Source organism: Papilio machaon, chromosome 6 (assembly GCF_912999745.1).
Source record: "Papilio machaon chromosome 6, ilPapMach1.1, whole genome shotgun sequence".
NCBI classification, from domain to species: Eukaryota; Metazoa; Arthropoda; class Insecta; order Lepidoptera; family Papilionidae; genus Papilio; species Papilio machaon.
The window spans coordinates 9037826-9171950 of record NC_059991.1 but is presented as its reverse complement, the minus strand read 5'-3'; the positions used below and the strand labels follow the sequence as shown (position 1 = coordinate 9171950).

The 134125-nt window shown below is 33.5% G+C and overlaps 2 protein-coding genes across 2 annotated transcripts; both read left to right on the top strand.

Moving 5' to 3' along the window:
* The first annotated feature begins 17499 nt into the window (after positions 1-17499).
* On the top strand, positions 17500-30454 carry LOC106709919 (elongation of very long chain fatty acids protein 7-like). Its single transcript, XM_045678277.1, has 8 exons — positions 17500-17644; positions 17756-17982; positions 22424-22614; positions 23862-23942; positions 25724-25886; positions 26473-26609; positions 29403-29467; positions 29614-30454. The coding sequence occupies exons 2-8, from the start codon at positions 17883-17885 to the stop codon at positions 29993-29995; spliced, it is 1119 nt and encodes a 372-aa protein (XP_045534233.1). The 5' UTR covers positions 17500-17644; positions 17756-17882; the 3' UTR covers positions 29996-30454.
* Positions 30455-34052: 3598 nt separating this feature from the next.
* LOC106709943 lies at positions 34053-132193 on the top strand. Its single transcript, XM_014501874.2, has 13 exons — positions 34053-34599; positions 50634-51093; positions 123997-124135; positions 124218-124282; positions 124383-124521; positions 128365-128477; positions 129797-129931; positions 130178-130312; positions 130505-130730; positions 130933-131078; positions 131163-131456; positions 131590-131787; positions 131984-132193. The coding sequence occupies exons 2-13, from the start codon at positions 50877-50879 to the stop codon at positions 132079-132081; spliced, it is 1905 nt and encodes a 634-aa protein (XP_014357360.2). The 5' UTR covers positions 34053-34599; positions 50634-50876; the 3' UTR covers positions 132082-132193.
* The last annotated feature ends 1932 nt before the right edge of the window (positions 132194-134125 follow it).

The window sequence follows — 134125 nt, the reverse complement described above, 5'->3', positions numbered from 1 at the left end:
TGTTGCATTTCTCAATACAAATTCGGAATTTGATAGTTTGTACCCGTATTTTGTGGTTAGTAGTTAGAATTAATATATTTTGTTTTAAATCCTTGGTTTTTTTTTGTTTTAATTTGTTATCAGAATTTATTGGCTATTTCAAATACATTGACGACAATTAAAGCTACGAAATGCCTGTATAACATCTGCGCGGACAGCTCTCGAGATTTTCACGTCTGCCGCATTCACCGCCCTAACTTAAATCAACAGTTTTCCTAATACATTGCCTGCCATGTCTGTCCGTATGTTTTTCTGTGCTCAAAGAAAATACAGAACCCAAAACTGTATGTGTATACTAATGTAGATCATTAGTTAGTTCCTAACAAGCTAACTGAAACGCTATATAATGCTGGTAGTAAAATAATTAAGTTTGTGCTGGTTAAATACATCATATTTTCCCCTCTATACGAGGGCAGACTAAGGCATAGATAAGTTATGTCTGGCCTACACTGACTGTATCCCACATTACAATAATCGATGCTCGAATCGTTTTTTTATTTTTCCCACGAGTTTAGTACATATGTACAGTATCTTAGGAAAGGGAGTGAATGAAAACCAGTTAGACGTGGGATTTCCACGTGTGTCTATTCACCCTTTTGTTATTACTGTTATACAAAATGTATCTGTATTATACCAGTCTGTATTTCTTGATGGCAATAAAATGGGTATTTATTTTAATTTTAACTAGTTAGTATAGGAGCTTCATATGGAGCGTGTATTCGGCCTTACTCTCGTTCTATTGGGGCGATTCATGCTGTAGTAGAAAGGAGGCGATTGCTCCACCGCGCCGGACGCTTGCCTCACACTGTAGATTCTGACTACGCATGGTTACTAGAATTTTCTAGCAATACTCATATGCTATCGTATTATATACTATAGTAGTATATAAACTATTGTCATCTCTGTTTTTTTTTTATTCTAACAGAATGAGAGGGATAACAACATTGTTGTTATACAGTGGAGACTGCGTTAGGTACATTAATGCAATTACAATTACAAATCGTGACTTATGACTACCGGAACGTAATCTCACGCGCAAATCTTCTTGTATACACATTTTTTCAAGTATTCTTTATCTCAGGGATCACTTTGTCCTTCTATCCAAGGCAAAACAATAAAAGCACGCACGTGTTTTTGTAACCACTCTTTACTTTACGACCTGACATTACTAGGTATCAATTGAACTATGTAGATTGAAAAGTCCAAAGTTTCTGTACAGAGGTAATTCGGTAGTGATTCAGTATAGAGGTAAATTCTGACTAATTATATCTTATTAACGATGCCACGTACATAAACTTTACACCATTTGTGATATATAAAATTTATAAAAAAACAAATGTTTTATAAATTTATAAAACAATTGTTTTTTTTATTTATTTAACTTTTCAATATTAATAATAAAGTCAAAGTTTATCAAATTGACAATTTTTTTTTATCATTTATAATGTAAATGCCGTATCAATCACGGCGACTACTTAATGAGCTTAATGTATTAATGCCACAGACTAGCAGTTCCATGAGTAAGGGGCAGTACGATAAACCGTATGTCAATTGATTTTGACCTTTGAATTGTTTCTACAACGAATCGAAGTTCGCTCATAAACAAAGATTAAGAAATATACTCAAAGGTGGTTGCAATATCGATTTCATAATTATTCATCGTGGTAGAGAAACCTTTCACTGCAGCCAGCGTCTGTTCAGATCTGAATGAACTTACGAAAATCTTTCAAAATTCTTATTATACGTCTTAATTTAAGTACTTAAATTATAATGTGTATATATTTTTATTTTTTAATTCCTAAACAGAACAGAACAGTTTGTTTAAATTTTGTGGTGTGTTTTAAAAAAAAGTATTGTTGATGTTGAATTTACGAAGATTTCATTTTCCGTTCCAAAGAAGCTTAAACCTAGTGATATAATATGGTTCAAAGTTGTATTGGATATGAACCTACGACCACATAGATTGGTACTCCGTATATCATTACGCTAATAGCGCTTAGAGAAGTTAGTATCATGTTCAGAAAAGTTTGAAATTATTCAAAGATTAGCTTTTGAGATTTGATAATATTTAAAGTTTTTTTCTTGTCTGCGGTGCTGATTAAAATGAATAATTGTCGGAACGGGGAAATACCTTGTGAGGTCCTCGACTGCGTCTCTTAATGATGGCACACGAACAATGGAAACGCAGTCATTATAACTAGATTAACGAAAATTGTACGTTCTGTGACAAGGGCAATGACTCAGGAACCAGCAGAGGTTTTAATAGACAGAACACATACGTAAAAAGTCTAAACGTAATAAATCTACAAAATTTCTTCCCAAACTAAGACAGATAGAAAGGTTCATAATTGACATACCAAGATATATTTAATACTAGCTGTCGTCCGCGACTCCGTTTGTGCGGAATTGATAAACAAAAAAATATTTTATTTATTAATTTAATTTAATTTTTATCCCCGGAACGGCTCAAAGAATCTTGATAAAATTTGGCACAGATGTAGAACATGGTCTGGAAGAACGTATAGGCTATTTATTTTGTTTTTTTTTTAATTCCGCTGGGACGGAGTCCCGGGAGAAAGCTAGTTATGAAATAAAATACATTATTGACCACTTAAGTAAATTTTTTAAAGGACCCATTTTTATTTTGTTAATTATTATTAATATTAAATGTGCATAATCAAGTCCCGACGTCATGTGAAATTGGGTATATAATTTTTTTTTACATACTTTACAAATATATGCAGCAACTACTAGTATTGGAACAAAATGGTGCATACTGCTGATGGCAGAAGTCTTTTAATTCAAATATATTATAATTTGATAAGATTGTAATAATAATAATAATAATAATAATAAACTCATTTAATCCATTCAGAAAGCAAACAATAATTGGGAAGTAAACACTAATAATGTAAAAAAAAAATAATAATAACAAAATAACAAAACATGCTGAAGGGAGGGAAAAACACAAAAGCTATATATAAAAAAGCAACAGGCATGTACATATTAACAGGTATAAAAAATTAAAATTCCTACTAGATTTGCAATGCTGAATGGATAAGGCCTTTACTCAGCATTGTGCTTATTACTTTTCAGAAATAAGCGCTGATATTCTGCAAAAGCCTTAGCATCAGTGCGTCAGTTACAGCAGTAAATAATTGTTAATTTTCATACATGTATAAGTGAAATAAGGTGATCCAAAAAAAAAGATGTACATATAATTACGAATTTAGGTTAGGTTGAGAGTAAAATAAAGTATGATTTGGAAAGGGGAAAAAATAATAATTGGGGAATCTTCCGATCATTGCTGAAAAACAAATGAGGGGTCTGTAGGTCTGATTACGCATTCACAACTCTTTTTGAATTTTCATCAAAAACGATCTCAATTTGCTTTTAAATGTAATTTTGGTGCGTGCGCTCTTAATCGGCGGCGGGATGTTGTTCCAACACTTTGTTGCCGCATACCGAAAGCTACCTCGGAACACGGCGGACTTGTGACGTTGGGTGCACAATTGCGGAAAACGTCGCCCCTGTTCGGAGCCCCTGCTCCTTGTAAAAATCAGTTTATTGCTCAGGTATTTTGGAGCTTCTGTGTTTATAATCTCAAAGAGCAAGCATGCTAAGTGAAGTTTTCTGCGATAAGTGATTTTTAACATGTTATGCTCATTTAGGAATGGCGTAACGTGATTTCGCGGTGGTATCGAGAAGCAAAATCTAGCACATGCATTTTGTACCCGTTGGATTAGTTTTTCAGTCCTAGCATATAAACGAGGTCCGTACACTGCGTCTGAATAATTTAATTTCGATAATACCAGCGCCTCCACTAGTTGGATACGAAGCCGTTCACTTAGATACCTCCGAACTTTGTACAACACTTTTAATCTGTAGAAGCAGCTGCGTACGACTCCCGAAATATGCTTTTCGTAGCGCAAGCTTGGTTCAAGTAGTAGTCCCAAGTTTTTGGCTTCGTAAACCCGCTCAACGACTTCGGACCCCAACGTAACCTGACAGTCTGGCGGAATATTGTTGATCTGATATTGTGATCCAAAGATCATATATTTCGTTTTAGAAGGATTGAGAACGAGACAGTTATTCTCGGACCAACGTTGTATTCTGTCGAGATCCTCGTTAAGGGACCGTACGGCGGTGGCCCATTCGCCACTCCTAAATGAAACGTATATTTGTAAGTCATCGGCATAAAGGTGATATTTGCAATTTTCAATACATTTTATGATATCCGCTGTGTATAAAATAAACAGGAGAGGAGAGAGGATGGTTCCTTGTGGGGTGCCTCTTTCAAGAGATCTGTAAGCCGAGCGTTGTGTCTGACCGCTGTCCCGAGTTATTTCTACACACTGACCACGGTTTGTGAGAAAGCTCCGAAACCACTGCACTGTATCCGACTTGAAACCGTAATATGACATTTTAGAAAGAAGCAGGGATATATCTATGCAATCAAAAGCCCTTGAAAAATCTAGAAGTACCAGCAATGTGCACAGGCCTTCGTCCTGAGCGGAGATAATGTTGTCTGTTACATCTAACAGTGCTGTGGTGGTACTGTGACTTTTCCTAAAACCAGACTGGAATTCGGGAAGTATGTTGTTATTTTCTAGATAGTCTGTTAGCTGAATCCAAACGACTTTCTCAACGATTTTCGATATAAATGGGAGTACACTGATCGGGCGAAGATCTTTCAATTCCTGAGGATTAGGGTTTTTTGGCAAAGGTCGAATTATAGCGGTCTTCCATATTTTCGGAAATGTGGATGATGTTATTGAACAATTTACAATAGAGGTTATCGCACTTAGAGACTGTGGCAGCGTCATAAGCAGCATTTTCAGAGTAATACCATCAATGCCCTCTGCATTTGATTTAAGATTATTAATAATTTTAGAAATAAACAGCTCGCTAACAGGATGAAGGGAGAAAAAGGTATTATTCGGATGAAGGTGTGTGTCGAAATAACTCAGAGTAGACGGGTCAGCACGGGGAATTCCCGGTATATTTAGAAAGTGACAATTAATATTGTCAGGGTCAGCCAGATGGGCAGGTAAAGTATATTTGTTCGGTGGCAATATTGTAGACTTTAAATTATGCCATAAAATTTTAGGTTTATGTAAATTATTATTTATGTTATGATCAAAATATGCCCTCTTTTCATTGTGAATAGAATTAATAACTAAAGTTTTCAGATTTTTGTAATACATTTTATGGGAATCTAATTTTGTTTTTAAATACCGTTTATGGGCTGCATTCCGAAGCTTCATCATTAATTTAATTACGTCTGTTATCCAAGGTTGGTTTTGTGCCTTGATTACACTGGTTTTTATTGGTGCAAATACGTCAAATAAATAACTAACAAAGAAATTGAATGATGATACCTTACGATCTATATCCTGTATACGAGTTACTTCGTTCCAATCGATGGAATTTAATGTTAAATTAAAATCTTCTATTGGTATATCTTTGAGTGGCCTGTATCTAATTTTTTTCGCGTGTATCTTACTTCTTTCACTGAGTAATTCACAAATTAATAAGGAATGATTACTCAGAGGTGCGACAGGTTCAACCTCAATCCTACGCGTTCTCGTATTGGTACAAATAACATCAATCAGGGTTTGGCTGTGGTCGGTAAAGTGAGTAGGGGACGTGACCAGTTGTACTAAGTCCAAGCTATATAAGAATGTGTTAAACTTACCAACCTTCACATCATTAGGGCGCAGCATATCAATGTTAAAATCGCCGAGAAGTATAATGTCATCACAGTCCGCTAACGAGTTAATTGATACAGTTAGTGCGTCAAAAAATGAGTCGGCGTCGAGCCACGGTGGACGGTACGCGGTGCCTATAGCGAGCATCTTGCTATCGATCTTTAGCGTTAACCACATTTGCTCGACATAAATAAGCGATGGATCGACGGGATGAGCGTATATGCGCGCATTTATACCACGTTTTATGTAGAATCCTACCCCGCCACCTCTGCCATTGCGCACGGAACGTGGACGCGGCGCGTGCTGTAGTCGGTAGCCGGCGGGACGCGGAGCGCTCTGCTCCTCGCCCGCGCGTAGCCACGTCTCGCCCACTGCCAACACATCTAACGCATGACGCTCGACAAGTGACACGAAATCATCACAATATGTGTTTAGTGAGCCGACGTTAAGATAACCTAGCTTTAAATATGACTTAAGGCCGGTTAATGAACGTAGGGGAGATACGGATAAGACGGGGACACGGGGTAAGACGGGGCCCCCCACACATAGACGAAACTAGACATTACACTAACGCATCATAATGGCCAACGGGATGCCACTCCCGAAGGACTATTAGTCCGGTGTCAGCAGCGAGTGACAGCGCGTGCGTTTAGTCGGTGCAGGTCAAAACTTGTTTACCGATATCATCGATCTATGATTTAAGTTCTGAATCATTTTTATTAAGCCGTAAGTATAAGTGCCTGATTATCGTAGATTTTTTAACGCATTCGTGAATGAATTAATTATCGTGTGGCGTAAGTCTTAACGCTTGGAATTTCGTGTATTTTTTTTACTAATATTTTTCCTGAATTATGGAGGTGAAGGCAAGATGGGGCAAACTTTGCGAGGCATGATGGGGCATTACCCCATCTTGCCTCTTTCAACAGGCTTATGGTATTATGCTTGTCGTGACATTGCTACCACTTTTTGTTTTTGAGGTAATCAATCCACCAATTTACCATTCCATCAAACAGGCCATCAATTTACCATTTTCGGACATTTCCACCGAGCGACATGCTGTTATCGAGGACAGTCTATCCACAACTAATGATACTCCTGCAGAATCAGCACAGACTAATGAAAGGAATGCTCAACTTGACAGCAATTTTCCATCTATTCGTTTGCAAACACGTACTGAGATCAGTCTAATATCTTCACAAGATCACTGCACGCCTACCCAGCCCGCAACTCCTTATTATTCTATTTCACCTCAAACCCAGTCAATACCCCCACTTGCTGATGAACCTGAAACTGCACCACAACCTGGACCTTCATATTTACATGCAGGACAAACTAGATTTCCTGTTCGAGCAGTTTGCCGTGATCTCACGTCTAGTTTTAATAATGCCTCTCCTAGTGATATCATAGCCATACCAGCAATTCAGTCTAATGAAAAAAGAAAAAAATACCGAAGGGGTACAACCGCCATCATTACTTCCACTCCGTATAAAAAAGAAGTAGAAGAAAGAAAAAGACCTGCGAAACTAGCCGTTGATAATACCACAACTAAGAAGCCCAAAGGTAAAGGTAAAGGCAAAGGAAACGAGAGCGTAACAAGAAAAGAATCACAGGAAGATACAATTTGTTTATATTGTAATGATGAAAACAATTCTTATCTAAAATAGTCGGAAAACTGGGTAGGGTGTCAGCGGTGTGGACGATGGGCTCACACAGCTTGTGCTAGAGTCGACGACGAAGATATGGAGGATGTCTTGATATGTATTTTATGTGAAGAAAATTAGTCCCCATCTTACCCTCTGTACCTATCTTGCCCCTTTTTTAGTATCCCGTCTTACCTCATATGTGGGGTAAGATGGTGTATTTTCCATTTTTCATAATTATTATTTTCTAATTTTTATATGATTAGTTACCAAGTCCAAAGTTGTGCCAAATAAAACGATAATAAGTAATTAATGTTTGATTAATAAATAACACTGATATTATTTTAAATACCCAGTTTTTTTTACTACTTTACCTTAGCGTCCCCGTCTTACCCGCATTTCCCCTACTCAAATTTTGCTTTAAATAAAATAGATTTATCGATGACTTAAATTTAATATATAAAAAAGTTCTGACCGGTCTATTTATGAAAACATGATTTATATTTTCCGATATAAGATTAACTAACACAATAAACTTCCCACATAACACAGACATATATAATAACATTATAAGATTCCATATACACCTAAATAAATAAGATTTGAAATAGTTGAAAACAAAATAGCAAAGACCCAACCAAACAGCATTGCAACAGACATATGATATACAAGAAGAAGGGAAAAAGACATACAAAAGTACAGTTTTATTCAAAATATAAAAACATGTAAACAACGAGAAATTAATTAACTGTACAAAAGTCGTTGGCGCACCGGTTGTACAAAAGTAATGTGTCAAATATTGTGCAAAATGAATATAAGTTAACAAGCATTTTTTTTTAATATTACAATAACTACTTATTAAATACAATATCACAAAACAACATTGGCAACAAAAAGGGCAAGTGCAAGCGTACTGGACCCGAAACAGTGCAAGACTAGTACACCCTGTGATGTAAAAGCGTTTATGTAGTGAACATATTACTGACCAACTATTTAAGATCCAAAAATTTTTTTAATGTCTTCTTCACTACTGATTCGTTCAATAGCCTTACCTTCTTCCTTCCTTGTGAATATTCGGCCACCTTTTGTCCACACGAACTTCCATTGCAAGCGGGAAGCCGCTTCGCGCGCCTTACCGAACAGCTGCCGATTATTCCGCGTGAGTCGCTCGTTGACGTAGAATTTCCTCGGCGACGTGTACAATTCAAAGTTACGGTGCAATAAGAAAAATGCCAAAGGAATGATGCGGCAACAATACAAATCAGTACTGTTATCACATGTTTCGTCAAAACTCAACTCTTGCCGTGCGGCACCTACTATGTGGCATTTCTCTGTTACAAACAATATATATCATTGTTTCAGAGAAAAATCTACAGAGAGCATCAAAGAGCTACACTATGCTGTTTACCATTCTGATCTATCTGGTGTACTACATGGTGTACACCATTCTCTTGGCGATCGCCGGCCTCTGGTGCTTCGAGGAGTGCGTGCTCACCGAAGAAGAGGAGTACGACTTTGTTACACATCACCGAGCCTTGCCGTACTGAACAACGAGTACTGCCCTACTGAGCAACGATTGCGGCTGCATTGAGCTGCGAATCCTGCTCAACTGAGGAACGAAATCTTCTGAGCGAACTGCTGTATCAATACGATCTCGACTGTGATGAGTAACGAGCCTTGCTGTACTTAGCTGCCGAATACTGTAAGTTCTGTACACAAACATGCAATTATTAGTTGTAACATGCTCTATAATGTCTCAAATAATCTTCTAAAGACTATAGTACCATCAAAATATATTGTAAAAATTTGTACTTTATATCCTAAGACTTTTGTTGAATTTTAACAAGCTTAGAAAAAGAATTACTTAAAGTCAGCCTTCCCGAATTAAATTTTTTAATACATTCGTAAATGTATTCGTGCGTAACATTACGATGATTTGAGGAAAGTTATGCAGTTACGTGAAAATTACAATAGGATGTTTAAACAACCTTGATGTTAAACGGAAACTTTTAACAAACCAGGCAATATATCTTTTGTAATCTTTTCATGCATCTTTATAACGCCAAAATGGAAAAATAAAAACAGTATCACAAAATAGAACTCCTTATGGCAAAAAAAAAATTAACTGGAAGAATTAAAATTCATAAAAGAAGGACACAAGACTGATTTTGGATGTACCTAGAAATTGCTCAAGAAATCTTTCGTCTTTTTGTCCGATATGTCGTAGATTACGTCTAAAGTCGTAAGTTTTTCTGCAATAAAAAGTGTTCATTGTATGTGTTTGGAAATAACGTTCATCAATGACTTGCGTCAAAACTAACGAGAAAAAACAGTTTTTGTCACAACAATGCGCGTGACCGAGTACAGAGTAATGAACATTTCCAACTTCTCAAATTCTAAATTAATTGTATTTATTCGGAACCTAAATTTATTTTCCATATTTATAAATAAAGTACCTATAAAATTAAGGTGTGTTTACACAGTATATTTTTAATAAGGCCTATGTCCTTAACCTTCAGATATTACTCCATGAAAATACACATCCTATAAACTTGTCTAATCCATATTGTTATCTCTATTTTTTTTTCAAATAGAATAAGAGGGATGACAACATTTTTCATAAAATTGTTTTACACCGATAACCCTCAGTAATACGAGTACAATACTGGTTAGTGTGTGGTTAACCTAGTTCATGCGTGCGCTTGAACTACGCGAAAAATATTCAAGCAAATACACAATATTGGGCAATTCGACATCGCGACCGGCACAAGGCTCAACCACTAGTGTGGTTTAATATAGTAACTACTCAGGTAGATTACATTTTGACTGGCGTTTTAAAACTAATACAAATTAATCTAATACAATAAAACACAGTTTTCTCACAAGCTTTATAAAGACTTACTATTAAAACATTATCGATGTCTTATAAAGTTGTTCATGTAAAATTAAAGCATTTCAGCATACAATTTAATATTCCAATAACTAGTCAGTTTGTGTGCGAGTAATAATACTAGAAATTAATCAAAATAAGCATAATTCTGTTTCCAAATTATTGCATTACGATGTTTTCTTCGTTACTCTGTGTTCGCTTGAGACGATCAAATTGTTTTTGTTGTCCAAACGTATTAAAATTGTTGTCACATTGTCTCCGCATTCAGTTATGTTAGTGGCGGTAATGCCTTGCAAAGAAATCACGTTACAAAAGGTTAGTGCGCAAAATTTACGAGTAAAAATGTGTTGAAAATAATATTAGTGATATTCGCTCAATTCCTGAAAGTTACAGGTAATCTTACTAATATTATAAATACTTATGTATGGACGGATGGATGGATGTTTATGATATTTTGGCATAGATGTAGAACATAGACTGGAAGAAAACATATGCTTTTTGCGACAGCTAGTAATGTATAAAGATTTGTTATTCTAAAATTTTGAGTTCCTCGTCGATTTATCTTTCTTTGGAACAAAGTTTTAAGAACAAAGGATATGAACAATTATTTACAACAGATACCTAATCATATATACTTTGTTTGTTCTTTCCTAATACGTCGTAAGGATTTATCTAACATCTCCGATCTGAACATCCGTTAGTACAACCAACTTGGGTTCCCATGATACAACAAATACATATTTTTTTCGAGTGGCAACACTTTATAAAATGTTTTATATTAAATTTTAATACAAATGTATAATGTATTTATGAAATAAATTAAAAAATAAATGAATAAAATTTAAATACAATAAAATTGTTTAATTTAAAGCAATGTTAAGAGAAATTATTTTATTTTATTGCATTTGTTATTTTCATTTTAAAGACAATGTCAAGTTCAATAATCGCTTGAATTAGTATGAGAAAATTAATTTGCAAGAAACAATGGTAGTTGTTTGCAAAACAGATTGAGATGAGATTATTACATTTTACTTAAAATTTTTAAATTTCATTTAATTTTATAAAATATTAATAACGGGTCACGAAATTAGATATCATATTTAAATAGTTAGACATTTACATAGTCATTTTTACAATTTAAACTAAATGAATAGAATAATTACAATTATTTACGCGATTCCGAATATTTTCAGGTTCGCTTTATTTATATTGACACGTGAATTACTAGTTTCAGTTTAAAGCAAATTAAACATCAGTCATTGTTTATTATTAGCTAAATCATACTAAATCAAATTAAGTAAATAGTAATAAATCAAGAAGTATTTAATCAATTTTGTATTGTGCTCATTACAATCGCAATATCCTCGCAATTGCGTGTACAGTCACGGAAATTATTCACATCGCTTGCACAACACCGCCCGTGCCCTTCGAGAATAGTTTCAAATGCGTCAGTGAATCATAACTCAACAAAAAACGTAAGGCGTTTCGTCTCCTTCCAGTCCATTCACTACCCTGTCATCTACTTCCAATTCTATTTCATTCTTTTATAGTATAGACAAAATTGAGTAGATTTAAGTTAAGGTTTTACTAGTAACCATCCTATGTGTCAAAATAAAGGAAACAAAAACGCATTGTTGCTATTTTAATTATTTGTCAATTGTTTTCAAATATTTTAGTTATTTTCTTAATAACAAGAAGAAAGAAAGAACGACACTACTTAGTAGTTGTAATTTAGTTGCTGTTTTCTTACGTATTTATGATATTAGCTTATGTTCGATCACTTAAATTATAATGGTACATTTAAATTACTAGTTTTTATAAGAAGTTGTCGTAAGTTATTTGCCCTTGCGTTTGGTTACACCACAATAAAAAAAATTACAGCGAAAGCAAAATATTTTTTTAGCCCATTTGTAGTAACATTAGCTTAAAGTAAGGTAACTCTTTAAATCTAAGCCAATTAAAGCAATGTATTTATCTGAAGAGGGAATGTTTAACAAAATTAAACAGAGCATAACAATATTACCAACATCTTTGCACTATAATGAGTGTACTATGCACCGTGTAATGTGTACTACATATAGTGTGCAATGTGTAATATGTAGTGAGTGTACAGAATATGTGTACGGTGACAGTGACCTAACCAATTAAGTCTGGGTACACTAGTCGAGGTTGACAGCTTTGAAGATGAAATCACAAGGTCGAATTGTGTAAGTTTTACACAATTCATAACTTTTGTAAACTATAATTCACTACTCACCGCGACATCGTCCGCGTAGAATAAAAAAAAGTCGCTAATATTATAAACGCGAATGTTTTGATGTGTGGATGGATAGATGTTAGAAAGTATCTTCAGAACGGTACAACGGATATCGATGAAATTTGGTATAGATGTAGAACATAATCTGGAAGATCACGTGTGCTACTTTTTATTGGAACGAAGTTCCTTATCGCGCGTTGTGAAAGGGGGCTAGACGGAAAAAATTCTTACGAAAAGTTGTCACGACACTTTTTGCTATAGTAACCATGGCAACGATGTGACAATATATAACGAAAATTCATAGAAATAAAATGTACTTCTTGTGAAGACTTAAGTTTTTTTATTCATAGAATAAACATTGGTTCCTTCACTAATTAACTGAAAGGAACTTCGTTCCATCCGGGTGTCCCTTGACACCTCTCAAGTTTTTTTTTATTTAATTCACGGAAGGTGTCCCGGGCGACAACTTATCTTAAATAAAAAAATAAACTCTTCATTGAGATTCTGCCTCCGTAAAACATTAATCTTTGTAATGTAATGTGTAAAACAATTCTATTGTGCACGCGTCCAATAAAGTTTATTCTACGTATCGTATATATACATAAACAACATCTTTATTAACATAAAACGTTAGAAAAGGAGACACGCAATTAATAAATAAGAATTATATTGGATTGCGCGTATTATTTTAAATAAAATTTTCAGAGTGATTCTTAATCACGTTTATGATTAATTTGCTTTGAATATTGTATTGCAAGAGCGTCGGTGGCTCAGGTGTTAAGCACTTGATTTACAATCTGAAGGTCCTAAGGTTCGAATCCCACAATGTACCAATGTGATTTTCGATTTACACATGTACATTTATCTGACGTTCTTACGGTGAAGAAAAACATCGTGATGCAACCTGCACATATCTGAAAAGATATTCAATGATATGTGTGAAGTCAACCAAGCCGCACTAGGCCAGCGTGGTTGACTATGGCCTAGTCACACCTATCTTGGTGTAGGCTCCGAATCCCTCGGTGGGGACGTATAGTGAGCTGATGATGATTATGATTGTATTGCAAAGTATGTAATTTTGCTTAAATAACTTTGACACTAAATTGTGACAACTTATCTATCTGTTTTCTATTTTCTCCACATATTATTAGATTTTTTTTATGTTTTTCTCCTATAAGTTCCTACACAACTGGAAAGATTTTAAGTAAACTTTGCTATAATGTTGTCAAAACGCCAGAGAAAGCGATAGATTATCTACAAATAAAAAAAAAATAGTTTACTAAAACGCTACGACTATGTTTTGAATGTAGGGTTGCAACGTTATCCAGGTTCAATAGCAAAAAAAAAATCACACAAGTTCACAAAAAACAAATATTGTGGCACACCTGCAACACTTACGTAAACATTTAGCTTACATTCGAGAACTCTATGTTCGACCTTAACCTGGTTAGCAGCAGCACCAGCCACCACCGGCCACGACTGTGGCGTCGTCAGCGGTCGCAGAACGAGTTATGTATTTTTCACAATCTCTTGCGAAAGTTGACCTTCACATCACGCCACTGGAAGCTTTTCTTAGGAAAGCGGTCGAATGGAATTTGATGAATCTGGAATTCATTTTTTAATCGAAATAGATAAGAATAGGCTAGAAACCTAACTAACATAGAAATCGACTAAAACACTCACGTACATTTGTCTGGTGTCGGCTCCGACTAGTTTCGGACACTGGTATACAGGGTACACGTGGCTTAGGCTAAAAACCGTAGATAAAGTAAAGTTCGAAACAAAATGGATAGAAACAAAAACACGTGAAGTACTTTGATAATGTTAGTAACAATGAATTTAGTTATATTAATTAGTCACATGGCGCAGGGGTTAAGCACTTGACTTGTAATCTGCAGCACCTGGGTTCGAAATCCACCATGTACGAATGTGTAAGAGGAATACGAGGAGTTGCAATATCTTAGCACGAGTGTTTCGGATGTTGAAACTCACGAGTAGGAAAAGCCGTAAAACATAACAGTAACGTTGAAACAAAACAGTGATTTCAGCGTTCAGCTACTTATTCTCAGAAAAGTTAAAATTACAAGTTGATACCTGCAATGCATCCATACTCGTAAATAAATCTTCCTTATATTATAAATGCAAATGCTTAGATGGATGGATTGTTTTTATGTATCTCTGGAACGGCTCAACGGATCTTGATGAAATATGGCAAAGATATATATCATAACCTGAAAGAACACATAGGCTACTAATCAAGTTTTTTTTAATTCTGCGGGGACGGATTCGCGGGCGACAGCTAGTCTATAAAAACTTAACAGCTATGTCATTCAATCCAACGTCATAGCAGTAATAAAGTTACTTAAATTATAATTTAACATAGTTGTACTAAGATAAGTATTTAGTCTAAGATATATGTTTACGTGTTCCAAAGTAAGTACTTAAATACTCAAAAACAAATTCGAGTCAATGCCTACTCAATAATGAAATATTTAAAAAAACAACTAGCCCAATATTTTATCAAATAATATTTACATTTCTATTCGTTAAATTTCGTAAGAAAGTCTAAATGATAAATCATTATATTCCACCTTGATTTTGTTCAAATACCAGAGCCGAAAACTATTCGACTAAATTGCATAGCCGACCCTGAGCCGCGCGGTTACGCAAAATAATTCTATGAAAGTTGTGCGTACGCGCTTGATACATGATACTTACTTGTTTTAAATATTATAACCAACATGAATCAGCATTTTTTTAAATATCACAGGGGTTTATGTACTGGATGTTAGGAGTTACATCTTACTAATATTATAAACTAGCTTTTACCCGCGACTCCGTCCGCGTGGAATAAAAAAAATAAAAAACAGGATAAAAATTATCCTGTGTCCGTTTCCTGGTTCTAAGCTACCTGCCCACCAATTTTCAGTCAAATCGATTCAGCCGTTCTTGAGTTATAAATAGTGTAACTAACACGACTTTCTTTTATATATATAGATATAGATGCGAATGTTTGGATGAATGGATGAATGTTTGTTTGAAGGTATCTCCAGAACAGCTCAATAGATCTCTCGTATAGATCATAGGCTACTTATTATATATTTTTTTTAATTCCGCGTGAACGGAGTCGCGGGCGACAGCTAGTTTGTTATAAATCTCTGCAGTATCGTAAGTGTTACTAACAACGAATTGATAAATAATAAAACAGTACTTAAACCCAACTTGACCGATTTATCTTGGGTTTCTGAAACTAAAAACCCCGTTCAAAACATATCGATCAGAAAAATTCTGATTCTGAATATATACATAAGTCAATGTCGCAAAAATGTCGCTTAAAACAAATAGCCTTTCACCCCTCGATATGTATTTCTGATTTGTCAAATATAATATCAGGGATGACGATATATTTTATACAAACATATTGGTTTTAGAAACCCACAGTTAATTAATAAGGATTAATCATCAAATGATTTATATCTAAGTTTGCGCAAACTCCAACCCCTCAACGTAATGCCAGTTGCATCAGATATTGTGCTAATTAATTATTGTTTGTGTAAATCTTTGTGCAGTTCATTGCATTTTGTAATAATTGCATTATTATGCATATAATTTTGTATTCGAAGACATGTTGACATTACTGTATGACTATAGATATATAAAAAAATATATAAACAGTACAGCTTAACCTAGTTACAAACTTCTGCAAAACATAATTAATATTTGATTAACAATAAAAATTTGATTTCTAACAATTTCTAAAATAATTATCATATCGACCAGTGGTCACTAATAGTTAATGATTTTTATTAAATTTTGCTTTTTTCCGTTACAAAAAAAATCAATTAATTTTTTATTACTCAAGTCCGTTTTGATCAAAGCTTTAATAAATAATTCTAAAATCTATTACAACTTTTTCTTTCAATTAAGCACAAACACTCGGCAATAAGCTCTTGACATTGAGCGAAGGGGAACAATGTACAAGTTCACTGAAACTGTGCCAGTGAAAGTTACTACTAACGCCATCTCTGAGCTATTATTTACACTAGGAAATACTTCGACATAAGGAGAGATCTTTGTTGTGTTGTAATAATTTAAAGATATATTTTGTAAAAACATTTCATAATAATTGCCTTTCTTATATCTTAAGTGTGTTTCAATAACATTTTAATTAATTATCAATTTATTTCCACAACATCGTAATTTAATTAATCCATCATCTTTGTAACCAACATATAACTTTAAACTTCTGTTATATGCAACATAAATGTTATAATTTTAAATTTACGAGTGATATTGTATATTTCCATTCATATGTACACATATTTCACGCGCAGAATTTTTAAACATTATATTTCTAAACATACATAATTAACAGCTATAACGTAACGTCAACCGTTACAAATGTTAAATTATATATAAAATATTTATGTTTGAAATTTGGAAACCAATCGAAGGTCGCGGACGGAGAAAAAGATTTGTTACTAAATCGCGAACTTGCTCCTCACTAATAAATATTATTAAAATGTTTGTCAAATTATCGTCCTAAGGTATCATTTCCATTCTTCAGACATTACTTTAAATAACATAATATGAGGAGATAATTTCTTTGCCTCAGTGTTCAAGTTGCATTAGTCATAAATTATTTTTTCCTTCATGTTTTGAAAATTTACTTGAGTTATATTTTAAAGCTTACCGCCACAGTTGTAGCATTTGACTATAATAAAGTTATTTAAAAATCAAATTAAAAATCGATTTAAAATCAATATGTTATTACGAATAAATAAAAATCTTATTAAAAGAAACCTTTAAAAGTCGTGGGAGGGAAACCGTTTATCGTTTAGGAAACGTCAACAGTGTGCGTTCGTGTTAAAACGCAATTTGTAATGTCGCAATGTTTGACGTATACGTCGTTTTAGAAGTGGGGGAGTTGCGGCCGCCATTGGCGAGTATGCGCGGGAGATTCAATTCCGTTTAGGAGAGCGACTCGCGCGCACTTTCACGCAAAGCTCAGGTTTTCCCTTTCGTTCGTTGCAAAGAGATGTGCCTTTGATTATGTCAACAAAAATATTTATCGTAAAATGACGCTACGCATGGGAACTGATTACCGGTAAAAAATATTTTTAAATAAAATAGAATAATTTCCGAAAAAAAAATTCTGATTGTAATTTTATTTCTTTTTATGTTTTAATTTTCTATGTGTTTTTTTTTTTCCTTTTAGGTGACGACTTGCAGCCAGCAAATTGTGGCCGTGTTTTGGCAGACAGTGATCGGATTTAAGTGACGTGTGAGTGTCCAGTGATTTTAAAACAATAAAAGTGAAAAGTGGTACAAAATAAACTATCAAAATGACGGGTTTCGTGAAAATCGCCATCGACGATTACTATTCGGACAACAATTGGACAACCATCATAAACAAGTACTGGATGTTGGCAGAGCGAGTGTCAGGTAGATAAATGTTTCATATCCTTTAACCGTGGATTCCCACTGCAGAAACACGCGAACAACATATTACCTCTGCTTTTTTTTCAGAGATATTGAACATTGACAATTTGTTTTAGTAATGGAAACCCATGGCTACATTCACTTATTGTCACTTTATATCTTTCCAATAATGATGGGATTTGAATAAAAATTATACAATAGGTAGATAAAAAAAAGTTAACTAACCGTAGTTTTCTGAGACCACAATCTCTGTATAAAACATATCGTCATCCCTGTCATTACCGAACGGTGAAAACAATATGTTAGCTTCATAGAATCATGACAAAAATTACAATTGAAATTACTTAAACTTATATGTAATTTAATTTTATTGGTAATATATAAATTACAGGTCATAAAAATAAAAGTTATTAAATCTATCTTTTGATAAAATCTCAATATAAACCAAGAAATTGTTTACACAAAATAATTTCATTAAAAATGAACACACAATCTAAAATGATCTATCAAAGATAAAATGATAATGAAATGGTAGCCGCTGTGACTTGGTAGTGTTACTCTATAAAAAATACGTATAAAGATATAAATTTAAAATACAAGGATAGACCCATTTAAGGATTAAAAATCCTCAAAAAAAAACTTAATGTCCTACTACTCGATAGTAGTAGGACATTAAGTTGTAAACCTAATGGTTGTTAAACTAATATTTATTTGAAATATGCGGCAAATTTTGATGAAGCGTTTCGCTACTTTTTAGCCGACTTCAAAAAGAAGGAGGTTATCAATTCGACTGAATTTTTTTTATCATTACAAGAGTAAAGATTGATTGCTCGCGTCTTTCATTTCGATTTCAATATGACCGAAAAAAACGCGAATGTGCATTTGTCATCATTCTTTTGAGAAGTTTGATTTATTATTAGAACTTTTACTTTGCAAATCTGAAATTCGGACCCCTAACCCAAATTTATTAAATGTACAATAAGCAATACTTTTATTAACAAAATGTTTTCCACAACGGCTTACGTTAGTTTAAATAAAAGGTCAATTGACCTTTAGCAGTAACAGCCCATGGTAGATAGATAGAGAACGATCAAAGAGAATTAATTCAGATACGACGGCTCGAATCAAAATTTCCTTAAAACTTAATTATTCTTCGAGAAGCCTAGATACTTCACATCTATTGTAAAGTTGTCAATACCTTTTAATAGCTAAGAAGTAAATCAATTAAGTTTAAACTTTAACTTTCATAACTTCCGACCACTCCTTACATCAAATTTAACTGTCACACGACGTTTATTGGTCACTAGGGAGGGCCTTTAATGTAGATGTTTCACACTGAATCTACACAAAGAGAGATCACTTAATTACTGAGTGTGGCATTTATTTCTCAAGGCATTTATTAAACTTAAATTTACGATAATAATAACATTGAGCTCTTAATAAAAAAAAAACAGTCGAATTGATAACCTCCTTCTTTTTGAAGTCGGCTAAAAAGATACAGACGAATTGAGAACTTTTTGAAACAGATTTAAAATACCTGAGAAATAAATTTTAACCCTTGCCAAGGCAAGTTCTCAATTCGTCTGTATCTTTTTAGCCGACTTCAAAAAGAAGGAGGTTATCAATTCGACTGTTTTTTTTTTATTAAGAGCTCAATGTTATTATTATCGTAAATTTAAGTTTCTCGAAGTTATATGATATCTTTTCGTTAAAACTGAATACATCTATAATAATTGTCAAAAAAGGAAAGTTTTGATTGTTTGTTTGCTTTGAATTGGCTACGAAACTACTCAACCTATTTGAAAAATTCTTTCACTGCTCGGAAGCTACACTATCCTCGGTTGACGTAGACTATTATTACCATTTTTTTTTATTCCGCGCGGATTAAGCTCCCGCTTTAGCCAACTGCTATTTTATACAAAGGTTTGAAATGCAAAATCTTGGTTATTAGACGGTTTTATTTATTTAACTAACTCTGTTTATTGTGTTCAAATTTTGTATTTGAAATTAGAACCACTACTAGTTGATAGATTAAAATTTGATACATAATTTAGTTCCATGGAGATAAAATTTTGTATGAACATAAAAACGGTTAAATTTTTCAAATTTTATCGAACGCATTTATACTAAGCCCCTTCGTAGAAGCCAACGTAAATCGAAACTAATACTGTATCCTTGCGTCGCGAGTAATGTGTTGCGCGCCTTTAGCACACACAATGTTGAATCTTCGACGCCAGTCGTCCGTTCGGTAAAGGCACAGCAACTACATATCAACTGTATATCTATATATCTATATATATAAAAGAAAGTCGTGTTAGTTACACCATTTATAACTCAAGAACGGCTGAATCGATTTGACTGAAAATTGGGGGGCAGGTAGCTTAGAACCAGGAAAAGGACATAGGATAATTTTTACCCCGTTTTCTTTTCTTTTTTTTTTTATTCCGCGCGGACGGAGTCGCGGGTATAGCTAGTATTTGTATATCATGAAAATCGCAGGAACTTTTCTTGTGATTAGCAAACAGGTTTTTTTTAAGAGCGGCGCTATGCCGCCCTCTCGTTCTCCTCTGGCGTGGGTAGGTCAAAGACTTTATTAATCTTTTTTTTTTAAGTAAATTTACAATTTTTTGCTTCTTATAATACATTTTTGTTGCTGATTTAATCCTTTATTACTATACTTAGTTGCTACATAAAATAAAATAAGACAATTTTCTAAACTAGTTTAAAAACATAAAATATTTAATATGGGGTTAGGAGGACTAGATTCGTTTTATGTCTTATTTCTTTCTATTATTCTCTTTGCTGTATATGTACTGTATTTAGCAAACAGGTTGAACCTCTATTATATTGTATTGGGCAAGTCGCTGAACGAAGTTTGACGTTTAAATCTTCTTATAATCTTTATATCTTTAAATCTTCAATCTTTATATCTTTAAATCTTCAATTTACGTTTCCTTATTTAAGATGGGCCTATGACTTACCAAGATGATATAAAGAAGGTACCTACAGGTATAATTTTATAGGACAACGGAACAGTGCTTATCATTGGAAGTTCTTTCGTGTTGATTGTCAGTTCCCACGTCATTGGCTACAGGAATTTGCATATTTTTTGCCGACAAATTAGCAATAGCAATAGCCAATGAATAATTAATGATGTAAACAACAATAATTAAAACGTAGTTATTATTTTTTTTTATAAATTGAAGAAACAACAACAACAAGAAAGAACTTGTAGGTTTTATTTTTTTATTAATTAGTTTAATTGTGAGACTGATTGATTCATTTTTCGTTTTGCAAAAGAATAATGTATTATTTTTAAGATAGTTAAGTTTTGTGTTTTTCCAACTATATTCGTTGTATGTGCCAAATTTCATCAAGATCCGTTGAGCTGTTACGGAGATACCTTCAAACAAACATCCATCCATCTAAACATTCGTTTTCATAATATTAGTAAGATATTTACATATATATTTAGGTTGAATATAAAAAAAGTATATTTTTCAATAATCGATTGTCTTACTTGATAGAGCTTTTTTAACTTTAAAGTAAAATTTCAACTTACGAAAAATTATTCGTAGTGATGTGCAATTTATTACTCGGAGAAAGCTTCAACAATAACGTAATAAATTACGATGTAGTATTAAAAGTAACCCATATATGTACTGGAGTGTAATATACAATTATATATAGTAATCATCTTGCATATAACCAGTTCATCAGCTTTTTGCTTTAAGGCGCCTCAAGACGTAAAACTTTAGTTAGAAATGAATACATGTAAAGAAACAACTTCTAGTATTTTGTTTTCACATCAAAACACTTCTTCCTAAATTTTTCAACACTTTAATAAAGACAACAGCGTTGTATATTGAAGTCCGCTGAATATAAATTTTTGAGTTCTTGGTTTGTTTTCATTACATGGATAAATGAACGGAAAACTTAATATGTGACGTAATAATAATGTTCCTAAGAAAAGAAGAAAAGCATAATTTGGTTAAAAAAAAATTCGCTTTGGTTTAGTTTTTATTTTTTTGGCTCATATGTTAACTAACACAATCTCTCTCTCTCTCTCTCTCTCTCTCTCTCTCTAATTTGATGTTTAATAGAAGTAAATTCAACACTTAAAATTTAAAAAATAAAAACAGGATTAAGTTTGATGTAAAAATCTTCAAATTTCTTATTTATGTCTAAATTTAAACTCTTCAATTATAGCATTATTAAGAGTACAACTAGTAGAGTACCTAAAAAATACCAGTCAGATCTTAATAGAAAATGAGATCATAAGTCATGCACTAGCTTTTAAATATAAAAGAATCATCGAAATCGACATATCACGAGCAAAATTCTAAAATAACAGACATAAATAAAAAAATATAATGGATGAATTGCTAAAATGCTAAAATTATTCAAAAAGATAATACGGTTAACTGCATGACGTTTGTTGCAGATCCCAGAGTGCAAGGATGGTTTCTATTCGACACACCGCTACCGACGTTGGCCGTGGTGATCGCCTACCTCGCCTTCGTGATGGTGGCAGGCCCCCTCTGGATGGCCAACAAGAAGCCCTTCAGGATACAGAACGTTCTGGTGGCATACAATGCTGGACAAGTTTTATTGTCACTCTACATGTTTTATGAGGTCAGTAGTTGGCTAATAACGACACCGGACATGACGTTACGTTTCAATCAAGTCAATATAACATTAACGTGGAAATAATGACCATTAATGTCACTGTGCAAGTTTAAACTTTGATTAAAGACGAAAAATATTAATTGTTATTTATATGTGCGATATAGACGGATATTTTATTAAAATTAAAAAATTCTACTATTCTTCTAGTTATTTAAAAAAAAAAACAAAAAAATGGGACCCACCTGCAAGCACTTCCTTTCGTTTAAAATAATTTTTATCAAAATCGGACCACCAGGGGCGGAGATTCGCGGTAACACACATAAAAAAAAAAAAAAAATTCAGTCGAATTGATAACCTCCTTCTTTTTGAAGTCGGCTAAAAAACACCAGGAAGTATTTCTAGCAAATAATAGTAAAGTAACAACCGACTTGACAAAGCATCCATAGTTTCTTTGGTGGTGCGATTGGTTGTGGTCATCTATAATCAACTAAACATTAGTTAATCCGTGGTAATCCTTACCTCTTTTCCTTATTAAAAAAGACATTCTTATTTTCCGATGTCTTCTACAACCACTGATACCTAGTGTATTGGGTTCAAAGGAAATACAAGACGGTCTCTTCGCACCGCGTCGATATAATTTGTTGCGAAAACTTGCAGTCATTCGAGCGGACACGTCCTTCACGCTTCGAGAGTACTCTAGTATTGTAGCAAAATTACCTAATAATGTTTTGTCTTATATCTAGAACACTTCCTTGTATTATGAAAATATATATTTCTATGACTTTTTTTCTTGATTCATGACATTATTTAGAATTGTCAATTAGAATCTTATGACGAGTTCAATTAGTTTTTCTTAATGTTTACGTATGAAATAATATCTAAAGTACTTAATTAATAATTAACAATAATTAAAATTTGTATTTCTGATTATTTCAACATAACAAAACAAAACCAAACAAAACAAAAATTGCATCAGTCATTCTCATGCATGTTTTATCTTAACTTGAATTATACGGTTAAGAAATTGCTTTTTCTTAAGTCATTGAATACAGTATTACGAGCAATTAAAGAAAAGAAGTAATGGCTAATATTTGCACATATATTACTTTCACTTCTCACTCAGAGCAATGTTATAACTGAAAATTGAAGTTTTAGCTGTATTAATAAAAGTTATAAATTGTTTTTTCTATCTAACCTAAAAAATAGGATAGATTATGTTGAAAGAAATTACCAAAATGATTTATATTTTTCAGCATTTAGCGTCCGGATGGTGGGGCGACTACAGTCTCGCTTGCCAACCTGTAGACTACAGCGAGAGTGATAAAGCCAGGCGGGTAAGTGTTCACACGTACTCATACTTATATCACGACCTTATCCCAAATATCGCCGGCTCCTACGTAAACTATCCTAAGTTTGAAATAAATTACGACGTATCAAACACGAACATACAATAGACAAACATAATCTACAGTTCTTCTTTCTAACGTTACTTATAAATTTACACAGAAATTAGAAATTATCAAGTTATTTAAAAAACATAAAACAAGGGTTAATCGCAAAAATGTGGCTTACGATAGTTTACGTAGGAGACATCAATATTATGACACTAAATACTAATGCTAGCGTGGTTGACTACGGCCTAGTCACCCCTAACACGGTAGGCTCGACAAACACATCAGAAATTTGGAGGCTTGTGATTGTCCAAAAGATTTATTGTGTCAATTGATTTAAAGCTTTTAATATGTTAATATATCTTATGTGTATGTTATTTTCTCCTCTTCACTTACCTATACTTCAGTAGTTCACTTTCTCGCTTTCTTCTTGATGATTATTTACAAGTATGTCAAAGAATCGAACCATGCTCACAATCTAAACGTCTGCAAGAAACGTGTGTCCGTACTGCGATGTGAGTGTTGCTATCCACATCTTGTAGAAAGTGAAAAAGACCAAATGAATCTTTCAGAGGCGAACATGAATTTAAAAATACATCGCACATTAAAATTAAATACGTCTCACAATAGTTAAGGTTTCACTAAAGATGTTAATAAAATATTTGTCATGTTATGTGCTCGGTTGATTTCCAAATTTAATCGAATCCATTTTATTCGATGCATTAAATTAGGTATTACATCTTAATTTCACAGTTAAATTTCAACGTATGTATATATAAAATGTGATAAATAATATTGTTTCCGCTTCTATTTATTTCTAACTCTCTGTGTCAGTCAAGATCAGTCAATGGTACGCGCCACACACCATAGAGTTGCACTTTCGAAATGTTGTTTGTTCCGAACGCGGATGAAAGAGAAATGACCCGCGCAATTCAAGGTGTGGCAGACAAAAGATATGTCGCACTTTTTCCTTAAATATTCACAATTGTTCATTTACGATATTCATTATAAAAGAAAGTTTAGCTGTTTCTAAGTTAAATTCGCAATTAGCAATTTGCGAATTTATTTAGTGTTGTCTTTTCTTTTTTGTCTTTTACTAGTTATGTTTTTGAAAGACAAGCTCGATAATGTATGATATTGTAGAGTATAATAAAAATTTTAGATTTAGTATTCATAAGGTGGCTTTTGCTAAAATTTTTCAAACGACTTTAAGTCACGTAAGTTGACCGCAACCTTAAAAATCCGTTTCCAGCAATGAACTTGTGTTCAATAAAAAGTGCGTAACGCGGGGAAAGCGACGCGGTCATTCAGCGGTGCAGTAACTGTGGTTACGTCATCAACCAGTCCACAACAACCGCCACTGGCGCACCATTGAAAGTGAAATTCATTAACACGGAGATCAAATTTAATTATTCTATTCAGAAAGATGATTGACAATAAATCACCTATATTTTAACGCCTTTAACTGTGGTAACGTTGATTATATTTGGAAACACGTTTTACCCGACTTGAGTACAGTAAAATGTCAAATGTATTTAGTGTAAGTGTTCATCAAGAAATCGTACCTATAATTTAAAAGTCAACATCCCTTTTTATACTATTCGATTGCCCTTTTTCGACAAAAATGGCGTGCCTATTTTTCTAAATAAAATCAAGATCTTACTGCTAATCGCTGAGGATCGTTTCAGGTGTTGACGGAGTTAATTTGTCTCTTTCACTTCCAGATGCTACATCTCTGCTGGGTGTACTACTTCTCTAAGCTATCGGAGTTCGCAGACACGATATTTTTCGTGCTGCGAAAGAAGAAGAGTCAGATCACGTGGCTGCATCTCTACCACCACGCCCTCACTCCCTTCGAAGCCTGGTTACTTGTTAAATTCATCGCTGGTAAGACTCTATCATAATTTTAATTCCAGAATATTTTTTCATGTAACGTTTTTTATCATTTTGCTGTCGACCTTTGTATTAAAATTTCCCTTTTCTTACAAAAAGGTGAAAGTTAACTTACTCGATTAGTGACCTTAGCAACTTACAATTAAATTAATTACGCCATTAATTTAGAAAAGTAATTTCCACACTCAAGTTAACTATTATAATAATGGATTTATTAATTTTGTTGCAAATGGAAATACATTATCCCTTACTCTGTTCTCGTAATTTCAAAAAATTGACAAAAAAAATCCGCAGGTCTCTACTTAAAACTGTTATTCCAGTAGACTCAAGAAAAAGAAAGGATGGGAAGGGAAAGTGTATTTTATCGAGGAGAGGGAGGATGCGCATAGGAAGGTGAAATGTTCCCTTTTTATGCATCTCCTCTTCCGACGATTAAGGGTAGGAAACGCACCTGCAATCGCGGATGTTTATGAGCAAGCAAGCGACCGCACTTCGTCATTTGTGCGAATTCAAGTGTCTGCTTGTTAGTTTGCCACCTTAAAATATAAGAAAATGATAAGTAGAACAAAAATCTTTTTAGGCGGTCACGGAACCTTCTCGAACGTGGTGAACAATCTAGTGCACGTGATCATGTACAGCTACTATATGATGGCGGCGATGGGTCCACAGTATCACAAGTACCTCTGGTGGAAGAAGCATCTCACAACACTACAACTCGTAAGTATTTAAACTGAATAATTTACTGGTGTAATACTAGTCACGGGTAAGACAGCTAAAAATGATGATCCGCAAATAAGCTCGCTGTTCACATGTGTGAAGCAGATCAGTGAATCGAATCGCAGCTTAACTCAATTTGTACCTAAATAGAGTTATGACTTGTGTTTCGAGATTCAAACTGCAGGTAACTTGAGTATACTTCAGACATTTCTGGGAAGAATACGAATCGAATGAGACCTCGCTAAACACCCTAGGCTAGTGTTACAAGACGGTTGAAATGAAAAACAGAACTTTGTAACTGTGTAAAAAACCTACTAACGTCTTGCTCTTAAATAATGCTTAGGTGCACAAACAATACCATATAATAAAAAAACGTTTTATAAAAACATTCCGAAAGTAGAATTTACATTTAGGACATAATACTTAGTTTCAATTAGTGTATTAAAGTGTTGATTAAGAGTAAAATTATGAAGGCTTAAGTCTCGCAAACTTGTAAAGATCGCGGCCGCACCTAGCTGACGGTGAGTGGACCTGCGCTTGCGCAAACTTCTCGGATACCCGTATACCGCCAACGTATACTTATTTCCTTTCAATAATTAAACTGACATACCAACTGAATACACACAAATTAAAAAAAAAAATTAATAAATAACATTCCTCGAAATAGCTAACTAACACTCTTGTTTGTTCTTGTTTCGATTAAAAGATTTGACATATAAATCTCTAAAATTTCATAAAAACACATAAAATTATTGTAATACTAGCTGTCGCCCGCAACTCCGTCCACGCAGAATTAAAAAAAAAAAGCGTAATAAGTAGTTTATGTGTCCTTCCAGACTATGTCCTACATCTGTGCTAGATTTCATCAAGATCCGTTGTGCCGTTCCGAAGATACTTTCAAACAAACATCCATCCATCCATTATTCAAAAATTTCGCATTTATAATATTAGTAAGATAAATGCAACAATTACACAACATTTAATTCACTTGAAACATGTTACAAAACGAATGACATTGAAGATACAAAAAGTGAGAATAAAACGTTAAGAACCGGAGCGACAACTGCTGCACTCAAAGTTACAGCCGATGTTACAACATTGCGCCGGAACGTAGTATCCTTTCCTTTCTCTGCAACCCGACCACCGCCGTACATACCGACGCTCAGAAACGGACGAATACCTGTATATATTGCACACAAGAATAACGCAGCATAGAAGGAAAGGATGTTAATTCACTTTAATTCCCAGAATATATTTCCTAAAGGGAACATGTACGCATACATCACGGCTACTTACTTTTTACTAATATTATATCCGTGCATACGTCCATCCATACGTAAGGATAGACGGCTGCATGGATCTCGCTGAAATTTGGCATAGATATAGAACATAGCCCAAAAAAACACATAGGACGAACAAGGTCGCGGGCAAAAGCTAGTAATATAATATATTAAAGCAGAAAAAACTACGTGCGTTTTGATTATCTGTACCCTTATAAATCAAGATGTGCTATAGATGAGGGTTTTGAGAAAAATTTAGTTATTACGTAGAATATGGATTGTCATTACGTATAATTGCAGGGAAAGTAGAAATATATGATAGTGGCTTGACAAAATAAAAGAAAGTGCACGTTAGAAAGTATCAATAAATATTATTTACATAATATACTTTTGCATTAGAAGGGCAATGTTAAAATTTTAAATAAATAACAAAAGCAATAACGTTAAATAATTTTTACTATATGATACATAGATATATGCGACCATTAAAAAATTTACACGTTTATGTGAATATGCTAAATGTGTAAATTTTAAAAACTCGAATTTGCTTATAATATTTCTCGAACTCTACAAAAGCGAATATCTTAGAATGTGCTTCTATTGCGAAAACAAAAACTTATTGTCAAGTGCGTAGTACATGATTAATAGTAAAATTAATTTAGTTTAATTAGTCCTCTTTCCCTTCCCACCCTTATCCTATTAGAAAAGGATGGGAAGGGGAAGTGGATTTGGAGGAAGAGGGGACGCATAGGAAGGGGAAATATCCTCTTTCTGTGCGTCCCCTTCTCCGTTGATTAAATATAGGCAACGCATCAGCATTTGCGGATGTCTATGGGCAAAGGTCACCTCGCTATTTCGTCGAATTCAAGCCGTTTGCTCGTTTGCCACCTTTTGATATAAAAAAATCAAATATTTGATCAAAGTGTACTTACTACAGTGACATGTAGCACACTGGCTACTCTTTCGCAAGCGCTGAACTAAATGTCTGACCGCGCAGATTAAATTAAAGTCAAATATGTCAATACAGGTCCTTACAGCGCAAGAAGTAGTACTGTGACCGAATTCCTATGAATTACTTCGAATTTCAATACATTTCTCTCTCCAATTACATTTTCATCTGTTTAATTTTGACATTAATTATACATTTCACACGTTTACTTGTTAAAAAGAAAACTATAGTTTTAACATTTACTTTTAGTGAAACTTTTTTATTTTTACTCATTGGATTCAAGGATTTTAATAAAGTTCACTAGATACACTTACTGGTTTAACGTGACTTTAAACTTTAAAACAAATAAGTTGCTATGTTAACTGAAAATTAGAAATGATATAACTAACTGATTTAACTATTGCAGTCCAGAAATCAACATTTTTCAGTTGTTTGTTTAGTTATTTTTAAATCATTCAGTAGTAGGCTTAATTATGCGTTTATATTTTTCCAGTGGTAATCCAGTGCTGAAATGTGAAAGAATTGTTATGTACAGTTATTCTATAAGTGTCTTTCTTGTTTCAGGTGCAATTTTTCATGGTGCTATTCCATTCAATAAGCGCATTGCTATACGACTGTGGATATCCGAAGTAAGTATTTTATTATTACCAAAATCTACCTACACCTTTGAAATAGGAGTAATATAAAACTCCAGTCTTTGTCCAGAATTCATGAAATGCCATATAGTTGTTGAGATAAAAAAACAGTATGTTGAATTATTTTTTATAATTTCTAGGCTCATCGCCTCCGGTCTGATCCTACATTCGACAATCTTCATAGTGTTGTTCACAAACTTCTACATGCACGCATACAAGAAGGAGAAGGTAAAGCCGCTTGTAGTCAACAATAATAACAAAGGAGAAGGAATTACTGAAGATACCAACACAAGTGAACATGCTAACGGTCATATCAAAGTAAATGGTCATATGTGTAATAAAGTAAATGGACACATATCAAATGGTTACATCAGTAACGGTACTCTGTCTAATGGAATAACCAAAGCCAGTTTACATGAGTCACATGATGATGTATTGCTTTATGAAACGAATGGAATAAGTAACGGTGTCAATCGCCATATTGTAAACTACAATGGCACAGAAAAAGAAAAGACGCAGTAGTTTATTATGTTTCTTGTAAATATATAAGTTACATTAAAGAGAATTAAGTCACAATTATTGTCACAATTTATATAACAAAGTGTAATTAATTTGGTGTATTTTAAGCCAGATGTAAGAGGCTGCTAATTGTTAATAATATTTCATTTTACCAAACAGGAGAAGGCTATCTTCCAAATGAATAGGAAAACGATAAATAAATCGATCCATTCGACGAAAAAACTTACTTCAATTTGAGATAATTCAAAAGATGTAACTCTTTTCATTCCATGGATCGATATTTCAGTATTAAAAAACAACTGGTCAATTATTTAAATTGTAATTAAATACAGACATGAAGCGCTTTCATTTTAGTGAATAATTATAGTAGTTAGAAAGAAGAAAGCGCTTCGATGATGTTATTCTAATTACTGTTTGCCACCGACGCAACAGCGGTTAGGTTGCACGGCACAAACGATACCATCTCAAACTAACGTATTACAAGATTCAAACTTTATAGTGGCTCGTCGTTAGCTATATACCGCTACAATTCAGCAAGATGTTCCGAGCCGCCGTAAACTTTAGATAACACTGTATACACACTTATAAGCTGACAGATTAAAGTATATGAAATTATAGTTTCAAAGGAGAAAAACTTACTTGTAATGTATTTTAACATATTAATGACTTTTAAACCATGTCTCAAATATTGCTTTAACTTGTTTTTTCGAATTGTACAAATAAATTTTTCATGAATTGTAAATGATAACAATGTACATAGTTAAAATAATTTAAATAACATTTTATATTGCTCAAAAAAGACATTGTCAACTCATTTTGTAATTTTGTTGTTAAATGTATATTTATACATATAAAACCTCTCAGGTGATTATAAAATAAACAGTAATATATTTTAAACTTTTATTGAATCAATAAAAGTGAAAATAACAGTGTCATAATAAAAAAAAATCATAAAATATAGATTTTAGACAATTTTAGTACTTCAATGTACCATTAATTAATTTAATCAATATTAAATTGTCATATTTTAGACTTTTAAAAAGATAATCCATTATTTTAACCTTAAAAAGCACGAACAGTTAATTGCAAATTAAGATCTAGCTCTCTTCTTATGTGTATTTTCATTTCATTTTCGGTTAAAAATTCATACTAATTTTTAACCGACTTCAAAAAGGAGGTTCGCCATTAATGTTTATGTTTATTTTAAAAGGAAAAATGTAACCTGTTCTAAAATCTTCTAATATGGAAAAGGCGTAATGTACTAAAAACAATATGTAATCTTAGGAAGTTTTATGTAATACTAGCTATGGTTCTCGGTCTGATTGAAAAATCGGTTTACTTCAAATGGAACAAACGATCAAATCTTTCCTCTCTATAAGTTAGTATATATTCTGTACATAATAACTACCTCAACTTGTCCGTTCTATGTAATAATTATCCGTCCATAAAGCTTTACATAGACTAAATTAGATATTACCTTTATGTTACGTACTTAGGAATGGAAAATATTTTTGAATATCGTAAAGCATGACTAAATAAGACATGATTGATGTTAAAAAAAAATGCCACACAAACATACATTTTATCCTGTACGATACATAAATACTAAATATTATAGCTCTCATCTTTACAAGTTTGTTAATTCATTTGTTTTTCTAAACACTTTTTTTTAGAAATCTTTATATTTAGACGTATCTTGGTGCTATTTTTACTGAAAAATACGAGATTTTTTATATATTTTTTTTTGGATAATGATGTCATAATGATACTTTTCTCTTAGAGCGAAAGGACTAGAATTAAATACAGAATAACAATTTAAAAAAAATATAATATCACTTAATAAATTAGAACACAATACTCTTATACCGTATTGTGTATGGGTTTGCACTAGTGAAACATTTACATAAACAAGTTGTTGTCTCTCTCTTTCAGAAAAAACTGGAACACAATATATTTTATGTGAATTTTTCGGTCTTTTATAAACTCTAGTTAAGAGGTCAACGTGTACCAGTCAGTTTTATTAAGTAATGTATATTTTGTATAAATACTAAGTAGTTTGTATAAATACCGTTATTTCTAAGAATTAAGGGCAACAAATGTTTTATTTTTATAAATAAATATATTAAACCTTTTTTATACGTATGAAATAAATTGTAATCATAATCTGTGCGTTTTATTCTACCAATAAATTATAATAAACATCCAAACTTTCGTGAGACATTATCATTAACTTATATAGGAACGGCTAAAACACTCACGTACATGTATTAGGTATCGGCACCGACTAGTTTCGAGCCCATCGGGGGCCCTTCAACAGGGTGAGTCGGACTGGTATTATTTTAAGTGAGCGACGTGCCGCGTCCGCGAAATAATACCAGTCCCTCTCACCCTGATGAAGGGCCCCCGATGGGCCCTAAACTAGTCGGTGCCGACACCGGTTACATGTACTTGAATGTTTTAGCCGTTCCTATATAAGTTTATAATAATCATCAAAAATTGACCGAAACAGTGAAAATATCGTGAAGTACTATAGATACCAAGCTTTTGGTATACCCAACCCGACCCGACTATTTTGGTTTCTGATGATACCTTTTTCTATTTAGTAGGAATAAGGTGAATATAGAGCATTTTCTCAAGCAACGTTCTTACGAATGGTATATAGGTAAAAACATAGTTTCCAAAGCACATGTGAAAAGTCGTCGTCGTGAAAGGGTGATACACAAGATCAAATCATAGAGAGGCTCGTTATTCTGTTACAAGTAAATGCTCCTGTATATACCCACCAATAGACTACGACATATCATAAAATTAAAAAAGTAAATTTAAGATTTAAAAGTAAACTAACCTTTACTATCGCTACAAAATATTTCAAGTCGAAACATTTTGTTTCAAACTTAAGCCAGTGACATCTAACGAAAGCCTTTGACAACTAAACAAATCACGTTATTAAAACTGTCGAAGTTGCATAGTTAAAATAAAAGATGTCACTATTGCATAGTTTATCATCATCATCATAATAATGGTTTCAAAAAGCGTATTTCTTAATGTTTTCTATATAGTGATATTTCCTTTCTTATTTATCTTAGTAAAGATTCTCAGTCAATATAAAATGTGAAAATCAATTCTCAATTACATAATAACTACTTTTAGGTATGTTCGTAAGTACCTAATAGTAGGTTATCTATCTCTGCCACGAGACTATTTACGTGTCGTATAAGTCCTACAGATCTCTGCATAAACTGCATAAATTCGATAAAACAGATTCGTGGAGAACGATTTTTTGTGCGTGAATATTTCTATTACCAAATAAAAGTGAGTAAAAAAATTAGCACATCTATGCATTTAATGAGAATTCACAGCCCTTTACTACTGATCATTTGTAAGTCAATATTACTGACGTCTGAACATTTTCTTCCCCTTCTTGTTTGAAACGTAAATTGCAGTCCCAATTTCTTCAGAAAACCAATCATTACTGACACGCAATATTAACATCAATACAAGAAAAAGACAGGGAAGCAGAGGTCAAGTTACATTGGTTAATACATTCTTGCAATGGGGATGTGAATCTCGTTTCGTTTGTTCCTTTTATTAAATGCGACAAAATAAAACAGATGGCGCCACTGATCCCTTGTTCTTGTCGCACGTAAAACTCAAAATTCATTTCAATTTCTAAAATCGTTACCTATCAACTAGGACAGAAAGTTAAACGAATTTCTTTTCGGATTTCATATTTATATATTAAACGTATAGTCTTGCGCCAGTGAATGTAGTCTGACACGTCAAATGCGTAACGAAAAAAATTGAGCGGGAAATACAATCTATGATTTTTTAGGCATTCATAGAGTCACCAAAGAACAGATAAAATATTATAAACGATACTATGCACGGAAAGACACAAAACTTGTCATAAAGTTACTAAGGGATTAATATTTTGGCTAAACAAAAAAGCTACAATCAATAGCAAAATGTTGAAACGGAACGCATTCACGCCGCGCGCCGTCCGGGCTAAAACCCCTCGCCCGGGGTAATATTTCTCTTCACGCCAGTCGGCCGAATGCGCGCCTGCAATGCGCACGTGTGCTTTGTCTTGGTCTCTCACTTTACCCACACATAAATACAACAAATAAACTAAAAAAAATTGACATTCAATAACAATGTATTAAAGAAGTGTTGCAATGTTCTTAGTAGTGAGTTAGTGTTATAAATAAGTGATTCGACCTGTTGTTTCGAGTGAAAAAGAGAAGCTTTGCTCCTCGCGTCGTAGTATCTTGAATAATGATATGAAACAACATTTTCTATGGCGATAAATCGGTCGTAACTGTGTGCTTTAATCGGTAATGTGTTGTCAAAGTTAGGTTAGAGATACGAATATGTAAGGGATATTAGTTGGACAGACGTGAATCGTAGAGTCGTGCTATATGCTAATCAGTTGGTTTCTTTTAACCCGCACACAAAAACCTCTGCACCCGATACTGCAGTGCGATTTGTGTTGCAAATTTTAATGTTTATAGCATTCGGATTCCGGACCAGACTGACGCTATAAATTTACGTACGGTTTTGTGTTAACCGAAAAAGTTACGGTGCTAACTTTTATTGTAGTGATTAAGGTACGTACACACTGCACGCACCTTTTATTATAAAATTTAATTAAGTAACTATGTTTTAATTATAAAGCTATCTAGATGCATGAATTGTTCAAATATTAAATGTTACATGTATCTATTTGTTTTTGTTTTATTCTTTTTATACTATTGTTTGAACACGGTGTACACGCCACAAGCTATAAACTATCGTTATGGTCAACTATTTTTATGTTGAAGAGCTAAACGAAAAGGATTTTCTGATGAGTCTGATTCAACATTTGAAACCAACACTAATACCACATAGGTATGCGTTACCTTGTTTCTATGAGCCTTGTTTCTAAGAATTGGTGGATATGGAAAATATGAGATGAAAGGGGTGAGTTCCGTCATACGAGTATGTAACTCTAAAGGATAAATCAGGAGAAATATGCAGACTACCTACCTATAGTACACAATAGTACAGTTCTTTGTGATACCATCCTGCAGACCGGCCTATTCTGACACTCTTTTTATCGTTAGTGTGTTGCATCTCTATTATTTGTTTTACCAAGAGCATACAAAAAAAAACGTTCTTCGTGAATCAATCATTCTTAGCTATTATTATTAAATGGCGATTAATTGTTTTTTTTATTTTAAAGACAAAAGAATTCCTATAGTATTTCCGTTCTTTTCTAGTTGATTCCTTCCGCGGTCGCTTTAATAAACTCAATAAGCGGATTCGTGTTCTACTTCAGTAATCGTTTGATGGCCCTTTGAGAAAAAAGAACCTCTGTAATGTTTAATATTTGTCAAGGGGAATCAAATTGACGTCCCTTAAATTGCGTTACGATGAAACAACTTTGTATCCATTCTGTTTACGTCATGGAATCTCTTTTATCATACTTATATGTATGTGAAACATTTTGTTTCGATTCAATCGAATTGTTCTTTGTCAAGTGAGATTGTATTACACGGTAGGTATATTTTGGTCATAAACAAAAGATAACATCTCTATCTCATAAGCTTTTTAGCAAACTAAATAGTATATTTAAAATGTAACTGATCCCATCGAAAATGTCGAATGAATACACTTCTTAAGATAATAACGTTTTTTTAAATATCCTTCCTTAATATATTACATTGAAATATTTTATCAAATAAGACCATAGATTCAAAAAATACAGAACATAATTCACGCAGCGAGGCCTCAGTAACCAGACTATACTACAATGCAGCAAGCGGGGAGTGGACATTGAATATATTTAGACAACTACTATTTTTATAATAGTTACAAGTTTTCATAATTTCCCTGCGTTTATCCCACTTTATGTGTACTCGGAGCACCAGGTTCTCGTCCAGATCAATCTATCATTCATCATTTAGTATTTATGAATGAATCTTAAATAATTTTTATGGCAACCCAGTCACTACGGCGGTATTGTACATAACAATACCAGATGTACAACGATGATGCTACTTCCAGTAGAAGTACCCATTATAGATATAAATATTTTTGATAGGAAATTTTCTATGGTAAACGATCTAACTTATAAAAATGATTATAACTAATGGTAGAGACATTAACAGTATCTTCTAAATCCATTAATTTGGTGGTCAAGCTAAGCTAAAATCACCTGTTTCATTATGCAGAATTTCTTTACTTAAAAATAATGTGGCATTTGATTGCACAAATACGAAGAGTTGCTTAGCTGTTTAGTATCATATAAATTTAACAGCTTCTAAATAGAATTGAGGTTACAAAAGTTAAGTAGTTGAAACGAAACCCAAGCTCGGTTTACATGCTCTCATCTCTATTCAGATGAGCCGAATTTGATATACGCTTCGTTTGTCCTCAGCACAGGTTAGCCGGACTCCGTAAACAATGGAAATACATTCCGGAATTGTGAATTCGATGCGATGCCCGATTGATAAACGGCGTCTTGTGCAAAAGCGACACCACTCAGATATCTGAAATAACTTATGTTCCAGCTTCTATAAAGTTATGAATTAAACATTTTTGTGGTAAAGAAACTACTGGCATCTTTCTATTAAATTGTTCCTTTATGTGTGGTAAAGGTTAGTTGTTGGTAAGTCTTAAACTTGTCTATGTCAAAATTTTGATTCAGTATAGTGTTTTTGATACTTGTAATCGTATATTTGATTTGCTTAGACTAATAAAATAAGTATAAGGCAATGTTTATGTTACCAATATTATCTATATTACTAAATAAACTATTCATAATTGCCACTAAATCAACATAAATAACAATTATTTAAAGATAACAAAATGTGCCGCATGCAGCTACGCCATTGCCAAAAGACCTCACAAATAAATTTATTAGTACGCAGTGTTTCATATAATAGAATGCTAGAAAATATTTCACAGTACCTGTACTTCTCAGAATTCAAAACTAGTAGTTTTATAAAAGCAAAGTACTGCTCTACACAGCAGTGGAGAAAACTATAAAGAAAATTGATACTTAAAAATCAAGTACGAAGTTTCAAAGCAAAAAGCATCAGCTAGACTTCAAATCTAGGGATTATTTATATGCCCTCATTGTTAAAACAAACCTCATTATTATCTCTACGAATATGAGAAAGAGGTAAATTAAGCCATGTTCACGAAATTTATTCAAAAGCAATGTTGGCAATTTAAATTAAAACAAAAGAAGGAATAACACAAAAGCATCGAGCAATAAATAAGCTATAATAAAAATGAATGCGCTAAGACAAACCGATGCGCCAGCGGACGGCGAGCCAAAAAGAATAAAGCTTCATGTGAACCAACACCAATAAGAACAAGAATCTATAGCCACGAACTCGTTTCTTTTGCTGCGGCAGTTATCAACATTTTAACTGGTTCCGTAGACATCACCTTTATGTTGTAAACATCGACATTTTATAATCCAACCTTAAAACTATCGATTGAATAATCGACTCATCTTCATGAATTTTATAAGTAAAATTCCAATCGTCGGTTAGTTCTACACTACAAAAACCTAATATTAATAGTTTGCAACGTGTAATAACTGTCAATTTATAACAGGACTAGCTGTCGCCCGCGAATCCGTCTGCGCGGAAGTAAGAAAAAACGTAATAAGTAGCCTATGACTTCTTCCAAACTATGTTCTACATCTGCTAAATTTCATCAAGATCCATTGAGCCGTTCCGGAGATACCTTCAAACAAACATCCATCCATCTAAACATTCGCATTTATAGTAAGATGACTGACTAGGTCCACAAATTGACGGTAACATACCTGCAATCAGTACAGCCTATGTGCGTGCCGGATTAGACGTTATGAAATTTAGTTTATCCCGCTTTGAATATTCCATTACTTGTTTATCCGGCGTCGAATGAACTTGGAGAAACTATTGACGGATTCGACGCGCCTTTGCCTTTTCCACGCTAAATGGATGTTTCTTTTTTACGATTATTTACATTACGTTCCACCATCAGGCTTATATTTAGAGCCAATTATTTGTAGTTCAACGTACGCTTCTATTGTGAAAACTTTTTTTATTGCATTGCTGAAACAAGATACACATTTTTATGGTTAGATTTCTAGGTAGTAAACATTTCATGAGAACTAAATTAATTCTCTTGTAATTTTATCGAAGCATTGAACTTTTCATTGTAAGTGAATAAGATTTTTAATTTCCCATAAATCATGAAAGTCTGTGATTGTACAGAAAGTATTGCACATTTTTATGTGGTTTTCGATTTTCGTAAACATTTAATTTAATTTGACCTAGTGATTGTATTCTATTGTTATTAATTGACTTCGTTTGCACATGTCGTAGTGTTTAATCAAGTAATTTGTCCACTAGAATACATCGTTCCAGTCTTAGCCATCACAATAATGCTGCAAGTTATATAATCAGGAATACAATAATATAGTAACAAAACATTTGAAATATTATTTGTAAAGAGGATTAAAAGTGGAAAAAAATATTATACGAAATATTGTTTTAGCAACATTTTTCGGACAGTAATCAAATCAACTGGCCGAAAAGCTTTTTTATTTTTAATTTACACTAAAAGTCGAAAAAACAATTTACACTTTATTGTCGGCTTCACACTCACAGGTAAAGGAATTAAATTGATGCGAGCGCGGTGCACTACAAATCCATGGTTTTAACTGGATAAATATTTGTATCGGAGGGAATCTATTATTTATAAAACGATATCCCTCCCTCGGTTACCTGAACGTGAGCGGTCATGCGAAAAAGTGAGCCCGCGACGCCTGCCACGCTGACTGACAGCTGACAGCTCAAGTTAAATATATCGTTGCAAAACAACCATTCTAAAAAAACCTTTATGACGTACAAAATAAGAGCTGTGCTATCCGCATTTGGACTTTTGTGATGGTAAAACTGCACGTGCCGTCTTGAAATGAATCTGAGAAACAGCATCGATAGACAATTTAGTTGACGGACGATTTCCTTAAACATGTGTCACTGATGGGCCACTTTATTTTAAGACGGATGTGTGTTTTATGTGGGCAGTAAATAGACTTGTTAGCTTCGGTGTCAGCCGATAAGGTGCGTAATTTATGACCACTCACAGCTCTGCAGAGATGAAATTACATCTATCGTAAGCGTATTTGTTACGTATAATACGTTTATGAGAACGATATGTGACTATCAGTTGGTTTCTGGGACCAAAGTCTCTATATAAAAAATGTAGTAATCCCTTTCATTGTCTTTGACACCATACAGAGACAGAAACAGAGATAGCAATATTTTGGCAATAGTATGACAAGTTTGAACTCAGTAATATATTCTATCTTTTAAAACCGTCTTTGGGTATAGTACAGTTTCAATTCCCCACATTCCTAAATCCCACAATGTTATTAATGATTTTTTATCTTTTTATTACGCTCCCACAAGGGGTCGCGGTCCTTGTCACTGGTATTACCTCTCGGATTTAATTCCTTGAATAAAATTTTAATTAAAAAGAAATATGACGCATCAAAATTAAAATCATCTAGCTTTAAAATATGCGTCTCATTGTTAAAGCAGATTTTATAAAATAAGACATTATATAGTGATAGTGAGAGAGTAGGCAGAGAACACTATCTTATCTTACTAAATTCAAAAATTTACGTGGAATAATAATTCTCAGTTAAATTTTACATTGATGCAGAAGACAGTTTGGAAGAACGTGTAGGATACTTAATTTTATTTTTTATTTTCTGAAGTCCTGAGCAAGCTGGGAAGCTTATTCATAACACATTTTTTCCTTTGATTAGTACGCATTATTATCACTAAACTTTGTTCCACTCATTATAATTTAGAGTAAATAAAAAATACAGTGTAAAAAATCTCAACTTTAATCCCTAATTTTTTAACATTACTTACAGAAGTAGAATGTAAATCATAATTAGTTTTTCTCGAATCGTTTAACCTTCATAAATCCGTACGTGGTTAAACCCACGTCAAATACAGTAGCAACTATTTTAAGTTAGTTGAAGTCGGTGCGGGTATTTCTTGTGTGTTTTAACCCTGTTCATGGTCCATTTGTTAGGGAACGGTTTGCAAAGCCCTTGTACTTTACTGAACAACTTTAGTTATTGGTTAGCAAGGTTGACGGCTAGTATTATAACGGTTAAAGGGCAAGAAACAGTTTTTTTAATTCTTATCGAAGAAGGTGACGAACATGCAAAAGTTTATAACGGGCCGCGTCCGCGAAATAATACCAGTCCCACTCACCCTGATGAAAAGCCCCCGATGGGCTCGAAACTAGTCGGTGCCGACACCGGACAAATGTACGTGAGTGTTTTAACCGTTTCCTATTCTAGTTAATCCTAATCTGTCTTTCGAGATATCTATTCAAATAATTTACGGTAAATTAATTCATTATAAATTTCATATATGATTTCGTAATTTTTGTAACGATTTCTTTAGTATGATATTGAGTTTATGATTGAACATTTCGTATAAAAATAAGCGTAGAAATTGTTTATGATCTCGGCAGAGTATCCTCTCGGTCCGATGAAGATAAATAGCTTTGATTTATTGAAGTATACTTTACGGAATAATGGAGAACATAGATCATTAAGAGAAAAAACGATATAAGAAAAAGAATTATGAATGTGAGAGTTTTTTATATTAAAATTAATTTATTTTGGATTAAGAATTGAGGGTTTTATATTTAACTGCTCGGTTTTAAATATCCTAATTTGAACCGTATAGGGGAAATTTTATCAAGGATTCTTAAACGAGATCATTATTTTAAATCCAATGATTGATCGATGACCATTTTAATTGTAAGACCTTTTGAAAATTAGCCTTGTTAAATAAAAACAGAACAAAATAAAATATCCGACCGTGGTCTGTACTGGCCGACAGTATAAACAGACCGACATCCCAACAAATTAATGTAACAAGCCCGAACACAATACTTCAAAACATTTTCCCTTATTTTATTGAATCTAACGACGTGATTGGAGATCGAGTAATATAATAATGATCGAAAAAAATAAACCTATTTAATTACTATTAATTACTATTAAATAGGTTTATTTTTTTCGATCATTATTATTTTATTACTACTTGATAATATTTTACTGGCTGATTTATTAAGGTATCAAATTTTAGTTTATTGGTAAATGACAAATCGGTGTGAAGCGTCATAGTACTAAAAATTTTCATATTAATTTTACAAAATAAACCAAGAGCTAATGATTTAACTGCAACAATCACTTGAAATACGCCTATAATCAAGCTCAACTAAAATTCAAAAATTACATGGTCTTTGTTACCTTGTAGGATGTTGGATAGGTAGTCTACATAAAATACAATCCAACAGTCATTGTAGCAGCATCGAAATGAACAAATGCGTTTGCCAGTACTTCACTGCGCTCATTCAAGTGTTTGACCGACTTATTTCCAAACGAATTGAAACCCTCCCTACGTGCCAGGCAGCAGGGTCGCTACGACCTAACTCACACTGTCGTCACACGTTACTTTAATAGAAATAGATACTTTTTGACTTTTAAAAAGAGACTTAATTGTTTTGTCACATTTTTGGTACATCGGATTCCTCAATCTCTAGGGATGGGATCAATTTTAAGACGGAATATGGTGTGGTCAATTTTAAATAGAGAAGGCTCGTTGCTAATTAAGTTTAATATCATTTATTGTATTAAAAGTACTTGTTTGATTTTGAAGTTCTATATAGTCAGATATGTATGAAGGTATGTACATAAGTATTCAAAGGCTATCTGCCTCTACATCTAAGGCCGTATCAATTCCCTGACGGCGCGTACCAATGTGTTTTCCTATCTTTATGTACCATAAAATATCTGTGACTTGACCACTAACTTTGTTATAAAACTTTAATAGATTGCTATCGGTTTTTATTTCTTGAGACATGACACTGCGGACACTTGACACTGCTCCAAAAGTCAAATAAATCTTACTAACATTATAAACATGAATTTTAGGATGGATGGATAGATGGATACCTTCATGTATCTCCAAAACTCGCTCAACGGATCTCTATGAAATTTAGCATAGACGTAGATCATAGTCTGGAAGAACACATAGTCTACTTATTATGTTTTTTATTTGAAAGCTTAGTACGTTTTAATTAGTATGTTTAACACGTAAAACTATGAAATTAAATTGAATAAATAAATAAATAAAATAACGTTTAATACTTTGCACCATTACAACGTAATTAAAAACAAACGTATTAAAAAATTACTTACTCTTCTTATCTCGTATTTATTTATTCAAAACCAATAGTTAAGTCTATCTAGACTGGTTAAAACCTAAGTATACCTAATATATTTACCCAATCACAGTATTTTAAAATTGCTTAATGATGATTTAAAAATTATATGTTTTTAAAACAAAATTAATAAGTGAATTGCACTTAGGTCCGGCGCAGATTTTATTTCGGTAGACGAGGCCTTTCAGATGGCGCAGAGCACCCCTCATCACTGAATGTTGAATTTAGCCGGATGCAATATGAAAATAAAAACTATGCTGAAACGAGTATTTATATTTTTAAAAAGGGCATGTTGTAAAGATAAAAGCTGTAATGAAATTCGTTACGGATTTATATATCATGTTACAGAAGTTGTTTCAATCAGGTATAAACATCAATACTTGGATTGAAATCACATTTTTATTTTTTTATATCAGGTAAATAAAGTTGTGTCGCGCTTTCTCTTAATATTTAAGACCTTAAAATGGTAAAGGTGAGTATAGACTAGAGCATTTACTTATAACAGAACAATAAGCCGCTCTATATGTTCTAGTGTATTACCCTTTCACGAACCAGACGTGCTTTGGAAACTGTGCTTTAACCTGTATTGTACCATTCATAAAAATGTTACATTACATAGAAATGCTTAAGAAAATTCTCTCGTGTATACTCACCTTTACGTATGCACTAAGTAAAACTTTAAACTGCTCAAATATACAAAAATGTAAGTATATAACAGTGGTGAGTTCATAGTGTGCTCAAGCTATCGGCAGCACTTCGCTAGCTGCTGTGAGCACCAAGAATACGTGCAAACATTTCATCTCGAGGGATGAGACGGTAATATATAATGCAAAGTATATGTAATGTATTGTGATACATAAAACTCCTGTTGTCATATGATAGTTGTTAATATGTTTACTTTTATAGTTAAAAAATAAATAAAACCAAGACCACTTTAAAATATGTTTCAAAATATTATCATTCCACCATTCCAATAGTTGAATCTTTCAATAAAAAAGAACAAAAACACAGCTGACATGTAGAGACTTATTCTAAAGGAAGTAGGCTTAGATGCATGACAATGTATTATAATAAATTTGTAATCTATAACAACGTTTTAGTATTGTTCAAAAATATAAGCAAGTGTTATTTTAACCGTGACAAATACTTATGACTAATGGAGTAATAAAATAATGAGGTAAATCCTGCCAACAAACTACAAATTACTTTCGAAGTATAATTTTTGGCCATTTTCGAAAGATGAACGAAGTAAAATTGACAAGAAAATTTATAAAAGATACTCATGTAGTTGCATTTATGTCATATGCAGACGGTATTGTCTGTTGTGGAGTAACGCACTTGCACACGTCCATCTTGCCACTTATCCGAAGCACGTGCGCGCGGCGTTACTCCGCCATTTTGAAAATGTACTCTAGTTTCAATGCTTCATACGTTTGACATTGGCTGTTTGTGATTCTTTGTAATGTAATTTTGTAAGCTATATGAAGTAGATTGTGAAAATTAGCCTGAATATTTTCGCTTTAAAGGTGAAACTTTCAAAATACCGTAGTAGGTTTAATTTCAAAGTGACTATTATTATTTAACAGTGGTAGTATCCCTCAACAACAATATTTATTGGGTGCACAAATGGGCCGGGTCGACCGGTGAAATACCACGACTGAACAGAAGACCGGCGTGAAGTAGAAGCAATTCCGCGTTTCGTCTGATGAGTGTAGTGCCGGAGGCCTAAATTTAGTCCTCTTTCCCTTCCCACTCCTTTCTTATTAGGAAAGGATGGAAAGTGAAGTGGGTTTGGCAGAAGAGGGGACGCATAGGAAGGGGAAATAAATATTCTCTTCCTGTGCATCCCCTTCTTCGTTGATGAAAGTTATGCAACTACTATACTTTTGATAGTTATATACATACTAAAATATCCATTTATTATGAGTATTGAACGTATTAATGATAGTTTTAACCGTTAAGAACCAGGTACGTTGTAATGAACAGATTTAGAAGCGTATTACATTGTGTAATTCAAATGAAAGCGCAATCGTGTCATCAGATCTCAATAGAGCTGTAACCATACGAATTGCGCCCTCGTGTATCGGCGATTGACCGAGTTATTTCCGAACGAGCGGGTACCCTCATAGCAACAATGGCAATATGCATCGCTCTACAAGCTGCTATCCTAGACACCTTTTATTGTCTCCCCTCTCGGACTATTTCCATACTGTAACCGCCACCTGTGTAGATTTTTTTTTTTTCATTTGCTAGAAGCAAATGAGCTCATGACCTCATGTGAACTAATTTTTATTGACTACTTACCACTCACTCAACTATAATAATTTTATTTTATAGTATTAGTAACCAGTCTATTACTTTAATATAAATCACTGTCATATTTGTGGGACTTTACACGAATCATATTCGTCGTAAATCTAAAATTGATGTTGAAAACCTGATCAAGTTTTTTATTTTAAGGCAAAGGCGGATATAATAATCAACGGTCTCATTATTCACTTAAGTACCGAAGGGTCATTCAAGACAAAATTACAACCACCTCAATGCCATTAAATAATCTAAGTTAAAAACTAAAAATGATTTTGTGGTACTCTGAAAGGTTAAGTAACTTGACTACCAAGTTAGTTTCTAATCTCGACCGACCGATTCACTTAGTTAAGTATAAAGTAGGGCACTGGGTTATCCCGTGTCATGATAAGGAGTTAATAATCACGGTTGGACGCGGGTAGCGATTGCTATCTTTGTTCAAGCTTGTTTAGAATTAAATCTGAAGAGTCTTGTATAATCTTAGCTCAGAACTCAATGTCAGTTTTCTTCTTCTTAACTTATACTTTGTATCCACAATGGATGTTTGCCTAATATAACTATCATTAATCAGTGACAGAGACTAGGGATAGTTCATTTTTAATATTGCCAAAGATCAAATAAAGAAGACGCATACATCCATTGGCCGCACCAACGTTGTCTTATTTAGTTGTCAATGTGTTTTGCGGTTTGTACTTAGCGTTTAATATATTAACATAGTCGAAGTTAATTGCGTTAAGCAATCAGCTCGTCATTAACGCTACAAAGCAAGTCATATGACAGCAGTAGTGAGTCTGATATTGAACATAAATGAACTTGATAAACCTGCTTAGTAGGTTTTGTATTTTATTGTAGCTAGCTTAATTGTAGTCTTAGTGTGTCAATGTTTTATAAATATTTCAATATACCATAAATGAAAATTGCGTGAAAACGCATGAATTTAGTGAACAATTATTCTGTTTAAAAATACAGTTTTTAACGTTTTTGATAGAACATAAATTCAATTGATTATTAACCACTAAAATAATAAACGGATTATAAACGACCTCTATCGTATATTAGTTGACTTTGAATATAAACTTATCGTTAGTTTAAACGGTTTCAAGCCACGTTCATTATTCCTGTCCATCAGATATAACTATGCCTCTATATAATATCTCCAACCTTCCAGCACGCTTTCCGTGCACTGAGAAATGTACTGAGTCGACTTTAATTTAAGCTATTAAAATTTCTTCTTTAACACGATCTTTAAAAGCACACTATGGAATAATACAAAAACTTTTTTCTAAATATAAGTTTCTTTCTAACATGCGTCTTATAGCTGCGTTTTTATGATTTTTTTTAATTACCTTTATATGGCCAACAATTTTCCATAATAGTACATCGTCTTACGCTTTTTCCTTTCACACGATCTTTTAACATATACAAGGAATGACATCCTGGTAATGGTGGAGATTTGCCCTGTATGGATATTATATGGTCGGTGTAGCTTCAAGATATTCACGTAGAAAAAGCAGATCCATAGTTAGCGGTGCAATTCATTGCTACAGTTAATTATTATGACTAAAATCTTGTGATATGTAAATAAAGGCATAACACAATCCTTCAATGAGAATTCGTTTGTATTGATCTTGCATCCTTCCGTAATAATGTCTAAAAACCATCGCTAGGGACAATTTTTAACTTGTACATTTCTATTCCCACACCGTTCCTCCAATTTGGAGGTGTCAAAACGGCGGAGACATTTGCAGAAGAGAAATGTTCTGTTTATTTTAAGCATCTCTACAGAAATATTAATAGTTATAATTTATATAATACTTACTTTATGTGTGCAGTAAATTACTTAAAAGTATAATGCATTTTGAACCACGTTTTCATTGATATACGAGTAGGCAGACAAGTGATCGAGTTTACCTTATGTTATATGATGACCAGCTCATTTAGAAGAATTAAAGATTCCAGTTATTTGGCCTCAAATCCTTTTTTAGACTATAATATTAATCTTTCATAACAAATTATACTTCAATTTCAAAACGTATTAAAATCGACGATCGTCGGATACTCCATCGCATTGTAAACGAACAATACAGAAATAAACTGGTTGTATTAGGATTCCGGAGTATTGTCGGTCGTGGGTCGGTTTTGACAGGCTCCATTCATTGAGGGCGGCTTGAAATGTACGCCCACGGATCCATTGTGCGCAATCCTAGCTCTTCAAATGCTTACCTGAGCCGATGCACTTTTTTCTCCGACTGTACTCAATAGAGAGGTAAGGCTGTGGTTCAAAAACCAATTAAGCTGTAAAGGTGTTCAGCGCAGTGTGAAGTCGCACGAATGGGATGCCGAGTTTGAACTAGTTTTTTCTTTTTTCACCTACATTCATTCGTGTTTGTACAACGATTTGTGGATATGTTTGTTGTTTTGGTTTGATTTATTTATTAGTACGGGAATGTGTATGAACAACTCACTTGTTCAGTGTACAATCACTAACAACATTCGATTATAGTTTTTAATCTATCAGTTTACTATTGATGGTACTACAAGTATCAAATTCTCGAATTGGATATTTATACTCTGTACTTATTTGTCTGGTTTGAATGTTAGTTATAATTAAATTATATAGTACTTTGTTAATAATATTAAGGTCTTGATCCATCAAAACACTAATATTCTTTACTAGTTTCTTCACTTGTTATAAAATTAATTTCTTTATAATTTTTATACGTATTCAGAGGCACTTAAAATTAATAGCTCCATCTCTTCCGGGGGACTTAGTGCCTTGTATAAATAAATCCCTGTCATAAATGTCGATGCCATGCATTTATAGCAGCAGGTGCAATCACGAAATTAGAGTGTCATAAAGCTAGACGTTATATCACGTTATAACTGTGTGAAGTGGTCATAATATGGCCTATTAAAAATAACACCGTATAAGTAATTTTCGCACCCCCGTAGCTTTAGTGCGTGTCATAAATATTTCTTATCGTCAATTCGAGGCATGAGATACTCAATAAAATATGACAAGTGGTAAGCAATCAACAAAAGGTACATATGTACTTGACCACGATTAACTGAACTTTCCGTATATATTTACAAATATTGAAATTTTGAATATATTTACGATTGTGACTTACATAGAACGTTTATAGGTTAAGATAAATAATGTTTTAAATTTCATTTGAATGAATAATTGCAAATCTTAGTTGTAGCGTTAACATTTTGACGCAATGTTCATTACAATACGCCAGTCCGCTTGCTCAGTCTATTACAGTCTTAGTAACTCTGTGTACATTTGCATTGTATTTGGCTTGGCCTTAGGTCTGTTTGCACTTGAAATTAGTTGGATTGTATTAACATTTGCATGGGGATTACTTGTAAATAACCATGTGCTGATTAAATTTTACTTAATTATATGTTAGTAGCTTATCAAGTGTATATATCTATGACATAGTGCTTAGGTTTAATTAACTTATATTTAATCAAAGATAGCAACCTATTCGTTTAACATTAAACTTATTTCGTGTAACTTCAACGATAATACTTGACGATGATTGAAGAGTATAGAAAAATTGTAGTCGAAACTAAGACGAGGTTTTTTAACTTAGAGATACTAGACATGAGATATCCTGTTATACGAGGACCAAGTATTACGTAGGCTTTATATCTGCAATTTAATGAGTAAATAGATATTAGATCAGAAGCAAAGCTAGCTATTCACGATTTTATTGAATAGCTTAAAATGACAAGCTTGACTCATTGTAGTGGTGTAGCTTGACGTAGCTAAGCCTATTACCCTGTCATTATGCCGTCAGCGATCGCAGTAGCTGCAGTGACCCACAAACGACGACCAGCAAAATTTATTATTATAATAGCAATTTGATTGAATGGGCCAACGATCATAACTTTGTGGAGCCCTGAGCTTAATAATGTTATTTTTATTCCGCCAATAAGCAGATCGCGTGACGTACGGAAACAATTATAGGTTTGCGGTGGCTTACGATTTTATGGCCTTGCAATAAAGCATAGTTTCCTTTGGTTATACTGTGTATTATTTTGGTTCGATGAAATGTCTTGCGTGATTTTTGTAGACCGAAACGCGTATGTTACGGGTCATTACATTTGTTTTAGTAAAATATTTTTTCAACAAGATACATTTATTATTAAAATAACTTCAAAAAACCGAGGGATAAAGAGCATGCATAAATTTAAGCTGAAGGACTAGTAGATACAATATGAACAGAATACTAAATAAACTTTGACAATATTTCTTTATACAATGATTAAACAAAATTTCTATGACCGTTAAATGTTAGAACAATGGGTATTTCAAATATTTTCTTCGACGAGAAATTTCAATTGAATCAAGGAAAACACAAACATCAGACGGCGGCGGCGAGCAAGCGACCCCAAATTAAATTGTTCTCAATTAAATAAGTCACGAATAAAGCGACCATTAATTATAAAAACACAACTTGTGATGTCGTCAACTTTGCTTTCCAATGCTCTTGGAGCGAGCGAGCTTCACGCAAAAGCTACCCATTAATACTATAAAAGCTTATCACACGATCAGTTTAAACGTTTTGATTTATAAGAGCCACTTCTATTCGCATTCGTCTCCACTTACCACTAAAGCTCTACTTAAAATTTCAAGGCGCACGCAAAATTCCTTACTCGGTTCTTATTTCGTGAATATTGAAAGTGACTGGTAAAATATTCCAATGATTTCTTAATTGGCTTTACACGACCTTTTAGTTATTACATAAGCCCAATAGTTAGTAGAAAAAGAAAAACTTTGAAAAATGTACATCGATAGAATTTAGTATTTTGAAAGCTACCTGCCGCAAACAGAATCATATTTAAGGATTTCTGCAGTGTAGAATTTTTCTTCTAAATTAACCCTAATTGTCTTCTTAGTGACTTATTAACGAGTAGCGTGGCTGTAAGTACTTACCTCTACATTAAGGTGGACTGCATGACATTATTGACAAGTGATAACAATACTTACGGACGTTGTCTTGAAGCATATCGAAGGAATGAATCTTGAATGTGATTCACAAACATTGTCCTGACAACGACGCTATCAATCGATTGCGATTCTGCACTCCAGAGAATTCGTACGCTGTCGGAAACAAAAGCGGCACCGAGCAAAGTCTATGTCAGCTAAAGTTCACGATTTGTGTGCGCAATCCTAATTTTTTTAATGTAAATAGCAGTAATATTTTGCATCTTAGATTTTAATTCACTTGAAAATAACTACATATGCTTTATTAATTAGACATGTAAAAATGATTATTTCTTTTTTGTTTATTTCTTACTAACTCTACGTTAACTTACTGCTAGACGTATTTTTTATTGCTCGCAGAGACCTATATTATTATAAATATTTGTTTTAATTCGTAATTTTATTCACTTTTAGTCATTCAACAAAACTGTATTTCGAAACTATTTTTGATTTTTAAACAGAACTCGCTATGACCGCAGACCGCTATGTAATTTAGCACTTAATGCTTTGCTATTACATTAGTTAAAAACAAATATTTAACCTAAATTACTAGCCTTATTACAAATTCCTTTGCCGAGCTAAAAGAAAGTAAGGGAGCTATGATTTTGTTAATTAATGTAATGTTGGCAACATTAGAAATAATAAAACAGCTAATATAAAGAAAAATTAATTAACTCCCGACTCTAAACCACTATGTTAACGCAATAAAGGCAGACAAAAATGTTTTCTTAATTTAGTTTACTTATTCGAGGGATATTGAACTACTTACTGTACATAGAAAGGCCTTTGGTTTCGGATTTCTGTGTGACTCAATCATTACTGCAAGGATTTTATACATATATCACCAATAGAAAAATGAATTCCTTTAGAATTGTCAATTCTACCAACGATTGTGGAATATGAAAATGAGCACATTGATCGTACTGAAAATAAATAGATTTTGTAACTAGTTATTTAGTCTTATCGATACCACTCTATGTTTATGTTCGAAAACTAATACTAGCTAAACTTTAAAATAATTATTTGTTCCAGATTGCTGTCAAAACTATGAAGCTCAGAAGTGATCTATCAGTAAACTGAATTAGGGAACTAAGTGATAATATTCTACTAAGGTCAACCGATAGTGTTGAAAAGTCAGATAATGCAGTACGATCAGTGAAAACGGGAACCAGTCGATCTATAATAGTGGTAGATCTAGTTTACTTGAGTCAGCGTAAACGTGATAATGTGTGTTGAGTTTGTGTGAAGTGGACCAATGATAGTGGATGTGGGAACATGGGACGACAGCGGCCGAGGGCGCGGCACCACGAGGGGCCGGGGCTACAGCGGTCGGGGGTTCGGCACCACGAGGAACCGGAGCTCCAGCGATCGAGGGTGCGGCACCAAAGGGGCCCGGAGCGTCGAGGTTTTCGCCTCACGCTCATGCTGAAGTGGATCCTCTGCGTGTGTCTAGCCGGCTGCCTGCCTCTCGGCAACACCGTCAAAAAAGATGGTACGTACTTTAGTAATATACATAATCAGTTAATCGCTACAATAGGCTATCGTTAATTCAGTTCGTCTTAATTAGTCTCTTTGTACTCCGTCGTTCAAAACGTTCTCTTTAACCTTTCAATTTACGTAATCCGTAAAGATAACATCTGACGTTCGCGCATCATTAATCTTACGTTGTTACGAATTAATGAAGCTTCAAGCATAAAAGAATCTGGAGAAGCCAAAGTAAATTTCTGGCATATTTATTATGATGGAACTTACTCGCTCTTTATTTAATCTTCACAGAACCGAGACTCTCGTTGAATCTCAATTTTCGGCAGATAAAAACATGTTTATTATTGGGACATGGCTGAATACGGCGCAAGTTAAGCGTTTCCAACGAGCTTTCAATCTCAATAAAGGATTTGTCGTTGCGAACTAAGAAATAAAAGTCTGTCGAGAGTCGAAATTGCGATTTAAGTTCCAACATCGTCGTATATATAGTTGTACGTATAATCGACGCTCAGTTCAACTGCGAGCAGACTGATTGAACAACATATTACATACTTGTATGTTGGGTGGTTCTTTTCCTATGTTGGAGAAGACAAAATACCACATTTTATTGTTAAGTTCCATTATGATACGTGCCGTTATAATTCAGTTACTTTGTAAAATTTAGCCTCATTAATACAAAGCCAATCTTTTTGAAACTATATTTAGTATATTAATGTAAAATGAATACATTTGCGTTTTTTTTGTAATGTATAATTACTTAACACAAAGTTGTATGAAACATAATCAATGTTCAAATTATTCAAGAGATATAAATCTATTAAAACTCCAGCATTAAGAATATCACTACCTTAATATCGTTTTACATTCGGACAGTAAATTTCTCTCCAATAATCTCAGCATGCTGATATCAAATTAATCATGCGAGTACAGAAATAACATCGTGCGAGCTTTGAGTTTACGGACATAAAACGGATTTAAGAGCTATTTAACATTTATTTGACGTTTGAAGACGCGACAAGATCAACCGAAAGCTTCAATGAGACCGCAAAAGGTTTAAAGTTACGAAGCAACGAGTACTTTATATTCCTTTGATTCAACCGTGACTTCGTTATCATTTGATGGTCGTCTTGTAACTTTAGCTTAAGTTAACAATAGTATCGTATTACAAGTTAGTCATCGGGTTAAGTTTAGTAATTTACGCTACTATTCTTATTCTGATACTTTGAATTAAATACCTTTATGTATCAACCAAAAAATGTAACTAACCAATTACATTATTATCGCACAATAAATAAACTTTACTTACGTAATATTTTTATATTCTAAATGTTTTAAATAACTGCTTTGAGATACATCAGAAAGGCAATCAATTTTGTAAAAGTTTTCTATCTAACATATAGTGTTACATCTTACTAATGTTATAAATGCGAATGTTTAGATGGATGGATGTATGGATGGATGGATGGATGGATGTTTGTTTAAAGGTATCTCCGGAACAGCTCAACGGATCTTAATGAAATTAAAATAGCACAGATGTAGAACATAGTCTGGAAGAATACGAGTGCTACTTATTAAGTTTTTTTAATGCCGCGCGAACAGAGTCGCGGGCGACAGCTAGTATAATCCCTACAAAATTGTTAGTCGAATAGATATCAAAACTAAATTGAGTTTATTATCAATTTCGTATGCTTCGAGCGTGTCGCTGTGTTACATTGATCGCCGGCGAAATAAGGACCTGTTATTTCATCATGGGTATTGGCAGCGCAATGTAAATCAAACAATCACGAGCGGTCAATTCTACCGTTAACCGTAAAAAGGTCACACGTGTCCCTCTCTCACATCGATTTCTAAGTACTAATAAAATTGTAAGCGCCAAAAAAGTTTAAGTTTCATTCAATAAAGTTACTTCTTGTATTAATTTTATTCGATCATTCCTTATTTCATGTAAAAAGCAAAGACATTATTTCCATTTCTTACTTCAATTATATTTCCTTGTTTCCAAACATAACACTAACGTTAAGAGAAAGTAAAAAAGCATAGGCACTGACTGAAATAACACAAATTTTCCCTCAGAAAGTAAGTAGATTACACGCAAAACAGCCTTAGGGTTGATACTTAAGCACAACATTTTTTCCAGCCGACATTTGAAATCAGGGCGAAGCGGCGACCGTGACGTGGGAGGGGGGTGTTCCCGGACAATAGTTCCCGAAAAACTCAGCCTTATTGTTTCTGTTCGCCCCTCCGACAGCAATTAATGTATTTTACCTTTATGCGTTCTAATACAGTTGTAACGAGTGACGTCTCACCTGCCCTAGGCACCCTCAGATCGGATATTGTTATAAAAAGTTGAAATTTATTATCCATTCCGTGAACACCTGTCCGAAAAGTTGGGCCCTAATAGTCGACGCAAGCATTTATCCCTTATTATGTTTGGGTTAACTTGATTCTTTCATTTAACTTTTGCTGGGATGTTGGGACCTCATACCGGTTTTGATGTTGTTTTTTTTTTCTTTTTTTTATGTGTTATTTGTGTTTGGTTTATTTTATTAAAAGTTATGCTAGCTATAACTTTTATAATACACATTTGTGAACTAATGATATTAGAAATTTACTAATTATTTTTTAAATCTTGTTTTAATAATGGTGTTTGACTTAGATGGCGAAGGAAATTTGGTTCTGTATGTTTCGAGTCGTGTAAAATTAAATAACTTGAGTGCACAAAGCATAGTAACAGACGCGTAGTCGTCGCGTCGTACAATGTCTATAGCTTTTTAGGGAGGGTGTGCAAAGTCAACAAAAGAAACGCACAGAGAGGGTCGGAGTTGCAACTCTGCAAACAGTACTATAAGCTACTACAGGATATATGGAAAAAATAACAACCTTATATCTACACTAACGTGTACATATATCAAATTGATATGTGTCGTTCAATATTTTTTAAAGTAATAAATTGCGCGTAGAAATTAATTTTATTTAATACCACATATTTCTATTCATTTCTTTTTGCCAAAATGAGAAACAAAAGATATGCTTAGGAGCAGAAGTAAAATTATGTTCGTTTGAAATGTGCAAAAATCAAGATGAAAAGCTATCTGCTAGCCTTATTTAGGGATCAGTTATTTAATTTTAAAAAATAAGGGAAGAATGGAAGGGATTGGAGGAGGCCTGTGTCCACGGGGCAAACGGATAATATATATATTATGTAAATATAAATGTATAATAAATCAATTTAAATTAATGTCACGAATATTGTATCCGAATAAAGGCTATATTATTATTATTATTATTATTTAATTTTAAGTGTCTGGAAAATTTTGCACTCGAAAAGACTTACGACCCATAGAAGTAAATAAATATTGAGTTAATTTAAAATATTATAAATTACAAAAACAAAACTCATATTTCAATTATGAAAGAAACACCTAAGTATTCGTCATACTAACAATACTCTGTTTCGGAGCACAGAACCATAAAAAATTGTGTTACGCGAGACCTTTTTGACAATTTTCTTTACATCGGTTACGCTGTTTAAATCCGCTATCCTTTTTTCATGAGGACTAGTACGATACGACCTTAATCTATATTAGTTATTTTGCGTCGCGGAAAACGGACGCATGTGTATTATATGAATGCTGTTATTATGTATAGTTTTGTTCCTATATAACTTAATTTCAATATATGACAATTTAATCAAATTCATGTATTGTATTACATATGCACATAAGTACATAGTTGACACATTCGTAAATCAAACGCAATATATTTTAGCTGAAAAATAAAATAGACTTGTTAAGACGTTTCTAGCTTGTACGCCTTCGTAAAGTAAATCATTTCGTCAGATATGTTTTAATAAACACGCGACAATGAAGTTTTAGTCAACTCTATACAAAGTTCGAGAACAGCTTGTCGAAAAACAATATACATCATCGAGAAGTTATTGAGTGTAACATTTTTCGAGTACTTCAAGAATAAACTCCCCACTTTGGAACTTCGCAGACGTCTAGCTCGAGTGGAAGCACTAACTGAATACGTAGCGCGGTCCCCGAGCATCCATTGAGAACGAACGATGAATACTAATCAAAGAAGGATATCGTCCTATACGAGGGACAAAAAGAATGTTCTCGAAGTGACCATCGGCGATAGGGGTATTCTAATTGAACTTTTTATCCTTTGTACTGCTCTGAGATTGAAATAGATTTCCAATGGCGATATTTTACGAGCGAATTGTAAAAGAGGTTTCGGTCGGACGGTCTTCAGTTGTTTTATCAATTATCTTTTAATCAAGGCGGTTTTGAAATAAGACTTTTGATTCAGAGTTCTAAATATTGTTATGAAAGCGAAGAGATTGTAAAAAAATAATGTGTTAACAGAAAAATTATTATTTTTTATAAATTATTAGATAACAAAATACTGGCAACATCAGACACGAATGATTCGATTATGTTCTCTTTATTTAGCACCTCACTGAAGATAAGTTAATTTGGACCGCAGAGTCGCGGCGACAACAAATCTAATTATGATCCAGACCATCGGAACTGCTGCTAACCTAAGCCCTATCTAAGCTTCGATTTGCTGCTCAATGAAAGAAGTGCTAATCTTATCATTCCGTTTTCTTTTAAAGACCGAGCAATTTGTTGAAGAATAAAAAATGTTTGAAACAATTATAAACGCAATTCTTAAGTAGTTAACTCTAATAGATTTCACAAGTTATTTTTAAATATAAACACTTATAAAATAAATTGGATTATTTTGAGAAAAGTTGCAGGTAACAGCTAGTAAATATGTTAAGAACAATATAAATCGAATGTAAACTAAATGACTGTCATTTCTGATCTTGACTTTATATTGAATGTGATAATCCAGTTAGAGCGGACGGAGGACGTCCCCAGGGGCCCGTCTGCAGGCGACTGCAGTCACTTACCACATTTAATGTTATTCCATTCACGTTTCTATGTGTACGTATGGAGATTTGTTATTTTATTGTTATGTTTTAAATGAAAGAGAATAATTTAATATTCAATGTATTAGAAAAATAATAGATTTTACATCTAATCCATCCAGTTTTAGTAACTTCAACTTCTTTTAGTACCACGTTGTCATTATACACATTTGAATAACGTGACAACTGAAAATCTTTTGAAGTGTGATAAAGAAAAAGTCAAATATGACGATAGAAAACAGACCTTTTAACAGACAACTGGAACGCAATAACGACGTCAAAAACTTTACCAGGTTCTCTGCATTCGGCGTCGGCATCCCTAGCCAACCGAAAACACCACAACAACCATTGCGTTGTTTCCATAGTCACGTACACAACCCACCGCTTGCCAGTAATCAAACTAAACCAGTTTTACTTTTTCCCTCAACGATCGATAACGAAGTTTGCATTCGAAGTAGCGCTTCGCAACGCGGAACACTTCGATTGTTCGCCAGAAAAGCAACTTTGTTCCACTCTGACTAGCGATTGCTCTTTTATCTTTAATTTTATATAATAATGTTTGACTTTGTTTTCTGAAACATAAGTTTGTTTTTATTCCGACGTTCTGTAAATACACTTTTATCAATTGTTTAAGATAAAAATCAACTATTCAATATAAAACATGATAAAAATATAATTTGCTTTGAAATGTATAAACGCGAGAACACGAAGTGTGTGATTCTGACATTTTGACTGAATCCATGTAACTCTATATTTTCATTTCATAACTTACTTAACTTACTTAGCCAGTAGCCTTCTGTTATTCCAGACAGTAATCTTATTATGTACCGAATTTCATCCAGATACGTATAGTCGTATAGACTTACCTAAAGATTTAATTTAAAAAAAAAATTGTAAAATGTTGTACTTTTATTGGATTCGTCTTGTTTTTTATTATAATTTTTAGTGTTTCTATAGCTCTTTATGTCAGTATGTTCTTCTTGTAAGTTTAAGTTTTTTTAAATTTGTCTTAAGTTTCAGTCTCACTTGTGACTGAATGTTAATTTGAATTACTTATTGTTTTTTTCTGTAATTATATTATATCACAGAGTTCATTGAAAACCGGCGCAGCGCTATCCGCCGCAGCACATACGGAATTAACACCTTTTCTTTTGAATAAATAAGTTTCTTTCTATCTTACTACTTAGCATTTTCTTTTCGTTTAATTCATTCTTCGTTAAGAGTGTAATAAGAAATATAACAACTGTATACATATCATATATTAACAATACAATTCTGAAATGTATAATCCAGAATATACAAAATTCATCCATCATAGAAACTTACAATTTAAATTAGCAAGTTTATGAGCGATTACCGTCGCAACACCCACGAGCCGTAAAGTATAATTCCTTGAGACGAGCGCTTATATGTTTGTTCTGTTGAACATGAAACTGTAGGCATTAGGCATCGGTGATCCCCGCGGGGCCCATACATTGATATTACCCGTCGGAACTCACAGGAACTCCTATGTCGCGAATTCCCGAAGTTAGACGTTATCAAATAAGACACATAGCTTGTTCCTAGGGCTGACAGTTTTAGGCATAAACCTGAATACTGTTGGCGAAATAAAGCAACGACCAGTGACCACTTCTCAGCCTTTGACCCTCGGCGTTCGACGAATGAAGGAGACTTTCTTTATTCCCATTCTGATCTGAAGACGTTCATTCTAAAGCAGTCGCCTGAACACGCACCGTGCAAACCCAAAGATGCAGTAACCCTTGTTCCTTCGGCTTTTATTGAATGCTGTCAGATAAAACGTATTTGACGACTTTAGACTTACACAATATGATGCAACTGCCTTTAAAATATAAAAAGTAGAATAGATTTTAAAGGATTTTAATGTGTCAGGATTTAAATTTATTTTTATTATTTAAATTAGAAAACAACAAATTTTATTGAAATGCTATTCTATCTCTTACTAACAAAGTCATATTCGTTGGGTATATTCAAAACGAAAGAAAACAGGTAAAGGAACCTCCAAACAATAGATACATTATCATTATTTATGTATAATAAACAGATACAAGTAGGCACCATTAGGTCCCCCGAAACTTGGGCCCCACAAAAAGCGAGTTGCACCTGACAACGATAATTGATAAAGAGCGTCATTAATCACCTCACTGTACCTACTCTAGCCCCCTCCTCATTCCTCGCGCCCCCGTTATGGCCTTCGTGCCTCGCGCCCACGACACGCCCGATACTACGATTTGCACGCAACTTTACTCGCGACTAGCAACAGCAAGCATGCTCATACTATTTCATCTTTTTAGGGTACAAAGAAACCAAACCATATTACTTATATTTACTTGCATTGTTATCAAAGTTAAAAGTAATTTCAAGGCCATTTTACTAATATTAAGATAACAAGATTTCTTGAATGATGAGTCATTTGACAAATTTTAAAATACAATAATTGACAATAATATATCCCCTATAATCGTCACAGAAAAAAAATTAAATAAGTTCCTCTCCTTTGATTAATTCAAATGAATTAAATCGCTGAGTCGGCCGACTAAACTATCGGTAGTGTGCGCGCGCCCTTAGTACGCCGTACTAATCAAGCAGTCGGCCGATAGTCGGCCGATTATTGAGTTTGATGACAATCGTGGAGACATTTCATCTTTTTAGTCGGCCGAAACCAAATCGGTGTAGTGTAATACATGCTCAAGTGTTAGCGAGTGTTTATTTTGAGGACTTTCTCCTCAAAGTTTCCCCTTGAAGATGGACCCCTGAAGGGTCCAAAACTAGTCGGTACCTTCACCGGACGATCACACGTGAGTTAAGCCGTTCTAAATTAATTTGACATAGAACATAATAATGTACATAAAATTTGGTGAAGAATCGAGGATTATATAGCATTTAAGTTTCGTGTAAAGATTAAAAAAATATGAAACAACTTGAACTACTTGTTGTAACTTAAGTGGTGCTACGAATTGTGACGTCTCTGAAATGAGGTCTCATTTATACATAAGTGTACAACATCAAAGGGAATTTATGTAGACGCTCCTCTTTTGTTGAATTAATCCAGAATTCATGGCAGTACTCAACCTATAAATAAAACGAACTAATTTCTTCATAGTTTTCTACGATTTTTTTAATCTGTTAAACTTATATGATATAAAGTGACTTTAAAAATAATACAAATGTTGCTTACTTCGCTTTTATAATTATTTTTTACAAACTGTCGTCCGCGCGGAACTAAAAAAAACTTAATAAGTAGCCTATGTGTTCTTCCAGACTATGTTGTACATCTATGCCTAATTTCATCAAAATCTGTTCAGCTGTTCTGAAGATACCTTCAAACAAACATCCATCCATCCATCCATCAACTTTTGCATTTATAATATTAGTAAGAAGTTTTCACTTACTACAGTTCTTATGATTGTATTTTTTATTTTTCACCATAAATAACTCAAGTATAGGTTAGTGACTACCATTATTTTGTAGATGTAACGAGTTCAAATAAGTGAATCAATAGATTCAATAACTAAAGATGCAACTTACAACAACAAGCAAAAGGAAATCCATTCCAGCTTTGGCAATTCAAACATCATTATAACAATTGTATTATCACTGTTATTATTAGGAAATTGTACACGAACGGTATCTCTGAAAGCGTCGCACTACATTGAAGGTCTATCCCCCCAGAGGGCGCTAGCTTCGCATTATAATGTTTGCAATGTAAATTGCTTAATTGGAAAACAATTTCCGTAGGAAACACGTCGCATCACGTCAGTCTTGTTTATGGGACTTCATTGCGTATGTTGCAACAATAAATTCTGTATTATGTTAGGGTGAGTTCGTAGGAGGATTGTAGGAGTAAGTACCTATTAATGTAAGAGACTAAGAAGAGACTATAATAAAAACTCTTTATTAAAGTTTGGATGAAATTAATACATTGGAGATATTCAGTACTCTTCGTGTATTAAATTTACTTGGAGATGTTTCAGTTTAAGTTACTGCAGGTATTGTGTTCGAATCCCCCCATGTACCAATGTGGTTTTCGATTTACATATGTACATTTATCCGACGTTCTTACGGTGAAGGAAAACACTGTGATGCAACCTGCATATTTCAGAAAAATTCAAAGATATGTGTTAAGTCAACCAACTCGCACTGGGCCATCGTGGTTGACTATGGCCTAGTCACCCCTAACTTGGGGTAGGCTCCGAGCCCAACAGTGGGGACGGAGCTGATTATGATGTTTAGTATTACGCTTTTACTTGAGTTTTCATTTCTCTTACGCCCGATAAGTGCATCAGAACTTAGAGACTGGTAAACTTAAGTTGTTTAAAGGCCAGAATAAACATATTCAGTGAAGTATAAAACCGGTTAAAGCGCTTAGAACGCTTAACTTTCAGCGTAAAGTTCGATAAATTAAGTTAACACGCTGCCGGCATTCGACTTTGACTGCCTGAAGCCGGCGCGGTTCGCTAAATGCAGTATTTTTTTTAAAGGCCAACTTTCGTATACTTGAAATGCACTTGAAATGCACACACACGTTTACGAAGCCCGCCAGCTGCCCGAACGCTGTCGTGAACCTTTGTACCGTCGTAGCATTTTGTAGCGTTGTAGCAAAAAGCGTAGCACTACCGCTATAGCTTTGGGGAGCTGTTAACATAAATTTTCAACCTTTACTAAATCATTTGTAGATATTTATTAACTTTATAAACGGAAATATGTAACATATTATAATATGTATGGATTATATATGTATTACTAATTGTCTCCTGCGACTCCGTCCGCGCAGTATTTAAAAAACTTGATTATTAAACTATATGTTCTTTCAGACTGTGCTCTACATCTATGCCAAGTTTGATCGAGATCCTTTTAACCGTTCAGCTGATACCTACAAACATCTATCCATCCATCCATCCATCTAAACATTCGCATTTATACTAATAGTTTGATTAACATTATAAAATTATGTTAATCGACCGATTGAAACGCAAAGAAAACGAAACACTTAAGATCAAAATTCCATTGACGTTGAAAGTTTAAAAAATATAATTTTTTACAAATTAATTGGTTACAAAATATAATAGTTGAATATCTATAAAATTTTCCACCATATTACGAAGAATAATCGATAGAATACAGAAATGTAACTTGTGCAACACTATCGAAAACCAATACACAAAAGATACTCCCTTTTGTGCACGAAGCAACCCTCTGCCGAAACTACAATGCGGAATAGTCCAAAGTTTGTCACTCGCACGTCTTTGCTGAGTCGGTTTTAGATATTCGAAGGTACCCACAACTGTGTAACGGTGAATCCAAAACGAAATACTAAAGTTGTCCTCACACTAATAAAGTATACTTTTCTACGTGTTTTAAAGTCAATTACAGATTTATATATAAAATACTGTGACTAATTAATGTTTCCTTTGTGTTTTTAATCTTAATCAAAGTGGTGTTATCATCATTCTTAGAAGAAATTGAATTCAACTTCAAATATGTCCGAATCAAACCAAATCAAAATTAAGAATATTGTGGTGGAAGTTCCACTTTGTTGAAATCTTAATAAATGCGATCATTATTTCTCTTGTACACTTTATTAAAAATAAATCAATCAATCTTTTTTAAAATAAAAAATCGTAGAAGTTTTTGTGAGTTTCCTCGGTCCTTAAAATGTCGTCCCGCGTTTCGAGTATGATGAATTGTGACATAACAAAGCACTTTGTGGTAAACAAGTCTATTATTATTCTTAGGGGCGTTTTGTCTCCCTTTGATTTAGACATATTTGCATACGCCTGTCTCTCTCTCCCCCCACTAAATTACCATCAGCATTAATCTTAGTAATTTGAATCAATTAAAGCAAAGTGCTTTATTAAAATTATAATTGGTTTTGATTAAATTAATCTAAGTACAAGTCCGTTATTGGCAAAAGGTCCCATTTAATTACAACTGAAGAAGTCAATTAATAATATTTTACTTTAGTGCATAAGAGTTTATTAAAGAACACTTCAAACAGAATGAGAATAAAAAATGATTGGCTTCGTTATAACTTTAGATGTTGCAATGGATTTGGTTTTTTCTTCCAGGTTTTGGCTTTTTAAACGCGGCACTGATGTCTCGCCAAGAATTACATTAAAGTTAGTAATTATGCATAAAATGTCGTAAAAAGATTCCTGTATTGCTTTGAATCCTATCAACCTCTATTGCATTTGTTTTCAAAAATAGTTGAACTGATTTAAATACCTTATCTTACTAGTATTATAAATGCGAACGTTTATATGGATGGATGGATGTTTGTACGAAGGTATCTCCGGAACAGCTCAACTGATCTTAATAAAATTTGGCATAGATATAGAACATAGTCTGGAAGAACACATTTGTTATTATTATTATTTTTTTTTTATTTAATTCTGCGCGGACGGCGTCGCGGCGACAAGTAGTATAAATTGTAAAACACTGGATCGACATGAAAAGAATAGCCTAATATCTTTATGTATCTCCGTCCCGCTCTCGTGCTATCAGTTTGACAGTTGTGTGGTAGGGGGCTAGGGGTCTGAGATAACGCGCATTTTTTATCGCCTGCCCGTTGTTTTGAGGCGAAAAACATATCGCCGCGATAGACGGCGACACTGTGCGATAACATTTAACTTGGCGATGTACGGCTTTAGTGATGTGAGTTATACTTTATCGATATTAATATTATCTATATTTAAATAGAACATTTTCAGTACTAAATACTAAATATCCGTTAATTCTATTGTATACTAAATTCAAAGATTATTTTACGAGTATAATAAAAATATATAAAAGTAATGACAATGTTTGATTTTGACATTTTACGTAATTTGCTAAATTTTCCTTGTCTTAAAAATATACTTAAAACGAAATTATGAATTTTAGAAGTAAAGAAGGAAAATGTTTTTTGTAATTGTATTTCAGCAATGTAAACACATGATAGAGTTATCTAGGAACAGTTTAGATACGTTGTAGTGTTGCATCAGATATAGAGATATTTACGTCTATTGACATTTGTCATTGGAGTAGACGTTACTCAAACATTTTAACTGCGACTCCGCGACTTTCTTTGTATATTTTGACAAAGGAATACAACGGAAACGCAATATCCTTTGTGTGACTACGTTTGTTTTCGATTTATGATATAGTTTCACTTTGAGTTGTATTTTATTGTAATATTGTAACTTTATATGAAAAATAAGCTTATTCAAGCGTTAGATTAAGTCAAAATTGATTATCATCTGTACAATATTTTCATTTTAAAATAATACTAGCTTTTACCCGCGACTCCGTCCGCGCGGAATAAAAAAAAATAGAAAACGGGGTAAAAATTATCCTATGTCCCTTTCCTGTTTCTAAGCTACCTGCCCACCAATTTTCAGTCAAATCGATTCAGCCATTGTTGAGTTATAAATGGTGTAACTAACACGACTTTCTTTTATATATATAGACTAGCTTTTACCCGCGACTCCGTCCGCGCGAAATAAAAAAAAATAATAGAAAACGGGGTAAAAATTATCCTATGTCCTATTCCTGGTTCTAAGCTATCTGCCCACCAATTTTCAGTCAAATCGATTCAGCCGTTCTTGAGTTATAAATAGTGTAACTAACACGACTTTCTTTTATATATATATAGATTTGTATGGAAATATATTTTTGGAATAGCATTTGTCATTTGTTTTTTTTAAAGTAAACTCATAAAATTGAGTGTCATATGTCTTTATGTGAATATATTTTTATAAAACGTTTCCACATTCAAAGTAATATCCGACGAGGTTGACGCGTTTATTGGCATTCCGTATAGGAAGTGATAACTCATATTGCATGTTTAATAAAAGTATATCCAAGAACTCACTTCCACAGTATGATAGAGCGGTAAAGAATACAGATTGAATAACATAATATTTTCGAAAATTATTTTTTGGAATTAAAAAGACTATTTTCATGCCAGGATATTTTTATAAATATTAATATAGCTAAGACCGATAAAAAAATCATGTTTTTCTTTTCTTATAATATAAAAAAACTGTTCTCTAGAGCGTAAAATAAATGTAAACGAAACTTTTTAATAACAATACTTAAAACACCTACGAACGCAATAAGTAAATAAGTTACAAGTAGATCGTACCTACTTTATTCCCCCTCGTTAGCAAACTACGCCACTTTTTTGACGTCTACTGTAGGGAGTTCCAGCGATTCCAATGTTCCCAACGCACGCTTTGCCATTCAAAATAACATTATAATACTCTAACACCTTTGCTTTAAGAGCTATAATCTCGTACATTCTCTTTCTACCAGCTGCAAAATCAATTTGGTCACGATGCAAACTTATTGCGGCTTCTGAAAAACATGTTGGCATTTACAGTACTTTAAATAGAGCGCAAAATCGTCGACGCACCAATTTAAAGTACTTTTTTTTTCTTTCGAAATAAACATCTTTGTTCGTACATCCCTTTCCCTAACTCTCGAGATGAGAGTCTTTCGAATAACTTTTCTTTTTTTTTCAAGACTAAAATGTGTATTTTTTCTTTATCACCACTGCAACAAAAGTTCCTGGACACGACTCGGGTAAGTAAGTGACCGTAAATATGAAAACGGATGAATTTTACCATTATTTAAGTCCAAAACATTTTAGTTTTATGCACAAGTCGCTTTATTATCTACTTATGATTGAAGTAGGTGCAAATTAACGAACAAATATACTGGTAACTAGTTAAAAAGTGATTTAAAAATACTGCACAGATGTGTTACAATTTCTTGAGAGCTCGGAACAAACCGGCACAGCGCTTCATGCTGCAACACGTGCCCCTGAAGCGCTGCAAAGCTGAGATGCATTGTTCATATTTCTATTTTTTATTTACCGCCGCGTCGACTGCTGCGCGCTCTAACGGCACACGTCAAATGTTTGCTAACAACTCGCTTTTAAATGGGTCTAAGCTTTTCGCAGTTCTTTGGAAAATATTGATAGGTTTTATTCGTTAAGTTTCATGTTTTCTTAAACTTCTGTGCTTTGTAATTAAGCCCGCATCTATCTAGTACATAAATCGATCCGGAATTGTTTGTGTTAAACGAATTCATTGTTACTCTGTGGATTACTTCTCAGTATCAGTATCATTTAAATAGTGGTATTAAATTTGTGAATAAATTGAATAACGACATTAGATTTGCGTTAATCCATTGAATAATGAAGGCGGAACATTATCCCGGCATGCATCACGCCGTTCCCGCCGCTCATCCCGCCGCCCGTCCCGCTGTCCGTTCCGCCGTCCCTTAGCCTGTGTCACGTCGCTCACGTTTAATCATGCACATTCACCCTCTCAATATTTCTGTCTTCACCGTTACGTTACCTTCTTTTACTGTATCATTTAAGTTAATTTTCTGCCTTAACAAATTAACTGTACAAATAAATAAAATTACAACCCAACCCTGAAAATAACTGCCAATAGGATTTCAAGCTAACGTTTGTGAGGCCGTTAACTTACCACTAAGCAATCAAAATACTTGTTTAAAACGTACGAAAAACCTAAACGTTTGTTGTGAAGATATAAAATAGAAAAGAGTAATTAGCCGTAACATGCCATTAAGCGGATCAGAACGACCCTTCGGCTGTCTGTACCACAATAGGGCGTTAAAACGACGCGCGACATCGCCGCAAACGACGTGAAACACAAACACCGCGTCCAATACCGCGAAAGTATTTGCGGGTTGGGCCCCAACGGGTACGAGAGGGGCGATGTAACGGCCTATACGATACAGCCCCCCGGCGTGGACTTTGTTTTCGCAATAAATAACAGAAGCTGGAGCACCTGTCGGCCTGTTTCGGAGGCGAACCTTCCTGCGGATTACAGGTGCATGCATTGATTTTATCTCGACCCCGTCGCGAGACGTATTGCTCATTTCACATCTGGTGTGGTCTCACCATATTTTTCAATCATAAAACCCCTTTATTATGCCGCTGATTTATAGGACCATGAAGCTTTGTTTTTTCTTAAACGTTTCCGTTTTTTTATATTCTTTTAATACTGTCCGGAGAAAACTTATTTTATCCGGAATATGAACTTGAGAAAAGGATTTACTAAGAATTCATGAGTATATTAAAAAAATAAAAAATAATGAAATAATTGTATCGTACAAAAAACAATTCCTCCGAAATCAACACAAGTCAGTGACCTAAATAACAAATGACACTTGACACGGTTAGATCTCAAAAGAGGAAACGTAAGCGAATCCAAAAATAACAATAATAAAAAGAACAAAAATTGGAATTACATCAGAGAACAGTTTCCAACAGAATATTTCCATGGCCCGAATCCCACTCGAGCAAATGAGATGGGCGAGCGGCGGAGCGGCGGAGCGGCGGCGGTCGGTTTTTGTGCGGGACGTACTCTGACGCGGAGGCTGTGCTGACCCCGTTTCCTACAATTCATCACGTAACTTTAACATGTGCACGTCATATTTCTGGGACAGAATATCGATCCTCTTCTGTCTTAATAGTGCTAAACTTTAGTATAGTGCGCTATAATACCATTCATTTAAAAGCTATTCAATTCTTCTCCGTCTTAGAATTATTAAAGTCTAGCATCAAAAGTTCTATAGTCAAGTTTACTGATTTCTATCCAAGATAAAAAAAACTCTGGTAAAGAAAGCAAAAGTTAAACATTGTTTGAAAGTTTTCCACTTTCTTAACAAACAGATGACTTTAGTAACAATAATGGTAACGATATACTGATTTAATGAGGATCCCGCAGTTCTTGTTACAAAGGCCTTTGCCAAAAAACTTTCGGAGGCTTACGACTCACAAAATAGTAAAGTAATTTTGTGGGATAACTCAAACTGTTATAGATCTGTAGACTTTTGATTAGTTTTACTTATTTAAGCTACATAAATTTATATTTGTAGAGCTATTATTACAGTAAAAAATCTCAAATTACGACTAGTTATTTTCGATATAAGTTTATAACCTCTTACAATTAGAATTAATTACAGTGGTTGTATAAAATGTTTATTGTGATATGAAATAAACAATGTTATTTAATGTTTTTTCAACGAGAGACATATAAATAATGAGAAATCAGAATAAAATGTGTATATTTTGTTGACGAGTCCACAACAAAGCGCATAAACGCAAAACAAAAGCTGGTGCAATATTTATATTCACAGACATGTTGGATTATCGCAATGGAAATCTAAAAAAACATCTATTTTAACAATTGCGACATTGATTTATACTTCTTGATCTTTGTTCTATACCAAATTAATTGCTTATTGAGTTACGAATACATAAAAATTCTGAAACTTTATCAATTTGCGAATGGCCTAGTAACTAACCGAGTTCGAAATTCACTTCCCCAAGGTTCTAAATTAAGCGATGGAATAATTAACTCCGATAAGCCATCGCAGTCACATCTATATAGATTAATGAATCGATAAAGGATGAAAGGGAAGCAGAAAGTTAGCGACTGATTTAAAATAAGAGATTTACATTTTACTAGAACGTTCCATATATTTGTGCAATTGCTTCTATTTAAAGAATATGCCTTTTTTAAATACGAATTAAGCGGCAGTTGTTACCTAGTACTTGCCGAAGACAGAACGGCGTGGGGGCAGCTGGTCGACGCATCTGTAAAGGCATATCAAGACGAGCACGACCTTCAGTAATGAAGTATACGAAGAAGAAGAAGTTACCTAGTAAAGATGTTTAAAAAACGCGATATAAAAATTTCAATCCATGCAAAGTCTGCTAATAAACTTATTCCAGAACATGTAGAGGTTTCCGCATCAAAATATTCAGTAGGTATTGAAAACCAAATTCACGATCTAAGGTCGATACACAAACTGTTAATTAAAGTGAACAATTTCAATTTAAAATTCAAATGTTTAATTTCTGAAATGCGGTTGTTTTTTTATAAATCACACAAATGAAGCTCTATAGTCTCACATACAATTGAGGGTGGGATTGTCGACAGAGAGCGATGTGACAAATTGATTGGGTTAATCGCGCTCACGAGTGACTAACGAACAGCCGGAACCGGGAGCCGATAATTAAACCGGACCGGGAGCGCACGTCCGGACACCTCGGTACAGTCGCGTAAACAAAGGTTTGCATCCCTGCCTCCGCCACGACTGTTGTCTCTAATCTGCATTGCTGCCATTTCGTTATGACTGTACATTGATATGTTTATTTTGTAACTGATTTTCGTATGAATTATAAAACGTCATGAATGGAGTAGGCGAACATTATCTTGCTTTTTTAAATTAATTGTGGAACATATTCGTAGCGTAATGTAGTCCTTAGGGGTAATAAGATGTCAAGACATGGCTACATTTTACTGTCATCTTACAGGGTTTGTGTACTTTGCTGAGATTTCATCACCGATATTACACGACTTCAATTGAATACAATATATAATTTATAATGTGTGGGCTGATACTCTTCATATAGTCACAACTGATTGCATGTTGTCGAGTTTATACAAGCACGCAATATCTCAAATAGCTTTAAAAAATGTAGGCAAACTGATCTTTTCCATTGTCATGTCATCATTGTCAGCCTGAATCAATCTGAATATTAAAACTAGAAATTACCACTTAGCTTGACAACTTTTCCTTGTTATATTAATTTAACAAACCTGTATTTAGTTCTTTGCTAGACGGGGCTTACCTCCTAATTCCCGATATTCCTGGCGGCTACTTTATTACTATACTTTGGTTGCCGTCACCCCATCCGGGACTCTGGGAACGAGATAAAAAGCCCGGGATTAAGCTATCGGTCGCCGGCACTCCCTTCTCAATACTCTTTGACGACCCGAGAGGCTTTTTAGGATTTGCCCAATTTCGAATTTAATATCGCAATGGCCATTAATTACCTCTATCCTTCTGTTTAATTCCTACTGTGAATAATTCAATAAAGAGCAAGCGACTGCAGACAGATTTTTTCGCTTTTAATTTTATTACGGCGCAGACAAAGGGAATTAAGTCGGCGCCTGTTTAATGCCTCACTCCGTGTTTAAAGAATTAGGAGACCTTAAAAACTTTACTGTCGAGTTCAATTGTTTAGTGTTGTTAATTTAATTCACATGTTTAACTACTCGTTGAGAACACTATTAAGAAGTTGGGCGGATTAATACAATGGTTGCAGTTACTGGGTTTTACAGAGTGAGTTGTTATTAGTTTTTTTTTTTTTTTTTTAATTACACATTTTTACATTTTAGTTTCGATAAAATGTCTACTTTTTGTTGATGGAACTATTTTAAAATGAAGAATAAAAGCTTTAGCATTGATATTTTTAATACAGCAAATATGAACGAATCATTAATAATTTTGTAAGCCATAAGATATAACATTCAATTGAAATTATTTTAATATTTTGTTTTTAATAAAGAAATTCTTGCTGAATAAAAACTGCTTTGATTGAGTTATACAACCGCTTTTAATTTAAATTATTAAAATTTCAAGCCTTTGGAATACATCACAAAAATGTTCATTAAAATACTCCGTCCCTTGCGATACTAAATCCTTCGGAAGCACTAGAAACGAAAACCTAAATTGTATTCTTAATTAATCCCTTACAATTTGTTATGTAATATTACATTAATTTAAGAATCATATACATCATATCAAATCTCAATCATATGTTTTATTATTAAGTAGATAAATAAACTTTGATATAATTAAACGAAGTAACAAACTTGACATCTATCTCGATTTAAACATTTGTTAAAACGTAACTTAAAGGTAAGTTGTATCGTAACTTAGGCTGAACTAATAAAGTGTATGCTCGGGTCGTGTAATCAGGAGAGGACCCTATTTGCTTATCTCATCCCCCTTCCCCCGGCATTAACGGATTACCTGGTTCCTGTACCACAACTTGAATAATAATGGATGCCTCTGAATAATTAAATAGAATCTCTGTCCACCCCTTTCTGAATGACATGTTGCAAAAACATGTGTACTTTGTAATGTGATTTTTAAGAAGATAGAACGTAAGATTTACTCATCGTCAATTACATTGGTATTTTTAAATTGATTTTCGCTAAGTTACACACATAATGTGCCCACAAGTAAGGACACTTATAGTCTTTGTATATATTTCTATGTAACGATGCCTAGTATAAATTCAATTAAATTAATATCGCCTATTTCGGAGTCCTAATAACGTGCCGTCGACGTTACAGTTGTACGTCAGTTAGCGCGGCACGAGCTGCCGCCCCGGGTAGTTTGCTGAACTTGGCGCGATTTCAGATCTAGTTATTTAGGTTAAACATCGTAAATGAAACACTTGCACATCAACGTTATTAACAACACGATAACTCGTTTATAAGTTTTGATAGTAAAATAGTAATTTTGATAGTAAACATACAATTTAGAATCTTCAGAACATTTCTGTTACCTTATCTATTCTTGTCAGGAATTGAAATGTAATTTTACTGTTTTAAGAACAGTATTATCAAATAGTAGCTATAATCAAATAAAATACCTTTAGACTGTACGTTCTAGTGTACTTGCAAACAGATGTATACCAAAAGCAGTCCCCAAAGTTAGTTGTTGACATAATTTAAACTCAGTTTAATATGCGGTCGACCACAACAAATCTAGTTAAGAAATATTACGTGTCTTTCGGATTAAAATACACTATTTACTTGCTTAACAAAGATTTTGGAATTGTTAGGCAGGAGACCGGATCGAAGATCTAATCAATTTTATTTATATTTTAAGGTGAGAAAGGAGCAAGTAGCTGCAGATTGCAGATGTTTGCTGCCTCCCTTTAATCGACGAAGTCTTCCTATGTGTCCCTAAAATAGGACTAAAATTCAGCCTCCGGGACGCACTCATCGGACTAGACGTGGAATCACTCTTACTTGAGGCATATCTTCTGTGAGATCGTCGTATTGCACTGGGAGAGTCAGCACATTCGTGCAAAAGATGTTGATGTTGTTGGCACTTGATTTGTATTGCATCTTGAACTTATTGCATTAAAGCGGCAGAATACCATTCGACCATTACAACGATGATACCAGTAGACGATTATTACTTAAGTAAAACAATGTATTATCTTAAGCACATCATTGTGGTATTAGATAATCGCACAACGTCACACGTCGTTGATATTAATCAATTCACCTGAATACAATACTGAAAGCATCCAGTCAGCCATTAACTGACTTAGCTTAGATTTAATTAAAGGCGCTATATGCAATAATAAAATATGGTTATAACCATGTCAGCGTATTGTAACAATTGAGCGATTTTTTAAAGCTGATTAAAACTCAATTTTTGATCGAAGTCAGTACTTGGATTTTCAAAAGAATAATTGAATTTAAATTTATTGTTATTATTCATAAATTCGTACATATAATGTACGGTAATAGACGAACTTCATATAAATCTTGACTGGTATATTATAAAGAAAACGATTTAAAAATACAAAATCTATTTCGTAAAACTCTGGAACAATTTAATCCCCATACAAACTCCGCTCGCTCCGGCGCGCCCCGAGTACACAGAGAGCCGGACTAATGTTAGACAAATGTCAACAACGAGGTAAATTAGTTTTCAGTTTGTTCCCGAAATTTTCATACAACACTCTTCATAATTCGATGGAATAACAATCTAGCGAGCGCGGGAAAATATTTGTCGAGGGCGATACTCCTGTTGCCGAGCGCGCGTTTCCATTGCGACGGTTTATATTAATTATTAAGTTTTATCATCTGAGTTTATTTAGCTAACTATTTTAATTTTTAATTTTAACTGTCAATACGTTATGACACTTTTTACTTGTAACATATTTTGAAGATTGAAATATCGCTTGATTTGAATTCCTCCCAGGAGTTTTAAAAGGGTCTACACTTAATCGGGTTTAACTGACCGATAAATTTAATATCTCTAATAATAATCTGGGAAAGAATACTAAGTGAATGTTTAAATCGGTTTAGTCATTGACCTAGTACTGAGAGTACAAAAATGACGTGAATAAATCAATACGAAGCCAAAGCGGTTCACTATTCAAAATCTCCTAGTAAATACCAAAACTTAAATTGCCGTGTTCTTGAAGTGTTAACTTTACTACAAAGAAGAGCATAGTCATGACTTAAAGAGGTCAGTACGACACCTGTGAAAAGCGTCGTTAGCAACTGACACTTCATCGTCGACTCACACAATGACTGCCAAAGCCAACTGAGACAAAGAAATTCACTTTTCTATGCAAGCCAGTTAGCATTTCATTAAGACACAACACTTATTGATGACCTTGTCATAAACAAAGCGAGTATATGCCAGTAGTAGAAAACAGGTGCTTTTATGTTTTATATTCAACAAGCTGTCCGCATGCGACTCTGTCCGCGCGGAATTAAAAAAACTTAAAAAGTTCAATATCTGTGCCAAATATTATCAAGATCCGTTTAGCCGTTCCGGAGATACTTTCTTAAAAACATCCATACATCCATCTAAATTTTTGGATTTATAATATTATGAAGATAGAAGTGGTGATTTGGAACTAGCATATAGCACGGATAACTATAATGTTGTAATTGTACAACAATGTTACTTTACTAAGTATTCAACTTCGGTTAAGTTTACCGTTGAAAGATAATCACATGTTACCTCTTTATACATTAGTACTAAAATAGGAAGTGCAATGTAACCTTTTAATACGTATAGGTGACACAAATACTTCACCTAGATAGTAATCCTACTAGCCCGGCGTCAGTCTACTAATCGTCTCCGGTACACTTTGTAATGCTCATAAAGGCTTTACATCAAATAAGATTACATTAAATCCACTTTTCTACTTTAACTAATAAGTTTCTACTCGACGTATTAGTTGAAATAAAAATATCGTCTCGTCTAATAATGGAAACAAATCGTTGTCGTTTAAAAGTATATAACGTCACGGGATAGAACCCCAACCGGTTGCCATTGATACCCCTTTCTCGAGGTAGAGGCTGGACGGGTTTTGGTAAACCAATGAGCTGTAACAACTGTCTATAAATAATATTAGTAATTCGTATGGCTTATTACGTTATGATTATATTTCTTTCTTTTGAATTTGCCTTAGAAATAGTGTCTGTTTGTAACATGAGAAAGATAAAATATGTCATATTAGTACACGAAAGAAACTTTAAAATACTTTTAAATGTTTATAGTTACAAAGCTATAAAAGGTTATTCTCGCTAAAAAAAAAGATATGATTTAGTTTTAACATTATTTAAAAGTTCATCATTTAAATTAGTTAAAAATCTGTTTAGGATACTGTACTTTAATGCTCTGCCTGCATATAATTTATAGAGGAGACGGCATTTTAATAAACGTTATTAAGCAATATCTCAGATCTCCGAGAATATCATGGCTACCACTCGAAGCGGGCAAATAAATAAAACGAAAGCTTTAGTTTTGTAGTTATTGAATAAGAAATGAACTAACTCGTTTTAGTAAAGCTAAAAACCTGTTTAACATTGGAAAGGGACAGCTATTAAATTTCTTGATAGACTATAAAATATTTCATATCCATTATTAAAAAAAAAAAAAACAGAATATGCTGATTTTAAAGTACAAAAATGTTTTGTAGTTTTTTTGTTTTTAATTTAACATCGATCACTTTACAATGTAGTTGTATGAAAATTCGTTATCTTCGCCCACGCAACAATGGTGACTTATTTTTGTAAACATTTTTTATATTGAAAGGAAGAAGTTTTCGGTATCTGTAACCATTCAGAAGTGAGTTTGTTGTGGGGGAGATAACTGTTTACTTTATTGCAAAATCTTATGGAAGGTACCATTGTTATGTTTGCTGTTTCAAGATAAGAAAAATAATATAACCAATAACAATATATAACTGACAGTTATGTGGTATTTTTTACACGAGTAGAGGGCACGAGTAGGGGGATCAAAGACGCCCATGGACATCAGCAAGAACAGAGAAACTGTCAGACAATTGTCAAACAGTTTAGAAATACACGGCAGTGCATGCGATAAGTTTTGTGAAAACCGCACTGTTAAGGATTGCTAGCCATTGTTGTGGATGGTATCTGGCGGTCTGTCGTTTATTTATTGAACTATAGATAATGTCATAAAATAATTTATATAATTAAACCAGTTATTATGTATTGTAGATTACGTCACAACCACTATATTAATCCTATAAGTCAAGGCCACGTTTATGTTTTATTTAGCTTTAGATAGCATTCGACTTTACTCTGTCTGGAAATGATACATTTGAAGTTAAAGTTTAAAGTAAACAATGTTTTTGTATATAATACATGTAATTTAAGGAAACTAATATACAAAGTATTGCATAACCTTCTTTGTATTTATAAAAGTACCTGTATGTCTAAAAATGAATATAACATGCACCGGTATTAAACAAAACAATGCAGCAAAACAGCAAATTATCCAAAGCGCTGTTTCGCTGCAACTTGCGTAATTTAAGAATAGTATTTATTACATAAGTTAGCGAGTTTGGCGCTTGTCGTAAAGTGCAGGATCTGATTCAAAGTTTCTAATAAATCTGTCCCCTTGGTTGGAGCGGGCGTGACGCGAGATTGTTCCCTACGTTCGCACAAATAACAAAGTAACTGTTGAACAATTTGCCACATAACTTTATATGCAGCTGATCGAATCTCTAAACATACTATACTATTTGAATTACATAACATTTTTTGGCTACAAATTTTCTAAACCACTTAAATGTCTTGGTGTTTTTCACTTCGTTAGATTATGACTTGTTGTGTAATGAAAACGATAATAGAATTATTACCTCGACTAACTAACCTCAAAGTAAAACTATGATATATGTAAACCGTACATTTAAGGGATTACAGCTTTTACCTTGAATCTAAATGAAAAGATAAAAACGGATTACCCTTGCTAAATACATTTCACAAAGGTGAGGACAAAAGTATGACCTATAGAGACCTCAGAGTCTCACCAGAAATAAATATTGTTAGGCAAATGAGATTACTAATGTATACAATATCAAATTGTATATAAGATATTAATGACATCATTCTAGTAAATACAGTGTTCGTTTTTTTCAACGGATTTATGTTATCGAATATTTAATCAGGAAGAGTTTAATAACATTCAGTGACTATAAAACTCCTTGTACATGTACCAACTTCAATCAAGCAGCTTTTGCATATTACAAACGAAATCGTTTGTCTCGCTATTTTATCGTCTAATATAATTCATAGTGGTAACAATTTCTAAACAGTCCAAGCTTGATACTGAAATCTCAGTTTTTCATTCAGTCATTCATTTATCTGTATGAAACCAACTAAATTCTAAAATTAGAATCATAAATCTCTATAAAATATTACGAAATTGTTGCCCAAACCTCATAATCTGCCCAAGTCTAGTATATGACTAATTTGTAGATTGGTGATTAGAATTACTTAGTGTTGTCAGACAAAACCGTACAGTACACCTGAAGCGAGAGCCTTGAGCAGAATTAAATGAACCCTCTGCTACTAGACTGTGTATCTTGTAGATCCGACAAGATTACACAAACCGGAACGTAATTGAGATGGAATTACGTAAACCTATGAACGTTGCACGTGCAAGAGAATTCTACGTTATATTTCTTCTTCAAGTAATTCCTGTATAAGTCTTAAAGTTTGCGTCTTATCCGATCTGGTTTACTCTTAGCCAGTGGTTAGAGTATACGAAATATTTAAAATCTAGTTAGAAATTCAAACTACTGTAGAGGTATTTCGAAATTGTTTTTAGTTAAAAGCTATTTGGATTTCTGGTACTTTCGTTACGACTACAAATATTTACCAAAAATGCTATTGGATTCGAGATTTTAGATTGTAAAGAGGGAGAGGGAAGAATAAATATGGAAAAGTAAACGGAAAATTATGAAAATCACAAACGTCGGGAATAATATTTAAAATATTAATTAAACTCTTAAATCAATTTCATTTAAAAAATAAAAGAACTTAAAATTATTAGTACGAAGTCCACTGAGACTTGCAATTAATTTATAATCTGTATTTTTATTTATATTGAGAAGTCGTTGTCAGTAAAATTGATAAAAACCTTTTAAATTGTTTTATTTATTTATTTGAAACTAAATAAATTCTAGTGAATTTAATCAAGAAAACTATTTGCTCTACATGTTCGTAACTAGGCTTGAGTGTGAAACGGCAAGACGTTTAATCATAGTGTTAATTAATACCGCAAATAAGCTCCCGCCGAGCCCTGCCACAGAGCACTGAATAGTTTAGAAACGACCGACACACGTTCAAATAACACATTACAGACTAATGAGATACATACATCTGCATAAAATTGACTATTTTGTTTTAACTGCAAAACTTCCAGCCTTTTTATACGTTTTTCAACATAGAAATTTCATTACATAGACTAATTAGTTACAGAGGTATTCACTCCCCGTTTTCCTTTAATCTGAACTTTTCTTTTTTTACTATTATCTTATCTTAACAATTCAATAATAATTATTACTAATTACTATATTCATATAGAAAATTTTATATCAGATTTAGTAACAAACAATTGTAATGTTTTTTGTTTTGAGTACAAATTGTAAAGGAAAAGAAATCGTTTTTCGACCCGGCCCTGTCTTGTCGCGCGTGAAATGAACCCGTCGAAAAAATGTATCATTAACTTGGAATTATTCGTGAGGAACAAATTTCAATAAAGATCATTTCACTACGAAACCGCTTAACATCATTTCGTGCTCTTCGAAATTCTGAATTTGACAATAATCTGTTTATGTCGCTTTATTTTATAAATAGTACTGGCAAAATAATTCTATATAAAAACAGTTATCTTTACTAAAGATTTTCATAAAAGACAGCATTTACAAAATAAATTAGAAACACTATTATATGTTAAATACAATTAAAATTTATGTTAATTTACATAGACTAGTTGCTGTTGTTGACTACTCGTTATACTGTAAAAACACCTACGCGCAGAGCTCGTACATACATAAAAATCCTCAGATCGACATTATCGGAGTCCGGCCCACGTTGCAATAGATCGTACCGTGACTTGGTGCCAATGATATGACTGTTACATAGCGTTACACTGTCAATTCTTTATGTTACTTTTTGGGAAACAAAAGTGCAGTCATGTACATCTTTAGTGTATTCGAAATATCGGACTTACGATGGCAGAAACTGAGTTTTTCTTCCAATAAGTTTTATTACCTGTAAAACAATGTACTCATTTCTGTATTGTATCAATCTTTCTCTATGCTTATTCTAAATGGCATACCTAACAATCTAACAATTGACCCAATGGAAATCACCAAAAACCGCATGGAAGATCACACTAAAATATTAAAGCATTGCTTTTTTCCATAGACACCAAATGCTATATTTACTAATGGTATATTTTATTTTAATAAAATAGTTTTTACGTCAAATTTATGAAGTCTACTTGCGTTGAAAGAAACAAAGCATATACGAACGTCTTCACCCTAACCCTTTTAACGCAATCCAAGTCTAAGTAGGCGTTTCCTGCTTGAAGGACAAACTGGGTATTCAGCCGCAATATTCATGAGCCGAAACTGATGCGTCTCTCACGCATACTAATAACAGTTTTAGCTCCCTGACCCGAAGCCATCGTTAAACAGGTACCCGTGACCCAGACTGAATAGGACATCTTTTTAAGTTTGAGTTATGTAAGAATCTATGTGCATATTCATAGAAGTAGCCAGTACTAGGGTAGTGCAATAAACACACGAAAAAGTATAGGCAAATTAAAAACTTTTGAGCCCGAATAGGCGTTAAATATTTCTCATTATCGTATAATAAATGCTGTATAAGATGATATTTAGGTCACAAATACGAACAGTATCATATTAAAAAAAATAGTAACTATACGTAATTTCGTCTTTAATTTGAATAATCAAACAAGTTGATAATATAGAAAAGAAATATAAGATCTCAGCTTAACAAATGTGAGGCTTAGCTCAGTGGAACACGACGTGGACGGATATTACGCGGCACGGTGCGGGAGGCGATAAGAAAATCGCTCTAACAAAATGTCGTCGAAAAATGCATCCATGTATAATAAGGTACCGGGTAAAAATTTATGCACACTTTATCCTCTTGATGGTCTGAAATTTAAAAAGAATGAAACGAATATTTCATTTGTAAACGTCTGTGAAAACGACGACGTTTTTGAAATCTGCTCTCGGTGTTTGAAAAATCTTGTTAATTTGTAAAATGTCGTTTCTAAAGGGGAATTTTAATTTACAAACAGAAAATATCTTTGGAATTCAAATCGAATATTATTATTTTTACTTTTACTTTATGGCTTTTATTTGTTTATTGTAATAAAAAGGTAGTTAAAGCTCGTTTATTCTTTATTTTTAAAACATATGACAATCGCTTATATTTTTTAAGGGCAGCAGCGAGCAAGGTTCTTATTGTAGTGTAGATTTTTTATCTCAAAAAATATTCTAGAATAAATTTTTCGTTTATTTTCGATTATTTCATCAAAAGCATTAATCCAAATCTCGTTTCTGTTCTCTTCTCTTTGCTGTCTTCCAATTTTATTCATTCGTTTCGTTTTAATTTTGTTAAAAAATCATCAGGTCCTACACTGTGCTTCAATCCTGCATCGAATGAAAGGCAAAGTAAACAAACAAAGCTGCAAATGGTAGCGGGACGGCGGCGTCACTTTGTGAGCAATTTGCATCGGTGCACAAAAAGTCCACTCTACGGAGATTGCTAGATTAGATTTGCTACTGTAATACTCTGCTACGTTGCCCAGATATCGTAGGAAATATCACTACTCAGCACAATAATTTGGGATCGATAGAGAAATATAGTTATAGAACACCTATCCGTTAGGTACTGGCATAAAAAATTTACTTATAATTATTAAATGAAATTATTAGCTGTCTCTCATGCTCGTAATGAAATTTAGTTTCAAAAGAATACAGAAAAGGAGCTATAAATCTTTATCTGTAAGCCTCAATATTTGAGATCTAAAAAGACGATTAATGTCACTAAGAACTTTTCGAATAAATCTTACAAACTTTAAGTGTAGAATCTACAGTAAGAAAGACCAGATACGATTAGAAATGTGGCATCGACTTTGTCTTGAGACTCAGACCGCTTGCTCTTGTAAATAGTTGTTAATATTTTACAAACGCCACAGCAAAGCGAGTTAATGCAAGTTATTCATCGTTTGCCGCTTTGACCGATACTGACGTACATACCACAAAGAAGCCCAAACTTCATCGCTTACGAACTCCATCGTACTAGTAGTGCCAGCTGTTAGTGAGACTGTATTACTAGAAATAATCAACTTGAATATCAAGAGAAGTAAAAACGAAGTAAAATTTATAATTTAGTAAAAGTTATTAAATATAAATAACTGTTGGTTCCTAAATAACTTCCTCTTCTTCAGTAAAGTTGTAGGAGTGAATTAAAAAACATAAGGTAAAGTACAAGCTTATATACCGACGAAGAAAACATAAACAGCTATGCGTGATGAATAATGAAGCGGCGGAAAATGTAAAGTTCGCCAAAAGAAAACTTTTGTTTTTACAAAGTTCACCTTCCCGGAGAAAGGTGATAAATTTATAATTACCTTCAAACAAATAGGTCAACTGCTCTAGTCGAAATAGTTCAACAACTTTGCAAATTATTACAGGTTATAACTTCCAACTTTAAAATGTGTTGAAATGTAAGGAAATGCTTGTTTAAAAATATTTATTGGACAAGACTATAAATTGATCTGTTAATAATTTCCAATGATTATGTTTCATACATAACCAACGGAAGCCTTCTACGACAAAAAATGTAGAAACCTTAAAAACTACTCAACTCAAATTAACAATGATAATTTTCTATTAAAAAAATTACATCTAATCAGAATGTACTCAAATATTAAACCATCCCACGTCCACGGATAAATCTAAAAGGAGAAATCAAACACAAAACATTGTAGAATCCAGCTGGTAGCTGAAACAAAGGAAACTAATAAGACGTAGTGGGCAGAGGCGAGAAGCGGATACCGGACCGCGAAGTTCACTTAATCCTCGCGAGATGAAAAAGTACAATGGATCGGAATAAAGACTGGCGGCGGGAAATCGATCCTCGGCGCAAGTCAAAAGCGACGGGGACTTTACAAGATACCTACTTCGACTGGGCGATTTGGTGTGTGGTCCAAGTTTTAAGTGGAGAATTTCCGGGATCCAGGAATCGATTGCGCTATCGCCGTATTATCTAATGAAATCAAAGATGTGAACTAAATCTCAATAATTTGAAACCTATTTAAAACGTCAAAAATTATAGTATTGGTAACTAAAGAGGAAAACATTACCGGGCCATTACATTACATTTCTAATTTAAGAGTATACCGTTTCTAAGTTAAAATTATTAGCAACAGGATTCCCAGCGCGAACGATATTGACCCCGGGATACTTTAGATGTGTGGTCCAAGTCGCAAGCGACAGCGACTTCGCGGGCTACAGGAATCGATCCCGATTCAGTGGGAGTCACGGGCGATGGTGAGTCCCCGGGATTTACGTCGCGGGGTAATTGATTGCGCCCCGAGTGCGCACTGTAATTGGCGGGGTGTTACGAAAAGGAAAATGTATTACCTCTGACGTCTAGAGCTTTGGCAGCTGTTTAGCGTCCTATATTATTGCAAGCGCTAGACTTCTTAGTTTATACCTAGGTTAAGGTACTAAACTCGTTCATACTAAGATAAATTATTTTTGACTTTGACAAAACACTAAAGCAAAAGTTCACAAAACAGTATACCATTTTTAAGTATATATTTTTTAATTTAAAATTCAATGTTTAAACATTAAAAATAAGACATGTACCAGATTATTAATAAGAAAAAAATAGATCATGTAAAAACTAGACGGTCTCATCATTTCAAAGTATTAACAGAATAGTCAGTAATGATGCTAACGAGTAATTTATTCAGTAACAATAGACTGACTTAAATTAAATAAACAATTTATTGTTAGTGAAGACAAAGTATATTTATTTAAGCAAATTGTCCTTATCTAAACTCTTTTGTACTTCGTCGAGAAACCTTAAAATTATTTATGTAACCTATTTCGTTTTACAATTGACTCTGGAGACAAAGACTGTAGCCAATTTTCATGTCATTGCTTTTAGATACTAAGAAATATTCTAACAAACCCAGCTTATTCATTGTTTTTAATTTATTCTTTACGTTTTCTTTCAAATATTGTTATATATAAGTCTGCTGATACACAAACTGTAATAATTTAAATCTAAAAGAAAAGTTTATTTATTTCTTTATATAAAATTATTTGCACAAGTAATGATGTAACAAAGCATTGATTCGAATCGTTACGCCGGCGTTAATAATTCGTAGTTCATTTTCACATTGTGATCTATCAAACAGCGCTGCATTTCGTAATCGGGTCGCCTAAAATGAAGCACAGCATTCTGAATTTACTGAGGCATGTGCGAATGGAAAGCGCCCCGAGTTCCAACCCTAGATCCGAGCCGAGTTCTTTATGGAACTTGTAATAATGAACCAGAGATACTGCGCATAATATATTTTAATTGAAGACAAAGTGCTAGCTTGTACTTGTAAAAATAAAGCTAAAGAGCCATTTTCCTCTGTATTATTATTATTTCACTAACCAAAGAGACAAATTAATTACCACACAGAAGATAGGCGTGAAGTGAAAGCAATTCCGCGATTCGTCTGATGAGTGTCGTGCCGGAGACCTAAGTTTAGTCCTCTTTCTCTTTCCACCCGTTTCTTATTTGGAAAGAATGGGAAAGGAAGTGGATTTGGCGGAAGAGGGGACGCATAGGAACGGGAAATATCCTTTTGCTTGTTTGCCACCTTTTGATATTAAAAAATCGTTTACTTTTTAATTTAGATTAAATAATATTTTGAGGTTATTTTTTTTTATATTGAAAAAGTTAGCGCTTCACCACGATATACGCTCTGTTTAAACTATAACAATAAAAATGTCAAGTTATTTGATTAAATTAGTATATTCAAAATTCTATACAGTAAGCCCGTAACCACGAAAACAATGATGAAAATGCCGTGTCTTTGCACTCTAAAAAATTATTGTTCTATGAATTACAATATTGTCCAAAGTAACATTAATCTGTCAACTAAACCATCATATGAAACTAATCACTATTAGTTTAAATATAATACACTTATTATATTTATTTCACTGCATATATTTATAATATTAAATATTAATAACACATAGCAAAACATATTCTAATAACAATAAAAAACAATTGAAAAAATATTATCGCAGCGTCATTTTAGCGCTCCCAGGGAGTTGGCAAGTTGTTTTAATTGCTCAACTATTACCTGAGTTAATTGATAGACGTTACCTGCGTCAACTTAGCGCTGTAATTACACGAACAACTTTCGCCGCTTTTAACGAGCGTGATAATACACGGTGATGAACTGACGACTCATCACCTCTCCGTTCATCTATCTAACACACCTAATTATAATGTCTTACATTTAATTGTTGAGTCAATGTGATGTAAGATATTTCTGTTTATTTAAACATGTTAAAATTGTCCGTTAACTCTGAAGAAATTAATTGACTATCAAGCGGATTATAAGGTCTTCGTTACCACTTACGATTTAAAGCTCTTGCTAAAATTGCGATAAAATAAATCTTCTCACTGGTCACGACTTAAACGGAGATGGTTACTTTGTATTTAGGAATCATGAAATCAGTCTTACATATTATTTTACAGCAGTAATGTTCATGTATTTTCATAACTTGATTGTTTCCTCCAAGTCCGCTATAGAGCAATGTGGCTGTTAGAGTTTATATTATTATTACACCTTGATTCTGCCATAGAACCTTTCACCCTCGCCCCATTTCTTATTCGTGTGAATATAATTGATAACGATCGGGAAGTTTCGAACCCCCTTATGACGTTTATATTCTTAGCGCATTGCCACACCAGCTGTTACGTTTCAAAATTATACGTTACCTTGTGGAGGTTTAATGGAGCCCCTGCGGTGTGGCACAGCATCAATAGAGGAGACTTAAAAATGTTTTTAAAAAGTTAAAGGCGTACGCCAGCTGCGGCCCGCAACTTATTTAATAAAAATTTATTCTGCGATGTAGCTATGGGGATTCGCTCGCAGGGATCGCGGACCGCACTCATTTTACAGTTTTCGATTCGATTTTATTTTATTAAATCTTTTCTTGTGTTTTATTAATTGTTTGCCATTTATCTTTATGAGTTTATCGACTGAAATGTTTTTCGAAAATCGAATCACGGTGATTTCAATTGGATTTTTAATTAGAAAATATCTTAATAAAACACAATTAATTTTTACCCAAAACATTTTTTTATATTCTAGCTTTTTATATCTAAGATTAAAAACGCAATTGCAGTAAGAATATTATTCCTCAAAATTGAAACGAGCACGAATTATGCATCAAAACTATCATGCCCAAAGCATTTCAATCTCATTTAGAAACTTTTTGGCATCGCGCTGCGGATTTAAGTTTTAATGGAATTTTAGAAGACAATTTATTTGCAGTTTCATATAAATATCTTGATTAAATAATTCTTCTTGTACCTACATACAAAATACTTATGTAAATTTCTTTGTTTTCATGTCACACAATATAAATACGAGTAAGTGACACTTACTTACCTAATTGTCACGATTTTCTTAATCCAAATAATCTTAAATTATATTTGAAAAGCAAACAAACATAGTAAAGTATAACTTATTCATGAAGTGGGCTGTATCGCGGAAATAAAATTCGTTACTGGCTCAAGTTTTAATAGCGGACCCTAATAAAATGTTAAATAATTGATGCTAATTATTCAACGTTTTATCAAATTAAGTGCTTCCTTATTTCGAAAGCAACAAAGCCCATATCCGAGTCGACATCCAACGGGTTTTAATGGACCCTCAGTATTAAAAAAAAAACTGGAAATTTTAATGCAAACTTAACGCTGCAATATGTATCTTATGTCACCCGTTTAAGTGTTAAAATACCGCTTTGTTTGTTCGCTATTAATTAAATTAAAATTTAACCGTATGTCATTGTGATAAGTGTCAAATTATGATGGGAATAATATATATTTCAGGATTATTACATCGTTAACGAGCAAAAGTAATTAAAAATAAAACAAATGTGTATATACTGACTGAAGACCTTTTACACATTACGACTATCCATCATCATTGGCCTGTGTCAGTTCCAAAATTTCCTCACATACAATGATGCAGCTATGATTATTCTAAATTAATATAATATATTAACAAATTTAATAAAAAGCCGTACCACATTAGAAGACTTTTAATCCTTCATGTTTTTTTTTTTTGTTAAATCTTAATTATCACATCTTTGTTGTGTGGTTTATAGCTATGAAAAATAAAATAAAATTAATATAGTACTAAAATTTAAACTTATTGTTCCACTATATCTTTGTTAGTTTTAAAAGAAACTGTCATGATGCCAAATATTTATAATTTTAAATTTAATTACTCTATAATAAAATTAAACATAACACGATCTTACTTATTTCATAATTAATTATTAGTACCTAATATTTCTGATTTAATCTACTTTTAAGACTTAAATTTAATAGATCCAACGACATATATTTGAACTCAACACATCGTGTTAAAAAAACTTATAAAAATAATTTAAATACAGCGATCGTCGTAAAACAGTAATTAAAAAAAAGTACAATCGCCTTGACCGTTCGTTAGCGTATCCATAAAGCCATGAAATTTTAAGTATCCAAGCCGTTTAACTAATTTATTTTTATGCTTTCCCAATTCTCTGTTTTAACGCGCTTTAAAAATCACATTACAGTTTTTTTTTAATATGTAACCAAATCGTTGTTGTGACAAAATGGCGGCGAGACAAAATAGCCGCGAAACGACACGCTCTCTTAGCTAATTGCCGCCTTAAGTATACATATTAATGCATGTCCTGTGTTTATTCCCGCAGTAATCACGTTCAAAAGGGCCATTCTATCACGCCTTAACCATTAGGGCTCCGTTGACAATAATACTAAATTACGCTCACAAATTTATTGTTAACGCCATCCAAATACGACTTTTGCGTGCCTCCCTATTTATTTTGATGCTTTAAAGCTTTTTAAAAAAGTTTGTTCAGGCATCAAAAAGTAATTTAAGAATCCATTTCGGTTAATATATACGAACGGTTGCTACGATTTGATGCTGTTTTACATTTTTAAAGGTAATAAATAAGTTTTGGGAAAAAATGTAATTTTTAATGCTAGCAGTCGAAAGTACAAGGCACATGCTATACTAGTCTAAACTAAATCTGTGCATCTTTAAATAAAGAAAAAAACAAAACGTACCCGAGAATAACACAATTAACAACGAACAACACTCGTCGGACTACGGTTACATGTTTAGTAGGTGAGACCAACAATCAGTGTGCCGAGTTTGTCAACCCTATTCACCCCGAGGGTTACAGGCTGCAGACCGGGCTAATCTAAACGTAGCACAATGTTTGCAAGACCTCTTTGTATGCTAATTTTAACACCTTAATATATACACAAAATTAGTAAGATTGGAATTTTTTTTTTTATTAATCGACATCAAAGTATTGAAATTACGAAAAACATAATGTCATTTGTGGCAATTGTTTGGACTACTTCACTGTTAATAAATTACAAATAAAACTGAATACAATTTAGATAGATTCATTTGTAATCTATACCTACTTACTTTATCCAAACTAATGATATAAAAACCCTTGCCATGGTGCGGAAACATTTGGAACTAATTTCATTGCACAAATTAGAAAGTGATGTAATAAAATTGCGGATTGAAGCGCTCCCAGGCCAAGGTTTTTGTATTCTTGTGTAGGTTGAAAAAGTATTGATTGCCTTCATTTATTTCATTATAAATAATATGACAAAGTGACATTTGGGATCGTTCCAAATGTCATCATTAAATTAACAAAAACATCAAATGTTGCAATTATATTAATAACTAGCTTTTACCCGCGACTCCGTCCAAGCGGAATATAATAAATAGAAACCGGGGTAAAAATTATCCTATGTCCGTTTCCTGGTTCTAAGCTACCTGCCCACCAATTTTGAGTCAAATCGATTCAGCTGTTCTTGAGTTATAAATAGTGTAACTAACACGACTTTCTTTTATATATATAGATTACAATACCTACCCTTCAATTGTAAAAAGATTAGCAAAATGTTCATTGCTGTGTTAATTCAACGCAAATCCTTCCTCACATAATGACGAGGTACCAACGCAAAAGAAGCATTCAATAATGCTCTTTTTTCATTCAAATCTATTGTGGCGTCGCGTATATAGGAATGCATTATGTGGAAATAAAAGCAAATTCAGCGCTTTGTTTTCTCAAAAATATTTTATCAAAACAAAACTCGGCAAATGGTGTTACGGCGATATCATGAAATAAGTATATTAAAAACAGAGATGACGTCAAACGCGTTTGTTTTTATTACATACGATTTACCTGGCCTAAGGTAGGCGCTTAGTCGAGAACAAAGCGATTTTGAACATCATAATTATGATAGAATTAGAAAACCAATCTTTATCTCCATCTCTGATAATGTCAGTCATGTTTGCGTTAAATTTAAATTTAGATACTTGCTTACATTCATTTAGTGTTACCTTTTTGTGTAGTTATAAAGTAACATGCTCAACATCAACTTTTGCTGAATTTAAATATATTTTTTTTGAATAATGCAAAACGAAATGACTTTCAGAAATATTTAAAAAAGCCATAAAATATATTTTCAAATGCCATATTTCAAGAATCACTTACACACCATCAATAACGTCAATAAATCAAAACGTTTAAGTACTCACTATGTTAAGCATTACACGCACAACTTTCCGCTCAACTGTACGAGATACATTCACCGACATAACTAGTTACCCCCCACCCCTTAACCTTAGTTCTTCCATCCGCTTCCGCTCCACTATGTGCGTCATCAATCCTAAAAGCCAAACAATACCTGATAAAAGCCGTCACGTCACATCATAGACCTCTCCCGATGATTGGTCTAAGTTCGTGAAATTTACTAAAAACTCACCCTAGCTTAGCTTAGGCCTACTGTGTACTATCACATAAGATATGTCTCTTTATGTCCTATATTTATCATAAGCTCAAGTGTCTTTCTCCACCTTCAACGATGTGGGCGGCGAATCTAATAACGACTATTCCTGTTGATAGCTTCTTAAGACTGATATAATATAGGAAGTAGATATTAATTGCAGCATGACAAAGGGATAGCAATAAACATTATGTTATAACTAAGCATTTTTATATTACCCAAATTATGTACAAGAATGTTGAGACTCAATAAATCAGATGAAATAAATTTATTATTTTCTTGGAAAACATTTTATAAATCAAACATCCGCTACCAGCTTATGTCATGTACGCCATCTTTGCTTTGTATAAGTAAAATTCGATTGACATGCCGACAGGCCGCTTTCGCCTGTCATTTCGCATTTTTGCGAATGTCATCGTTATAGGTCGACGGTATGAAAAGGGGTGTTATTGTGGGGAAGGTCCCCCTTGATATCGCTTTGTAAAACTAAAAGAGCATATACACTCTTTGTTTTCCTTCCAATCTTTTCGACCTATTTTGTTTATTGTTTCAGGTAAGTTGCCCGAATGACACCGCTCACATCAGATCTCTTTGTGCGGACTTCCGCGAGGGGACCAGTGTTAAAGTACCTTTATCCTGTTGATTCCTTTGTTTTAATGCTGATATGTTTTATTGCTCTTATAGCCGTGAAATTGCATTGCCTCAACACTTCCATTTAAAACTATTGTCACTGTTTTTCTCAAATAGAATGTGTGAGATGGCAATGCGGTTTTTATACAAGTGCTCCGGCAATGGAAATCCACAGTTATCTTTGTGGTTTATGGTAATTTTACGGATCGAATGACAGACATATATTTTATATAGTGACGAAACCTGTGAATCTATCATTTGAAATGTTAGATTTAAAACAGTTTATATTCAAAATGTTGTAAGTATTTTGAACAGATCGTAATGTAAATGGAATCAGTACTTCTTTACATTTAGAAAGTTCCTAACCAACTTATCTAATATCGTAGTAATACATAAAAATTTTACTACAAAATTAATACCGTTAATAAATATAACAATTTATCTAAAACAAGTATTTCTTTCAATTGCTTTAGAAAGTTCCAGAGTCGACATTATCTCAGTGGGTGGACATTGAGAACTAGTAGACGAAATACGAGTTTTCATATCAATGTGATTAATCTAAGTCTAGACAACATTTGCTATCTGCCTTCTGTGAGACAATCATTTACAAACGAGTCATAACAGTCAATTTATCTAACTGTGGGTTTCCGAGACATAAATTCCCATTTAATATATATATTGTAATCTGTGTTTTGCCAAAGATAATAACAGGGATGACGATATGTTTTGTAAAGAGATGTTGTCTCAGAAACCAACGGTAAATGACTCATTTGTTTACCAAATAAGTAAAATAGATCCCTTAAATTGCTTCACGTGTTAATGATAATATAGGATGTAAAGATAAAAAACAACATCTTTTACAATTTAATTAACTGTCAAACAATTCTAACAATAAACAAACAACTCAAGACAAGTATAGAAGTAACATTGAATAAAATATTTCTTTATGGAACTGTATACAAGTTATTCCCTTTTATATTAATTATACAGATCATTAGAACGTTCTTGATCCACATGTGACTCATAAAAAATAATTAAAAGTCTACAGTTTTAATACTTTTTGTGTAGCTTTTGCTGATTTCATTGTATGGAGTCTAATTAAAAACTGCTGCCATTATTTTATGATGAATTTCCACTATCTTGTAACTTGTGTAATAACAATTAGAAAAAGAGAACAAGTTTTAACACAACAAAGCAACAATTGAAACTTACCGTATAACATAGAAAATTCAATTATGAAATAACTATGTAGGTGTCGTCCGAAAATTCCAAAATTTAGTTGTGAAAGAACTAGCTGTCGTCCGCGACTCAATCTGCGGGGAATTAATAAAAACGTAATAGGTAGCTTATGTGTTCTTCCAGACTATGTTCTGCATCTGTGCTAAACAAACATTCTTCCATCCATCTAAACATTCGTATTTATAATATTAGTAAGATTATAGCTGTCATATGCAGAAATATAGTTAAAATAATTCATATCAAACGTTTGCAAATTTCATTAAAGTACCATCTATATATATAAAAGAAAGTCGTGTTAGTTACACTATTTATAACCCAAGAACGGCTGAATCGATTTTACTGAAAATTGGTGGGCAGGTAGCTTAGAACCAGGAAACGGACATAGGATAATTTTTACCCCTCCGCGCGGACGGAGTCGCGGGTAAAAGCTAGTTTATCATATAGATATATCACAATTATCGTATATATTTTAACTTTCGCGCCAAAACATCGAACCCATAATGAACTTCATAAGTGCGATAATCGTATATTATTGTTTAGTAATAGCTGAACAAATAGCAAAACTACGTGAATCTTGTTACAGAGTATTTTAACCTTTACATACATCGCTTTTACACCCACATTAACATTATAAGTACTTTTATTACAAGAACTAAGATAAAACAAAATAACGGACTTGTCTGGAATATCTACTATTATTGCTTGAAGGTTTGCTCAGATAATTACAATCGTTAAATCGTATTAGTCTTACTTACTTCTTACTAATATTATAAACTAGCTTTTACCCGCGACTGCGTCCGCGCGGAATACAAGAAAATGCACACAAGATAAAAAAAGTTCCTATGTCCGTCTCCTAGTTCTAAGCTACCTCCTCAATCAATTTTCAGCTAAATCAGTTCGACCTATCTTGAGTTATAAATAGTGTAACTAACACGACTTTCTTTTATATATATACGAGTAGATGCGAATTCTTAGACGGATGTTCGTTTGTAGATATCTCCGGAACGGCTCAACGGATCTTTATGAAATTTGACACAGCTGTAGAACATAGTATGGGTGAACACATAGGCTAATCAATTTTTTTTTTAACTCCGCACAGTAGAGATGTACAATATTCAATTTAAATGTCACATAAACGCCATCATTACATACTCAGGCTTTTCTAAATACAAGTTAAGCAGTCATTAGTTATTTTTTTTTATTAAATTGATTATTATTTTATCACAAGATACATTATTGTCTCAATTTTATTCCAAAATTTAACAAACCTTCGTCATATATATTTACATTTATTATAAAATAACTTGTATCACGATGTATGGCTCTTTAATCAATTAGATAGCATCGGCATTAGCCGTTACTCTCATAGTTATAGGAGTTTTATAGCGTGCGAAATAGCGCGCCGCTGCCGTTTCCACATAAAACATGTTAAATGTCTTCTTGTTGGAATAATTGGATAGCAGATATGTGGAGATACAATCTCTATGCGTTTGGGGGATTTCTTTTAGGGATACTTAAAGCTATAACGTTCCTAGTCCTCATAGTAGAGTCGAGTTAAGGGAGACTTGGCTTAAAAGAAGGACGTTTTACTTTTAAATTGGGGTATTGCTTACAATGCGGAGGAAAGAAATCATAGCGAAATAAGTATTACAATACTTACCGTGGGTTTCTGAGACATAATTCCCCGTTTTAAACATATTCCTATATTATCTCTGTTTTGTCAAAGATAACGATATGTTTTATACAGAGATTTCGATCTCAGAAACCAACGGTTAGTAAAGTTACGAAACATCTACAAAGTCTTGAAGAATTCTTAAAAATTTAATTAAAATCAGATTGTTGGGTTCGACTGAACTATGCTGGGTGTTTTTATAGAACTCTACCACGAATTTTGTGCATATTTTTCTTAATCTGTAATGTTTTACAACATTATTATATTAATTTTGTGCAATTTCTAATACTTGTGTTGTTTTTATTACCTATGTTAGTATTATAATAATAAAAAAACACAGGAAGGATACAAAATTGCCTTATTCGTCTATTTCTCGTCCGTAAAAGTAATTATTATAATTAAACTATCTTTTACCCGCAACTTCGTCCGCGCGGAATAAAAAAAATGCACACAAGATAAAAAAAGTTCCTATTTCCGTCTCCTAGTTCTAAGCTACCCCCCTATCAATTTTCAGCTAAATCAGTTCGACCGATCTTGAGTTATAAATAGTGTAACTAACACGACTTTCTTTTATATATATAGACGTTCCAATATTTATTTATGTACTTGTTTTAAAGTAATCTGAGATATAATAGAGATTATTCCGTAACAATAATTCTATGACCTTTTTGGTGGAAACAGATAAAACTCAGTAGGCCATTTGTCCGCCAACATGGCAGACTTGAAATCCCCCAAGTATTAACAAAAAGAAACGTCTGCGTCGGTATCAAAGTTTTTTTGTTACCAACTTTCACAATTTTTTCGATGTAATCTCAAACGCTGATGTACCGAGATGAAATGACGTAGAAATGATTAATTAAAATTTGAATACCATACTTTTTTTTATATTGAAAAAGTTACCGCTTTACCACGATCCCACCCGATGAGGTGATGATGTGGTCTAAAGATGGTACGCGCTAGTTATACTTGTATTATTCTTATAGAAATTTTACTAATAAATCAGATCTTTTTCATGGTACAGCTATTATCTACTTATTAAACTCGTCAATCTTAAAAGTAAAACGTTATCAGCGTTTTGGAATTATTTGTATTTTTTCTTAAAATCTACTAAAGTAATTAATATAATGTATTACATATGTACTTATAATTGATCTTGACATAGATATTCAGATCAGTCATCAGCTTGTTTGTTAGAATTAATGATACAAAGGCACGAATGCTTTAGCACCTAAGTAAAAGCCCATTTAGACGATACCACTTTCTTGTACGTATCAGAGCAATCATTGGATGCAATAAATTGCATGCATAATTTAACTTTAATAACTCAATAATCGCTACAATAACGAGGGAAATAAGCTTAAATTTCTATGGATAAGGCAACAAACCAGACAAAATCTAATCTATGTCTACCCCACTTAAATACATAAAAGAAAATATTCTTTCAAAATTGACAGGTATTTCGAATTGTCCAAAATTAGTTTGACTATTCAATAACATCGAACCGATTCGGTTCATTGACTTACTGGACTTGAATCAGTGATATTTCTCACTTCATAAATTTGCTATAAATAGCGTCCCTACTGCCATCTAGCAGATTACTTTCTGCCTCGTTTGCGGCAACATTGCTTTTGAAATTGTAGGCGATTTGATCTCTAGGCAAGGAATATTCCTTAGCCTATAAGTTGGACGCTTACGTCATCAGAGATCCGATCTTTTGCACGATCTTGCATTATTACTATTGACTTAAGCGACACGATTTTTCGCAAAAGTCAACAAATATAAGCAAATATAAGGTTTTCCGACTTTTTAACTTACTGAGTACTTCTTAATAATCATACTACATAATATTATAAATGCGAATGTTTGGATGGATTAATGGATAGATAGATGTTTGTTTGAAGGTATCTCCAGAACGGCTCAACGGATCTCGATGTGATTTGGCATAGATGTAGATCATAGTCTAGAAGAACACATAGGCTACTTATTAAGTTGTTTTTAATTTCGCGCGGAAAGAGTCGCGGGCGACATTCTTATTACTATCGTGTTAAACAATAATAAGAATATTAAAAAAAAAGCAATGAATGTGATATAACTAATTATGTGACGTAAAAATTTAAATGCATGTAATAACGTTTCCTTTATAAGAAATACATTCCTTTATAGAAAGATTTTGTTACAATTTCCCCTCTTATTTCAACAAATTTCTTTTTCTCTCAATCCGCATATAGGGACATAAATATTTAATTTCTAACTAATTATCACTACGTTTCCCAGACCATCGGGATAATTGTTAGCTACGAAAAATAACACACCACGAGCTAGACTCTTCATTTATTATTCACGTTACTTTGGTTGAGCCACTGAGCAGAGCTTAGGGAAAACCAACATTTCGCAATACAATAATAATAGGTTGTAGACAAGGAAACAAATATTGTTTCCATACATATAGACATGCATATGTCGGTATTTTTAATATATATTTCATACACATATTATATAATTTAAATAGACATCTCTTTTGCTCATTGCAATTATACAGAGATCATAATATATTTTGACAGTAAAATCTCAAGGTTAAACTTTCAGATTCAGTTTTAGATGCCTTTTGTTTCTTGTTCACTAGCTTGCTGGACACCAAACTGTTATATTTATGACCCCTGTTAAATATTGTGCAGTTAGAACTAATAAATGCGATTGTTAATTTTAATGTCTACGGCGTAGCACACCGGCGTAGCTAAACTTTGAGAAAAAGTTGATTAAATCTTGTGACATAATAACAAAGAAAACGACCTTCGCTTTTAATCTTTTGTAACTACAAAATGTTTCTACGAGAGATTAATTTAAGCGAGCACAATAGACGTGAAAGATGTTTTATAACACCGAGAGTCCTAAAACACGTTTATTAAAGTCACAGCTAAGCAGCGTTAAACAAACCCAAACGGCAATTTCTAAAAACTGTAAACATTTTGTTAACCAACGCTACCGTCGTTAAGGCGAATCTGTTTCCAAATTAAAATTAAAACCGGCCGCATTAAGGTTCAGCGAATCGTTAGTCTTAATTTGAGTTACCCGGCGGCCCGCGCCTCTTTACTACAGATTGCGATGCTATACCAAAGCTAGCGAAAAAGATCCTCACGGCCGCTTATATGACGTAATTTAATTCAGCTTTTATAAGTGTATCTTGTCATAATAAATAGTACTCCAATCTTGTTAAACTTCACTCATTCTTTACTACTGTTTATAGACTAAATATGTTTGTGTGATGATCCTTAATACTTTAAAAATAGCATATCAGCGTTTTCGTTAAACATTCGCTTCGCACGATGTGGGTTGAGGATATTTTATTGAAATGCACAGTCAGCCTTCGGAGCGTGATTGACGAGCGGCCGCGGTAGGCAAATACAGCGCGCCGACGTGACGTGCGCTTACACCATGCGACACGACTACGATACGATACAAGATATTAATATAAAAGTCCTCGAACCCTACTACTTTGAGTGACGTCATTACTTTCAGCTATCCTATACCTTGAACATTTTTTTAAAAGAGGGATTACAATTTACGTTTTAGAAAAAAGCGTAGTATGTATAGATCGAGAAACTTTGTTCGTAACTTGTATAATCAAGTTGATATACAAATTCAATCACAATAATATATAATATATAATTTTATTGATATGTTAATTCATGTTTTTTGGAAAAAAAATTATCAATAGAATACAACAAACATAATTTAAATTCAAATAACATCGTCAGCTAGTCGTAATCGTATCGTCACCGTTTCATATCGTGTAAAAGCTAAGCTCTCGCCACACGAGGGTTATTAAATTTGCACACGCCCCACTAATTATCGGGCGGACTCAGCGCGTTTCCAATGTATTTACCAGAAAACGGATGCGGCAGCGCCTGAACAATGGATACTTTGTACAAGTACTGAAATATGCTGCGTATATACGGGTATTGATAAAAAGCGATGGTTAAAAAGCTTGCATATTTATACAAAAATCTTTAATCATTTTACTTGAGACATTCAGTTTGAACAAATTATTGTTTTAGATGATTTAAAAAAATGTCTAAATTAAATAATTGCTAATAATCCGATTTATGAATATCATTTAGTACTTTTTTGTAATCACTTTCATGGGAGTCTTTTAATAGTAACAGTAAAGTGAGGTAACTTTATCGATTGGTAGCGAAAGCGGCAAAGTTTCGCGTGAGATGTCCGTAGCCATAACAACGCTGGGCCTACGATAGTCGCGCCACCTGCAGTCTTTACCTAATAACTAAGATGAACCCGTACTAATTCGTTCTACTTACATCAACGACTACCAAACAAACTAAACTAAATACATAGTTCATTAAAACTTGGCCTTCTTTTATCTACAAGCGTTATTAATTTACTTGCAAAACTTATCTTGTTCGGTAATTCCTTTGACACGGCTTTTATTGTTTAACTGGATTACTTCACACTTAAACAACCATCTTCTTGACGCTTTGTTGAGCTTATGTCTTATGTCTACTTATTTATTATTATTATTATCATCTTAGTATTATTATTACTAGAGCCTCTTGTTTACAAATTCTATTAAAAACAAATGCGCATCAAAAGCATTTATCTTTCTTTTTACTGAATTGCCAGTTTAAAATTATTTTTAATTTGTTATCAAACCTTAAAAATGATAATAGAAACTTCATGGTGGTGTTATAATTTAAATCCGTACAATAGCTACCCTTAAAACTTCCGGTGCGTTCCTCTGAGATCCCGGAACCCATTTCGATTGCGCTCGAGGCTGTCCACCGAGGGGGTTTTAGTTGGTCAAATCCCACATTATCCAGAAGGCAGGGTATCTTTAGAAGATTTCACCGTCCCCCCCTCCCACCGGAAGTAAAAAAAACTACCTTTACTACTATTGAAAGTAACTCCTTATATTGAACCAATTGCCATAAAGTGATACGGTCTTTCAACGAAGTAATTACCATAAATTGTTAAGCCGTTGTCTTGAAAATTGAGCTTTTATCTTGGTAGAGTTATATTCATATCACCTCTGCTCTTTGGATCTTGTACTAAAATTAAGCCATAGATAAGTTAGAAATGGTAATTTTTAATTTGTATGTCAACAAAATCTGATTCAACACATCTGACTGTTATCGAATAGTATATATCGCATAGTTTATGTATGTGTACGACCAACTTAGTAACAAGTACGTCATCTAGTAGCCGAGTAACGACTTTCTTGGGTTTGCGAAGGACACATTAAGTTACTTCTTATTTTTTTCTTATATTTATTTTATTATGAAGCAATGTTTATTCGTTTCATTCTATTGTCGTTTAATTTGTTCAAACAAGACAGTAATAGGAATAACATTATTATTTTCTTAAGTTCTTATTATTAATTCTACAAGACATCGTCAATTACTAAGAAAAGACAGTCGCTTCTTACTTTGATTTAAACAAAAAATATTGAAAATAGTATTAATATTTTCTACAAGTATACTTGTGTTTAGATTTAAATCAATATGGTAACCTAAAGATGTTTCTTTACAGATTAGCCTATCTGTTGTTAATTTTGCAATGTAACTAGGATTTGTAGCGGTAGTTCCGGCATGTTTTGCAGTGCATCAGGTGTCGCTACGGGAAGCAAAAAGTACATTTGGACACTATCCTAATGGTTTTTCAATCGAAAACTGGACGTATTTATACTTTAATCTTAACGTAAACTGTTAACTATCGGTCTTGAAGCGAGTTTAAACATCAAAGAATTTAATACATTATTCTAACTATATAAATATGTTACTGTCAAGATTTATTTTTAAGAATAAATTAGCTTTCACACTTTGATATAATAAAATGGGAAATAAACAAGGGACTAAACTAAGAATAATTTGATTTGTAAGGGAAATCAAAACTACATTTATATCTAGAACGTACCACATTCGTGGTCATACCGTGAATGCTATCCGTATAAAAAAGCAGCAACATATTGTTTAATTCCGCACAGTCATTGTTATTATTGTTTCCGCGAAAACAAAATGTTATTCCCAGTTTTTGCGGTCGCCGGCTTTTTGTATTCTTTCGCTAGAGCGGAGGCGAGCCTCGCTCCCTTCAATACTTGTTTTCAATTTGTTCAAATAAATAATTTGCTATTTTTTTTTTTCGAAACTAAACAATTCCCCGATTTTAGATTACGTGGTCTGCTCTGTGGTTCCAATGCGAATGTTCATTTATTTATTTTAGCTTGGTTTTATTTGTGCTACGCTATCATATTTGAAATAACTTTTCGTAACAACTACTAAAAGCATTGAAGGGTTTTACGACAAGACCTCTGTACTTTTATCCCACTAATATTTCAGACATTGTTTTGATTAATATATACGTTTTTAATACCTTTTACTAGTCATAGATTTTAAAACTTTCGATTCTTAGTTGTTTTAAATTTAAAAGAATAAAATTATATACTCTATATAATAGGGTGGCCCAAAAAAATAAAATTTTTGTTTTTTTCTCTTTTAAAAAGATATAAAGTATTTACCTTGGAAATTTATAAAAATTCGGAGCGACCTTTAGAAAATAAAATTTTGACGTCAAATTTTCAGAATCTTTATATTATTTTACACTTAAAAAGATGACATGACGAGAAAAAAAATTAAAACAAAAAAAATCTGATTTTCGGCAATTTTGGAATTTTTCAAAAATTCTGAGCGACCTTTTAAGAATTTTTTTTTAACCTGTCCTTTGGTGGAGGTTCTTCAAACATAGTAAACTCACATATTTTCACACGAGAATCGAAAAAAACAAAAATTTTATTTTTTTGGGCCACCCTACTATATAATATACTGGCTGTCGACCGCCACTCCGTCCGCGCGCAGTTAAAAAAAAAAATTCACAAAATTTCATGAAAATCGGTCAAGCCGTTTCGGAGGAGTACGGGAACGAAAACTGACACGAGAATTTTATATATTAGATGTATTACCTAAAATCCTTTGAGACATTTTTTAGAATAATTTAATTTCAATTTAAATAGAAACATTAAATATATATGATAACAATTTGATAAAATGAAAATTGGAGAATGCCGTCGCAATTTGAACTTTTTAATGCCTCTCAGGCGGTCAGGTGGGAAGGCTCGAATAAAATTTCTGCAGCAATGGCTCTACAAATGTTCAATACGGCGCACTCGACGCCATTGTGTACAATAAAACATCAGAATCTCTGCGGTCGGCCACCTCCGCCACGCTCTCCTGTCACGGACGCCATTGTCATCTTTACCATTTATTTAAAAAAAATGAAATTATTATAACTTGCTCACAATTGGAAGGTACCTTAAGAATGTTATATTTTGATAATTAAAATAATATTGCTATACTATTCGACTATAATAAACTACCAAATATAGACCTACAAAAAAAAATTGTTTATTAACCACAAAAAAAAAACAAATTACACTTATAAAGATATCAATTAAAGAGAGAAAAATAATAGTTCTTGGCTAATGAGAAGAGGCTCAGCTGATGCTGCCTCCAGCTTGTCACTGAATACAGCGCTGGTTTTTAGCTTCCCCGTAGTTACTATATATTATGATGTATATATTTAATCTTTTACCCTAACTACATCCAAAAAGCCACGTTAAAATGACAAAGATTTGTTTGTGAATGACACATTAATAAGATTAGTTAGTTTTTTTGTCACTAATACAATAACAAAATATAAACGTAACAAAAGTAACAGCATTACTCGAGATTACACAACGTAGACAAACTTGTTGTGTCGTAGCGCCGTAAAGCAATACTGTGGCACTCTGACAATCCCAAAGTTAACGCGCAGAGATAAACAGACGTACAACACTTACAAAAAAAACTGTCTAGTTTCCACAATAGTTATATCTATTTTATTAGAGATTGGAAGGGATGGTAGTACATTTTCTTACAGAGGTTTTGACTATGAATAGTCACGATAATGTTGTACTTGACTACGGACTATAAATCTTGTGTCAAAATGTTGCCATATTCCTCCGAAACTGCTTGACCGATTTTTATGAAATTTTATATGCATATTCAGTAGGTCTAAGAATCGGCTACTATCTATTTTTCATACCGCAATTAATTTTTTTTAACTGTGTACGGACGGAGTCGCGGGCGACAACTAGTATTTATTAATCACGGCTAAGTAAAAAGGCCATTTTAACACTGCCAATATGTATTAGATATAGTTAACAATAGACTAGTGTTCCGACCTAGTTTCGTTTAGTTTTTTTTTTTTTTTTCAATTAAGCGTAGTCGATCCGTATTAGTATCGTAACAATGAAAGTTTTACAAAAAACTAATCAATAGTTTTACAACTGCTGACCTGATTAAAAATGAATATGGATTTGTTCAAAATGTTTTATTCATACAGACAGACAAAGTATTGTTTTGTTTCAATAATAGAACAGTAAAACAAAAGTTTTTTTTTCACTGTATTAATAATAATTAATTGTAACCGTTGGTTTCTAAGACCAAAATCTCTGTATAAAACATATCGTCATCCCAGTCATTATCTTTGACAAAACAGAGATATGTTTTAAACGGGGGACTTTAATCTAAGAAACCTACGATTAGTCGATCACTTGTAATTTATCAGCTAAATATTTTTTAATCAGTTAAAGGATTTCAAAGGATTAACTTAAGATTTTACTTTTTGGAGAAGCATTATAGTTATAAAAGATTTATTTCTTTCCTTCTTAAAATAACTCACTTTAATTATCTATTTACCATTATCAAGATCTTTTATCAAAACCTTAGCATAGCATATTATATAAGTAATATCAAATAAGTACATAATACTCGAGATTTAGGCTAAGCGTCATCTGCGCCCTGCCACCTCAAGCCCGGTGAAACTGTAAATGCCTCCTCAAGGCAAACAGTGACTACTCATTAAAAAAATACATAATACTAATATTATAAATGCTAAAGTTTAGATGGATGGATGTTTATTACTATTCTCGAAAACGGCATAACAGAATTCCGATGAAATTTGGCATACATGTAGGACATAATCTGGAGGAACACATAGACATGTTCCCCACAGACGAAGTCGCGGGCAAAAGCTAATATGTAATAAGGATATAAACTCCAAATTTGGAGATGTATGAAGATGAACAAGGTATCTTAGACTTTGAAGTGAAGTATTTGTTACAAAGTTTAAGTTATGAGTTCCACATTGTTAAGTTGCGGAGTCTTAAGGAGTTGTGTAATTACACAGTTTCATTATGTAATTACACAGTTTCTCGTTTAAACCAACAGACGTGTAACGGTTAACGATCAGTTGAAACTTCTTCTGTCTTCTTTCATCTCAATATACTTGTGTATATAATATTAATTTATTTTACTCGCTCTTATTTCAAATTTTCATATATATACGGAATACTGGAAAAGACCAAAGCTGACCCATATTAATGGTCCCAGAGGTCTGATCCAAATTAAATTAAGGACATTAATAAGTCAATTCCATTGAAACCGCTCCAGCTCTAGATTTATAAATACCCCTTATATAAAATATCAAGCCTCGCTAACCAGAGCACGATGGTTTTGGGTTCCTCGTTGTTTTAGCAAACTTTCAAATGTTTTTTATGCTTCTGTTTACATCTGACCTTGAATTTTTGAACCTTGTTATTACATTAAAAAAATATTTATCAACTATGTAAAGATGGGATTTTATAAAAAAAAAAATTAAAAGGGATTGCCGTCTTCGAATTCGTAATTTAGGTATAAAGTCAAAGGTATTCCAAGTATGACCGAATGTAGGTATTTATTGTACGAGTATAACCTAACACTCAATTTCCATATGCATGAGCGGTCGAAGTGACTATATTATATTTCACTCAATACTGAGAAAAACACTTTATCCAGTCTATATAGAGTTCTGTATTCAATGAATCGATTCTCTGGAGTCCATTTGACTAGTAGACATTAGTAAAAGATCCCGAGCTGCCGTTTCCACGGTGACCATATTGAAGGGAAATTCCCGGACACGCCAAAAGTTACTTCTACTTCTTCAAGTAGCCTATGTGTTCTTCCAGACTATGTTCTACGTCTAAGCCAGATTTCAGTGAGATCAATGCGGCTTTTCTTGAGATACCTTCTAACTATCATCCATCCATCCATACATAGATCAAAACATTCACATTTATATTAAGATAAATGTCATCAAACTTTTTACTACTTTTCCGTGCAACGCGAATAGTGAAAAATGTAACTATTTTACTTCTAGAATAGTCCTAATACTTGAAGTCCATTGAATTATATGTGTTTAAATTTAAATTTTACGCTTATATATGATCTGTAGACGATGAAATAGTAATGCTGAATTAAATTATCATTGAAACACGTTAAGGTATCAATGTTTTTATAATTAATATCTTCTAATTCGACTTCTTCAGAAGCATATTTGATTCGCTATCCGGGGAACTAACAAGTCCATGGTAACCCTACATCTGACTATCCGAAATAAAATATTTATAGAGCGGCGAGCAGTTTTTCTCTTAGATTCAGTGGTTTTATTGGCTCGCCTGCTTCGCGGTAATAAATGTGCGGGGGCACTGGCCATAAATAAAATTAGTCACAATGGATGATTCTGTGAGCCGACGCCACGTCATAATGCTGGTGGAAACAGAGTCTACGCGTGCCGTCACACCGCATAGCCCGTATTAGTGGTATTATACAAATACACTTTATTTTTACGCAAAACAATATCTTATAGCTAAGTATGCTCTAAATCAAGACTTATATAGCTTGTTTGTGAGAAAACCAGCTAAGCTGTCATAGTGTCATATCACAGGATGTTTTCCAGCTCTAAAAATATGTTTAATTCACCATTGACTTGACCCAAAAAAACGAAGAATTATAATGAGTCCATATTAGAATATTTAAGAATACATACGAGTTTGCATACATTTATAGAAGTAGATAATATCTCCATCAGATTTAAGTTATGCATTTCATTTAAATGTGACCGTAACAAATCAAAACATACTTATCCAGAATCTTTAATCAATACTCAGATCAATTTTAAAGCACGGTGGTACTAGCTGTCATCTCCATATTACGCAAAAATGTGTTTGTGTAACACAACTGAAATTATCTGCACTACTAAATGCCTTATTTTACATTGGAATAAGGTCGATATTTGCTTGCTGCATGCTAATTAAAAGCTGTGGTTCGGAATGACGACCGCGATTGAATGTTCCCCTTTACAATGTAATCATTTTTCTGCCTTTGACATGAGAACACAATTTTTTTGTAAGTTACATTTGATATGACGTCACATATCTAAGTAAGAAGCTATTATAACTTAAATTACATTAGTAAACTTTGCACTTAAACTAAATGCTAATACCAGCTAAAACTTAACTGTAATAACTTTGACCTTTTAAGAGTCGAGGAAAACTTACCATGTTTTTATGTATTTGATGCCTTAAATAAAAATTTGAATATTGCTTAAGCAATTTATTAAACAACGCCAATCATTTTGACACGCAATCCATAAACAATACATATTTGCGTTTTAATTATTTAACATTTAGTTATTTAAGGCATATTTCAACTACATACTCGTATAAGCAAAACAACTAATTTATGACCATAGTGTAATTTTTATTTTAAATAGTTCTAGGTAATGGTAAGTGGCCAGCATTCTTTTTAGATTACTCATAAAAATATTCTGTTACTCTAAGGTTAATCTTGAAATGATATCTTACTAATATTATAAATGCGAATGTTTCTCCGGAACGGCTCAACGGATCTTGATGATATTTGTCACAAATGTAGGACATAGTCTGGAAGAACACATAGGCTTCTTATTATGTTTTTTTATATTCCGCACGGAAAGAGTCGTAGGTGACAGCTAGTTCATTATAAAGGGTGGGTCGATCCTTGGTCCATGACCCAATCATTGAATTAATACATTTATAGAGACTTCTCTAACTAATGTACCTATAAAATGACTCTATTAGAGGTCCAACGCAGTACATTTTAATTAACCACAAAATACAATTCCAAGTACAATCATAGACAAGAGTATACCAAAGACAATCTAAATAACGTTCTTGTCTCACTAAGAAACAACATCCTCTCTAAAACAACAGAAATGCATTAGAAGACATTCCGGAAAGTACGTTGGATATGTTTACAGCCGGATATTAATCTATATTGTCGTTTAAACTGCCACTATTTACATATTTACTAGTTACTTAACTAAGAATTGATATTTTTTATACGTTTAATTTATTTCTGAACAGTATTTTAATGGTAAAATATTTGTCATGATGATAGAGCTTAATTGACTTTGTCATTTGAACGTTTGAAATAATTTTGTAAAGTTATTCAAATAATTTGTTAAATATATTTCCTTAGGTATTCGTTGCTTAAATAATTTATAACTGAAATTAAAAAAATAATTTTACAATCACAAGGAAATTTAAGGAGGTTTAAAATTTATTGCATTTTTTATACGAGTATTGATATTTTATGTTGCTATGTTGTAACTATATTACATATTCATACCAATACAAAAAAACTAATATTAATATTATATCTAGATGATCAACTCATATCCGATAGAAAAACAAAAAATACAGCCGTAATTTTTTTTATTTCAACTTCAGCTCGACAATAAAAAACGGCCAGATGCTAATAAGTGTAACATTTTTATCCGGGATTACGTGCTGATTAATAGCTGTCCTAATGCACCGGAAAATACTCCCAAATCTTTATAAACGATGGCATAGTTAAAAAAAAAACGCGAGCGAACGGGAACATCCCGTATGTTTTTCCAGCTTTGTAAACTTTGTCTTTAAAGAGACAGGACTAGGCAAGCGCACGCATCTTAATCAAGTAAAAACGAAAAAGTTCTGACAGTTTTGACTTAGTGTGAGCTCATAAGAGCTTTTTAAATCTAATATATAAAATTCTCGTATCACAGTTTTCGTCACCGTACTCCTCCGAAACGGCTTGACCGATTCTCATGAAATTTTGTGAGCATATTCAGTAGGTCTGAGAATCGGCCAACATCTATTTTTCATTTTTTTATTTTAACTGCGCGCGGACGGAGTCGCGGGCGACAGCTAGTGTATTATATTTATATGTGACATTCATCTTTAGAGGAAAGTGATCGAATTTATTTCGTACAACAGCGACTCATTGCCGAGTCCGTTTCTGTATAGTCAAAGTTTGTAAAGGATTACTGTCAATGTATGTGCTCGAATGCATTCGGACACATGTTTTCAGGCACACAAATCTATATATAGTTGTTGTGGTAAGAAATATACGATTGTCTACCACGACGTGTTATTTTATCTCTCTATTTGTTTGAATGGCGTTCGGTTATTTGTGAGACATATGTCACTACGATTTGTATGCTGCTTGGCGAGTTTGGCGTCACTAATAACGAATAATATAATGAAATAAACAATTCTATAAAAATTCATGTTACATAATATGCTAGAGGTAAAATCATATCACTTTTAGGGCAGTAAATCTATATATATAAAAGAAAGTCATGTTAGTTACACTATTTATAACTCAAGAACGGCTGAATCGATTTGACTGAAAATTGGTGGGCAGGTAGCTTAGAACCAGGAAACGGACATAGGGTAATTTTTACCCCGTTTTCTATTTTTTATTCCGCGCGGACGGAGTCGCGGGTAAAAGCTATAATCTATATATATAAAAGAAAGTCGTGTTAGTTACACTATTTATAACTCAAGATCGGTTGAACTGATTTAGCTGAAAATTGATGGGGAGGTAGCTTAGAACTAGGAGACGGACATAGGATTTTTTTTATCTCGTGTGCATTTTTTTTATTCCGTGCGGACGGAGTCGCGGGTAAAAGCTAGTTATATATAAATTGTTTAATGCTCATTCATTTAATCATTCATTATCAAGAAGCGTCGTAATTTTCAAAAAGTTATGTCTATGTAAATTCATATAGAGTAATAAAAGTATCTAGAGGCACCGTTTTGAATCTTAACAAGGAAATAAAAATATTTCTAATGAATTTCCTGTCTATTCATTTGTTAAACCATACAACGGTTAGCTTATATGTGAATTTTAGGATTAGAATTTAAATCCAACTTTATTTCAATGCGAGTACATTCAGCCAGACTAAATCGGGCACGGTCATAACGCAGCGTACTTTAGCCAATTTAATATTATCCTCTTAACAGTAAATGCACTTAAAGCTATTTCATCATACATATAGGTATATGTATATACTAAGCAACATACATATAGCGTAAGTACATACATTATGAGTTAACATCTTGTCAGTCGAATCTTCCATAAAAAATATTTTTGCAGAGCTTTACATATCATCATCATCATCAGCCTGGATTTGTCCACTGCTGGACGTAGGCCTCCCTCATCGATTGCCACAATGCCCGGTCTTGTACCGTCCGCATCCAGTACCCTCCCGAAACCTAGACCTTTTCATCTTTTTTTCTCTTTATCGATGACTCCTATAAATAAGAGCCAATTTGCAACTTTTCAGGAGAGGCTCAAAGTTTCAACCATATAGGAAAATAGACCGCATAGGCCCTTTTAATTCAGCAAAAAATAACATTTACATGTGTAAATGTGTATTTTATATACGATATATCGCTATAAATTTATTATTTTATGCTATATTGTTTATTATTTTTTAATATTAACAAATTATCAACGTCTATTGGTGAGCCGAGATTCCACGCTGGGACCGCAAGCATGCCCGGGCCGTGTGCCACAGGCCCCTAGCATGGCTTGCGGTGCATAGCCTTACATTGTATAGCATATTCTTAAACCACACGAGTACAATATATTGATCACATTAGTTACGTTTATACGAGATATATATATATATATATACATATATATATATATATATATATATATATATATATATATATATATATATATATATATATATATATATATATATATATATATATATATATATATATATATATATATACTGTGTATAACAAACGTTTGGCATCTCCCTCGTTCTCCTCGAAAAAACAAAGGTATATTCTATTACAGGTATTTCGTCAGTCAGAACTTATAGTTAGACAGATTGCCTGTACATGGTATGACCAATTCAATCGTTCTTTGCGTTCTAGTAGGCAAGCATCCGCAATCGCCGGGGAAATGGAAACATTGCCGGGCGCCGACCGCGACCACGGCCGGGCTCTGGTTAAAATGTTTTTCATGTAACCAGCCAAGTCACCTGCCACTTTTTTTCGTTCAATAGTAGACCGTTGAAATGAAAAACTTTGCTTGATATTTCATATTTAATGTAGTGATAGTGTTTTCATTAATTAATAAATAGAGTAAAGCTCTGAACACATTTAAATGTCCATTTACTCCTGATTGTGTTTCAATTCAAATTAAATTGTTATATTGTACCTAAAAATTACTGCTTTAGTTGATGTAAAATTTTTTTTTCCTAAAAATACATATAAAGTACAGAGGGAAATCGGAACGATATTTCAAAATCTATTTGGCGATTTAAGATCGAATGTGGTTGCAGGACGCCCGACCCGAACGTAATTTCAGCTATTAGATAAAGTGTAACATAAACTATTCGCTTTGGGGGCTTAAGAGGGTGGGGTAAAAAGCAGCTATCGGTCAAGACACGTTTTACAGTCGTAGCCTCCGCCAGGGAGACTATCGTCCGTCACGTGCCCAATACCGTTGCAACCGAACCGAAAATATTAATATTCGATGGCGGCGATAGGGCTGCGTAAAGTTTGCGCGGGAAAATTTTCGGCCGCCATATTTGTTTAGGACTTTGTACTCTTAGCAGTTCGGGAACAAGGAGCGCTGTGTAATCGCAAAAGTATCCGATGCCAACATTGTTTACTGTTTTAAAACAAAGTTGTCGATTTGAAATTTATGGAGTTCATTTTATTTTTTGTCGATTATTCATTCAATTTTAAATTATCCGTTCTGAAACATGTGTTATATAATTTCAACAATGTTTACAGAAATTTCTCCTACGTTGTGTGTTTCCATGTTCCATCACTCTGAAATGTAATAAACTGCTAACTTTGAACTTTGATTATATTATTTATTCAAGATAGCGACTTTATTATTATAATTGTTGGTATAAATCTTTTTAACTACATGTTTCTATATTTATAAAACTTCTTAACTATAATCTGAGGCAATTTAGCAACCCTATCGCATCTAATACCGCTACCTGTTAGTATTTACGTTGCCGTACTGTAAGTATGGGTTACGTTAAATTTATACCTCCCGGCGCTGCTCTGTGCACTTTATTTGCTTTTATTCTGATAAATATTGTTTTTCAATTTTCACTGTAACATATAATTATTTTAAAAGTATGCGATCAATTTCATTAATTTTAAAATCATGTTTTATAAATTGATAATTTAATTGGTCCTTAATAATGATAATCACTTTTGAATAATGGTGGTTTCGTAGAAATGTTTAAGGGATCATATGCCAGTTTATCTGGTCTTTTATTACTTGATTCAGTTACCAATGTGTGACAGTTAAATGCTTATCATAACTGTAACTTTCTATTGGTGTAACACTAACACAAAACATTTTATTTTCTAAGACTTTCTGAAAAGAATGAGACTAGCTGTCGCCCGCGACTCCGTCCGCTCGGAATTGAAAAAAAAGCTTTATTAGTAGGCTATATGTTCTTCCAGACTATGTTCTACATCTGTACCAAATATTATCAAGATCCGGTTAGCCGTTCCGGAGATACCTTCAAACAAACATCCATTCATCCATCCATCCATCCAAACATTCGCATTTATTATATATTTCAGTACAAGTATATCAGCAGTGGAAACTCACGGCCAAGTTAAAGTTTACTGTGATCAACAAAAATCGCAACAAACACAGATTAACATACAAATAGTTGAACATAAATCGTGTACACTCTAGTGGGAACGCGGCCACATATCACTTGCACTTTAATGTATGCGATTTTTTTTATGGGGAAGAAGCGAATAGATCAAGTGTTATGGTGAAGGGAACAAAGATATAGGGGAGCGCTAAAATGTTTACACAACCACATATTGACCATTAAATCTCAAAGTTATACAAAAACATAGTTATAAAGAATTATGTATCTTTTAAAACAGTTACATTAGTCGCCTAAAATCTTTACAATTTTATTTAAGATCTAATAAAACTAAATAAGACAATCCGGTTTAACTGTTAAGTTTTTAGGTGTACTTACATTAAACTCATTCCTTTGCCCACCTAAAAAGATTGAAAAAAAATCTCTAATCCGCACTCAGAGTGAGGTCAGTTTTGAATAATAATTCTTCACTAAGGGTAACTTAGTAACCATTATATAATTGAGCTGCATTAAAGGAGACTAAAGAGTAAAATTGCATTAAATTCGGCACATACAAGTTGTATAAAAACAAACATTACGTAGTGGGAGTTTCAGACGGAAGTATAATTAGCTAAGTGCAACGCGTCCAATTTGCGGAGTGGTGCGAGAAAGAGCTAACTCGTAGTCGCCAGCGTCATTTGCAATTGGTCGGGTGCGCGGAGGAAATTAAACTGCCGCCTTGATGAATGTCGTCGCCCAACAAATTGAATATTGTATTTGTTGTTCTAAATCATGACCAGAACTGTTTCGAATTGTTTCAAAGGAAGTTTATTTTAGAACATTTTGATCTTAATTAATAGTTTAAGAGTTAAATTTGATATAATTTTGATTTTTTTTATTAACAGTAAGTCTCAATGGATTTTTGTTCTATACAAACTCGCGATTTGTTAACCAGTTCCTTTGTGTTATCCTTTTTGTCCTTGTATCTCTGTTACATGTGTATGTAGAAAACGTACCGCTGTTACTTTCTATGCGACTTGTTTCTTAATCACCGCATAAAGGCAACATTGTGGGATTGTAAAAGTTTTAGTAGAAACTAAAAAAACCTTTTAAATTCGTAACAAAAAAACTGAGAATAAAATGTGTAAAGCTGATTTTTTTTTAATTAAAAATACTGATAATTACTTATCACGGAAGCATTCTCATGATAGTGAGTCTTCTCATCGCTTGATGTCATAAATCGGATCATCCATTTCTATTAAAAAAAAAAAAAACAGATTTTTACTAAATGATTCTCTGTACAACTTAATACCAGTCGACAGATTGATTTTATTCGAAACGTACAAAAGCAATAGCAGAGCGACCGAGTCGAGAATATTTCGCTTCTGAATAAAACGCACGTGCTGTTGAAGCTGAATTAATCACTGGAACAATATCAACGCCGCGTCACGTTGTTTAACGTCGCGTAACACAACATAACGTCACGTCAAGTCATGTAACGCCGCATCACGCCAGCACCGGTGTGAAATACTTTTAAAATGTTATTATTTGTAATAAATACACATTGTTACTTTTCTAAATTAATTTTTCAATCAATAAATTGATTATTAGAAAATCTTTATCATTAGAAAAAAGAGTGATCTAAAAAATTATAACTATAACGTCAAAGATAGCTCTATATATGATCTGATTGTAAGGAGATTTTTTATTTACCATAAGGAATTTCTTAAGAAACAAAATACTCGACTCGCCTCACTTTAATGACACCCTTTATGTAGGTGGTAACAGATCATTACGTAAGACAACTTCAAAATACAACAACCTAAATAGCCGTGAGCGTTAGAGAAATGATGAACATCATTACAGTATTTTTATTTTAACTCTAGAATGACTGCCACTTGTGTTAAAAACGAAACACTTTATAATCTATATATATAAAAGAAAGTCGTGTTAGTTACACTATTTATAACTCTAGAACGGCTGAATCGATTTGACTGAAAATAAAATAATTTCTATTTTTATTATTGATAAAGAAATAAAATATTTCTCAAACTTATCTTGAAGGATCAAATATTCTGATATTATAAATAATTTTAAGGTTAGAATACAACAATACATTTGGCAGAACGGCTCTTAGACCGACAAACGGCTTACCGTAAACCACTCAAAGGGCCTTCGCAAAAAATATAAAATGGCGGCCTACTTTCACAAAGTCAGGTGTTCGCAACTCGAGGCCATCATTAATTTCCATTCAGTGTCGAACGCCTGAGATACATTATCCCGAAATCTCCGGAGAGGCTAAAGTGTGACCATACAATACTTTAGCAAATCCATATTCCGCAACTTTGTATTTAAAAGCACAAACATTTTTAACATTAATTATGTTCCTAGAAAATACATTTGTATATTGATTTGGGAATTATTTTTATAAATAGATTGTTTTACACCAAAACAACATTTGCTATTTGAATCTAGACAATACGGAATTAACAAAGCAGCATAGGCAGAGAAAACATCGTCTTTCTGTATTATTTTGATTAAAGATAGGCAACGGATCAGCAATTCCGGATGTCTATAATCAGAGGTCCTTCGCTATTCCGGCGAATTCTGGTGGCCGTTTACTTGTTTGCCACCTTATAATAAAAAAAAAACACAAATTAAATTCTCAATTCTATTCAACTATTAAAATATTATATCCGCTATTATATATTTACTAGAAATTAACATTACAAATATTATTTTAAATTCAAAATTAAATATCAGTTTCCTATAGAGAGACGAATGTGACCAACTGATAGTTGACGACAGAAGGGAAATTAATGGAGTATATAATTTCCGTAGATAAATGGAATGGTTCTGCTTCTGCACATCGCACACGAAATCAAATCCTTTTTAAATTATAATAGAAATCTGTTATAGTCTAATCTATCTAGCTATATAAAATAGTTGAAAAGGCCAACGTTGACGTAAGTTGGTCGAATTACCTTTAAAAAAAATTCCCTACCTCTATATTTTTATCTTTTATACGACGAGTAAAAGGAGCTAGTAGATTTGCTCTCACAATGTTTAACTGCTAAAGGAATCAATACTTCGCAAGTTAAGAGTTAACTGTTCCAAATGTCCCTTAGAATCTTTTCTCCTTTTTAGATTTTCTACACTTCTGTGGCCACATTTAGACTGTCTATGTGCAGCAACTTCGCTGTTTTAGCGATATCAAATGGCCGCTTGCTCATTTGTTACCTTTTACTAAACTGAAATAATGTTTTATTCGTTATTTATCTCTAACCTTGTAGGAAATTTAACGAAATGATTCGAGATTATTAATATTTTCTAAGTAAATTATATAGAATTTTCATTTAAGCTATGACGTAAGACTATTTCATATCATATAACACTTCAAGTTAATGTTAAGCTTCGAAGTTACGTCGCAGCCTAGCACGTGAAACGCGAAGCCGTGCCGTGATTTATACGGCAATTTTATTACGTCAAATTGATATATTTCATCTAGTTTAAACATGCAAATACATATACAATAAATTGTTACCATACGAAAGACACGAACATTCACGGAAGTCCTTGAAAATAGTACGTCTAAATAACTGTGGTATTCAACAATATTTGTAAAAAAAGATATTATTATAAAAAAACTTGACAACAATTTGTCTTAAAGTGTATTTAAATTAATATTCAATAGAATTTAATTGTGAAATGTACAAATATTTCGACCCTATTTAATTGTTTCAAAATTTTATTTTAATCCATTTAGAAATGTCCTTGTTTCCCCAAGGGCATTCTAGGGGAAAGGATTAGCAAAGTTTTGGCCTTGCCACAAATAGACGATTACGTTTCTAAATATAAAAAAAGAAGTAAGAAAAATTCAAATATTTTAGTTATAAATGTTTGGTGTAGTGTAGGATTACGTTATTATTTAATAAATTAAAAAGAGTAATCCAACTGGTTGAGATTAAGACACATGCTAACACTGAGAAAAACTTACAATAAGGTAATTTTTACCCACACAATCTACATATTCATTTCTTAGTTTATATCTCTAATTACATTTTGATTCATCGCTAATTGTTTTTTAAATACAGACATCGTTTGGTCATAATTCAACATAATAATTTAAATATATGTTGGTAATAATTTCGTAATGCCCAAGGCAATGTAAGACGGGGCGAGTGTGAGATAGGAATTCCGGCTTAAACGACGGTCGAGATATTTGACGCTACCCTATGATTTATAACTGACTGCTATTACACCAAATTGATATATTTAATTTTTATTAAATGGAAAACTAAATTTATACCATCATTAAATAACATATGTTATAAATTATTACACTATCATTACAACGTTCGAGGTGTAATCAATATACGTAATTGAGCAGTTAGTGGGTGGTCTTTTTCTAAATCTGGAATTAGAACAACCTATTAACCGAATGTCTGTTGTGTCAAAGATTTATACAGAGATTTTGATCTTAGAAACCCACTGTTAGTAAATTTATTTTATTAAAAAAAATCATACAAACCATCAGATTTCTGATAAAAATAATGTCCCCAACATCATAATATGAGACCCTCAAAACCAAGATAAATTAGAGAAATTTAAATTTATTACAATACAACTTTGCCTTTGCCATTTTCATTTTAAGAAAGACAGATTCCTTTTGTTCATTAAATTTCAATTCATTAAAATAAAAAAATAAATTCGAAATTCATGATTTTTTTGTCATTTTTTAATGTATCGCTGTAGCTATTGTAAAATGTAACATAGTAACAAATGTTCCGTGCTGTATTATTTTGTGGCAGAACGTCGTATGTACAGAGTGTACTATAAATCATGCAGTGTATTGTAAATTATCAGTACCAAAATCTCTAAAAAAACATACTGTCACAAAAACAACCTGTATCTCAAAACGCGAACCGTTTCTAAAATCCTATACTTTTTATTTTATTGAAATCTAGAAATTTTACCCCAGACACGAAAAAATATCAATAAAACAAAATAGAAACCACTATTTTACATTTGAGGTTTATCAAAATACGGACCGATTTATCAAAAAAAACGTTGCTTAATGCGTAAAGCACTCAAAAGGCATCTGTAAGGAAAAAGGAAAACTTCGACCTACTTTCGTAAAGTCAGGTGTTGGTAACTCGGGTTCACATTAATTTCCATTCAATGTCGAATCTCGGGATATATCGGATCGAAAGCCTCGGCAAGAGAACTGTTACCGACTTACTTCTTATAAACATTGTGAAAGCAAAGCATTTTCATTTTAACAGACTTCCGCCTTTTTGCTCATAAACTGTAATACGAAGCACGTTCTAATGTTAGCCTATAAAAGTTGATTATTTTTAACTTAATAGTCAAAATATACGCGTTGTGCGACCAATACAGAATAGTTTTTATGTGGGAAAAACAACAATCTAACTTAATTATTGCTCTATTAGAAAAACCCAACGCCTGTGGACATCCTAAAAGCTTTAATTTTTTTTAAAAAGTGTCTCGAAATAATAAGGGTGACATCACTAGTGCAGTACATACGTACAAAGATTGGGTATAAAACATAAAGCAGTCGCTTAAGAAAATTAAAGCGGGTCCCCGTCCCGAAAGGGCCCGGCGCGAGATGATTAATATTACACGTGCATCCGGCGCCCGCCGCGCCGCGCAGCCTCCGGCCTGTGTACCCCCCGCGTGCAACCCGCGCGACCCTCCGCCGCATCCCCCCACCGCATCTCGCACTGCTAATGTTGTATAAATACTTCATATTCAGACACACTGACAACTTCACATTTGTCTCCACTTGACGCGACAAGCTGTTCATGTTACATTATAAATATACATTTCACTGACCTAGAAGCGAACCAGAATATTTTAATAAGGACTTAATTCGTAAATCGAAGAAGTTGTGATGAGCTTTTAGTTAGGGCAAATTTTGAGAGGCAGCTTTCAACGTCTTGTCCGTATAGCCTCAAACACGTACTCATGCTTTGAGAGTAGAGGCTCCAGCTCTACTCAATCTTTTTATGAAAACTTCTACACTGGAAAAGTTAAAAAATCTGAACGCTGTAACAACTGAAGCTCCTGTGAATCCTTAGAGGAAATTTCTAGAAATACAAAAAATAACTGGACATAAATAACTTTTAACTGATCAAAATATATGAATACACATATGTTTCTTGTGTGTGCCAATACACACGATGTGATACAACACAGTGTTGTAACAAACAGGGTAAATATTTAGGGCATGTTTGATAACAAGCGGCAAGTAATTATTATCGCCTGTGACACAGAGCGATAATAATTACTTTTAATACAAGTATGTGTTCAACAATATAAAAGAAAAATAATTAAAAGACCTCTATCTAAAAGTATACATCAGAAATGTCCATTAAAGTACCCAATCTCCAACTTAACAAATGATAGGCATTAAACAAAGCGCCTCCATCGCCGAAAAACGTTTTGAAACGGAAAAAATCGTAAAAAAAACACACAAAAGCTAACGATAAAAAATGACAATAACTGTCATTAAAACAGAAAGTAAAAAACAAAAGCAACAAGTAAACTCACACTCGCTAAGGACAAAACAGATTCTACGACAAAATGTTGCGTCTTATATCTTGATTTAAACAATTTACGCTCGAGGCGCGAGCGAGGGCTTTTTTCTCTACGACACGACAACGACACGACGAATTAAACAATAATGTTTTGAAACAACAAAGTAATGAAATGTAAGCAAATGGAACATGATGTAAAAAAAATCATTTTGAAAAATCTTTGCCATTGTGTTAAAGCGTTTTCTTGTTTTTGTGGAAGTCGTAACTATATCGTCGACTGTGAATATCTTATCGTTGTTTATGAATAACCGTCAGTTCATGAGTAATTAGGCAAGTTGCTCGCGTCGCGTTAACTTCCCTCCACCTGTTTGGGTCGCGTGACGCACGGACATATGTAGACACGCGACTTTGCACGACACATTACATACCCCCACTCCTCACTCCTGTCTTCATTAGGCGATGAGTTTACATACGACAAAGTTTAATTATTATTTACATTCAAAAGACGTTCCGTTTATAATAACGTAGATGTATACATGAACAAAAGTTGAGTTTGAAACAGTTTTTAAGTTAAGCAGCAAATGAACATTGCTGTCGAATATCGAATCTTCGTCTCGGAAATGATATATTGACATCTCATTTCCGTTTTCACATGAAACTCATTTTATTACTTATCTCTTATAATTTTTGTTGGTGTGATTTAAAAAAAATATCAAATAATTACAAGTAACTTAGTTTAGGTAACGTTACAAATATTCAAGACGAGAACTGGCAACTTACAACGAGAATGTCTTTGTTAACTAAAAAAAAAAAAAACAATAAGAACATTGTAGGAAATGATAAAACTTTGTGGAAACGTTGCCCGAGGCCTTATGTCTTGGATATACAGTAGAAATAAAAGAAGCATTTCGAATTATTACAATTGCAGTGCACGTTTAATTAATTACGTTTTACCATATTATATCAAACGAGACGATTAATTATAGCATTAATAAGTAATTTATTCAGAGTTGCAATAATTTCATTCATTACATCGCCGAATACAATTTTAATTAAACAGAAAATGAGCTTTACAAAGTAATGCTTGACTAGTCATTTTTAATAAACGAATTAAAAACACAAAATACTCGGTCTGTTAAATAATAGAAAAGTTAACTACTTTGTTTCAAAAGTCATGTATGTACATACTGTGAATTCAGCGTGAAATTACAACAAATAAATCAGCAGTTTTAGACATACCTACTTTGCATCTGTAATAATTTAATACGGATGTAACCTAATAATGAAGTGAGTTAAAACAAATAAAATAAACAACAAACTTGCGCGCGTGTTTAAATTAGTTCGTAATTAGTGCACGTTGGATTTCATTTTAAATATGTAGTAATTAACTAGCGCGTGACAAGCCACGCTACAGGGTGTTCAAAATGCTTTGTTTGTTTAAATTAACACGTTACGAAATTAAATGAAATTCTTATTTTATGTGGCTTTTGGTTTACACAGTTGTGTTATAACATACATTTTATGTTCAAGATATAAATGGTAGCACAGTAATATTTTTTTATTTTATTTATGAAGCTTTTTTAAATTTACTTTCTTGTAACTTCATTATTAAACACATATATTACGCATTCATATTTACGCATTACGATCATCTTTTAAACTTCGAAAAGGCTTGAGAGGTGTGGAAGACAGCGCCAAATGGAACTCTGTAATCACTACCTAAATAAAACTCTGGGTTACGAGAGTAATTGCAGTGTTGTTTTACTTATTTCCGGAACAACGAAACGTTGCCTAAAAACCAAAATTATTCTTAGTAACCATTAGCTAGTATCTAGTACCAAGCTTTGCTTTTTTATATCATAAGGTGGCAAACGAGAAAACGGTCACCTGAGTCCGCCTAAAAAGCGAAGTGACCATTGTCCATAGACATCCGTAATTCCAGATACGTCGCCTAACTTTGATCGAGAAGCCCCCCTGCTCCGTCAAATCCTCGAACGTGGACTAAAATTAGGCCTCTGGCACCACACTCATCAGACGAAACGCGGAATTGCGTGAAACGTGGAAGTGGACTTCACGCATGTCTTCTGTGTGCTGCTTTAACATCCACAAAAATGATTATCCACAAAAACTTCATAGAATTTTAACGTTTAACAAATAATCTGCTTAGATTATTTGTGACACTATATACTCGTATACATGACGTGACGTAATTATATCTGTTCGCATTTGTCTCACTAAAGTAATTTCTTTTCGATGACATTTTATTAAACATTTGGCATTCGCGGCTATTAACAAATATTTAAACACTAGCAACTACTACTACTAGGTCACCCGCGACTCCGTCCGCGTGGAAATAAAAAAAAAAAAAAAAAAGCCTATGTGTTCTTCTAGACTGATCTACCTACATCTAGGAGTTCCGTTGAACCGTTCTGGAGATACCTTCAAACATACAAACATCCATACAAACATTCGCATTTATAATATTAGTAAGATTTGTAAATTGTCTCGTTTGGATTTATGATATACATTGTATAATACATTAATTAATAAGTTCATTTCCATGTCACAATATTAGTTACCGTACTCATCCAAAACGGCTTGACCGATTGTTATGAAATTTTATATTCATATTCAGTAGGTTTGAGAATCGGCTACAATCTATTTTTAGCCGACTTCAAAAAGAAGGAGGTTATCAATTCGACTAATTTTTTTTTTAATACCTCTATTAAGTTTTTTTTAACTGCGCGCGGACGGATTCGCGGGCGACAGCTAGTGTAATATAATAATAATGTAATAATGCTACTATTACCATGAGATTTAGATAGGTTTTAGTTTAGATATTTCGTCATAATTTAATTTATCGACTTTATTTTCTTGCATACATCGACTGTAGGTCCTGTTTCCGCTATCCATGAGGCACGATCTATTATTATTCGACTTTGGCATTGTTTTCTTCCAATGTTACAAAGTAACATTAACATATGCGCCATTAACATTTAAATCGCTATGAATCACTATCGATTCGTTTTAAATTCTCGCGGCGCAACGCATAAATTCAATTTGATTTATTTTCACGTTTAAACACCTGAATACAAATGCCAAAGTAAATACATAAAGTACATATACATACATACATATCAATCATAGTTTTTTTGACTATAAATTACCTATTTGATTATTTAAATCAAAAATTCTCGATGTCTTTTGACGTTACGTTTGTTTATTAGAAAATAGTTTAAAGATTTTTTTCTTAAATATTTTACAGTAGGAAGGAATGTTCTTTTAATTGTTACTAATAACGCCTTTAGTATAGATTTATTTGAATTACTAGCTGTCGGCCGCAACTCCGACAACAAAAAAAAACGTAATAAGTAGCCTATGTGTTCTTTCAGACTATGTTCTAAATCTGTGCCAAATTACATCAAGAACTGTTCAGCCGTTACGAAGATACCTTCTAACAAACATCCATCCATCCATCCATCCATCTAAACATTCACATTTATAATATTAGTAAGATTAAGGAGCTGCTTAAGAAAATATACGATAAATGCATGTGGCAACTTTTTAAATAAAAAATATACGTCTTGTTTAATATTAGAAAAAAAATACCTCGCATCGAATATTAGCATAGTTAATTTCTCGCGACATTATGCATGTTGTAACTTTGCATATCAGCCGATCTTAAAAAAATGTCGCACTGCACCAAAACTTACGCTTTATGATGTTATAAAGTGAACATTGCTCACAATATTGCTAAATATTTACCTCTAACCGTGAGCTTCCACTGTTTTTGTACTTATGTTTTGGCAGTTATATGTTTAGGAGTATATTTTCTATATATGTTGTGTATATGTTCTAACGTATACTTGTAACCTTGGGAATCGAAAGATTAAAATAGTAAAAAGAAGCACTTCGAAAAACCAGCATATCTATCAATAATTTTACTAATGGACCTAACAAGAAAAGGGTTATTATATCTATATATGTATATATAAAAGAAAGTCGTGTTAGTTACACTATTTATAACTCAAGAACTGCTGAATCGATTTGACTGAAAATTGGTGGGCAGGTAGCTAAGAACCAGGAAAAGGACATACGATAATTTTTACACCGTTTTCTATTTTTTATTCCGCGCGGACGGAGTCGCGGGTAAAAGCTAGTTTGAAATAAATTAAGCTACCATATAAATTACATTTCTAAAGTGATATTGTATTATAATTACAATAAAAATCGAATAAAAAACATCCTCAAATTAAAAAAAAAATAGTTAATAATGTAGCTTGCAACCAACAGTTGCCATCAAACGCGGTCGGCGGAGGTTAATTACTTCATTTCACTTAAGAAGCGTTAGGCCGCTGATTTATTAACATAATAATAGTAGCAGTTTACAAGTACAACCTTACTTTACGGTTAGAAGTAACATCGATTTTAAATACGGTTGTCAATAAATCATTTTTTTTTATCTTGTCTCAGCTAACATTTTTACGTGTTCAAAACGTCTCATCACGGAATCTATGAAAATTATAAAACCTTAGAAGAAAAAGACAAAATCGATTTAAAATTGTTTATCTCATACTGGCTGTTGCCCGCAATTCCGTCCGCACGAAATTAAAAAAAATAGCCTATGTGTTCTTCCAGACTATGTTCTAAATCTATGTCAAATTGCTTCGAGATACGTTGAGACGTTCTGGAGATATATTCAAACAAACATCCATCCATCCATCAAATCATTCGCATTTAGTCGTATAATATTAGTATTAGTATAATTTAAAGTGACAACCTTGATTCTACGGTGCATTAAAAAAATGGCAATTGAATTTTTTATCTGTTCATGTAGTAGCGACGTAATTATCACGCAACGTCGTGCCCTTTGTTTATATTAAAAACATTTTATTATTATGCAAACAAGTTGTAATTTTCAAAAGTTAAAATACTCTTCTAAAACATTAGCATAACAGTGTACACGAATAAAGACGTATTAAATTGTTATTTCTGCAAATTTCCACTATCGATAATTATAAAACACCTGTATATAATCTCTATGGTTTTCTCTGAAAAAACTGACATATTATATTAAATAATTATAATATTATAGTATAATAATTTTGTACATTTTCATTATAACTCACGTAACGTCAAAATTACGACGACACCATATAACTACGTGGCTATAAAAAATAACACATATTCACTTATTATTAGTTTAAAATAGTGGCCAATAACCCACCATAAATATTACGAAATAATTTCTCCATCAGACATCGCTAAACTAATCGTAGATTTCTAAGACAAAAATTCCTGTATATAACATACCATCATCCCTCTCATTATCTTTGACAAAACTGAGATAACAATATATTTTATGCAGTGATTTTGGTCTCAGAAACCAACGATGAGTCTACTAATAATTAGCCAGCTTATTCCTTAAATTAAAAGCCTTAAAGCCAATAAAAGTGTGTCTAATAACCTCGAGGCAAGTATATTAACCTTAAGAAAAAAATTCCAATCTCGTTCGCCAGGACAAAGCATAGTTTTATATTCCCTTAGCTAGTCTATTTCTCTTCAGTCCAGGTCAGTGGAAAGTGCAAAAACTCGACACTAGGAGGCCTCATGAATTTTAAATTTGAGATAGACAATGTGTCTTGTGAACCGAGCCTGGTTGGCGTCTACCATCGTACAGTATTAGGTTTTCTTCAGGCATTTTCATTTATTATTTGCAGTAAGATTTTGTACGGAAAATATTACATTTTGTGTACGACTTGAAAATTATTTTTTTAATTTTAAATCAGTTATGAACATTCAAGAACTTTTTCCTTTTCAATAACCTTCTTATAAGATAATTCCATTCATTCAATTGTAACTCATACAATGTAACTTTAAAAGTTACTATTATGATATTACTGTCTCTTTCATTCTCGATATCATGTAACAAGAGGGCCAATACCCTTCTAATCGCTTAGCAACCAGCCAGGGTTGTCTGCTATTAAAGACACCAATGATTTCCAAGGCAGAAACAAGATAGACAAGAAAGAAATTAAACTGTTAGCATCATTATTTTGCTAACTACAATTGCCTTAACTTTAATTCAATAACCTTATATTTTATGTTTTTTCCTGACAATATTATAATTTAATTTAATTAAAGGCGTTTGACGCATGAGTTAATATCCGACAGCCTATCGATCGAACGCTTTAACTCGTATACGAATTGTTTTTATCTTATACAAAACAAATTGTACTCATTTATTAAAAAAGAATAAGATTGTCACGCTTTATTCTAGTAAGCGAGGTAATCTCGATAGTTTTGTACTCGAGTCGCAGTCGTAATTTGCTGGACTACATTCGACAGCCCTAAGGGAAACTCTCATTTCAACAGGGCCAGGCATAAACGGTAGAGTCGAGTCCCATTGTCAGGCTGTTAGCGGCAATATCGGAGGCAATAATGCCGGCGATTACCGCACAATGGACACGCTGCACTCCACGGCCCCTTGCAGTCCATGAATAAAAATGACCCCGAACCATCCTCACCGACGACCCCGCCATCTAGTGGGCTATAAGACTTCCGATGCTTACTCTTCGAGTTCTAATGGTTTACTAAAGCATCCAATTCGAAGAAGCCAATTGAAATTCGCTTTCTGAAAGCTTGGATAGCTATAGAAAATACTCTGAAAACAAATTTTCCTTTTACATTCAAGAAGAATATTATGAATTAAACCAAAACTACACTTTCATAAATTCTATCTATGTATTTGTGTGCTCTTTCTTTTTAAATTTTAATAAAGTCGTTTCTGCATGTCCTCAAGCTTAGATTATTCTTTCAGTACAACAATAGCGTAATATTTCACGCCGTAATCACGGCCTAAGGAACTGTTCATTGCGAATACGTTACTACGAAACGAGTTTTCACAGACTCTATTTTTAGAAAATCTCGACTGCAAAAGTTATGTAACATATGCTATTATGTATTTGTTTTATGTTTTACGAAAAAATATTATTTATAACCATCAGATTGTAATACATCGTCAATAAGATTTAAGTTTTTTTTTAAATTGACAACAAATTTTTAAAATACATAAACTATGCTTAGATTATCATTACAACATTATCTCATCTCTTTATATTAGCTTACCGCTTTATCTAAAGCTACATTACACTTAAATCGTTAGTTCATGTAGTAATAACAACATCGCAAATATCAAAATCTTGTGGAACAGTTAATTAAACGCTTCCATTATTCGTAGCAAGTGACGTTGTCAGTTAACAGTAGATATGGGTCCAGATATCAACATTCATGATTGATGAACATAGTTTGTAAACAATAAAATCATTTATAAACATACGATTTGCAACAAATCTTAGTCGCCATCGTCTTTATCTGGAGGTAGAGGTTACCACCGAAGGGCTGGTCAACCACGCTGGCCCAGTACGGGTTAGTTGACTTGAAACATATGTTAACCATCGTCGTAAATTCATAAATCGAAAATCACATTGCTATATGACGGGCATCGAACCTGAACGTGTAGACTCGGTCCAGTCCTCTGACGTTATCTTAATGATTATTAGATATATGCGACCAGCCCCGGCTTTCACCGGCTGACAAAGAGTTTTACCTTTCCTGTTGATATCCCATTTATGAAGGAAGTAAAAATCTTGTAAACACAAACGCGCTCGGTCCCTGTACTGATTTTTTGATTACACTTAATGCTTATAATCGTAATAATATTCTGAACTATTTGTCATATATATATATATATATATATATATATATATATTTATACCTACTGTAATGATTAATTTTAATCAATATTAAATTCCTCTGATAACGTTATCCTTTATTTAGATAAGAATTAATATTTAAACAAAAAAAGCGTTTAGAAATACGCTGTTTATTCATTTCTACTAAATTTTAGTTATAATAAATAAAGCTATATGTAAGTCAGTCATAATGTTACTTTATAATGGTTCTTTATAATTGATTCAGTAATATTCGAGTTATAGAATGAAATCAAATAACAATAAGAAATAATTAATTTAAAACTTTACCGCTGAATTTTTGGTATTCGAATCGAGTAATTTCTCAATATATTATATAAAACCTTTATACCATAAGTATGTTATGTTAATTTTAAGGCACTATCTTCAGCATCATATAATTTTATGATACCGCACATCACAAGATATCTTATTTTTCTGTTATCTGCATTTTGTATAATATTTTATACATCAAAATATTCAACATAATAACTCCGAAGTGGCTTGTAAAATCATAATGATCGTATACAAATTGCTTTACATATATAAAATGCTATAAGAAATGCTTGAACTCGAGTTTTATGTAATGACGCCATTTTACCTCCATGAGTGGTAATGTCTGGATGCACTTTACCAAATTACCAAATGTTATCGCGCAGTGCGTTGTCGCTTTGCTCGTTACGCCATCTGTTGATGAAACTTACAAGCCAGTGTCCTAGCTGACGATACACGATGCTGTGCGCGACAAGTTGGAAAACATATGAATTTTTCCATTTAATGCTTTTTTCCACTAAACGCAAAGCTGCATATAACACGCGACTTTCAAAGAGGAGTCTGGTCACTGGAGCTATCGCGTCTGCTTCATAAATAAATGATAGTCACACGCGTCAAGACGCTTAGTTGAAATGGTCTTAGTGTTTAAGAATACGTTGGAAAAATTGGTCTTTATTAGTTAGGCCATTATGTACTTTTACAAACGTTAATTTATTTTAAAATAATAAGTAAGTTTTAGAAAAAAAATCGTTTATTGTAAAATTCATTTCACTTTGATATTTGTATTTCAGTTTAATAACAAATCGTCTGAAAACCGCAACCGAACATCATAAGTTTTGATGTTTCTATAAATTGAAACTGCATTTCAAAGCTTGCAAGAGACAGTATTCATTAAAGTTGACACAGTTCTTTATAAACGAGAAAGATATTCAAATATAATGTATCAAAATGATTCGATAAAGTTAGTAAAGTCATAAAATAGTATTAAAAAAAAACTTAACATTTGGAATATTAATTTAAATAAGTATTAAAAAAAATCTTTTTAAATATGTAATACAGCTTTTAGTTATTCTAAAGTTTGTTTGAATATATAACTCTATATTCTGTAACGCAATGAGAGACTCACAAAGGTTGGCAGTTTCTGGCGCTGAACCAAATCTCAAATAAAAGTAAGAGATCGCTAACGAATTCCAATGACACGGCGAGCGTTCCGATGAACTCAAAAATAAACGTTGTATTTCGTTTTCGACGGTACGGGGTAGGGGGCGCTTGTGTAATTCATTCGAAGCTACGTAGACTTGTAATTCTGAATTATAAATTGCTCGAATGGGCAAATAGTCGGCTTCACGGATTCACGGTCGAACGGCAAATGGATCTCGTTTCTGATGTTTTTACATATTTTTTTTCAATTTACAGTAAACTTTTTTTTTTCAAAAAATACTAAAGCATTTTTTTTTCAGTGTTAAATACATACATGAATATTTTTGAAGATTATATAAATTTTGTATACATAAATTACGAATTCTCATACTAAAAGTATTCCTCCTTTCTTAGAGCTGGCCATATTAAGCAGAAATATTAGTATAGTATAGTATATTATATAGTATTTGTTTATGTTTTTGTACATTAAGCCATGCCCTGAAACACCTGTCCGGAGGCAGTCATTACGCGGCGTCATCAATTGTTAGAAGGCTTTCAGCACGAGCCCGCCCGCCCTGAATATTTCATGTTTTCATTACATGAAAAATGCGGGTACCCACACATTTTCTATGGATATCAGTGATGCCATCAGTTATTCGTGAACCACTTTCAGGCTACGACTTATTTGTTAAACTTTAATATTTATTTACAAAGCCTATGTCAATTAACGATTTAGACTAAGGTGTTTCTATCGAAACAAATGAATTAATAAATACGTTTTATCTACGCAGGTTGTGCTTTTCCGGCGCGGTGGCAAGGCCGGTGGTTCCAATCGGGTGTCATCCAGCCTATCCTGATCGAGGGCGATCGTCTCTCCAACAAGGGCAGGTGTCTGTCATCAGAAGGCGACAAATTTCTTATAGTTGACGAGTAAGTCTTATACAAAACAGCTTTTTTATTTCATAAACTCCTATTTAAAACTGTTACTAATACAAAGAAATGTTTGTTCCAGGAAAGGCTGCTACCGTTGCGTGGTCATGCACGAAAAACACATCAATGTTTTGCAGTACAAAGAGAGTGAGTTATACAAATTTGATTATAAATCGAATTAGAGTTCCTTCAAAACTCATGTACTTCATGTTGCGCGTTCAGTTTGTAATGTTGGCACTACTCGCAGCATTCTGCCACCGGCGCGACGCTCTGCCGCACCTATGCTCGCTGATCACGGGAGATGCGCTGCTCTACTCCATGTTCCGCGAGGCCGCCGCTCCTGTCGACTGCCCTCTTAAGGGACCTTTCTCTTTCACATACAACAGGTAATATTTCACTAACCGTTAACTTATTTATAAGTAGCTAAACCCAAAGAATGTGAAGTCCTGTACCATTTCCAATCTATATTATTCCTTCATCATAAGAAAAATTAAATCTAAAAATTGTTTTTTAAAATGAACATAATATAATACGTCGTGGTACGTTCGTTTTAACATGTCAAGTCCAAGCCGAGCAAACATTTCATCGCTTTATAAATACGAAACCGACAACATGTCGATACAAAGAAAATAGTAACCGTACATTTAGGGCAGCGCCAACTGTCGGACAAAAACAGACAAATTAATAAATTGGTTTGGGACGTCGGACTTTGGTTCACCATTAGTTCGCCGCAGCAATATAAAACTGTCAGGTTACGTCTTATTCATTGGGAACGGAAGGCGCAGTCTCCGGCGCTGACGCTCGGGCACTACTCGTAATAGGGATGTGGAACGGGTTACAACTAAACCATATAACATTATATTTTCGCTTCTATCATATTTATACGATAAATATTAGATTGCTAAACTAAACTCTGAATTTTTTGCACTTTTAGATTTTTTATCTAATTAAATTTCCCCTTATTTTTTTATTTAGACATTAGAATTAAGCAGTTAGACTAATCCTCCGCTAATCTAAGATCCGCAAAATAAATCCCTGAAAAGTGAAGTAGGCAGAAGTTTTTTCGTAAATTACTATGCAAACTTTGGTTTGACCGCTAAGTCGGCGATACTCCAAATATGGTCTACACAATGAGTTCAGACGACTTAAAGATTACTTAAATATATCTTTATGAATAAAATATTCTTAACTACTATTACTGCTAAAATCAGGTATTTTATGTACAAAATATGGTGTTGTTTTACCTTGTACTACACTGCACTAGACGCGACTGACATTTATCCTTTAATTAATTAGCTATCCTTGTAAGAATTAGTAAATCCATATATCTGTTAACACAAATATACAAAAAGTAGGACGGTTAGTTTCAAAATAAAACTATGATGTTATAATACAAATTGTTATAGACAGACAGACATCTCTAAATGTGATTAAATATTGTTCAGTATTTCAGTACAAACAAAGGACATCACTACAGTCACATAAACAACCTATCATATGCAGTTGCGAAACATCCTATCCGGGGGTTCTCACTGTTGAAACACACGTACATAAACATATTATTACCGCTCTCAATTTTCTTTTAAAAACGTAGGTCACAATATGCTTTGATACATATATAATGACACTGGAAAATGTTTACATTGAAGATGTTGGCACGTTTATCTAGAGATTAACAATGATAAAAATGTAAGAAAATACAGCGTTGATAAAAACTTAATTAAGGTTGAATGACATCAAAGTGAACACATAAGGGTTACCTGTCTTGTCACGCGCATCGCTGTCAGACGTTTAACATCAATTTAAATTAAAAACTCATTACTGATCGACTGCAATGATTCGTGACGCTGTTGACGCGTGTCTGGACTCTCCCGCTTTTTACCATATCACTGTGTAGGGTGTACACAATTCTTAACGAACTAGGAATATTACAGAATTCTTAATTGTTTAATAATTCAATTGATTTTATAGATTTGTTTTTATTTTAATTTTTTCAGTATTTAAAAAAGACAGTTGTTTATAGGTCCAGTTGGTGCAACTTTTTTTATACCTCGAATTACATTCTTCGAAGACAATCTGCAATAACAAATTAAAACAAGTAATTAAATTGTAAATGTTTATATAACGAAGTATTTTGTCTAAAGAATAAGTCGTGTTGAAGAATAAAAGTTTAAAATATGTAGTTCTTTTTTTTTTTTTTTTCTCTTTATTTTTATAGGGACTTTGGTTCATATGAACATGTCAGTCCCATAGAAAACAACTTAGAATATCATTACACATACATTTACAAGAAAATAACAACAACAAATAAAAGCAAATAATGATAACAAGAAAAAGTATTTACAATTTTATAAGGCCTTCAACACCATGCTGCGGACTCCGTCTGCTAGGTCCGACAATGGTTGGGCCAAGGCACACAGAAGTTCGCCAACATTGAGTCTCGACAAATTGTGCTTTCTAAATAATTCTTTTCTCTCCTCTTCGTTCACGAAACACTCAGCAAGTACGTGTTGCACATCTTGGATCACGCCGCATGATTCACAGTTAGGTGATTGAATTGTTTTCATTAGAAAAGCAAACTTGGCACACGGTATATGTCCAGAACGAAGGCGAAGAGTTAAAACAACCAATGACCTGCCTAAACGACACCTGTCAAACCAAGGGATTTGAGGTGGTCGACTCTGGATGGTTTTGTACCAAATACCCTTCTCCTTTGACCTGCGATCATAATGTTCTTGCCAAAGTGTAAAACATAATCTTTTGTAGTGGGACAATACTTCAGAGTGATCTGGGAGTATGTCATACTCTGTTCCATCTGAAACTGCCAGTTTGGCTAAAGTGTCTACTGTTTCATTGCCTTTTAAACCGATATGTGAAGGTGCCCATTGAAGTACTACGCTTCGGTTACTTGTTTGAAATTTTAAAATTTCATCTAGAATGGAATATGCTATCGATACTCCTCTGACTCCAGAGGTGCATCGAGCAATGTGTTGAAGCGCACTTCTGCTATCGGTTATAATGACTACTTTTACTAAGTTAATATCATTCGCATATTTCAAAGCTTCTAGTATAGCAACCATTTCTGCAGACATTATTGTGATGGGATTTAAAATTTTTAATAAACATTTTTGTTCTAAACATGGATACGAGTAAGCTGCACCTAAACTATTTGAACCTTTAGAGCCATCAGTATACATTTTCTGCCATTCCGCGTATTTATTATTTAGCTCTGTTTCAACATTTGATTTTAATGAATTAATCTCCTGGAATCTTTTAGCATTATTCAAACAATCTAAAAAAGGTTTTATTACATGTGTTTGGTTAATACTAGATACCCATGTATTTAGACAAAACAAAGGAAGTTGTTCTGAAAAGTATGTTCTAATTATTTTGATTTCATCGTAAATTACAACTAAAAGAGGTTTCTTTTTTTTTCTCCAATAGCTTAACTGGCACAAATTGCTTAATTTACATAGTAGTTCAATTGTAGTGTTATTAGATGTCGATTTACATTTTAAGCAATACTTATATCCTAACATTTTTCTTCTTAAAAATAATGGTACTATGCATAACTCACTTTCCATTACATGGATGGGTGTTGTTTTGATAAATCCACCAATAATGCGCATAGCTTGATTTTGAATTTTATCTAATTTAGAAATATTACTATTAGCGCTTGAATCATATAGAAAACAGCCAAAATCTAATCTAAATATGTAGTTCTTAAATACCTTATGGTCACCCTACTCTCGTCTGCGCCATGCAATTAGGCAGGTTGACACGTCTGCAGGCAATTTCATGTCGGAAATAAAGACAGCTCTTTATTTTCGTTAGTTTTCACGTCCATCTTAATTATCAATTTGACCACGGAGACAAAGGCAACTTTTAAGATTTAATTATACGGAGTCAAAGAGCTTTTACGTGCTATAAACTTTATATTATAGGATATAAAGACTGTGGTTGGGTTTAGTACTTTCTCGTCAGGAAGCACTTATTCAAAGCAATTGTTACATACATTATTGTGACTGGTGAAAATAATAGTTAGGAATAAAGTGTAACTGAGTTTGTATTCTACAATAACTAACTAATTAACTTTCCTTACCGAGAACGTGATTTATTAGAATTTCTTTTATAGTATCAAATAAGAAAGGGTGCTTTATAAATATTTTAGTATTACTGGAAAAGATTCTAGACTTCACGTAATAATAATGTGATTTATAACATTGCAGAGGTCACGGCGACTGCAAGAGCCCGGTTTCATCAATAGAGAGCTGCACGGAAGAGTCTCGCCTCCTGCTAAACTACCAGGCTTGCCCCGACGTCTACGGCTCAGAGAGCACAGGTAAATATCGCCGCCCTCCAATCATTACTCACATATCACCGATAAAACGGATGTTACTCAATCCGAGAACTAGATTATATTGAGCAAAAATATGCATAAAATCATTAGTGTACGTCGTTGTGATACTCCGGAAAAGAAATATAAATTAAATGACTCATCTCGGTTGATATTGGTATGCTAAAGGATAAAAGGTCATAACGGAAGGGAAATTCGTATGATGACATTTCCCTTCAGTGAGTCGGAGAGAAAAACATAATGATTTTATGAATTTCATATTTAATTTATTTACAGAATGGACACTAAATTTCTGAATGAGGTCAGTGAAATAGCTGTTTCCATACAAGTTTCGCAACATCCCCGTATCGTTTACGGTCGGCCGCCGATTAACGAGTAAACGCGTTAACTTGGCTCACACGAGTATTGGAAACAAAAGCACTCGAAACTGCACCTAACAAAAGCCGATCTCCGGGAATTAGCTACAAATGGACCGCCGCCGCCTCTGTCGCCGTCGCCCCGGCCACAGAGGTGTCAACTATTGTTTTAGATTTAGTGGACGCATTAAAATAGACGCGTTAAGGGGACGCCTCGTGATTTGCGTAAACATTAATAGTAGCACCTAATTCCTTTGTTCCCAACCAAATACAAACGATCGTTATTCAGAGTAGTAGAAATGATTATAAGCGTCCCTTAAATAAACGGTAGTTGGATGATATGTTTGAACAAATAGGTATTTCGTATAATTTTAATATTTTAAAACACTTCTTCCTAGACCTTGAGACGAAACTTCACAAAAAAGTAAAAGACCACGTCAAAAGATAGACATCTCAGTCGTAATGATAAAAACAAAAATCCGCGGCAAAAGGAGTCCCCATCTTTCATTATCAAGACAATAGTTGGCTCGTTGGCGTTCAAACGCTCCCCCTTTACGTCGCCGCCGGCTCACATAAAACTTTTATTTGTACGTCAGTCTGTCTCGACGGCGTACATTCGCAAACTACCCGCTCTATTCTCGTCTTCGCAATAACTAGCGCTAAAGTTTCAGCTATACCGCTCACCGCAGAAACACCTTCAAGTTTATTATCGAAACAATAAGATATCCGCGACAGCGACAGGGGCATTATTAGCAGTTCCCGTTATACTAATGAGTACAGACTGTCAACTGATGCATTATTAATTGTTAACGAATTGTATCCATTTTCTTAAAAATATCCTATTCCGAAATTAATTGACCGTTTGATTACTGTCTTAAAATACGATTTTTTGTGGATGCACCTCGCCACCTAAAACCCATCCTAATTAAGAGTTTCGTCGTGTTGCAGTGGAAGAGCTGGAGTGCCTGGCGACGTGGAAGGAAGGCAGCCTACGTTTCCTGGTGGGAAAGCTGCATCACGGACACGCCACCACCAACGAGGACCGATACCGCTGCTTCGTCTACGAGAAGACCAGCGGCATTGGTAACAGTCTACGTTTGTTAAACTTACATTACTTTGAATTTTCTTGACAATGTGAAAATATTCTTTAAATCTGGTAGTTCATAAGATAGCGTTAAAAAAACGTTTTATTTAGAAGCTAAAATCAAGACACATTGTAATACCAAGTAAATTAAAAAAAAAACTAGAAAACGACTTTATAGACAGATTTCTATAACGAGCGCTAACAAATTATATAAAATTGTAATTTTATTTTATTGTGCATTCCAGGTTCCAGTATTCCCATGAAGGAAAGTCCAACAGCGGCGGGCGGGGTGGAGTACCGCGTGGCGCAGTCGGGGGACGCCACCTGCAACGGACTATTCAGCGCCACAGAAGGTTCCAGAACTATGGCGCTTAAGAGAGGTATACCCTTGATATGATTTTTTCTGCATTACGTTTAATGAGGGATAAAAGTATATGACTCTTCCTTACGTAACCCTTTCATTGTTTCTGCATCAAGTGAAGAAATAAAGGAAGGGTCTTTGTCTTTTGGCGCTTTCTTCTATAAAAAGAATCAAATACCGATGTATTCATAAATGTCTTCTTGTGTTTCAGTGTCGGTGCGCTTCAGCTGCCAGTTCCCGGCGTGGATGACGTCATCGTCGACGTGGCACACGCTCGACTTCGGCACCAACTACACGTTCCACTCCCGCAACAACACGCTGCGCATCGCCAACCGCACCGGCGCCGGCGCCGACGACAAGGTCTACTGCGTCAGCGTCAAGGCCAGCTCGCCCAGCGGCAACTCTGTCGCCCTCGTCGCGCACTGGCAGCACCACTGGTGAGTCCCGTCCCCTTCCCCTGCCCGCCCTCGCGTCACTGCGCTGTGTGCACCATTTCAGTTGGCACGTCGTTGAGATTTCAATTTTGTACTACAATGTATTTGGCTATCGCAGTCAACTGTATGTTCTCCTTAATTAACGGATAGTCGACGTGTCACGTGTGTGTTGTCAGCGTGACGTGTGACGTGTTTGTGTTGTCAGCGTGTCGCGGTACGTGTGCGTGGTGCTGTACCGACGTGACGCGCAGCTGGCGGAGCTGCAGCGCGGCGCCCCCGCCTCGCGCCCCGACGACGCCTGCTCGCCGCACCACTTCAACGCCGTCACCGCGCCATACGTCACGCTAGTCGGTGAGTACTACCATATTAAATGACTTAAATATGCATGTTAAAGATCTGGAACATTTTTTTTAAATTATGAAAATGTATTTTCAGCTAGCAACCCTGAATCGAAAGTTTGTCCATACTCCGGTAAGTATAGTATACAAAGTCACCGGCATCAGAGGACCGCGCGATCATCTCCTGACAGGGGAGGGCGAGAGAACTACAGCGGGCTGGCGAGCTTCAGCGTGCGGAACGCGTCGGAGGCGCACTTGCTGCGCAGCCGGCGACAGGCGGAAGCCGACCCCGCCTGCGCCGGCGCCGACTACCACCGCCTCGAGGTCGGCTGCAACTCGCCCAAAAACATGGAGTTCTACTCCGCGTGCGAGAACAAAGACATGGTCACAGGTACAATTATGTGATCATTTTTCCAAAAGAAAACCATTCCTTATCTCATAAAATGTTCATTTTCACATAAAACTTCATTTAGCCACATGGTCGAAAGAAGAGTTATTATTTGTAAGTGTACTATTTTGTGCAGCGTACACGTGTCACGGCGGGTGGTACGAGAATGGGTTATCGTTCGTGGTGGCGACGCCGGTGACGCGGCGCAGTACGGCCGCGCGCCGCTACTGCTTCGTGTCGCGCGAGGACGCGGCGGGCGGCCGGCTGCTGGCGCGCTCCGCCGACAACTGCGACCGCAGTCCCGCGCCGCACGCGCTCGGCGCAGCACCTGCCGGTACGTGCACATGTCTTACACCTCACTGGACAACACACCACCACTCGTACATTTATATTCATTTATAACTCTATCAAGTTGCCGCGAAAACGACACGAAACCGAAGCGAAGCCTATTATGAATTAGGCGGAGCACAGTCTGCATTCCATTTTCAGTGTACAGACAATAAAACTAATTCGCGTCATTATTTCCCCAGGAGAATGTCAAGATGTACCCAACAGTCAGCCGACAGCGCGGCTGTGTACCGCACTGTTCTTATCAACATTAGTATTGCTGCTTATCACAAGGAGGTGATTCACAATACTGACGTTACTTACATTTTGAACACATAGTCGTTGCAACATAACAAGTTTTATTTTTATTTGTATTGTAAAACATTTTCCTTTAAATTGATTTAAAATTTGCAGCCAGAATGTAAAGACATTTGATCAATTTTTTTATGTAAAAAAAAAAGTTAAATGCCTTATTTAAAAATTGTATGTATATCTTGTTGTAATCTTAAATATATAAATAGACCGATTGGCTTCAAGAAATCATAAAAAATAAGTAGATAAGCACATTAGGTATGTTTCTGCGAAAATATTTATGCATTTATATCAACAATACGCAACACACGTTTTAAAACAAAACATATATTATCTACTTTACGTATTTTTTGTGAATAAAAACAACTTACGATATGAAATATAATTTATAATTATGGATTTCTACTCTCTAAATACTTTTTTTTAATGAAACTGAATTTAGTAATCAAACTTGAAATCAATTTCTGCGTAGTGTTGCCATATTGAATTGTCTATGGCACTATAATAACTCATACTTTATGCAACAGTTGACAGAAAATTGGTGCAAATGGTTGTGAAATGTGATTGTTGTCTCAGAATTAGACGACACTGAATATACAGATTGTTTTAATGTAAATTTTACGATTTATATTTTGCTTTTTCCGCTGATTCGATTAAAATGTATTTTATGCTATCTATGATAAATAATTGTAAGCGAGTGGTCAATCATAGACAACTGTTTCATTGTACATATTATCTACATATTTTTGTTATATAATTTGTTTTTTTCTTCTTAAATAACAAAATATGTAATTTCGCCTAAACATCGATATTTATGTGTCGATGTCTTTCACTGAAAGTTAGATTTGTTTTCCGTATTTTTTGACGTTTTAATAATGCAAATTTTATGATCATTACTAAACTTTTTGTCTTAACAAATCAGCGGATATTTTAAAACGTGTATATTTGAAATGGTAATTGACAGTGGCGTTATTTTTCTAACAAAATTTAAATATAAGTAACCTTATCATAATTATTTAATGCATGTAAAATAAGCATCAAGTAAGACTGTATCACTTGAAAATATTTTTATTGTATACATTTGTTGAATATATAGGCAATTAGCACTGTATGTGATTACGAGATATCATTATCTATGTAAACATTATTCGTAAACACAAATTTTCACACATGAAGCTTAGAAATATGTACAAAATTATTGTTATAAAGTTAAAACATGTAGCTAGAATAATTTAGCTGTATTTATTTATAAAGCTACGCGCAGACTAGTTTATTCATTTTACCTATGAATCTAATTAAACAATAAAAAAAATGAATCAGTCAATAATTTTATCATTATTTAATTAAATAAGGCTTTTAAAAATGTAAAACAAAAAATATTTCGCAGCGAACAAAGATTTGTATCAATTTTTACCGATTTCTTTACTTTAATGAATTATTTAAATATTAATTTTAATCTTATTTCTAGTTGTTAATTTAATTTTGCAAAGATGATGTAAATTGTGTTTGTGTGAGGCGTCCGTTGCGAGGCACCATGTGATGGCTGCCGAAGGTAACATAGGTGCATACACCTATCTAAGGAAAGCAATGTTTTCCTTCATCAAGCAATACTAAAATAGTTAAGATTAGTTCTTACTTTATACATTTAGGTAAGCGAAGAAAAAAACGAATACTCATTTTGAGATAAATGTATAGTTAACTAGATAGATAAGTTTGAATTTAGATACTGAATCGCGACAGCAATAATATATTTGTATTTAAAGCTATTGAGCGTTAAATTTTTTAATAGACTGTAGTTAGTCAGTTGTGAATAATTGATTTAGTATTGTTATTTTTGAACGTGTCAGAGATTATTTCATTTTGGAAGCGGATCTTTGTGGAAAATCAATTTCCTATTATTGATTTATATAAAAAAGGAAATTGTTTCTTCATGAATGTAGCGACATCGGGGTTTCCAGCGTGTGATATACCTAGGTACATCTAAATTAAGTATATAGTCGTCAGCATTAATTATAATAAACAGCGAAATAACG

Coding starts and splice junctions, on each gene's coding strand:
- LOC106709943 (XM_014501874.2), top strand. CDS start 50,877: ATGGGACGACAGCGGCCGAGGGCGCGGCACCACGAGGGGCCGGGGCTA. Junction 128,478..129,796: donor CTACGGCTCAGAGAGCACAG/GTAAATATCGCC, acceptor GTCGTGTTGCAG/TGGAAGAGCTGGAGTGCCTG. Junction 131,079..131,162: donor GCCATACGTCACGCTAGTCG/GTGAGTACTACC, acceptor ATGTATTTTCAG/CTAGCAACCCTGAATCGAAA.
- LOC106709919 (XM_045678277.1), top strand. CDS start 17,883: ATGACGGGTTTCGTGAAAATCGCCATCGACGATTACTATTCGGACAAC. Junction 22,615..23,861: donor CACTCTACATGTTTTATGAG/GTCAGTAGTTGG, acceptor TATATTTTTCAG/CATTTAGCGTCCGGATGGTG. Junction 26,610..29,402: donor ATCTCACAACACTACAACTC/GTAAGTATTTAA, acceptor TTCTTGTTTCAG/GTGCAATTTTTCATGGTGCT.